The following is a 111,605-nucleotide window of genomic DNA, read 5'->3' as shown; positions in this document are numbered from 1 at the left end:
AATATCTGACACCTAAGCTATGTCCTCAGGTCACAACGTTTGATCAGTCTGTGGATGATCAGAACTACGCAGATACTACAAGGAGCATCACAGATTTAAAAATAGTTAGGGCTACGTATGATTGAATGCTTATGGTCAGATATACCAGGAGCGGGCATGACATGAAAGTGTGAAAGCTGTGGATCCAAACACCATGGCCTTTGCCGAGCTCAGGTGCTTGTCAGAGAAAGGCAGCCAGTTTGAGTCGCAAGACATTGAGCCTGGGGAGCCTGCCTGGTTTTCATGGAAAGTTCTGACAGAATTGACATATTCCCATGAAATATTTCAATTCCCTCAAATCGTCACTCTCCAGTAGAAAGCTTTCATTGGAAAAATGTTAACCAGCTGTACTTCACATTAGATAGCACTTCACATTGACTTCATTTGCTGCTGTGAGCACTCAGATGTTCAGCAAATCGGATCCCAGGGGTCTCAAGAAAATGAGGAATATGATTAGTGGCCATCTGTGAAAAGTTTGGTTTAAGTGACTTGCCCAGAAAATATAAACATGTAAAGCCCTTAAGACTCAACGTTTCTCAAACTGGGGGTCCCAACCCAAAACAGTGGTCATGGTATTGCCACCCTTACTTCTATACTGCCTTCAGAGCTCGGTGGCTGGCGGATAGTGTCTGCTGGCAGGGTGCCCGACTCTGAAGGCAGCGCTGCTGCCAGCAACAGGACAGAAGTGAGGGTGGCAATACTGTAAACCCCCCTACAATAGTCTTGCAAGCCCCTTTTGGGGCAGGACCCCCAGTCTGAGAAACACTGTGTACTTTTGTATACTTTTACCCTATAGTATAGAGACTTTTACAGTATAGGGTAAAAGTACATAAAAGACCAGATTTCATGGGGGAGATCAGATTCTATGATGGGTTTTTCACGGTCGTGAAATCAGTAGGGCCCTACCTATGAAATTCCCTTTCCCTTACTGCAACCCCCTGCACCATTCCTCTGTGGGTGGAGTTGCTATTGATCTTGCTGAGAGTGGGGCTGCAAGTGGGAATAGGGGCAGCCATGTGGAGCACCCCCCCTCATCCATTCCTGCTACTGACCATCTGCTAGCTGAACTGACTCCACTCACCAGTCCTTGGATTACTGCTACAGAGACACCTTATCACAAGCACACGTGAGAGCACGTGCTCCCTCAGACTCTTCCTGTCATGGAGTCACCGGGTGATGCTCTGGAACTGCTCCCCACCAAGCCAGTCAGGACTTTGGGGAGCCTCCTCTCCCTTGGAGCAGACTTGTTCAGGGCAAGAAGCTCACACGTCTTCACCTCCTGGGTCTCTCCTTGGAGCATTCAGCATCCTCTGCCCCTCCGTGCGCTTCCCACAGTGAGCCCACCCCAGCGGGGTCCTGGAGAAGCCACAGGGTCCTGCACCCCCACTTCGTAGTCAGACGTGACTCTCAGCCAGCCAGTAAAACAGAGGTTTATTCGATGACAGGAACAGGGTCCAAAACAGAGCTTGTAGGTACAGAGAACCAGACCCCTCGGCCTGGTCCATTCTGGGGGGCAGTGAGACAGACCCGCCACATCTGCACTTCACTCCTCGACCCCAGCCAGCTCCAGACTAACAACCCCCCCCAGCCCCTCCTCTCTGCCCAGCTCCTTTCCCAGGCCAGGAGGCCACCTGATCCCTTTGTCTCCAACACCTTCAGCTGGCACCTTTGCAGAGGAGGGGCCCAGGCCATCAGTTGCTAGGAGACAGAGTGCCAGGCATTTAGATGCACTGGCCCTTTGCTCTGCCAGATACTTAAGAACTGCCATGGGGACACTGAGGCACCAACACAGTATTCAGAGAAAACATTAAGAACATTCCCAGTTCGTCACATCTCTCCCCCCTTTGAGACCGAACTGAGCGAGGTCACTTCAGCTAGTGACCTGGGGAAGTTCAAACCCACCAACGTTCCCATGGATGCCCCAGCATCTCTCCCATTCCTTGGTGTGAGTTACACCAGGACAGTCCAGTCTCAGCCCTCCCTTAGGTCGGGTGTGCTTGATGGCACTCGCAGGCTGCATGTGGGAAGGTTTATGCGGCTTGAACCCTTTTGCTACCCCAATACCCCTGGGGTTCAAACTGGGACGGGGTCTTCTCCCAGCCCTCTGGTCTGTGATTCAGGCTCTCTTGGTTAAGAGCTCCCATCTTGGCCTTGGCCAGCTATGGGCTTGGGCAGCCGCTCCCCACCTTGTGGCCCAGATACAACACCTCTGCCATCCCCACCTTACACTTTCCAGCTTTTACCATCAGTCCCACCTCCTTGAGGCAGCCCAGCCCCCTTTACACCTGGGCCACCTGTTCCTCCCAGGTCTGGCTAAAGATGCACAAGTTATCAGTGTCTGCCAGGGCCAAGTTCTCCATCACCCTTTGCTTTTCTAGAATCTCCCCAGGCCTAGGCATGGGGTCGGCACTGGACACTGTGATGGCTTTAAGCTTCTGATAGCCCCCATTAAACCAGATCATCCTGTCTCCCTTGTGGATCAGCCCCGTGGGTGAGGCCCATGGGCTGTAAAATGGCTGGTTCCGATCTAAAGCCAGCATGTCTTTGACCTCTCTCTCCAGGATCTGGGTTGCTTTCCCAGTGACTCTGAACGGGGAACACCTGACGGGGGGATTGGCTCCCACCTCAGGGAAGAGATCCCCCAGGAGGTCTTCCCCCTTCTCCATCCAATCCTCCCCCTTCAGGTCCAGGGGTCCCCTCACTCTCCTACCATACAGCAGCTTGAGAGGGAAGAACCCTGTGGATTCCTGGGGCACCACCAGCTGCCTCCCGATCCCCCCCAGTTCTACTTCCCCTTGGGGAGCCCATTCCCAGTACAGGAATCCCTTCTCCCGCAGGACTCTGTCCCTGCAGCCTTCCCCAAGGGGGTTTGCAGCACTGTGGCCAGCAAGTTCCCTCAGCTTCTCCAAGGAGGGATCCCTCTGCAGCTCGGTCTGGGATTCAGCTGCTGGGGCAGGGAGTGGGACCTGCTCCCTCTTGCTGGCTGGGCCTGGGGTCACAGCCCCCCTGAGCCTTGTCCCTGTTAACTCCCTCCCTGCCGTGTAATCACTTCCCAGCAGCACGTCTGGACCAGGCAAACCTGGTTGGCAGCCGACCTGCCCTGCCTGGGTGTCCCCCCAGTCAGCTGGGGTCTCAGCTCCCCCTGTGCCCAGCGCTGCCCTTGCTGTCCTAGTGGGGGCAGGCAGCGAGCTCTCTGCTCTGGTCACAGCATCAGAGCCAGCGTGAGCCCCCTCTCCGGTGTGCAGGGAGGCGGGGAGCATCTCTCCCTCCCACTCAGCCCCAGGGGGCTGGTTACAGGTAGGCAGGTATCCTGAGCCCAGCAGCCCCTCTGCCCTGCCAGCCAGGTCATCTGCATTTTCACTGACCATTTCCATCCTAGCCAATTGGTTCCCTGGATTTGAATTCAAACCCTCGGCCGTTACAGGAGCAGGGCCTGGATCCTGTCCCAAAGAGACACAGTCACCCCTCAACAGGACCTCCCAGCCGATATCCTGGAGAACCCCAACAACCAGCCAGCCCGACCCCTCCTGGGTCTGCACAGGGATCCAGCCCATAAGCAGGGCGAGGGGCTTCACCCCGGGGACCTTCACCCAGGTCCCACAGCCCCTCAGCATCTGCGACTGCACCACCACAGTTCTCTCTGTCCCAGGATCTCGCCACCCCAGGCGTGTTTCTCCACCGACCCCTGGGCAGCCCCCTATGTCTCTCCGCTCCACCATTGCCAGTCCAGGCTGCTGCTGCTTCTTCTGCAGCTTTTCCTCGGGCTCTTGCTCTCTCTCACGGTCCTCTTGCTCTCTCGGGCTCTGCTCCCATCCCATCCGTCTCCGATCCCCTGATGGGGAACCCGATCATGAAGACTCTTGTCTGGTTGGGGACCAGACTCTCGGAGATGTCTGGCTGCTGCTCCAGCTGCTCCCAGATCCTCTTGTAGCCCCATCTGGGCCAGGAATCTGCTCCTCAGAACGGTCCTCCTCCTCCAGCTGCACGATTAACTGTGCCTTGGTGAACGTCCCCATGCGTAACCCTCTCTTTGTGCACAGGATCACAATGTCCTTCTTAAGGAGATGGTGATAGGCCATCACTTCACCGTTCCCAAGTGGCTCTGGACTCACAGGCCTGTGTGCTCTTGGCTCCCCCATGGTTTCCAGGAAGAACCCCTGGTGTGCCAGCCCTTCTCGTGGTCACCACCTCTTTGCCAGGGTCGAGCTGCAGACTCCTCCGCCCCTGGGACTGCTCCTGCAATCCCCTGGGGAACCCTGCTACTGCAAAAATCCTTCTCTCTCCCAGGGTCGAGCGGCAAGCTCCTCCGCCCCTGAGACTGCTCGCTGCAGTCCTCAGGGGGACCCCGTTACTCCAACAGTCCTTCTCGCTGGTCACACACTCCCAGAGGTTAACTGTCCCCTGAAACCATCCCTCTCTGAGCCTTCAGCATGCCTGGTCCTCATTATCCCTCCTTTGTTTTACTGCTCCCCAGTCACTTACTGCAAGCAGCGCCATTCACGGGGTGCAGTACATCCCACCGCTGCCACCAGTTGTCACGGAGTCACCGGGCGATGCTCTGGAACTGCTCCCCACCAAGCCAGTCAGGACTTTGGGGAGCCTCCTCTCCCTTGGAGCAAACTTGTTCAGGGCAAGAAGCTCACACGTCTTCACCTCCTGGGTCTCTCCTTGGAGCATTCAGCATCCTCTGCCCCTCCGTGCGCTTCCCACAGTGAGCCCACCCCAGCGGAGTCCTGGGGAAGCCACAGGGTCCTGCACCCCCACTTCGTAGTCAGACGTGACTCTCAGCCAGCCAGTAAAACAGAGGTTTATTCGATGACAGGAACAGGGTCTAAAACAGAGCTTGTAGGTACAGAGAACCAGACCCCTCGGCCTAGTCCATTCTGGGGGGCAGTGAGACAGACCCGCCACATCTGCACTTCACTCCTCGACCCCAGCCAGCTCCAGACTAGCAACCCCCCCCAGCCCCTCCTCTCTGCCCAGCTCCTTTCCCAGGCCAGGAGGCCACCTGATCCCTTTGCTTCCAACACCTTGAGCTGGCACCTTTGCAGAGGAGGGGCCCAGGCCATCAGTTGCTAGGAGACAGAGTGCCAGGCATTTAGATGCACTGGCCCTTTGCTCTGCCAGATACTTAAGAACTGCCATGGGGACACTGAGGCACCAACACAGTATTCAGAGAAAACATTAAGAACATTCCTAGTTCGTCACACTTCCCCACCACTCCGTTTGCATTGGGCTGGTAAGCCTGCTGCTCCTCCCCCACTCCTGCCTCCGTATGCATGGTCGCCCTTCCCCTTGCAGTTTGCTGCTCCCTGACCATATGGCGTGGTCCTCCTCTCCTGGCATTCTGCTGCCCTACTTCCCAGTTTTGTTACCTGCCTTTTCTGCCCTGCCCAGAGCTCCCTGTCACTTTGCTGTTTGATAGCTTCACCATCCTGCACTCCCCTCCCCACACACTCTGTTTGGTACTCTCCTTCCCTGCCCAGCCCAGGTCTCTCCCTTCCCTGTTTGTTTCCTATCTAGGCCCCTGCCCATTTCTGTTAGTTCCCTGCCTCCATTGCCCCCCTCACCCCAGGCACCAGCACTTGTGATCCCCCACCCCCTACACCTACATCTGCCCCTCACTCCCAGAGCAACTGGTATTCCCAAAACTGCCTTCTATGACCCCCACCTTCTTTGTGTGTTAATTCACCCCCTCCCACCTTCATTTTCTGATTACACCCTCTCCCCCACACATGTAGGCTAATGGGTAGGAAGAGTCAACCTTCATTTTCCCTACCCCTAGCTTTCCATTTGCCATTTCTAGCCTCCCCTCTGGTATCTGTCCCATCATTGCCCTAAATGGCACAGCTCAACTTGGCCACACACAGGTCTTCTGCTCTGGCGGCTTCATCTAAGGATGGAAGGTGGCAGATCGAGAGAGAGGAACCTTTGTTGCCCCACATCAGTTTTGTTCCCCAACTTCACTGTTAGCACCAACAGCACCCCCACTACTGCAGCAGCAGTCACAGGAAGGACATCACTGCCAAAAACTCCTACCACCACCATGGAAACCCCCTTTGGTTGGCAAAAAGGGCCCAGGGTAGGAAAAAGGGCAAGATGTCCATGTAGAAGGCTCTTTACATGGTGGCAGTTATCACTGGCATGACCCAGCCATTGGCCATGGCTCTCCCTGCCCTCCTTTCCACCAGCTCCAAGGACGCTCGCTCATCAGCCCCCAGAGCATAAACCCAGGTGCTGCGGCCCCACCTGCCGCTCCATCACCATCTGTCACACTCCTCTACCCATTTCCCCACTGTGGAATTGGCTCAATCTAGAAGCCAGGGTATCTGACCAGTTGTGGAGGAGGATGGGGCTGCTCTGGCCCCTTTCCCCATGGAGGAGGGTGTTGATTATCAACCAGCTAATCCTGTCTGTGTTCTGGCACCAGTTCAACTTCCTGAACTCTCCCTCAGGGACCCTGGCCAGCCTCCTGAGTCTTCCCTTGGGGGAGAGTGAACTGGTCTAGTATGCATCCAGAGCCAGGTCCATGCCTTCCACCTTCAGTCCTTCCAGAAACTCTTTTACAGTAGTCCTCTATGGAACATGCTGGCACATGCCTTCCTCTGCCAGGACTCATACAACTGGTAGCTCTTTTATCTGCATCAAAGAGGTCTCTCATGAGACCTCTCTATGCTGCTAGTCTTTTTCCAGGACCTATTCAGAACCCAGAATCTAGTTTCTGGAACAGGTCTGTAGTGGCCCACAATGGGGAGGCCATCCTCACAGAACCCTCACACATAATCCACATCTTGTGTGCAGGTGGTAGAGTTCCTCTTGGTGCACCAGAAGAGGGTCCTGGCTGGTGCCACAAAAACTGGAGACCTCCCGGACTGCAATTAGAGTGATTGGGTGGACCCTGTAATGCTCAGCTAGTTCATAGGGCTGCCCACCCTGTGTGTTCTCTGTCACATGCTCCAAGAGGTGAAGGCCTTGCCTCCTGCTTCTCTCACTTGCCTCCTGCTTCTCTCACTTTTCTTGAGCAGGTCCTGCAGGAGGGTGCCCCCTGCCTATCTCTCACTCTGGCCCCTGTCATCAGGATCCTACCCCAGAAGCCTCCCTGGCCACCCCAAAATGCCACCTGGGCCAACTGCATGATATCCAGCCCAGTCTGCCTCTGAACCAGGATCAGAGAACATCACATCCACTTCCATGGCCTTATGTCCCACCCTGACACCATGTGGTGGGACCTGTTGCCACCTGCAGAGCCTGAGGAACCGCAGTGGGACAGTCTGTATTCTTGTTCTTGTTCCAGGGATATTAGTTGACCGTTCCTCCATGGAGCCATGAGCACAGGTGTGTAGCTGGTTTGGTTCACAAACTCCACCAACACTTCTGCAGTGAGAAGAAAGATCTGTTTCACCCTACACAGATGTCCACCAAGTTGCAATGGCTCTTCCAGTGGCTGCATTTCTCCCCTTGCGTCTTGATCTATGCACATCCCATCACCGGCCCCAAAAAGTGATGTGACCTCCTCCTGGCACCAGCCAAGATGGCTATCCATCACTCCAGGAGGAGGAAGCTGGAGGTGGGGGGTACTCTCTGGCTGTGGGGCCTATTTCTCATCCCTTATCCAATCATGCTTCCAGGCAGAGTTCCTCTGAGCAGTGTTCACTGCCTTTTAGGAGCAGGGGCGCTGTCCAGGTTGTCTGCTCAATGTCCCTTTCTGGCTCCCTCATTTTTAACCTTTGACCTCTCTCCCATTCCTGTTTTCTCCTTCATTGTCCCACATACTCAACTGTGGCCTGGGCTTAGTGGTTTCTCCCCCTTAGCTAAGGACAGGGTTGGGGGGACGCTTCAGTCTAGTGCAGGCCTAGACACGCCTGTCCCAGTCCTACAAATAGCACAGAGTTTCCAGCTTCTGCAACAAATGAGGCAGGGGGCCTACAGACAACAGTCTCCATTACTACACAGCCCTGATTCATGCCCAAAGCAAGTTCATTCTGTGCCCTGAATGTGATAAATAGGATCTGATCATGTCAAAGACTTATCATAAAATGAACCAAATTAAGATTGCAGAGGCAGAAGGCAGCTCAGTCTGAAAAAAGGGGTGTTGTTCTGCTTGGGCAGAAAGCCCCAGGCTCCTCTGTAACCAATAGGAAATCTGAAAGCCAGCATCCCCTGGCATAAATCCCTGAGGATGTGATGGCAATGCTGCCTGTCCTTTTCTGGGAGTGAATCCACCTTAGAGTACAGCAATCCCCAGAGCTCAGGGAAGCAGGGCTTTGGAGCTGTGCTCCGGTCCACTCAAGCTCCAGGCAAAAACCTGCAGCTCCACCGCTCTGGAGCTGCTCTGCACTCCAGCTCCAGGCCCTGCTCCAAAGCCCTGCAGGGAAGTGCAATTTTGAACTCCCTACAATGGTCAGGCTCATTATGTCCATCACTTGGGACTTGTTGCTATTTCTGCAGAGTGTGGTGTCTCTAGGGTGGAGCTTAAATACCCCGCCCCCCATATGAGAATTGTACATTATGATGGCCAAAGCCTCTACAAAGTTAAACATAAAGCGAGACATTCTGAGCCTCATTTTATTACATTTATGTCCACTGAATGGCTCCCTTACACTGCCCGAGTAGTGTAAACAGGTCTCAGGGTAAATGAGAATCAGCCCCATAGAATGTACATTTCCAAATATGAGCAAAGGAAGTTGCTGTGAAAGCTTACATTGCATGTCAGAATGATCAAACTGAAATCTACTTAGCACTAGTTACCCAAGCTAGCAATTACTCAGCAAAATAACTCCAGCTCTTAAAAACAACTTAAAAAGCAGTTATGAGTATACTGATGTTTAGGCAATGCAAACCACGAGTCTGATCTGTTAGCGTGGTGCAGCGTGAGTGCTAAGTGTTATCTCATTATTAATGCACCTTTGCTATGAATTCCCATATAAAGCTTTTCTAAGCCTATTCAAGTCAGTGGACAGATTCCCATTGATTTCAGTGGGCTTTGGATCAGACTTTTCTCTACTAAATGTAAGCAGCTAATCAGAAAGGTATTAAGGATGGGAAAACTGATTTGGATAAAGTGAGAATCTTTCTAGCCTTTCACCCGAAACAAACCTGAATAGAAGCAAACATCCTTTGAGGTTCTGAAATGTATGAATCTTTGAACTTTTAGTTTCTGGCTGGTTGAAAATGGCAGGTGCTAAATTAATCAGGTTACAGTCTTCATTCCCTCCCAGTAACAGTTTGGGGGTGGGGTCAAACCATGTCCTGCCCCTCCTCTATGCCGGGCCAGTGCAAGGATGTTTTACACCCTAGGCGGAACTTCCACCTTGCGTCCTCCCCCTATCCCGCACCCCTGCCCTGAGGCACCCCCGTGGCAGGTCCCGCCCTTCACCCTGAGGTGCCCCCCTGGCAGCAGCTGCCCACACCCCAGACTCCACTCTGAGGCACCTCCCCTGCCCCAGCTCACCCCTGCCCCACCTCCTCCCCAAGCATGCCATGGCCGCTGCACTTCTCCCGCCTCCCAGGCTTTCAGCGCCTTCCCTGTCCTTACTTGCTGCGATCGCCTAGGTCACTTAAATGGTTGCACCGGTCCTGCCTCTATGACTCAGTAGCCTGATCCCAGAGACCCTTCCCTGCCCACAGAATGCCCTGCCCACACCACACCAAAATCCAGGCTCCTCCATCTACCTTGAGTTTTTTCTGAGATGAGGAAGTCAAGTGGTCTTTGCCCTTCCCTCTCTTTGTCATCTGGGGACATGTCTACATGGGAACACTCAGGAAAGTTAAGCTGAATCAGCTGAAGATGTGAATTTAAAGTGCACTAGTTAAAGTGCATGAATCCCCTGCTCTGGAACTGGCAGTGAGTTGGCCCTCTCCCTTTCACTCCGGTGGCTCTCTGGGTAATCCAGTCTCCTATCTCACTCTCCTGAAGGCCTTGTTCTTTTCCAAATTGTCTCTCTTTGTATCTTCTAGGCAGAGTGGTGTGCAGCCTGAGTCTGAGATGCCCTAGCCTAGAGAGCAATGCAGCATGAAAATATTCCCATTCACCTCTCAGACTCAAAGGGCCAGAATGGTCAGTGTGCAGGAGCAGTCAGACTAAGAGAAATGCTGCAGCTTTTGCTGCAGAAAAAATATGGGTCAGGCAGGCCTCTTGCCCCCCAGAAGCTCTTGCGAGAGTAGGTTTGAGGGTGTAAGAGGATTCATCCTCTAAAGAACTACAAGGGGAAAATGGGCCTGGTGGCTACCTCTGAAAATAACTTGGGAGGGAGAGGTTCCTTTTCATCCAATAGAAGTCAGAGTAAATAAACTCTGAGACTTTAAGGTCAGAAGGGACCATCATGATCATCTAGTCTGATCGCCTTCACATTGCAGGCCACAGAACCTCCCCCACCCACTCCTGTAATAGACCCCTAATCTCTGGCTGAGTTACTGAAGTCCTCAAAAATCATAGTTTAAAGACTTCCAGTTACAGAGAATTCACCATTTACACTAGTTTAAACCTGCAAGTGACCCGTGCCCCATGCTGTAGAGCAGGAGTTCTCAAACTGGGGGGGTCGGGACTCCTTGGGAGGGGGTCGCCAGGTTATTAAATGGGGGCTTGCAAGCTATCAACCTTCACCCCCAACCACACTTTGCCTCCAGCATTTATAATGGTGTTAAATATATAAAAATGTGTTTTTAATTTATAAGGGGGGGGTCACACTCAGAAGCTTGCTATGTGAAAGGGGTCACCTGTAGAGGAAGGCGAAAGCCCCCCAGAGATGTTTGGGCCTGTTCAAGGGGGTCTGAGTGAAAGAATGGAGGGGGGGAATTGTGCATGGGTGGGGATGAAGCTCTAAAAAAAGTTCAGATAACTGAATTTTGGATTGCTTATATGAACCTAATCTGATTTCCATACTTCTTCTTTGATTAAAATGAACAGATTAATTAACTAGACATTTGCCTGAAGAACATAATGTAACTATTGAAAATGTATTCTGAAGGCCAGATTCTGATATCCTTCCTCATGTTGACGAGCACCTTACTCTGATGTCAATGGGACCACTCATGGAATTAGAAGCTAGTCCTCTTAAGTAAGGACATCAGAATGGTGCTAACATAATGATTTGATGAACAGAGTTCTATGACTGCTGGCAAATCTTCAGAACCATTTGAAGACACCCATCTTAGGTTTCTCTATAGCATCCCTCGCTGTAGTATTTAAGTGCTGCCAATATAAATTGGCTCTGAATGCAAAGTGAACTTTGTCAAGAGTTCTGTTCTTCATTCTTCCATGATTCTAGGAACTACTGTAAGATTTTTGGGTTGTTTGAGGATTTGGGTCGGTGTCCTTTTCCAATTTATTTTTTTGATGATGGATTTTTTGGTTTGCTTTTTACACTTAGGGTATTGTGGGAAGGCTTTAATAACTAAACTGGTCTTGCATTCACTCTAAAATTGGTGAGACTTTTAATCAGTCTAATTTCCTCTGGTATCTCATTCTACAAATCAACCTCTCCAATTGAGAATACCTTATATCCAGCTCTCATGCACTTTATCTCAGCTTTGTTAGCAGCTTTGTCCCAAAGGTGCACAGCTATCTTGGCAGGTGGCAACATGGGGTGAAACCACTGAAGTTGACGGAATTTTTTCCATTGACGTCAGTGAAGCCAAAATTTAACCCCTGGTATCTGATGTAGCTGGGTCTTCATCTACTGATGACTTTGAAAATCCAGCACCAAGGCTTTGAATTAGCATCTGAAGTAAACCAAGAGGCAGTGAATAGAGAGGAATACAGGTGTGATATTGTTCTACAAGCTCGACTCACTTGAGGAGATGGGCCACTGCTTTCTACACAAGCTAGAGTCTTAGTGCTGCTTCTACTTTGCACCCTGAGTTCACCATTCCAGCCAGTAAGATTACCAGGATATCAAGGGACTTCATCTAGTCTGGGAAATAGCCTGCTAACATTGTCTTTATTGTTCTACACACAATGGAAAGACTCGGTGCTTGGACTTGGTGAGTGGTGCATTTGGTCCATCTGTGGGTTGTGTTTGTTTGTTCTCTTTACGGGCTGAATAGCTGGGTCTTGGGCCCCTGAGACAAGTCTGTTGATGACTTGGTAAGGGCTATGTGGTACTGACCCTTGGAACTTTGATCAGCCCACTATTTGAGGTTTGAGGTTTGAGGTGAGAGGTAGATCTGAGCTGAGCTAAGTAGGAAGACTTGCTATTAAAAAAATCACTTGCTAGACAAACCGAAGTGCTATAAAAAAATCACTTGCTAGACAAACCCAAACAGAGGCAGCTAACAAGAAAGTTTCAGAGGGAGTTTAGAGAAGGTGTGTGAAATGCTTTTCTTACAGATTACACTCTAAGTGCAATTCTACATTGGTTAGTGATGAAACAGTGGTGATGATATGCAATGGATGTGCTATGTTTTCTTTCCTGCCTGAAGCCAGAAAGGACTTGAAATGCAAGTTGATGGCTGTGCTGGAGGAAAAGATTCTTGGATTGGATTGGCAAGTATAGTTGCTACTAGAATCAAAGAAGCTGAGGAGTTCCTAGGTAGCTAGATTTGGTAAGCATCAGTATCCCATGTTCAAGAAAGAAAGAAGCTGGTCACCAAGGAATCAGAGAGTGAGGAAGTCAGAGAGGAGGCTTGGCAGCTTGTAACCACTGGAGGCAAGAGGCCCTGGGGCATTCTGTGTAACTGGAGACAGACAAAGATAGGCAGACCAGGGAGAAGGGGACCAGGTAGAGGGCCACATTTCTAGAATTTTCCCATTGATATCAGGTCCACAGAGTGAAAACTGTGGAAGATATCTCTCAAGATCCAGCTGGACCAAGGAACAGAGAGATGTACGGGACATACACATGGATGGCAGAGCAGCCCAACCTGTAAGAAAATCAAGCTTGTCCAGAAAGTGTTCTGCAACCATCCAAAGAATACAGGGAATCCTTGTTGGGCAGTGAATACTCAGAAGCATCAAAAGAAAATGCTGCAAGGGACAGATGGACAACGGGTTGGTGTGCTCACTTCCCAGAGTCAAGATACAAGAGGCCACCTAAAATCAGATAGCTACTGAACTCAACAAGTGAAGATCCACTGGTGTTGGTTTATATCACCGCTAATTGCATGATGTTCCAGGATATTTCACAGATAGATTACCTCAGGGAACTTGGAAGCGCTCTGAAGAATATACCAGTGATCTTCTCTGAAATCCTTTCTGCCATGCGAGTGAAGGAGGTCAGAAGGCAGAAGATTTTGGAAGTGAACCACTGGTTAGGTAAGAGTGGAGGGGATCGGTTTTATGGAACAGTTGTCCACCTTCTATAGAGAGAGGGCTATATAGTTTGGATGATCTCTACCTTAGCAGAAGGGGAACCAATCTCCTAAAGGATAGTTTAATGCCCTCCTGACTACTCTAGTCAGCCTAATAACAAAAGGAGAGAGTAAAAAGAGGGAAGACATGAGGGCTTATTTAGTGCAGAATCAAGATGTTGAGAACAAAATTATTCAAGGAAGCAAAGGACCTGAAGAGGATAAATTCTTTAATTGCCTCTGCACCAATGGTAGAAGCTTGGGCAACAAACATGAGGAATTGGAATTGTTCATTTATGAACATAAATTTGATCTAGTTGGTATTACTGAAACCGGGTGAGATTATTCACATGATTGGAATGTTAAAATCATTGGTTATAACCTATTTAGAAAGGATTGAGTGTGCAAGAGGGGAGGGAACTCTATGTCAAAAATGGCATTACCTGTTTCAAAGTCACTGATTATTTGGAAGAAAATGGTCTTGAATGCTTATGGATCGATGGCTTAACAGAGAAAGCACAAGATGGGGTATTAGTTATCTTCCACAGACAACCATATCACACTAGGGAACAGGATGACCAGTTCCTTAAGCATCTACTTGTAATGCGTAGGGAAAAAAGCTATATTATTATGGGAGACTTCAGTTTGAGTGACATATGCTGGAAGTCTCATGCTGCCAGAACTAAAACACCCGTGGAATTTCTAAACATTATAGATGGAAATTTCCTAACTTCAGAAGAGTTGCATCCAACATTATATTACACCTTCTCTTGACAGAAAGAGGAACTCGGCACAGAACTAAAAATTAATGGTATACACACACACACGGAGTTTAAAGGGGCCAATTTCACAAAGCTGAAAATAGTTATGTGCCAAATTTTCTGGGAAGAAGAATTTAACCAGAAAAAGTGTGAATGATAATTGGGAATTGTTTCAGAACACTTCACTAGATGCTCCAAAAGTCACAATCGCACAATTGATAAAGAAGGATGTATTGGTTTAAAAAAAACAAACAAACCTGGCTTAGAGGAGAAGGGAAAGCAGCTATAAAAATTAAAATATAATAAATGGAATAAAAGGAGAGTCAACAATAATAAATATAAATCAGAAACTAGGAACTGTAGAAAATTGATAAGGGAAGCAAAGGGACATAAGAAGAAATCTATGGCCAGCAGAGTTGAGGACAATAAAAAGGCATTTTAAAGTATAGTAGCAAGAAAAAGACCCCTAACAATGGTACTTGTCCATTGATGAAAATGCTAGAATTATCAATAAAAATACAGAGAAGGCAGAAGTGTTCAATAAATATTTCTGTTCTGTATTTGGGAAAAACAGCTGATGTAGTTACATCATATGACGATTACACTTTCCATTCCACTAGTCCTCTGGAGGATGTTAAAGAGAAACAACTAAAGTTACACATTTTTAAATCAGTAGGTCCAGAAAACTGGCATGCAAGACTTTTAAAAGAGGTGGCTGACCATTAATGTTGTTTTTCAATAAGTCTTGGAACACTGGTGAAGTTCCAGAAGAAAGCTAATGTTGTGCCAATATTTTAAAAGGGTAAACAGAATGACCCAGTGTAAGGGAAATACTTACTTCTTGATCACCTCTTTGTGACTGGGCGTGGTGTTACAATCCTTTTCCTGCTCCTGGCATTCACTGGTTGTTGACACGTTGTTGCTAGTTCTTCAGTGGCTTGACCCTCTGGCCAATTCACAAAGACTGAATGAGCCCCTTCCAGGGTATTAAAGAGTCCCACCAATAAGCAGCCTATTTCCCCTCACTAGGGTCTTCAGTCCTGGCTCTGGGCCCTTTAAATTCAGCCCTTTGTTCTTACTCTCAAATAAGCCCTATCCCCTTCTCAGGGTTTATGCCACTTTACCTGTGTAGGTGGGGGAACCCAGATTTTCCTGCTACTCTGGGTTCCAACCCAGGGACGCTACCGAGTCCTGCTTACCTCAGTCCTTCATTGCTATTTCCTACCAGGCCCTTTTAAGTCCACCCCTATCTCAGGGCCAACATTCTCAAATTCTTCTCTCTGCTATCCCAGCTGTGTAAATTCACCAAGCCATAATCTCTCTTGATTGTCAGGTTCCTTTGGCCAGATAGGAACACCATTCTTTGGTCCCATCCAGAAACTGCCCGGCTAGGCCCCTGCAGCTCCTTTTATATGGCCATCAAGGCCTAGATTGGCTGTTGCTGGACCCTCTAGCCCTTGGAGGACCAGATCTTGGCAGTTTTTCTCTAGGCAAGCTTGGAGGACTCACCTTTGCTGTTCTTTTCCTGTCAGCTCGCTGCTTCTTGGGTTGAGATGTAGTAGGATGGGAGGCTCCTAGCAGGTAGCTGCAAAGGTGTAACGATGCTGGTTCTGGCGGGACACAACTGAGAGTGACAATTCAGGACAAATTGCTTAAAGCAGGGCAGTTACAGCCCAAGTGTGGGTTTTTCCACCTCCAAGGCAAACCAAACCAGCCAGACAAAGAGGACTTTGGTCTCACCCACTGGCTAACCACAAGTCACACAAGCAATTCCTTTAGACACTCCAGTTTCCCGGTATCACCACCAGTGCCACTCGTTATGCGGACAAATGGTTATGAAAACCAATACCCCAGCAAAAGAAAAAAGGTTCTCCTGATCCCAAAGGACCAAGCCCCAGACCCAGGTCAATATACAAATCAGATCTTACCCACAAATCACGCTGTTGCCAATCCTTTAGAATCTAAAGGTTTATTCATAAATGGAAAAAGAGATGAGAGCAAGGACTGGTTTAATGGAATCAATTACATACAGTAATGGCAAAGTTCTTGGTTCAAGCTTGTAGCATTGATAGAATAAACTGCAGGTTCAAATCAAGTCTCTGGAGTACATCCCCCGCTGGGATGGGTCATCAGTCCTTTGTTCAGAGCTTCAGTTTGTAGCAAAGTTCCTCCAGAGGTCTGAAGCAGGACTGAAGACAAGATGGAGATGAGGCATCAGCCTTTTATAGTCTTTTCCAGGTGTAAAAACACCTTTTTGTTCTTACTGTGGAAAATTACAGCAAAATGGAGTCTGGAGTCATGTGGGCAAGTTCCTGCATACTTTGCTGAGTTACAAAGAGTATCTGCCTTCTCTCAATGCGTCAGTTGTATAGCTGATGGTCCTTAATGGACCATCAAGCAGGGTAGGCAGAGCTAACACCAACTTGTCTAGGGTGTCATCCAGAAGCATGGCATAAGTTTGAAATACAGACAGTATAGAGCCAATATTCATAACTTCAACTACAAAACTGATACACACATATAGGCAGCATAATTATAACCAGCAAACCATAACCTTGTCTTAGACACCTCATTTGACCCCCTTTATACAAATTTGATGCCACTACAGGACTTTGGTTGCAACCGTGTTCTATATGATCCCAGTTCAAATCAATAACGTGACAAAAGGCCAAATACATCCCATCACACCAGGTAATTAACATAGGCGTGCTCAGCACATTTCATTAGGGTGTGCACTCAGGGAAATTTATTTATTTATTTTTTAAAGGCAAACATCATAAAGGTTGGAGTGCAGGAGGGAGTGCAGGATATGGGAGGGGGTGCAGTGTGCAGGAAGGGGCTCAGGCAAGGGATTGGGGCAGAAGAGGGGTGCGGGGTAAATGAGGGGGCTCAGGGCAGGGGAGTGGGGTGCAGGAGGGGTGCGGAGTGTAGCAGGGGGCTCAGGGCAGGGGGTTGGAGTACAGGAGGGGTGCAGGGTGTGTCAGGGAGATCAAGGCAGGGGGTTGGGGTGCAGGGTGCAGCAGGAGGCTTGGCAGGGGGTTGTGGTGTGAGGTACAGGAAGGGAGCTTAGGGCAGGGGGTTGCAGTACAGGAGGGATGCGAGGGGCCTCAGGACAGGGAGCTGGAGTGCATGGGGGTACAGGGTGCAGCAGGGGGCTCAGGGCAGGGGGTTGGGGTGCAAGAGGGATGTGGGGCGCTGCAGAGGGCTCAGAAAAGGGAGTTGGGGGGCAGAGTGCAGGAGGGGGTTCAAGGCAGGAGGTTGGGGTGCAAGGTGCAGGCAAGGGGCCTAGGGCAGGGAGTTGGGTGCAGGACAGTGCAGGGTGCAGCAGGGAGCTCAGGACAGGGAATTGGGGTGCAGGAGGGATGCAGTGGGGGCTCATGACAGGGAGTTGGGGTACAGAAGGAGTACAGGCAGGGGGCTCAGGGCAGGGAGTTGGCAGCAGGGTGTAGGAGGAGTTCAGGCTCCGGACCGGTGCCACTTACCTGCAACGGTGTGCTCCCTGACTGCCTTCCTGGCCCCATGTCCCACTACTCATCATGTCCCTGCACAGCCCCTGGGCAGGGCGGCACAGGTCTCCGTGCGCTGCCCTTGCCACGTCTCCAGGTACCTACCCCGAAGATCCCATGGGCCGTGGTTCCCCATTCCTGGCCAATGGGAGGTGCACAAGGAGCCCTCTGCCCCTCCCGCCCCCGGGGCCCCAGGGATGTGGTGCTGTGCCAGCTGCTTCTGAGAGTGGCGTGGGGCCTGCGGCACCATGGGGGGCAAATCCCGCAAACATTAGGGTGTGCCTGGGCACACCGGCATATCCCGTGAGCACCCTATGGTAATTAATAGGCCTGTCAGTCTGACGTAAATCCTGGGCAAAATAATGGAGCAGCTGATATGGGACTCAACTGATAAAGAATTAAAGGAGAATAATATAATTAATGCCAATCAACATGGGTTTATGGAAAATAGATCCTGTCAAACTAATTTGATACTTTTTTTTTATGATATTACAAGTTTGTCTGACAAAGGTAATAGTGCTGATATAATAGATACTTAGACTTCTGTAAGGTGCCTGACTTGGTACCACACAACATTTTGATTAAAAAACTAGGATGATATAAAATTTGCATAGCACATATTAAATAGATTAAAAGCTGGCTAACTGATAGGTCTCAAAATGTATTAAACAGGTATGCTTGTAGTAAGGTCCTGCAGGGATAGGTTCCTTGCCCTATGCTGTTTGACATTTTTATCAATGACTTGGAAGAAAACAAAATCAATACTGATAAAGTTTACAGATGACACAAAAATTGGGGGAGTGGAAAATAAATAAGATGACAAGTTACTGATGCAGAGTGATCTGGAACATGTGGTAAGCTGGGTGCAAGCAAAAATATGCATTTTAATTCAGCTAAATGTAAATGTATACATCTGCAAAAAATATAGGTCATTCTTACAGAATGGGGAACTCTATCCTGGGAAGCAGTGACTCTGAAAAGATTTTGAGGTTGTGGTGGATAATCAGCTGAACACGAGCGCCTAACGTAACACTGTGGCCAAATGGACTAATGCAATCCTTGGATGCACAAATAGGGGAATCTCAAGTTGGAGTAGAGAGGTTATAATATATCATCTCTGTATTGGCACTGGTGTGACCAGTAATGGAAAACAGTGTCCAGTTTTCATGCCCACAATTCAAGAAGGATATTGATAAACTGGAGAGGATTCAGAGAAGACCCAGGAGAATGATTAAAGTATAAAAAAACATGCCTTATAGTGACAGACTCAAGGAGCTTAATCTTAACAAAGAGACAGTTAAGGGGTGACTTGATTACAGCCTATATGTATCTATATGTGGAACTAATATTTAATAATGGGCTCTTCAAGCTAGCGGAGAAAGGTATAACATGATCCAGTGCCTGGAAGTTGAAGCTAAACAAATTCAGATGGGGAATAAGATATAAATTTTTAACAGTGGGGGTAATTAACCACTGGAACAATTTACCTGTGCAACCACAATTATACTAAGGGTGAAGCCGAGGTCAAATGTTCCTACTTCTCCCCAGTCAGAGCCAAGGTGCCAAGGCAGCTGTTCCAGTCTCTTGGGGTCCCACTTTCACCTCTCTCCCCTCCCCATGTACAGTTTACAGGGAACAACATGCAGGGCCATGGTAGCACAAACATGACAATATGACCATTGTCAGATCATTAGCACTCCCCATCCTCAGTTCTACCACCACCGGAAACTGTGGCCTCTTGGCTTGTCTGAGCCCTGCAGTGAGCAGGAAGTGGGCACCTAACGGGTCTCCCCAAAAGCCATGAGCCCAGCTGCAGCTGCTACATGACCTGCTAGCTCCAGCCTCACCAAGGCCCAAGCTGGCCAGCTCAAGGAATCATGGCCCTGGGACTTCTCCTCCTCAGGAGCTCCTGAGCAGCACAGAGCTGGGGGAGCCAGCCTTGGCCCTACTCAGCCTTCCCGAGCTCCAGGAATGACAGCCCTGGGGCTACCCCTCCCCAGGGGGAGGCTGAGCAGAGATCAGGCCAGCTCTCCTTGCCCCTTAAAACTAAGGGAGCTCCCGGGGACAGAAAGCATTGGAACCATGATTCCAGGAGCTGGGTGACTCAGACCATGGCTCTCTGAGTGGGGTGGAGATTGGCAGGCTCTGCAGTTGAACTTGGGGTCCTGGAGGTCTACCCACACCCTAGTAGCCAGGCCCACTCCTTGCAGGCTGCCAGGCTCAGACATGCTGAGGGGTCACCACTTGCAGCTGCTGCCCCTGACATCTATGGGCATGGAGTAGAGGAGGCTAGACCTTGGCCTTCTGTATCTCCCTTTTCCCCCACTTTTGCATCCCTTCAATTTGCCCAGAATTGTGGTGGATTCTCCATCACTGAATATTTTTAAAACAAGATGGGATGTTTTTGTAAAAGATCTGTGCTAGGAATTATTTCAAGGAAATTCTATGGCCTGTGTTATATAGGAGGTCAGGCTAGATGACCACAATGGTCCTTCTGGCCTTAGAATCTATGGATCTATTAATCAAGACAATTATCAGACCTGGAATCATTTTGGGAGAGTTCAGCTGTTCTTCAGGACTATCCCACTTATTCTGGTATAGCAGCATTTAAAGTAAAGGGAGCTAATCAACCGACTTGGTCAGTCTAAATCAATGAGAACTGTGAGTTTACCAAAATGTGTAACAGTAAGGAAAGTGTCACATTATACACGTATCTTAAATGTGCACAGTAAAATCTGTGGAGGATTAGTAGCAATCTAGGGCCAACTCCTTAGCCTAGCTCCCAGTTTAGCTGGAATGCATGCTGGGGTAGCTCACAGGGGAAATAAAGGGAAGAAATTTCTCCACTCAGGCCTGCAAAGTGGCTGTAGAGCTGTTCCTAGGAGGATACTTCAGCACAACCGTTGTAGCTCAGGGTTTCCCTTCACAGTCTACACACAGTGAGAGAAAGAAGAGCAGATGGCTCTGTGGAGCAACATCCACCCTGTGTTTGACTGCCTTGGTCCTGACTACATCCATGGCCATGCAGGAGCCATCCTTGAGCTGGGATCCAAGATGGGCAGGGAAGGCATGCCCTCTGCATGGCCACATACTCAGCTTTCCCCTTGCACAGTCAAACTGTAATGGTTCATTGCCAGGGGGTCCTCCACCGCAGCAGACAAGGGGGCTGGATTTGCCCCTTCATAAATAAGCAGTTCTTAAAACTGACCTCTCTCTTCTCACTACACCAGTGTCTATTTGACCAGTTAATTAAAGAATGTAGATTCAATAACCTCATGAACAGCCTCCAGACAGGTCATCTTACCAGCAGGATCACCCTCAGAACTAAGGCTATCACTAAACATGCATCGTATCTTTAGTGTAGTAGGGAAAGGCCTCCATACTATGTTTCCTTTGGACAGTGAGAAGCAAAGAATAGTGATAATAACATGCGCTCTGGTGACATATCTATTCTACCTGCTATCCAGGGAGCCAGCAGGACTTGGGCTGGTGCAGACACCATTGCAGTAGCTCTGCGCTATCCAGGGAAGCCCTGTGCACAATGGGTAGAATCAGGGGGGCCTGCATCTGTAACTTTCACTCTGTGCATCTGAAGAATTGGGGTTTTTACCCACAAAAGCTTATGTCCAAATAAATCTGTTAGTCTTTAAGGTGCCAACGGACTCCCTGTTGTTTTGGCGGATACAGACTAACACGGCTACCCCTGACACTTGACATTAGTGTAATACACTATCCGGCCCAGGTTTCCTGGGAAGGTGTGACATTTGTAAATGCAAATTAGTTTTTAAAAAGCACTAACTAGCTGCTTGTTTCAATCTGACTCCACAGCAAGACTCATTAGAGTCAGTGGGAGCTTAGCTATTGACTACTGTAGAGCAAGAATTTCGCCCAAGCTGAAGGGCTTTAGAGAAAATCAAAGCTTTATCGTGAAAATCAATAGCACTCCTAAATAATGGTTCTACACAAGAGCAGCGCTGATGTATTCACCCAAGGATTTGCATTCTGCAGAATGAATGCCACCAACTGATTCCCTTGGAGCTGTTAACAGTGTTCCCAACTCCCACAATTTTACCATGAGTCTTGTAATATTTGGTGTTTTCTTAAAGACCCAGCTTCAGAAGACAGATAAAAACATGATTATCTAGCCCTCATGGTTGCAGAAAAAAACTTGAAACATGCAGTGAAGGCTCAGAAACTAGATGGCAAAGAAAAAGAACCCCAATGTAGTATATTTTTAATTAAAATCTCATGATTTTTAAGCCAATCTTATGATTTTTGAATGCTTGCAGCTGGCAATATTGAGTCAATCACTTCTCTTTACTTTTAGACTCAGCATGAAAAGCCATTCTGGCACCTGACAGTTGATTCAGTTTTTGTATGCAAAAGTGAGAGCAGCCAAGGAGAGAGAAATGCTTTGAGACCATATACAGCCATCCGGTTGTATGCAAAGCTCCCTTAAGATTTCTGCATGTGAAACAACGTAGCATGTCGCTCTTCAAGAGCAGAGGATAAAAATAACTGACTTAGGGTTTGATCCTGCAAGATGCTGAGCACGCTGACCTTCATCTTGCTAAGCATGAGCTTAACTTTATGTGTATGGGTATTCCTAGTGATTTCCCTGAAGACAATAGGATTAGGAATGTGTTACAGTCAGGGCCGGTGCTTCCATTTAGGTGACCTAGGCGGTCGCCTAGGGCACCATGATTTGGGGGAGCGGCATTTTGCTGGGAGGGCGGCAGGCTGCTCTGGTGAACCTCCCACACGTCCCTCCACCGGAGCCGGACCTCCCGCAGGCGGACCTCCACCGGCTCCACGGGACCGGTGAGCTGCGGAGCCGCCATGCTTGGGGCGACGAAATGGCTAGAGCCGGCCCTGCGCCTAGGGCACCAAAAACCCTGGCGCCGCTCTTGGTTACAGTTAAGCACATGCCTGAGTGTTATTGTGGATAGAAGCCAGAAGCATTTGGGTTTTTGTTGGTTTGTTTATTCTTTGAAATTTATTCCTGGGGTGAAACCTTGGCCCCACTGAAGTCAATGGCAAAACTCCAGCTGGGTCACTTCAGTTGGGTCAGGATTTTACTGCTGGCCTTTAATTGTGCTTTTCTGTATTAAAATCCAACCAAACATGTAAGAAAGGGAACTTGCTCACTAAGTGGCAAGTGGAAGTTTTAACAACTCTTCCAGAAACTAAATTTTCTCTGCACAGTTGTTGTCTTGATAAGACACAGGGCCTGATCTTGGGAGATGCCAATGACCTACAGCACAGTGAGCACTGACGGCACTCAACATCATGCTGGAAATACGTGGCCTCTCCCAGGACGAGGCCCAAAGCTTGCAACAGCATGGGCTTGCTTCAAAGCTCATTGAAGTCAGGGGAGTCTCTCTCCTGATTTCAGTGTTCTTTGGGGAAAGCCCCAGATGAGGGAGTTGAGTCTAGAGCTGGCTGAAATTTTTCATCCAAAACATTTTTTCACTAAAAATGCAGATTTGGGTCAATCAAAACATTTCAAAAATTTGTGTTGATTTTTATGAATTGTTTTGGTAAAAGAATATATATATTTGAAAATGCCAGGTTAGGTTCACAAGAAGGAGGTGGTCCCCTTATACCCGATAGTGAGGACACTGATCTCAGCTGTGGGAGACCCACATTTGAATCCCCACCTCTGGAGCAGGGACTTGCACTGAGATATTCCATATACCTGATGAGTGCTCTAACCAGCAGGCTATTGGGTAATTGTAGCATAGAACAAGCTCTTGACCTTTTCTGTTGAAGCGGTTCTACTTGGTATAAATAACTAAATATTCATGGGAGCAGGGTCTGAAATCTGGGTGTCCTACCTCCCAGGAGGATGCCCTGACCCCCATAGCCTATAGAGTCACTTTTTTTTCCTCTGGCCCAATAAACATTGAAGGAATTCAGACAAAGTGGAGAAGCTTCAATAGGAGAGATTAAGTAGACCCACCACCACCAGCGAATAGCCAATAGCTTGCAAGGGAGGAGGATTGGGATTTGGGAGACCTGGCTACAATTTGTTGCTCTAGAGTAAGGATTTGAATCTGGATCTTCTACAGCCTAACTGAGTGTGCTAACCGCTGGGCTATTGGGCATAAAAGGAAAGGCACCTCCTGCTCAATTTTGTAAAGTTAGGTTTCATTTCCAAATTTTTCTCTGCTTTTCTTTTAAAAACAGTTAAAAATGCCCCAAATCAAAACAAAACATTTTGTTGGATTCAAAATGATTCTTTTTCTGATTTTTCAATTCACTGACAATTTCTAAAAAAATTTGGTTTGGGATTGACCTGAAACTAATGTTATTTTTGATTTTTCAGAATTCCCTATGAACCAAAAATCAGTTATTCACATAGCACTAGCTGAGTCACCAACTAGTGGCATTGGCCAACCTCTAAGGTGATTAAAAATTGTCATCTGAAGTTTCCAGATAACAGCAATTTACTCCAAAGAAACTAAGAATGTAATGGATTCTAAACATACCTTTGCTGCAAAAAACCTTAAATGTACAATTAATGCAACTTCAAATACTTATAACAATAAAATCTGTCTTCAGTAAGCACCAAAGGACCAAGCAAGTATTGATTCTATAGAAGAGATGGACTAACTAGAAATTGAACAAAACAGTACTGGAAATAGTGACCATCTGGAAATATCCCTATGATAGCAGTTTGCTTCTAGACCAAGGCCCTGATTTTTAAAGGTATTTGGGCATTCCTGTGTTCAGCAATTGCAACATAACTGATTTAGGAGCCTAAATCTCATTTTCAAAAGGAATTTAGACACTTAGGATGGAATTTTGGCTCCTAAGTGCCCAAGTCTCTTTTGAAAATGAGATGTAGGGTTCTAAGTCCCTTAGGTGCTTCTGAAAATTTTACTCTATTTTCTCTCTATGGTTTGTGCACTTGCTACTCTAGGGCAGAAAACATCTTTGAAGCTCCATTTCCTTTTACTACGTGGAAATATTTTAAGGCTCACCATTTCCCTTGCAAACTTCACATTCTCATTGTGAAACAAGTCAGCTGGAGAGCACAGACATCAGACAGATTTACTGGGAGATGAAGAAAGATTTTCTGAACTTAAAAAAACAAACCAAAAAAAAAACACAAAACCTGAGGGGCGTATCAAAACAGTTAACTTACAGAGTGAGGAAATTAACCGTTGCAGAAATATATGGTCATTTCCTGAGCCTGATGATCTGAGGAGTAACCAGCATAAGACGTTTTCTAACAGCCAATCTGTCATTTATGGGCTTTTCATGCTACACCGTACACACTGGAGCAGGTAAGGACAACTTTTCACTTCTTTTTCATTCTCTTTTTTTAGAGTAGCTTTTCAGCAGGTGAAATACAGATTGGCTCATTTCCCTCCTATCCCCATATTCTTTACTCATGGAAAAAGCCCAAAATGGTCACTGAAAAGCAAAGAGCTGTATATGTTTGCATCATTGATGACTGGGCAATTTAGAAATAAAATGATTATTTTATGAGTTAAAGTGACTGCATATTATAGAAAGGTAACTTCGCAATCAGTCAGAATTACAGCAGGTACTGTAGTAGGACAAACAGCTAAAATGTTCAAATAATAATAGAATAAAGGGGCAACAGGTGTAAATTTTGCTTTTAGTAAAAAGAACAGTAGAAGATATAATGCACTCCAAGTGACATCATAAAAGTGGAGAATCAGCTTCTAGTCTTTGATAGAAACCCAAATGAATAAACTTTGTACCCAATTTCTTTGTAAATCTGGACTAGATATGTATCTTTAACCTTTGCAGCGGTGCGATTTAAAGTCATTCTGACATTGCGCCGACAAAACATGTGCAGTGGAGTTTACAGCATGCGCACATGCACACAATAAGAATCGTAAATATGCAGTCACACCATAAGAATATATAATTTTACACTGGCTTTTGGTGACTGCCTCGCAGCATAAAAGCAGAACTCTACAGACTAACACCAGACGGAAGTCTTCCTGTAGCACAGTGCACTTTTGCATGTTGTATTTGTTGTCTTTTGCAATATACTATTTCTATATGAAAGATTTTCCATATTTCAAAAAAGTCATTTGTAGGGCAGTTATAATAATAGCATGATGCCACCAGCCCATCACTACTCAATGATCCCTGGAAATGTTCAGCTATTATAGGCCAGTGTTTTAAAAGGACCTTCTCTGCCCACAATCAGTTGTAGCATTACACACTGGCTACCTTACTGTACCTGCGTTTTCGAATGAGCAACTTCTGGATTTTATTAATGGAAAAAAAACCTACATAGATTCTAGATAAGAGTTTCAAAAGCCCCCATGGGAATTAGGAACATAAGTCCCATCAACATCTAATAGGGTTCCTAAGACATTTCCGTCTTAGGTACTTATACAAGCCCCATTATTGTAGAATCTGAGCACCTCACAATCTTTAATGTATTAATCTCACAACATCCCAGTGAGGAAGGGAAGTGCTATTATCCCTATCATTCAGACAGGAAAGAGAGCTCAGAGGGTATGTCTACACCAGTGGTCCCCAAACTTTTTACCTCACCTCTCTCTTTACCTCTGAAGCCAGGGCTGGGAACAGGGCTGCGGCTCCAGGAGGCAGACATGAGTAAGGGGGGGCAAGGCTGGGGCCACAGCTGGGGGCAGGACCAGGACCAGGAATGGAGCCTCAACTGGAGGCCAAGGCCAGCAGCTCAGGCCCCAGACATGGGAGCAGCAGTCAAGACCGAGGGCAGAGCCTCGGGCATGGGACTAGTAGTGGGGCCCAGACACGGGGCCGGCAGCCGGTGTCCTGGAGCGTGGCCATGGGCATGGGGCCAGCAGCCAGGGCCAGCAGCTAAGGCCTGGGCCAGGAATGGAGCTGGGTGGTGCTCCCTCCCCACCACTCCAGCCCCCTCCCAAGTTTCTCTGTGGATCCCTGGGGGGCATGCCTCACAGTTTGGGGACCTCTGGTCTATACTACAGCTAAGAGCAAACCTCCCAGCCCGGATAATGTGTTAGCTTGGCTCACATTAGTGCTCTAAAATAGCTGGGTGGACATTGCAGTACCAGTGGAGGCTCAGGTTAGCCATCCAAGCTCAAGGTCAACCTGACCCCTGGGTCTGAGCTCAAGTAGCTAGCTTAAGCCTCTGCCATTGCCACAACATCCACACTGCTATTTTTGGCATGCAAGAGTGAGCCCTCGCCCACCACAAATCTGTCTACCTGGTCTAGGAGGCTCACTTCCAGCTGCAGTGTCAACATACCGAGAGAGGGAGAGTGACTTAAGAAGTTGGTGGGGAGCTTGGAACTGAATCAACGTCTCCAGCTAGCACCCTGCACCTTTCTGCAGCCTTTTTCAGGATACTTCCAGGTATTTGTAACACTTTTACCCGATATCATCTACACTTGCAATTAACTATGCAGGCAATTTTGCTCTCTGCAAAGCTTGTAAGTGCAAAAATGAGAGGCCAAGTTGAGGGTCTTTAAAAATTTTGCCCAGTATATTCTTGGTCAGAATAAATATTCTTGTTTGGTGCAGGAATACGAGGTTGGAAGCAGAAGCGTGCACACAAAATTTAAATTCCATTCCTTTGGGGGGGCATGTTCTGTGCCCCCACTGTGGCCCTGGGCCACAGGAGCTCCCTCTCCCTGCTGCGGTCCCAGGACTGGAGGAGCTCACTCTCAACACTGGGGCCTCAGGGCCACGGGATCTTGCTCTCCCTGCCAGGGCCACGAGGCTGCTGTCAATTATTGGGCCAGCTGGTTTTCTTTCTGGGTCATGTATTACATGAAGGAAGCCTAGTAGTAGCTTCATAGTTAGGACTGTGTTCTAAAAATGGACGTAAAATGAGCAATACACTCCAGTTTTTTGCTAAAAGAAATTTCTCACAGGATTAGATTTGATGCCCTTTGAATTGTCTGTGTAGTTTTTGTTGGGTTTCTTATACATTTTTAATGGGAAGCCTTTGAGGGTTCTGGCTGAAAAACCTACTTTTCATTGTTGATGAATATTTCTTTTAAAAAAAAGCCATCATCTACTTCCACAAAACTTCATAATGAGGTGGATCCTGAGCAGGTCTAGTACAATAGCTAATTTTTAAAAAAATGTTGGGTCAGCCATTATTTATGTTATAGTTGAAAGTTTATGCCCAACGCACATTGCTGATGGATGGGAGTAGAGTGCCTGGAAGCTTAGTGTATGGGGGCTAGGCACACAAACCCTTTTTGCATAAAAGGCTACATTTTTCTATTGTATTTTAACCTGTAACTGCTATGGGTAGCATAATCAGCTGCTGATGGACTCTCGATACTTCTACCACCACAGGACCCCTTGCAGAACCCCCATTAAGTATTGAAATAATTAGAAAATTAATACACAAAAAATCTTCGCTGTGAAGCATTTAGAATCGCTACATGCACAAACCCACAAAAAAAGCAGGTAAGTGAAACGTGAAGCCATCTAATAGTACATACTATGTAGGCCACTGTCACAGATCCGATACGGCACCCCCTCCAGGCCACCCAGCAGACTGCTGTAAAGGACTCAGCCCCTAGGTCCCCAGGGTGTATTAAGCCTCTGGAGCCTGAATGAAGCCCAGACACTGCCCCAAACTTTGGGTCCCTAGGCACACCCTCAGAGTGCAACTCAGTGTCCAACACTCGCTTCTGAGAGCTGGAACCCATTGTCCAGCTGACTAGCTCCTGGGCTCATTGCTGACGCTTCAGACTCCCCCCTACCTAAAAATATCCTCTCCCAGAACTCCTCTCCAAGATGTGAATCTTCTCATTTACAGTTCCCTCTTTCCGGAGGCAGTGGTGAGGAATATAACACACAGACACTTTGCTCAGCATTTAACTCGTTCTTGCTTTTTTATTTAACAAAGCACAAGAGAGTACAGATCATTTAAAAAACAACGAACACCCTATCTGCAATGCCCCTCAGTAGTTCACCATTTCCTTGGGAGTCCTTGGGGGACCATCTGTGCGCAGGAAGTCAGGCAAGCAGCATTTTCCCTGCCTCATAAAACTATATCAGCTCCCATCACCTTGAGCCACTGAAAGTGGCTAAAGATCCCAAATACATCCACTGACTGAAAAACAGTTTTCCTAGGGAGGCACTATCCTATTCTCTAGAGTTACAACATTTCAAAGAGAAGCAAGTTAATTCAACTAACCTCTGTTGTATTATTCTTTTGCTACCAGTCTTTGGAATTTCTGTCCAATATGGAGTCAAAGAGACAACAGAGAAGGCAAAAGGTTGCACTGTAGCCTATAGAGCTAGCCTGCTTGCTTGCATATATATCTTTTCTTATGAGTTGATCATTTGCCACATTATAGGTTTGCTATTGGTTTAACTGTAATGCAAGGAACCTAAAGGCAACGTCCTGTATGTTAATCTAAAGCAAGTTAACATACATATGAACAAGATCTTTATGTTAGATAGGTGGTGACGAGCTAAAACATATAGTATATATGTGTGTGACCTTTCACATTGATAAGTGGGCAAGTTAAAGCAAATTGGTGGTTAAGGCCACCCAAGTTCATGGACTTTTTCAGAGTTAACAGGTACATCACAAAGAACACGGAAGTAACCAAAATAACCGGTTAGGACAGAAACAACAGAGGTGAGGATGAGCTAATGGGCTCTAATAGTTATAGGAATGGCTTAATACGCATGAACATGCCAGCCCATAGAGTAAGCGTACCCTAACATTTTTGTGAGTGAGGAAGTTAAGTTTGGACATGGAAGGAGAGCACTTAGGATCAGGCTCCATAATAGGGGCAACCCACCATGTTGGGAAAGTTCAGCTTGTTTATTGTCAGTTCATCATTGTTAGTTCTTAATAGTTAGTTTTAAGTAAAAGCTACATTAGCTTCTGAGGTCTTTCTATAGCTTTTAGCTCCAACTTCTTCTAAGTTCTTCACCTCTCATTCAAAACTTGAGGAACCTGGACCATTGAACTCTCTTGGCCTGCCAGGGGCAAGGCTGGTCCTTTGTCTCTTATCACCAGATTTTCAAGGAAGGGTGTGAGTATAGGAATCAAGAAATCTTTATAGGACATAATACCACCTGTACTGCTAGAACAATATTACTGCTTTTGTAATTGGTTGATTATTTGATTGCTATTGCATTACTGTTCCATTTAACTCAGGAAAAGGCTTAAAGGTACCTTTTGTTCTCAGTGTGAGTTTCCTAGTCAGACATCCTGATGATCCCCTGTGTAGCCTGACTCTGAGACAAGAACCTTATTATCTTCTGATCAGATTAATTGGTGAGCCTATAACCCATATTATCTAAACAATATTATTAATCTCCCATCAAATCAGGCAACAGTTGCAGTCTGTAGTTTGGTAACGATACATAGAGAGTTCATAATCTCACACAGAATTCATATCTTGTACAGACAGATTCCCAAAAAGTCACATCCTCTACACAGAACACACACTTTACCCTTGCCACAAGTACTGTGCACCGCAGACCACATACCACAACCTTCCATCTGCCCACCTTGGGATGCCAGCCTTCCATCACTCTCCTCAACTCCCCTCCTGCACACACACAACCCTTGACTAAACACTTTGAACATAAACAATTACTGCAATGAAAACCCACAACTAGTAGCATTGGGGGAAATAATCTGGAAAAACGGTAGGTTCAAAAGAACAAGAGGAGGTAGCGCTTCTAAAAATCGGGCTCAGTTGTGGGTGCTGAATATGCACTTTTGGAAATCTGGCGTATAAATGCTTTTGAGCTAGCTAGCCCATTTGAAAACTGATCGTGTTATCTGTGCTTGTGTGAACTGAGAAATATCTTGAGATTTGATCATTTTGAAATATAATATTCTTAAATTTATTGTTTTGGGGCTCTTTTTGCAGCTCAGACGTGTACAGAAAGTAAAATCTGTTACAGTGTGGAAGCACCAGCACCGATCAGATGAAAATCCCCTAGGGAACTGCCTGTAAGTCTGACCAACATTTTGTACTCATACAAAATGAGTTGTGTTTTAAGATGAAAAGTGTTGTGTTTTGTAGCAGTCTGTTATTACCTAGACTGGGCAGATCCAGTGACAGATGGAGTGAGAGAATGTTCAAGAGAACCTGATATATATTGGGATAAAATTAAGAAAGGACTCATTTAGGTTGAATGTTAGAAATAATTTCTAAATAATTAGTTCAATAAGACTGAGGAATAATCACCCAGGCACAAAAGAGGAAGCGCCATTGTTTGACAGTAAACATTTAACGCTCATCTGGACACAATCCTGTTGTCCCTGAGTCTACAATGATGAAAAATGTTCTCAAATGAACCAGCACCAATCCTCGCTAAGGGGTATGGAAAAATCTGCCAATTCTCATAAGTATAGGCCGCAATAGTAGTGGCACCTATAGTTAAGGTTGCCTATCATGTCCCATTATAAGATGCAGTATTCAGTTGCTTATAACTTTGCCAAATGCCAACCATTCCGGCTGAAATCTTCCGTGTTAGGTGTCTGTCTCTTGGGGAATATATTTTCAAAAATTTCAGTAGAAATGTTTCAGCCATATCTCAGAACGAAGTTAGGGAAAATTACATAGTTTAACATATTAGAAAATGTTTACAGTTGTTTTGCTGAGAGACTCTAGCACCTCTAAGCTTTGGAGCAGGGGCTTGAAATTTGCCAAGAGGGACATGCCTTTTTGCCAGTCCCATGAAAATCTGCCTGAATCTGGCCAACGTATGCTCTTCCAAAAAGCACATTTCACACAAGCCCATTAGAAGTTTGGCAGCTAAATTCTCCAGAGTCTGTCTTCACTGAGCACGCTCCATTCCAGGCTTCAGGGGACTCTGTGACATTAGGCACAGACACATTTCAGGAGGGCACTAGGAAATCTGAGATATGGCTGGTTGGACTCAGATCTCTGCAGTGTAGATGCTGAAGCCCCAGGTTGTGGCTCAGCTTCAAAAATTCTCAGCCTATGGTAACCAATCAGTGTAGATGCTCAAGCCCTCTGTCCTCTAACCCAGGGTCCACCAACTTGAATTCCACTAATCCTGGGTTTACACTGCAGAGTAGACATACCTGGACAGCTGGAAGATTCTCTCTCCTGTGCTCTCAGGGTATGTCTACATTGCAATAAAACACCCGCAGCTGGCCTGTGTCGGCTGACTCGGGTTCACGGGGCTCAGACTGCGAGGCTATAACAATTGCAGTGTAGATATTTAGGCTCATGCCCAGGGTCTAGGCAGCCATTCTGTGACAAATTCCAGGGTTTGTTTTTCCCATTCCACTATGGAATGATATTTTTTTTCCAAATCTTGGATTTTTTTTATGGCATGGAAAAATCTTGTTCCTTCTCAGTGCTAATTAAAAGAAATACTGAATATGGATAGAATCATGTTTCAAGCGACCATCATAAAGTGTCCCGATGCACAGCACAGTCCTAATTTATTACCTGACCCCATCAAGAAATATGCACTGAATGAGATAGCAGTCATGCGGAAAAAATAGTATGTGATCATAATTAGGCTCCCTTGTGTATGTGCATTAGAGGTTTCATGGGCAACCCTAAACCTGGCAGTTCCTAACTTCTGAGCACTTGACTTTGCAAACTTAATTTTCATTAAATATAGGTTTTTATATGTAATAGTTATAGAAGACAAGTGGACAGGCAACACAGACCCCAACCCTCACATGTCAATCTAGGCGCCAAGTGGAAAGTCAAGAGCCCTGGCCATGTCCACAATTCCCCACCACAATGATACATTACAGAGGCACAGGGATCTGCTTACAAAAGTGCACCAAGGGCAATAATGGGGAGTAACAGCAGACAACTGCAAAGAAAACTACGGTTTTCAAGGTTGATTGTAAAGTACTCAGGGAGTCGTAGCACGGCTCACATTGCAAGACACAGATAATACTATGGACAAGGAATGGTAAAGGAATGGTTAGTGGTGGGTGAATGAAACTGTCCGAGGTTCCAAAAGTCATTGAGAACATTTCAGACAGTCTGCATGGTCAGTAATGTTACAATACTTAAATCTGTCACTCTAGGTTCGTTAGAGCCCACCAATGATATTTCAGTGTGGCATTTTGCCAACACAGAAGGAAAGGAAATAAAGAATCTACATTTTTAGACACAACCTCCCTATAGGTCACTTCAATGTTGATGACCACAAATGAGTAGGTGGTAACAATCTTTCAGCTCCTCAAAATCCGTTTTGCAGATCAATCACTGTTTGAGTGAGCAAAAGTTGATGGGTGCTAAATTCCCATTGACTTCAATGGGCATAAGATCAGAGCCATAAAGTAAACTAAACTGCTTTATATATACGTTAGACAAAAACCCTTGATAAGCCAAAATCATTAACTGAATACATGTCTAGGCTTAAGTAATGACAACTAAATACATTTTCAAACAAAATAGCTGAAAGCCAGTTCTTCCTTTAATTCCATTTAAAGACTTGACTTCTGGGTCATGTGTTTTAACTCCAGGAGCTAATGGAATCACCTAACACCTCTAGCAGGACAAACTAGCAACAACCTGCTCTGCAGTGGGCATTAGTGATCTCGTCAGCTTCTGCACTAGAAGCATGGAACCCTGAACTCAGGTTTGGCAAGTAAAAAAGCCGGACAAATTCCCACTTGAAATGAGTCACGTTTCAGGGTGCAAGGTGCATCCTCTGAGAGATTCGGGGTCTCAAACTGTGAATTTTTTAAAAAGCATTTACACTTCATTAAATTAAATCAAATGTATCCTGTGGAAACTAAACTATTTTCTAGAGAACAAGTACCCAGTGCAATTTCACATGCTGTATTGGCCCAATATCTGCTTGTTCTATTCACATGATTATTCCTTTCAATGTCAGTGGGATTGTTTGAGTAAAGGTGGGAGCCATAAAGGTAGTTAGGAGCCTAAGTCCTGTTTTTAGACACCACTGTGATCTATAACCTCCCATTTGGCTGCCGCCTAACCCTATAGGTGCCTAAACCCACTGAGCACTTAAGTTTTTGCAGTAAAAGTTCCCTAGGCACCTATGTTTCTGCCTTTGGGCATGTGCTCTGCTGATTCACTCAGAGAGTCCAGGCATCTATTCCCACCTAAGCCCTGGAATAAACTAGAAACCTGGGGGAAGCTAGGTGTTCCTCTGCCTAAGATGTATGTGGAGCCTGATCTTGTAGGCTTGCTCAGAAGCCACTTAACTCCACCTTAAAATCTTTAGCCCAGTGGTTAGGATGCTCACTGGGATCTGAGAGATTCCCAGTTAAGTGCCCCCTGAAGCTGATGAAGAGAAAGGATTTGAACAGGGAGCTGCTACCTCTCAGTGAGTACCCTAACTACTGGGATACAGAGTTGTTCTAATTCTTTCTCTGGCCCAATGAATATTTATTTATTAAAGAGTAACAACTTCAATAGGCAAGGCTGAGGGAGACCCACATCAGAAGATTCCATAGTCTACACTCAGAAGTGCTCTCAATGTGGTACCTGTCTGCCATTGCCAACCACTATATATATGGATTGGACTATCAGCAAGGCTAGCCACCCTGTAGAGCCTTCCTCCCCCTACAGCCAAATTGGTTTACTACCAATATTTTGTCAGCTTCAACTTTGCCTTGTAAATCTGAAAGAGGTGGTAAATAAATGTGACGTTTTCTCATGTTGAACGGACCAGAAATATACAAGCTGGATGAGTGCTAGAAATAGAAGTCACAGGTCTACAGAAAGTATTTTTGCAGCCAGCTCTGAGCCTCATTGTACAATGTGGTGCACCCTCACTTCCTCTTAACTTCACTGGGAGCTAGGCATGCTCACTGGTGGGTATTCACAAAATGGAGCTGCTATTGCAGTTGGTCAAGCTGCATTTGACTCATCATTTGCAGATGGATTTTATAGTGGCATCTATAGTGGTCATTAATTCTGACCACATTTTACAGCCCTTTGTACCGAGGCTGCAAAGACGTCCAGCCCCACATTTCTACAATTCTGTGACCTGATGAACTTGTTGCCTGCCACAAACTGGCTTTCAGTAAAATGCCTAGAGGAAAAATAAAAGCAGCTTTGTGGGGTGGTTGGGTAATTGCCCTTTGTTGGTATCATTTTTATTTAAAAAATGACAGTGAAAATATTCAAATTATCCTGGTGATAAACTGACAACTTTAGCTCTTTGTGACATCAGCTAGGGCCCAATACTGCAAACCTGTACCTCTGGGGAAGGACAAGTGTTATCCTGTGGAGATTCCCCTACAGGTCATAGGGCCCACCCCCAAACCTCCAAATAATACCTCAAAATAATTCTAAATGGCCAACGTTGTTATAATGAGCAATGAGCCTTTCCCCTCTAAGTCCAGTCCAGGTTGTCAGAGAACAAATGTTATCACTTGACAATGTTTGATGACTTATGTGAAGCATCAGAAAAACTAGCATCTCAATTAGCATTTTTAGTGTCAGCCCTAGTAGTGAGGGTAAGTGTACAATCACTGTCCTTTACTGCTGGTCTTTGCCTTTTAGGTGCCCCGTGGACTCTTTAGCGTATGGCTACAGAACAATTAGACACCTATGGCTGGTCTGTGCCAGCTGACTCAGACTCCCAGGGCTCAGGCTGTGGGATTGTTTCACTGCAGTATAGGGCTGCAGCCTGAGCTTTGTGACCCTCCCACCTCACAGGGTCCTAGAGCCTCAGCCCAAGCCTGGAACACTACACTGCAGTGAAACAGCACCTTAGCCTGTTGCCCCATGAGCCTGAGCCAGCTGGCACAGACCAGCCACGGGTGTCTAATTGTTGTGTAGACACCTTTAGACATTGCTGTGGAGACATGCACTTAGCACGAAGAAGGCCCCATCTGGTGAGCTTCTAGGACCATTGCAATATAAATGTTAAATCACAATCATAAAGCATAACCATCAGATTGATAAAATATAACAACTGATTTCAGATACAATAGAGAAAACCTGCAGGGAAATAAAAATCATATAACTACCCAACTAGCTTGGCTAACTAGTTGTGTAATAACAGAAATCTTGATTATAGAAAAGAAATATTAGGTAAGAAATTAGAATCTTGCATTTAAGGGCACAACCCTTTTCCATCAAAGTCAGCGGCAAAGCTCTCGCTGAGTCCACTGGGAAAATAATTCAGCACTTATCTCTCTCTCTTTCTCTCTGTACCATCACCATGTCACCTAGGGTCCGTATACTATGCAATCAGAGATGTGATTGCAGCTTGGGTAGCTATATATCTGCTAGCTTTAATGTTGCTAGCATGGCTAAAAATAGCAGTGCAGGTGCAGCAGAACAGACTTCAGAGCGAGCAGTGGAAGCCCACCTGGAACACTGAGTAGGGACATGCATTGCCAGCCCACATTGGATTCCACCCTGCGGTGTCTTCACTGCAGTTTTTAGTGAACTAGCTACATTAAAGCTAGAGCAGGAATTCCTCCCAAGCAGCAGTCACTCCTCAGTGCGAAGTGTAAATGTACTCTTGGTGTTGTGCTGCTGTTTGACGTCCTCCTCAGTGACTGCATTTCCTCTCATTATAGCTAAACCACTTACCATTAACTCTCCTTTTGAAGTGGTAGGAATGCAAAGCTAGAATGTAGCACAAGAGTCATAGTGACTTCTGATTAAAAGAGATGTTCCCTTGATAATGCAAGTAAAAATATTAATTGCAGTAGCGCCCAGAAGCCTTAACCGGGTCCAGGCTCCATTGTGCTAGGTGCTGCACAAATACATGACAGTCCCTGTCTCAAAGAGTTTACAGCCTAAGTATTTTTCTTTTACCTTGTCTTTATCAAACACAAACAGTGAGGATGAACTTCAGTCACTGTCTGTTCCCTTTTATTCCATGATCTTGCAAAAACTTACACATGTGCTTTCAGTTATGAACCTAAATAACTCAATGGGATTGAACATGTGCATAAGTTAAGTAGGTGCCTAAGTGTTTGCCTGATTGGGGCCTTCCTTCTATTACCCATCAGTTCTGTTTTTTTCTGTTGTCCTTAGAGTCTTGTCTAACTGAGGCAAATTTCCTATAGCTTTCCCATTGCTGCTAACACTGGTACCACTGCATTGCAATTAGCAATTTTGGAAGTTCTGTGAACAGACAAGGTAAAAATGAACAAGGTGTGGATTAGATTTGCTCTGAAAAAGTCCAATACACTTAACATAGTGTTAAAAGCAGGTTGTCTAGATTAGGGCTCCCGACATTACTAACACTGTGGCTGCCAAGCCACTCTCAACACCAGTGAGCATTTGCTAGACAATCTCTCTAGCAGAGACAAGGCCATGTATTGCATAGTTTTGCTAAAGAGAAACTATGACCTCTTCATAATAGCAACAAGCAAAGACGCCTTTAAAAGCGCTTCATATTTTGTCTCTTTGACTATGCTCATCTGTCTTAGATGGCTAGTGCTTAGCTCAGTTATACAGCATCTTAACAATCCTACCTGGTTCATTATTATATCTAATAGCAAAATGCATAAATGCAAATCCAAATGAGAATAATTTCCATACCAGTACTGAAAGACCATACAAACTGAACCATCCATTTGCTGCTAGAAATGGTCTCTTCAGTTAAGGGCTGAGGGATGGGTGGGAAGCTGGCACCTGTTCTTTGAATAAACAGGAGGTCTTCAGGTTCCAAAGTGGCCATCACAACTTTTGCTAATATGACAAAATCAACTTACTTTTTTTGTGTACTTTCCCCTGTTGTTTGTGCACTTTGTTTTAAATGGGACTGACCCCCTCCTCTGCCTTACAGATTGTTTCAACCACTACTTCCTGCTTTCTCCTCCCTTCTGTTTAACTTTTTGTTTGTTGTTTCTCAGGCTCCATAATTAAGCCGTTTAGTCTCACTTTTCTTCCCTGGCTTTTGTCTATGAACAAATCATTTGTATTTCTCCACCATTAATGGGTATGTGTGGGGACTGCGCTACTTTTTTCAGCTGGTTTCATAGTTGACAGGAAGAAGGAGTGTGAAGACTTAATAAAATGGTTTGGTGGGGAAGGTGGTTTTCTCTAGCTCTTATCCCGAATTCATCTTGCATTCTCTTTCAGGAGGTGATCTTTTCCTGATCGTTCATTTTCTAATGCTATCATAGGACGCATTACAGACCTATCCCCAAATACCTTCAACAGTGACTTGATTCTCCACTATCTTCCTTACACCTTGTGTCGCCACATACTGGTGTTTGCTCTTCCTGTGCATTTGTAGTGTGGGTAATGACAGGAAGTTGCCAGAGACAGCTGAGGTCTTGTGTTGGGGCTGGTGTGTGCGCACAGCTACTGCTCTGTGTGCCTTCCACACATCTAATTCTCTTTAGCGGCTGATGCTGGAGGCTCATAGTTTCTCACTGATCCACCATACAGTATGATTCTACGGGTCTGATTTTCATTTGTTCATCTGGCAGCATAAATAGGCCCTGAAGGGGTAGAAATAGCCCCCCCTGGAATACTCCCTATACAGATAATCTCCTTAGCTGGTGTAAGCACTTGATACTGGCCCTGCCCCCAGTATGTCAGGGTAGGGAGGGGGCAACCAATGCTTAATTTGTAAAGAAAGAGGTGCTGGGGCTCAAGCAATTTTTTTTACATTCATAGCTGATGTGGTGAGCCCAGAGGTGCTGGGGCTATGAACTGCCAAGCCTAGTGGTGCCGGGGCACAGTTCTGACAAGCCCTGGTACAAATTAAGTACTGGGGCAAGCCAGGGATGGAGCAGGGACATAACTGCAACACATTGTACTACAGTTATTCTTTGCTTCTCATCAGACTGCTCTAAATTTCATGGAAGGCTGAGCAAGCCCCTGCAGGCCTAAAAACATGAGTGCAAATGAGCTTCTCCACCTGCCTCTTTCCAAAACATACGGGCAGGAAAACCGAGATCTCTGATTTTAAGTAAAGAGCATCATCCAGCTGTTCTGTGACTTCTCCTGCCATTACGGGCAAAACTCTGCCCAGTCTTGCAGAAGTGCAATTGAGAGAGAGCAGAATCAGGCAGTGTTCCTCCCCAACCCATCCTCTCCGTGTACCTGTTGGGCCGGTTATACACCTGTGAGCGCTTGGCAGCGGATGCAGCCAAAATGTTTGAGGCAGCATTGACTGGAAGGATTGGTCAGCTGGCTTGGGGTGATCTTCACCTGTCAGAGAACTTTAATTTAAAAGGAGAAGAGACTGAGACAAAGCAGTGGCAGAAAAAAAACCAGTCCATTTAACAGATTATTGATAAACAACACATGAAGGGGACAGTGTGTGAAACAGGAGACAGCTCACTAAGTATCACTCTGACAGTGCATGCTGCAAAGAAAGTAGAAAAAGTTCTTTCAGCACAAAGGATGGGAGTCTTAAAGGTGCAGAACCCTTGCAAAGACAAGCTCTTTGGCCCATGTTGTGTCTTCAAGATCCGTGTGCTGAGAGGGGCCTTTATGTGTAGATCTGCCTTCCCACACGTGGAAGGGTGAGGCATAGCTGCCTTCATGACCCTGGCCTCCCCCTTCCTGGGACCCCTGAGGTTCTCACAGGAGTTGTGGGTGAGGCAAGCCATGGAGGAGGGCACACTATAGAGTTGCTCAGGGAAAGACAATACAGCACTTCTCAGCTCCACTGCTTTAAGAGGATACGGTAGCATCTCCTTCTGGGAAAGCTCTGATAGCACAGCTCCAAGGGACCCATGCTGCCAGGAAACAGAAGGAGATTCCTGGGCTCCAGAGCCAGTGCAGAGGCACCAGGCCTCCATCCAATGGCCTTGGCCTTTTGTGGACCCCCCAGGGTCCTTAGTACTTGGAGGGAAAACTGCCAGCTGCTTCCTTGGATGTTCCCTGATAGAAATGTTTGGAGTGGAACTCTATGAACTCCTGATGGAGTTTTCCCTCTCCTCAGCCCTGTACATAAGGTTTTACCATGACTCAGTGACTTTAAGGCCAGAAGGAACCATCATGACCATCTAGTCTGACCTCCTGCACACCACAGGCCACAGAACCTCACCCACCCACTCCATAATCCTTGGCTGAGTTACTGAAATCCAGCAATCTTGAGAGATGGTAATCAGGCCCTTAACTATTATTTATTATTGCATGTTTGAGTAGGTGTAATAGCTGCTATCTCGGATGACACCAAGGACTGAACTGGAGACCTCCAGAACTAAAAGTCTAAGCCTTGGTAGCTTGAGCTAAAGATTCAACAACTGTAGGTGGGAGCTGTAACAGACTCTTACACAGTGGGGAGAAAGATAACGCATATTGACTAGTGGGTTACATAAGTACGCTAAGATTTGGCTGTAAGTGGCATAGCAGGCATGGGTTTAGCATGTGCTTTCTATAGGAAGGTGCATTCTAACCAAATTAACAGTCTCTAAAAATGTTGGTGGCTTTCTGTGCTGCTTGTGTGATTGAGCTGCCCCTGCCCACAATCACTTTATACACCCAAGTTTCCAAAGAACCTTTTTCAAAAAACCAAAACCTGCTCTTGTCAGTTGAACTTGTGCGGTGTGAGGTTACGTGGGTTCTTGAAATTGCTGAAAGAGTTGTGAATAATCTATTAAATCAAAAATCCCCACCCAGCATACAACGTGAACAGAAACTGGGCTGCAGTACATAGTGTAATAGTAGGCACTTGATGCCTACAGAAATGCAGCCAGAAAATCTCACTGTACCCTGTACCCACTGTCTAAAGACAGGATACTGAGCTAGCTGGACCTTTGGTCTGACCCAGTATGGCTATTCTTATGTTTACATGGAGAGTGATTTTCTAAAGTGACCAGTGATTTTGGGTATCTCTGTTTTTGGGTGCCCAACTTGAACTGCCTTAAAGAGTTCTAATTTTCAGAAAATACTGAGCACCCACCCCTGAGAAGCAGTCCCCTTACAGTCTCAAGTAGGGCATCCAGAAAATCACTAGTCATGTTGGAAAACCTTGACCTTAACTTTTGAATTGTTTCCTTGGCCTTGTTTCATCATGATTGCCTCATGGAGTTACTCAATATACTTCTGTGGATCTGCAAAGGTTATGTTGCAGGACAGCGGCCTAGGCTCTGTCCTGCAAAACCACGACACATGCTTAGCTTTACAATGTTAGCAGTCCCACTGAAGACAATAGGACTATCCAAATGCTTAAAGTTATGCATATATGTTAGGGTTTGAAGCATGAGGGTTAGTTTCTACAAGGGCCTTCACAGGAGCACATTCACCTGATGTATTGGCCAACACTTTCCCAGCCCACTGCTGCTTACTTTGGGGGCTGTTCCTAGCACCCCTGGCAGAAGTTGGCATGAACAAGAGTGAATCCAGTCAATAATATTTACAAATTTTATGAGGTAGTTTTAAAACTCAGATACAACTTTGTCTCTCTAGCAGAGAAAAAATTAAATGACTAGAGGGTTGCCCAGAACTCATAAAAGAACAGAAGCAGCTTCTGAAGCAAAGGAGCTAATGCATTACAGCAAAAGACTTCATCTTATGACAAGCAATAAGTGCTCCTAGGCCAAATCAGATTAGTAATATAGGCTAGGTGTTGGCAATTTTCAAAGGCTTACTGTTCTTTTTATAATAATAATACTTAGCACTTCTACAGTGATGTACATGTCCAAAGCAATAGACAAACATGGACTAATTAATCCTCACATACCCCTGACAAGTAAATAAACAAGTATGATCATCCCCCTGGTTTAGATGGGGAAACTAAATCAGAGAGGAGAAGTGACTTGTAAGACAGTGATGGAGCCAGCACTGAAAGTCAGGATTATCTGAGTGCCAAAGTCATTCACTCTTCTCCAGTGTCAGGGCACCAGCTGCAGCAGGGTCAGTCTCCTAGAAACATACTGGACACAGCTGATCCTGGAAGGGGCTGCCTAAGTGATTGCATTTCCTGATTGACCGAGGGATAGATTCAGCAGCGCCCAGAACTTGCTGGCTACTCAATGTGTTCACCATCGTTGATTCCCCTGATCTCACTTCCTGACTGCATTTCTGGCTAACCCACAGACTCTGGCATTTGGCTTCTGATCCCTGACTCTGGTCCTTGGCCTTTCTCTTGACTGTGCCCCTGCATGTCCCATGGTCCTGACTCTTGAATCTAACTTGGCTGTGCTTTAACCTCCAGACATGGCCCACTCTTGTGGTTCTCACCTTCAGGCATCAGGGCCGGCCCACAACATTTTGACACCTGAGGCGGGGAGCTCATATGATGCACCCATGCCCCCTCGCTTGGGCCAAAATTTTGAAAGGTATCAATTCTGCCTTCTTCCTGTTCTACTCTTCTCATGGTACTGCTCTGCTAACTACCCCAAGAAAAGAGAACAACTTAAAATGCCTTGTTCACAAATTTTAAGTAACACTAAACTTTCAAATGCCTGAACAGCGAAAGTAACTTTTCTTGTCTGCATAGTAAACACTGGCATTTTTATCTGTTTGAATAATCAAAGTGGTGCTTTCCGTGCCTTCTTGGTTGCAAAGATTTGAACTGCTTCCTGAAGGTTCACAGTCTGGGTCAGCTCATGCTCTACTGATTGCAAGGCTGACCAGCCTCTCCTGTGTCATTGTGGAGCGTAGATGTGTTTTTATTAACTTCAGCATGGAGAAGCTGTGTTCTCCACTAGCAACTGTTACAGGAAGTGTTAGAAGTATGCTTAGAGCAACAAAAGCATGTGGAAAGATGGTGGTCATTTGCGCACATATATTCCAGAAAAGCCTTTGGAGTTGATCCTGCCAAAATGTATCTTGAAAGGGCTTTTAGTTCAGCACCTAAATCACTCGCATTAATATTGCATCATGTGTCAACGGTGTCTCTAGTGCCCTGCATTGCTGGTATAGGTCTTCTTCAGGTATAGTGAGGAGTTTTATAACAATAATAGGAGACATACCTATCTCCTAGAACTGGAAAGGACCTTGAAAGGTCATTGAGACAAGCCCCCTGCCTTCACTAGCAGGATCAAGTACTGATTTTTTGCCCCAGATCCCTAAGTGGCCTCCTCAAGGACTGAACTCACAACCCTGGGTTTAACAGGCCAATGCTCAAATCACTGCACTATCCTTCCCCCATGTTTTGGAACATCATACAACATCCAAAATATACTGCTGTGTTCCCTGAGCAGCATGAAACCTTCTTCAGCTGACTGTATTGTACAATCTAGCACCTAGTTAAAGAATTCAACTCTGAATTGTTTTTTGGGTCTCTTATGGGATTATCCCATGCCTCGTCATCAAAATGTCTTCTTCGGTGACTCTTGTATTCTTGAATGGGTGGGAAAATAGCTTCAGTGTGAAGTTTCTCTGCCAATGTCTGTGCACTCTTCAGAACACTTTGAAAGCCCTCATCTGACCTGTAAGACTGTAGGTATGACTTTGCTTTATTCAGTTGTTCCATTGCTCCAGATATATCAAAGTCAACACCTTGGCGTCTCTTGCTTACAACATTTATTTCAAACAGTATGTCATGCCACAACACTAAGCCATACAGAAATTTGAAGTTATGTGTGTTTCTGGTGATTCCATTTCCCCCTGCCACTGTTCTCCCACGAACAGTTCCTGTCATAGCATTATCCTTGTAAGCCGGTCGTGTCGGGGCTCGTCCCTCTCAGGCGCGGCGGGGAGCCAGGGCGCTTCCTAGCACGCCGCAGTCCGGGTAGGCTTAGCCCCTCTGCAGGTGCTGAGGGGGGTACAGGGTCTGCAAACAAGGTAAAGCCCCGGCCCTCTAGCCGGGGTCGGGGCTCTCAACGTAAATAAGTCCCAGCCCTTGGGCAGGGCGGGGCAGTAAGCACAAGTCTAGTTAGCTCTGGCCCTCTGGATCAGGGCCAAGCAGTGGCAAAGTCAACAGGGCCCAGCCCTTGGTTCGGGCGGGGCACCAAACACAAGTCTAGTTAGCTCTGGCCCTCTGGATCAGGGCCGAGCAGTGGCAAAGTCAACGGGGCCCTGCCCTTGGTTCGAGCGGGGCACCAAACACAAGTTTAGGTAGCCCTGGCCCTCTGGATCAGGGCAGAGCAGTGGCAAAGCCAAATGGGCCCAGCCCTTGGTTCGGCCGGGGCACCAAACACAAGTCTAGTTAGCTCTGGCCCTTTGGATCAGGGCAGAGCAGCGGCAATAGGCGGGACGAGGGGGAGTCTGCCACACGGTTACGGGTGGCAGGGGGAACGCAGGCCCTCCCACTCCACTGCGTTCCAGCCCGGGGCCCTAGCAGCGGTCAAGACCCGCTGCGGTCAGCGGGGATCCTGGCTGCAACACACTGACATGGGTTCGGGCTCTCCAGGAGCCAAACCAGGGTCGGCTATCCCCGGGCTACTTCCAACCTCCCCCTCTCTGGGTACCTGGTCCTTGCCAGCGTCGTCTGGGGGGTCCCAGACCATAGGTTCCTCCGGGTACCGGTTGTGGGGAAGCTCAGGCCACTCCTCGGGGTATCGGGCACACGGCAGTTCAGGCCGACGTTCCTCCGGGTACCGGGTCTGAGGCAAGTCCAGCCAGCGCTCCTCTGGATATTGGGCGCGGGGCAGGTCCGGCCAGCGCTCCTCTGGGTAGTGGGCGCGGGGCAGGTCCGGCCAGCGCTCCTCCGGGTAGTGGGCGCGGGGCAGGTCCGGCCAGCGCTCCTCCGGATAGTGGGCGCGGGGCAGGTCCGGCCAGCGCTCCTCCGGATAGTGGGCGTGGGGCAGGTCCGGCCACCGCTCCTCTGGATAGTGGGCGCGGGGCAGGTCAGGCCAGCGCTCCTCTGGGTAGTGGGCGCGGGGCAGGCTGGGCCCGGCGGGAGCCCGGGCACCAGTGTCTGTCCTCTCCGGCAGCCTGCCTCCAACTGAGCGCTGGGGCCGGGCTTTTATACTTCCTGTCCCGCCCCTTGACTTCCAGGGGGCTGGGACAGGCAGTGCTGACTCCACCCACTGAGGCACCTGCTCTGGCTCGTCCCTCTCAGGCGCGGCGGGGAGCCAGTGCGCCTCCTTACAATCCTCCATAATGGCAACTATGGCATCATCTATCTTTCCAATTTTGTGTTTGATAGGCTTTATTGCCTCCACTCGACTTTCCCATCATGTGGCAGTCAGTGGTTTCAGTGTCAGAGAGGATGTTCCCAGATGTTGCTTCAAAATTTGCCATTGATGCGCTGATGCAGAGAAAAATACATAGATGCTTTGAATTACATTAAAGAATTCAGCAGCCTCACTAGAAGCTGATTCTGCATCACTGACCATCAAGTTCAGTGAATGAGAGCTGCATGGGACAAAAAAAGCTCGAGGGTTTAACTGTCGGATCCCTGTCTGCTCTTTCCTTTCATATTGGCACTATTATCATAGCCCTGACCTCTCAGGTCAGCAATTGCAATTCCCATATCTTCCAGCTTTTTAAGAAGCACATTTGTCATACCAGCTCCTGTAGTATCATCAATGTCAATAAATTCTAGAAAATGCTCTCTGACAATCACCATTGCAGGGACATTTTCACTAGGTTCTTTTGTTCCTTATGGATGATGTCAGGTGTGCAGTCCAGAATAACAGAGTAATATCTTGCTGAACTTCAGATCTGCCACAATCTTCTGTTTGACTTTTGTTGCCAGTAACTGTATGATCTCATTTTGAATTGTTTTTCCAAGGTAGTGGTGTGTGTACATTTCTTAGGTGGTGACTCTTCTCAGATGCTCCTGGAGTACAGCATCAAACTCAGCCATCAGCTCCACAATTTTAAGGAAGTTTCCATTGTTTGGCATATACAGCTGATCTGAAGTGCCATGCAGTGCTAGGTTTTGGGTAGCAAGCATTCTCACAACGGCAATGCCAGTAAGGAGACTCTGATGTAATCTTCTCTTGATGATGATCATCTATGGTGGCCTTTAACCTTAGTCTTATCTCGAGCTCTTTCCAAATATGAAACACTCTCTGGTGATTTGCTGCCTTCTCATGGCATGCCAGATTTATAGCCAGATTTTTCCAGGTCTTTGTTCCTGTAGAACCCAATGTGGCTGGAACATTAGACTGGAAAAGTTTGCAACAAAAACAGTATGCAGCATTCTGGGGTTTTGAGTACAGAAGCTATGGCCTCTCCACTTTATCACCATTGGGAATTTCACGCCAATAATGTGTTGGATGGAAACTTCTATTTTCATTGTCTTTGGGAAACATGAAGCTTTTCACTTGCTGCGGCCCACACAGTAGAAGGAAGTCCACAGTAGAAGGAAGTCCCTCAGACTACTGCTCAAGTGAGTCCACAGTCCTTGATCATCTATACTTAAGGAACTAACTACAGCAACAGCTGTTTCTTGCGCCTCCACCACACTCTTCTCTGATCTACACTTTTCTTCAGGAATGTGCATGGTTACATCCATTTGAGATGGAGATATGGATGCTGCAGTAGCTGCCAGCTCACCTGCACGCTGACTAACTGGAAGATCAGGCATCTCCTCACCACTCACGTGCTCACTGGGGCCAGAAGGCTCACTGTGAACATTTTGTCTGTGTATCTCAGGAGAGCATCTTCTTGCTTAGATAGAAAAGCTTCCTTTTCTGAATGCTGCCCCAGAGGGGCATTTTCTTCTTTCACTCATGACTGCTGTTCTGTGCCAGCTATAGTAGCTCTCAACACTCAGTTGAAGGGGACAAATAAGCAGGCAGGTAGCAGGGCCTGAGTGAGGGAAGATATCAGCGTCTTAAGGACTTAACTGGTTCCTACTACTTCAGTTGACTGCCTGTTCTCCTCAAGTGGGTTTAGGGAAACAGCAGGAAACACCATCTGAGAAGCTGCTGTTAATCAGTCCAGGATCCTGGAGGTGCTAGAGAGGTACATAAGAGGCTCCTCCTCCTTTCTCTCCCTGCAGCTCCTGCTGCTTTCTGTTATTCCCTCTCACCTTTTCTCCTGCCTGCCTATGTCTCTTGTGTTCTCCTTCCTCCAGCACAGCACTCCACCATCTCTGTGCATCAAGAGCAGAGAGAATACATATGCACAAGCAGCAGACAGAATTTTCCACACTCTGAGTCCTAGTGGCACCCCGACAGTCTGGCCCCTGAGGTGGCTGCCTCAGTTCACCTTATGGTAAGGCCAGCCCTGTTCAGGCATGACCACCTCATCCAGTTGTGTCCATGTCATCCACATCATACTAGCTCTCAACTGATTCCTGGCTCTTTCAATTGACTGATACTGACTTGGGTGAGAGGTATTTCCACAGAAAGCTTTGGGAAGGCCTGTAATGATTTCACCTAATTCCCAACTATGCCTTTAGAACAAGTGATAATGAAGAGATACATCCAAGGTTTTGGGCTGGGCCCAGTGCATGCTGGGACAGCACTTGGGAAGTTTTGGTTACTGCTTCATAGAAGCCCATGCACTGTAGGCATGTTCAACATGATGATTAATTGCTTTAATGCTTAGTCATCATGCGTGAATTATTCAGCCTCTACAGCAACTTCATACTCGTGCAAAGTTGTCTGCTAACATCACTGCTACTCTTATGGATATACATGGAAAAAGGAGGGAAACATGGTGTGGGGTTTGAATAGGTTTTGTGTATGTTTTTGTTTGTTTTGCCTTTGCCAGGGGATGGAACCCAGGTTGGAACTCTGCTGCTAAATGACTCCTCCAAACCACTATACTGAATTACATTTTATTGCTGAGGGTGCCAATTCAAAGAAATCTCTGATCATAAGTCACTAACCAGTTTTTACCCTCCGCTTCCCACAAATGATGAAATTTAGTACAGCAAATCAGGATTTATACAGAAATGAAATAAAATCCTGTTCCCAATGGTGCTAGCGCTAGATTATTGTTTTGCTTGTAATAAAATACTAACAGTGCAGGCAGCCAGTTTGCGCATGATGTGACCTAAAAATAGAAGAATAGAATGAACACAGTTCAGAAAGTGGTTGGTTTGTCTTGTGATTCACATGGCCATTTAAAAATATTTCCTGTTGTGAAGGTATAAACTCTTTTTTAAAAAATACATTTGGTTGTTGATTTTCTAAGTGTCTTCTTTTTCCAGTTGTCCTTGGTAGAGCAGAATAATTTGCTACTGCAATATAGTGCAACTCGCTAATAAAATAAAGCATATTTTTGTGTGGTGTCATCATCCATATATTGATATGATAGAATGCTTCAAAATCTATTATAGTCTATACAGTGTAAAAGAAAACAATGCACGTATCATAGGTTATGGTGTAGCCCAGAGGTAACATCTGTAGAGATGGTATGGGAGTGGTGGAAGAGTTGACGTGAGTAAACCACATTCACATTTGTTTTTGATATTTTTCTAAAGAGTTTCGCAGAAGTGAAAGAGGAAGAAAGAGGGACTGGTCTGAGCAGAAAGTACTAGCGTAAAAATTCCTTATCATGTGAGGAGCAGCTTTTTATCATTGCACCTTATGTTTAGTATCTAAGATGTCTGAATGTTCTGTCTTTGCTCACCTGCAATACTGGCAAGGTAGTTCTGGGAAAGATTTCAACAAACAACATGTCCTTCCTAGATTTGTTCACAAAAATAGAATTAATAACCTTACTTTAAAAAAAAAAAAGAATTTTTAAGCCTGAAATTCTGCTTTTCTACTAGGTAGGGGAGTGACAGAGAGAGTGAAGAATAGTCTAAATTTACTTACCTGAAATTCACATTGACTGTTTATTTTCTTTGAGATTGATTTTCTTTCGAGATTTGGTTGAGATTATCAAAAGCAGTGACGGGGACTTAGCCACACATTTTCCATTAAACATAATCCCTTTTATCATTATATCTGAATACTATTTTCTTTACTTTAGGGATGTAGGTACTATATAATTTCTAGCACTGGACAGCCCATCAGACCATATCTTCATTATTTCAGCAGTCCCAAATAATGACACTTGGATAGCTACAGAAATTTTCAAATGCTGCTTCATTCCTTCTTCTCCAATAGCAAAATCCATATATGTGTGATCTCTCACATCTGTTTGCATCTGGTGGCATAGCTACTGGCGTCTCTTTTGGTATCCCTATTCCCTTTGAGCTTTGAGGTATGAGCTATTCTCTTTTTCAGTAGATTGCCACCAAAGAAGTTCTTTACCACACAGGATAGTAAATCTTGGGTCTTCTTACTCCCTTTAGTGCAGCGTTTCTCCTGGCTGTCAGATTAAATAACAACAATCTCTCATGATTCACACACGCACACACTTTGGATAGCAGATCCAGTATGCTTCTTTCTAGTAGTGAGTTATTTTACTAAAAAAAGGCTAGTATTAAGAGTTTAAAATGTTTAAAAATATGTTTTCAGAAAGAATACTCATTTCCTTATGCTTCACCTACTGCATGATAAATCTGTGAGCTAGCTCTGCTCCCATCAAAATTCTCATTGGCTACTAAGGAAGTAAGAGTGGGCCCTAAAATAGAAAAGAGAATGAAACACCAGAAAAAGAAAACCCCCAAAGAAAGAAGATAGAAACTCACTAAACAGTGGTGATCTTTCTGAATACATTCACAGCAGGTAGACACAAGAGTAGGATTTTCAGAAGTGCTAAGCAGTGACCTAGCTCTGTTTCCATTGAAGTCAAGGATAGAATCTGGCTTTTGGAGGCTGGTTAGATGGATGCATCAGAGTTCTGGTTACAGGGCAACCATTGCCTTTGAAACAGGCCCCTGACAACGAAGAGACTTCCACAGCAAAGTCTCCTCTATGATCCAGTAATTATATAGGACAATGAGCAGGGAGAAAGTGGGGTGGGGGGATAACCTAAATCATTTATGTAGAGGAGGCCTCAGGAATAACTAGAATTCAACCTTTTGATATTCTCAGAGGTCTTTGGTGTCTCATTTTACATTGACTTTAACTTTGCACAAGTTTCAGGGCAGCAGTGAATCATCCTATTAGAGTATTACTTAAAGGCTCCCTTTAACCTGGAACCCAACAATCATTGTAACTCCTCTTTGGAGGGCAGGTGAGAGGACATTTTAAAACGAAACAAAAAATCTCCAAACGATATCACAACCTGCACTGTCATCACAATGACCCTTGCAGTACTTTCTCAGGACCTGACTCAATATAAGATACATCTAACGCACTTTCCACCTCACAGAAGTCATTCTGAGATTTCTCTGGCCTTGTGTTGGTGTCTGTAATTGGAAAATTGGACACATTTTTCTAGACTCATTTTGTTTTTTTAAGGTAATTGTCACTTTAAAATAAAAATAGCCATCTGATACATCAGAATTCAGCCTGAGAAAGGAGGGTCAGGACCACAGATTGTATCTGTGAGCAGCTGGAAACACTGCAGCAAACTAAAAATGTGGGTTTGCTCTTCATGACCTGATTGAGGCATGAGAATTTTTTTGTTCGATAGCCCATTAGCTGCAAAATATAAAGTAAGAAAACATAAGCTGCCTACTATTTTTTAAATAAAGAGATAAATTAATTACACTCTTCAAAACGTAACATCTAACATTTAAAACCCCTCTTTTTAACTTTCCCAGGATTGCAAACAAAGAAACAAACAAAAAGAAGAAGAAAGAAAGAAGCATTACTAATCACTTAGATGCTCAAGTCCTGTTTTTCAGGGCCGCCTGGGGGGGAGGGGCAAGTGGGGCAATTTGCCCCAAGCCCCACAAGGACCCCCATGAAAATATAGTATTCTATAGTATTGCAACTTTTTTTTATGGAAGGGGCCCCTGAAATTCCTTTTTCCCAGGCCCCCTCAATCCTCTGCGCAGCCCTGCTGTTTTTAGGCACAAAGTGACCCACAAAACTCCCACTCAGCTGCTGCCTGATCCTGTTGGCACCTAAACTCACTTGATACCTAAGTTTTTGCCTATGAGAATGTAAAGTGCTGCCTAGCTCTAGGCACCTAACTCCTTCTTCAGCCTCAGAGGAATCCATTACCAGGGGAAAGAAAGGTGTTCCTCCACCTAAATCATGTGGCACCTGATCCAGTAGGCACAGTCAAAGGCCACCTAACTCCACACAAAACAGCCAGGAAAGAGGAGGCTCTAGTATAACTTTTAGCCTAGTGACCAAGACACTCACCCAGGATGTGGGAGACTCCCAGTTCAAGTCTCCCCTCTGTCTGATGAGGAGAAGGGATTTGAACAGTGATCTACCAACTCTTAGGTAAGTGCCCTAACTGTTGGGGTATGGAATATTCTGATGCAGGGGGTGTCCCTCAATCACTCCTATTCAAGTTGTTCCACCTTAATTACACAACTGAAAAATTAAATATTAATCGGGACAGATAAAAAGTTAGAATGACACTATAGCCTACTGAGAGGGAACAGATTCCTGTTCACATCCCTTCTGTTCATCAGGTAGAGGTGGAGAGTTAAACTGTTCATCTCCTATATCTGAGCAGACTACCCTGACCACTGGGCTAAAGGTTATAAAGGAGCTCCTCTGCCCCCAAGCTGTTTTGTATGGAGTTAGGCAGCCCCTGAGCACACCTACTGAACCAACCATGACTTAAGTGGTCAAACTCCTATTCTTCTCCAGTTTGTGAATCACAAGCAGATGTAGGTGCCTCCCTGCAGTCTGAACTGGCCTCTGAGAGGGAACAAGGCTTTGCACACATCCGTCTGGTCAGTGTCTCCATTGGCTAGCTTAGGCGACTTCCTGCCTGGCATGCAGGCTTTGTGGATCCCATTCTAAGGTTCCAGTGTCTCCTCGTTCATTGTTTAGGGAGCCTAGTGTGGCTAACTCAGGCACTGTGGATTGCAGTGTGTTCCTCTAGGCACCTAAAAGGCCTGTGATCATCTAAGCACCTAAAAGTTAGGTGCTGTGACACTCATCACAACACCTAAGTTACTTTTGTGGATCCAGGCTTTATATAACACCTGACACCCAAGAAACTCAGGGCACATCACAGACATCAATATTAACTCCAGTAAAATTAATGACATAACATTGTTGTAATAGTGAAGCCAGTGAGAGCACAATCAGCCTCATTAATTCAACTAACCACAAAGCTCTCTTGTGCTCTGCCTATGACTACTAAATGTATATTATAGTTAAGAGAAATATGTAATTTTTCACTAAGAGAAGAAATGGGGAAATTTTAGAAGGGTGATAGAATCACTTGTTGATCTGTAGGGGATTTATATGCACAATTTATCTGAGCATGAAGGGGAATATTGAGGAACAGTTTGCACTTTAGTATTAGGAAACTTTATATCCTTTAGTTAGCTTTCAATAGGAGGGAACTTTGGCCTGTATAACTCTGCATACTGTCTAAAACACATTTGCAAGGGAATGGAACAACTATTACTGAGTGGGTTGTTGTGCTTTCAGCACATTAGCACTGTTATTTTTACGAATCCTTGTGGTCTACTTATTGGTGAGCTAGCACCAGTAGGCATAAAAGGTCAAAAAGCAAGAAAGGCTTTTGTTAAAACCCCTTCTCTCTCCTCCCTTTCCACATTCTCTGCCTCCCATGTGCTATTGCTTGCACCTCTAGGAGTATGGCTACAGAGTGCGCAGAAGTGAGCCTCCCAGTCTGGGTTGACAGAGCTCATGCTCTGAAAAATAACTGTGCAGACAGCACTTTGAAGTTGTGCCTTGGGCTAGAGCTTGGGCTCTGAAGCCTTGGGAGAGGAGGACGCATGCTCAGAGCATTCTGCTGGCTGTGTAGACATACCCTTGAAGGTAATGCATTAACAGACTTGAGGGAATTCAGAGAAGAGCAACAAAAATAATGAAGGGCCTGGAAGAACACACTCATTTTCTCAGTTGGTGAAGATCGACTAACTATTGCAATTAACTGTTTCTAAGGTGCCTCTCACCTTTGTACTTTATATCTCAGTAATTCTGTGCACAAAAATGCCATTAGATTCAGTGGGAGTTACATAAATGTAAGAGTTGCGGCCCCTGACATTATTGAGCCCTGGTCATCCCCATGATTACTTTAGAGAGTTCAGTGGCAATGCACGTGCCCTGAATTGCTCAGATGTAGAAAGATGGAAGCAGCACATGACTGTCCTGGAGATCTGTGTACCAAACACCACAGGGGAAAAGGGGGGGCATGGCCAGAGGGCAGTCAGCCATTGGGTCCCATGATTGCAATCTGTATCCTGTTGACTGTCCTATTAAAAAACTGCAACATTAATGATACAACATAGCAACTTCTCCTAGTAACAGGACTTTTACCAGATATAAAACCCATATGTAATTGACCAACATTCATAGAAAATATAGTGCCAGGAACATGGCCCTAACTTACGCTTCACACTGGGTGGGGTGACAAACAAAAGGAGAAGCTATGGCATGATGAGGGCTACAACAATGAAAGATCTCTTGGGAAAAACAGCAATTATATAGCCTTGGAGGATCACATAAAATGAGCAGAGTGAGCACACAACACTGGTCTGTAGGAACAAGGTGTGGGAGCATTGTCCAAAATGATAGTTGGGGACATTAGCATCACAGAGCGCTCACACTTCCAAGTGCCTGGAGTGGCATCACCTCAAAATCTCTGTGTGGGTCTAGCTGTCCCAGCAACACTTCTCCAATATACACGTTTACCTGTTCCCAATAGGGCAGTGACTTCATTGGGGTTGTGCACGTCACTGAGAGATTATCACACATTTTGTGGAAATAACAAATGGGCATCAGAGTTAGGATGACCACTGTTTAGTCTGTCAAAAGCCGTATTCACCCACAAAAACTTATGCTCCAATACGTCTGTTAGTCTATAAGGTGCCACAGGACTTTTTGTTTCTTTTTACAGATCCAGACTAACACGGCTACCCCTCTGATGCTTGACACTGTTTGGTCTGTTTTTCTTTACCTCTGCTGTCTGTGTTTCTCCCTGACCTGTCCCTACTGCTTAGCTCTCGGCTCCTTTCTTTTCCGTACATTTATCTTTCTTCTTTTTTTTTTTTAGGTATCCACTCATTCTTTTCAGTCCTCTTAATTTTGCCATTTTCCCTCTTTTTTATGTGCTCTTTTTTCTTTTTCTTCTGCTGTTGTGTTTTTCATCACTTTCTCCTTCACTTTTGTGCCTCACTCCCCTCCCCCACTCTTTATCCAGGATTGGTCAGAAGCGCTCCCTGTGTAAAAGACTGCAGAAGGTGAATACTCTAATACCTTTCTCTTAGAGGTCTTTTTGCCTCATCCATGGGGAGTCTGACTAGGAATAGACAGATTCCTTCTGCATGCGGCAAAGCTCTTATGGAAGGAGCCTGATCAATTTTCCTTTCCAGCAGCAAAGAGTCAGATACAGAAGAAAATTAACTAGTCCAGGTCACTTTATATCTCACCAAGCTCACAAGATCCTGCACAGGAGCTGTAGTAATTTTACTTTGTAGCCTGTTCGAGGGCAGGGGGATTGGCATATCCTGATGATTGACCAAACAGTAGAATAATTTTTAATTCATGTGTGAGCCAGATGCATACATTGATTGGACGCATTTGGCCCATATGCCAGGAGTTTGCCTTGAGGAAAATAAAGAGGAGGCATTTTTGGATTATGTAAAACAGTCAGTCTCACAGGTAAACTGTGAGTGAATGATAAGAAAGATGAGCTGGACAATTACTAACAGCCAGACAAAAAGCCTGTCTTTTACATGCTTTGTAACATTTTCTTTTGAGTTTTATGTACGGCATTTTCATTTCAGAACCAAGAGATGTACTTTACAAAAATGGGTAAAACTGGTTAAAAAATATGGAGACAGAGTAAGAATGATCAATGTCAGGCAGATAAACCCTTTTTGGGACTCCAATTTTGTGGCTACTGATTTTCACATGCAATCATTCTACTATGCCTTGGATCTCCAAGAAACAAATCATGTTTTATTTGACTGATTTATATTCAAATAGGGTGCTCAGTGCTTCCCTCATTGCAGGAAGTGGCAAAACAGTTATGGGCTTCGAGCAAAGCTGGATTGGGCCTATACTCAGAACTCAGATAGATGCTTCTCTTTGATTGTATACACTGATTGCGGTATATAACTGCAAACTATTTATCTCTGTAATATTCTGGCACCAACATGTCTACAACAACACTGCTTAACAGTCTCTTGTTTTCATGTCAGAATAACTTCTGGGCTAAAGGCAACTGTTCTAGTCTCATGACCCAGACACAGTTCTTGCAGCAACCTGTGAAATACTCTAGAGAATACACATAAGAAGGGAAGGCCTGTGAAAGATCTAAACACAGACTAACATAATGAAGGGCACAGTCCTGACAAAAGTTATGTGCATGCTTATCTTTTGCACCTGAGTAATCCATTGGGGCAGATCTTCAGCTCGGGTAAACTGTCCTAGACACATAGCTTCAATGGAGCTATCACTATTTACACTACCTGAGGATCTGCCCCATTAACTTCAATGGGATTACTCACATGCTTAAAGTTTAGCACATGTGAACATCTTTGCAGGATCAGGGCCTAATTGCTAAAGTGACACATAAAACCTTAGGGAGACAAGCTGGGTGAGGTAATACCTTTTACTGGACCAAATTCTGTTGGTGAGAGAGACAAGCTTTCCAGTTTATGCAGAGCTCTTCTTCAAGTGTGGGAAACTAATTCAGAGTGTTCCCTGGGTAACCTCAAAAGTTTGTCTCTCACTCACCTTGTCTCTGTGATATCCTGGCACCAACATGTCTACAACAACATGGCAAACATAAAAACCTTGTTTTTCAGTCAGATTGCAACGGCTGTGTTTTAAAAACAAAGAGCTAAACCATGTGGTTGTAGTACAGAAAATTCACACACAAAGCAAAACATAAACATGTTTTTTTGTTGACACATGCCAGCCTTTAAGAAGGATTTATACATAGCTGTAAATCAAGTATAGTTCTATACAAATTGATACAGTGTAGCAACAATTATAGCAACTCTATCACTGAATATGTAAATATAAACCTGCACTGGGATCCAGGGTTAAATACAGGTGGTAAGTATGAAACAGGTCTGCTGATGCTTATTTTCAGTTAGAAACAAGGCCTTAAAGCTTTTAGTATGATTAATAAACTGAAACCTGTCTTAAAAGCTCCCTCAAGGAGCTAAAAACAATTGGCTATTTAACTGAAATAATCCTCTAATAACTACAGAGTAGAATTTTACTTGTGTTTATGGATACATTGGAGAGAACTCTTAAGATGGTATGTTCCCTAATAAAGGTAGTCTCTTTGTTATTGTTATCCTCATACTACTTAAAGGTCCCAACCCCACTGTTTTGAGCTCCGTATAAACACAATGAAAAGATGGTCCTGGCCCTGAGGAATATAATGTATAGATTTCACTGTAATAAAAATCATAGTGAAGCAATGCATGTCCACTCAATGGGGCTCATACACAGGCCCTTCCGCTCACAGGTCTCTACCACTAGATCTAAAAACCCTCTCTTTTATAGGTGAGATAGTAGGAAGTTGTGAATTCACAGGGACCAGCAATTCAGGGGAAGACCTAATTATATACACACTAGGTCACTGTACTACCTATTCTCCCATATTCTCCTAAGGTTCACAAGTGTTCGAGTCCTACTCATTGGGGCATTTTGTAATGAACTATCATTGCATACATAGCCAGCAAAGTTATCAGTGGAGACTGAACCCAGAGCCTTCAGTGCTAAACATACTGACAGACTTCATCATGTCTTAAACTGAACAGCAACAACGACATACTGCCATATCCTTAATGCACAGAAAAGAGAAAAAGAAAGCAAATGTCTTTTACATGTGAGTTTTCTATTTGTGAAGATAAACTTTTAAAGTGCATGTACAGGTCTGACTGGATTCTTCAGTGGACTGAATAGGTGAGGAAATGCTTGGCCAGAGATTCACAGAACAGGGAGAGAGAAAAAATAAGCCAGCCATTTAAACTGGGAAAAGCACACATTAGAATACTATTTATAATCTACAGAGTAAATATACAATTGTGGGCAGGATTTTTCCTGAATTTTGAGGAGTTTGTAAAAATATCTCCTTATATTAGCAACAGGCAGCCTCAGTGTACAAACTGTCACTCATTTCCTGGCCGAGGCAGGTCAGGCCATAAGGGAAATGAGCAACTGTACATCTTCCGCTTAGTTTCACCACAATCATATGATGCAATCACTAGTGCTAGAGAACAATCACAGACCGGAAGCCATAGTCCCTTGATCTCTGAAATAGACAATACTCAAAAGATTTAATACAAATGGAAACCAGTTAGTATATTAATTAAACTTAGCACTGATACAGTGCATTGTCAAAGCACTGTCTAATCATTAACAGATTAATTCTCATAACAACTTTTTGGGATGGTTAATTCAGTATCATTCTAAATCTCTACTGGGATTCCTTCTGGAACAGCATAGTTCTGCATTTCCCCTACCCCCTGTACAGGGCACAAATGAGCCTCTGGGGACTGGTTCCCCACTGCCACGCACACTGTATGATCATTTGGGAGCACTAGACAGGGACTTAGGAATGGCAGCCTATCGGCTGACCTTGGGCAAGTTACTTTCAGTCTAGGCGCCTCATTTCCACTGTAAAATAGGGATAATGACAATTCTTTTGTAAACCAGTTTGAGATCTATAGATGAAAATCACAATATAAAAGTTAGATTTTAGCATTTAGACCAGAGTGTAAAGTAGGTGTAAAATGCTGCCATTTTTCTTGATAGTGTTTTAAATCCACTTTCCACAGATGGAAAAGATTATACAAGTTTTGACTACACTAAGACCTGGTCTACACTACGGGGTTAGGTCAACTTTAGCCATATTAGGTTGATTCAAACATGAATGCGTCCACACAACCAACCCCCTTCTGTGGACCTAAAGGGCTCTTAAAATCAACTTCTGTACTCCTCCTCAGTGAGGAGAGTAGCACTAAAATCAACTTTGCTGGGTCAAATTTGGGGTAGCATGGATGCAAATCAAGGATATTGGCCTCCAGGAGCTATCCTAGAGTGCTCCAATGGGACCACTCTGGACAGCACTTGAACTCTGATGCACTCGCCAGGTACACAGGAAAAGCACCGGGAACTTTTGAATTTCATTTCCTGTTTGGTCAGTGTGGTGAATTCAGCAGCCCAGGTGACCATGCAATCCCCCACAGCGTAGAATGTTTCTATGCTCCCCCACCATCTTCGTCCCAGAGGTTATTGCAGATTAGAAGGCGAAAAAAGCACACTCGCGATGACATGTTTTCTGAGCTCATGCAGTCCTCCCATACTGATAGGGCACAGTTTAATGCATGGAGGTATTCAGTGACAGAAGCCAGGAAAGAATTAAGTGAGCGCAAAGAGCGGAGGCAGGATGAGATAATGAGGCTAATGGGGGAGCAAACAGACATGATGAAGCGTCTGTTGGAGCTGCAGGAAAGCCAAAAAGAGCACAGGCCCCTGCTGTATCCACTGTATAACCACATGCCCTCCTTCCCATGTTTCATAGTCTTCTCACCCAGATGCCCAAGAACACGTGGGGAGAGGCTCCAGGCAACTCCACTGCAAAGGGTGGCCCAAGCAACAGAAGGCTGTCATTCAAACAGTTTGATTTTAGTGTGGCTACAGTAAGCAATGTGGCTTTGTCCTTCCCTCTTCCCCCACCCCACCCCACCCCACCTGTGCTACCTTGTCCGTTATCTCATTTTTTTTTAATTAATAAAGAAAGAATACATGGTTTCAAAACAATAGTTACTTTATTTCAAAGGGAGGAGGGTGGCGGGCTCACAGGGATTTAAAATCAACAAAGGAGGAGGGTTTGCATCAAGGAGAAACTATTGTCACACCGACACCTGGCCAGTCATGAAACTGGTTTTCAAAGCCTCTCTGACGTGCAGCGTTCCTTGCTGTGCTCTTCTAATCACTCTGGCTACTTGGCTCACAGCAGCCCCCACAGTAGACTTGCCCACAACAGCAGTGATCACGGTGAGCTGAGCGGGCTCCATGCTTGCCGTGGTATGGCGTCTGCATAGGTAACCCAAGAAAAAAGGCGAGAAACGATTGTCTGTCATTGCTTTCACAGAGGAAGGGGCAACTGATGACATGTACCCAAAACCACCCACGACAATGTTTTGGCCCCATCCAGCATTGAGAGCTTAACCCAGAATTCCAGTGAGTGACTGGAGACTGCGGGGACTGTGGGATAGCTACTCACAGTGCACCACTCCATAAGTTGATGCTAGCCCAAGTAGTGAGGACGCACTCCACTGACTTAATGCTCTTAGTGTGGACTTACACAATTGACTGTATAAAATCAATTTCTAAAAACTGACTTCTATAAAATCGACCTAATTTCATAGGGCAGTCATACCCTAAGGCAACAATGACTATACTTGTCTATATTTAAAGTTGAGCCAATTTAACTCAGGACTTGTCCATATGAGAAAGTTGTACTGGTTTAAACCTAAGATGTGACCTGAAATCAATTTAGTTAAACAGGTGCAAACTGCTGTGAGGACATTCTTATTTAGGCTTGGGTGGCTGTTTTCAGTTTAGCTTAAATTGTTGGTCTAAGACAAACTGAAATAAACCACTCCTGAATAAGTGCATTGTGGTTCTGGCACTGGTTTAGCTAAATATATTTAAAATCCTATTTTAGGGCTTGTTTACATAGTGCAATGCACACTGAGGGTGTGTGATTTCTAAAGTGCACTGTGTTGCACACTAACTGGTCCATGTAGACTCTGCTGGTGTGCACTAAAAGTTCCCTAGTGCGCCTTAACTTAGTGCTGTTTGAAACACTAGGGAACTTTTAGTGCACACTAGTAGAGTCTACATGGACCAGTTAGTGTGCAACACATTCCTGTGCTTTAGAAATCACACCCCCATAGTGCACATTGCTGGAGTGTGTTGACAAGCCTTACATGACAATGGTGCAGCTTCTGTGTATGTGGACAAGGCCAAAAAGTGCAATAATAAACTGATCCACTGGAGCAGTGCAAAACTTTGTGTGGACACTTCATTTGACTGAAACCAATATCAATTTCGCTTAATTTGACAAGTCAGTAAGTCAAGTTAAAACCACCTGAGTCAGGTTGCAATCAAATTAAGAGGGTGCCCACAGAGTTTTGCATTAATTTAACTGAGTGTTTATACCAAAAATTTAACTGGTGAACTCTTAAATACTCTCAATGTCTAAGGCCCTTTTCTAAAAATGTTCCCCTCCTGCAGCAACATTTGGAGTCCTGGAGCCAGATCCTCACTCCACTGACATCAACATTTAAATCAGAGCTTTGCCTAATTACACCAGCTGAGGTTCTGGGCCTTAGTATAGACAAGGCTCATTTTTAAGACCAACTTGATTGGACTTGTTCTGAGCAGATTTAATTGACATGACGTGTAAGATGGTGGTGGCCATGGGAATCTTTTCTAGATTGAGGCTCTCAATGTTGCTAATACCAGTAGAGCTACCAGCATTGCTGATTCAGTGTTAGTAAAGGTAAAAATAAAAAAAAAATGTTCCCTTAGTATTGACAAGAAGCCTGTGCAATAGTGTTCTGTGAAAACAGATTCATGAAGCATGTTAAGAAATCCAGGAAAGAGACAGGAAACTAAAAGCTATCTGTTTACAGTTAATAAAAACTCCTTAGCTAGTCTAACAGATTAACACAGCATTGCTTGTTTTTTCCCCTTCTACACGCGTAGATTTCACACCTAAGACTTTTTTGGCTGGCATATGCAAATCTGGTCATTGGAGTAAATAAGATAAATCAGCACGTCATGATAACTGAAATGCTCTTTATTTGATGAAAATAAATTTCTCTTGCAAATGTAGGTGGTTGTGCTTGAACTGGTGTTTTCTCTGAGCTCAATCTTTTACAGGTCTCAGGCACTGAGGTCTGGAATATGAGGGAGCTGGTGACTCTTATACATATGTTTTCACTGAAAAAAACAGTTGTGTTTTCACCTAAAGATAATTTGAGACAACTAACTCAATGTAGAATCCTAGTGGAGACAAGGCACAGGTAGTTTTATCTTGACTTAGCTAGTTGAGGTCAACCCTGTAGCCACACCTATAGCTTACCCTAACTAGCTACCTCAGGTTAAAACCTATAGTGCTTTATCGATCTCCACTAGGATTTTACATTGAGAATGTAATGAAAAATAAGAACTATGGTTTTGTTTTCATCCTTCATAGGTCAAAATGTAATAGGTAAGAAATGATGTAACTATTTAGTGTTAAATTTTCAGAAGTGCAAATCTGAATCCATAGGCATGTGCATAGAAGGCAGAATTGGCAGGCGTCCATAATTTTGGTGTTTTTTTTTAAAAGAAGGGAGCTAAAAATTGGTGAAAATTAAGAGTTATGCCCATATGATAGTACAACCACAAGCTCAGTAAGCAAAAATTGTGCCTTGATTTTTGCAGAGACATTTTCAAAAATACCCCAGGCATTAGGAAACAGTGTAAGGCAGATGGCAGCAGAGGTCCCAGTATAAAGCAGAATGATTAGTTCAGAAAAGGCTTGGGCATAGATCCAAAGACTGAGGCATTGTGATGTTGAGAATAAGAGTGCATAACTTTTAGGTGCCTAGAAAATCATAGGAACACATTATATAGACTGCCTGGGGAGAGATAGGAGCTTTTGAATGTGATCCACAAAATCCAGCATGCTAGGCAGGTAGCCAGCTAAGCTAGCCAATGGGAGATGCTGATGTCAGGGGTATCCACTAAGCCCTGTGGCGTTCTCCAAGATCAGTGCCTAACTCCAGAGAGGCATCCATGAACGGGAACCCACTGCCTGGAGTCAGGTAGCTTAGGCACCTAAGTAGTTTCTTGAAGAAGTGAGTTAGGTGCCTGTCTCGCTCCACATAAAACACCTGGAGGAGGAGGAGGTGGGGCCCAGCTAATAGCTTTTAGCCCAGTGGTCAGAGCACTCATCTGGGATATGGGACACCCAAGTTCAATTACTATTATGGCTATTGGGAAGAAAGGAGCTGAACAGGGTCTCAGGAGATGGCTCTAACCACTGAGCAGAAAGTCAGATATGGGGCTTCCTCAATCCCTCCTGTTGAAGCTGTATCAGTGTGGATAAATAGTGAAAGGGTCACTGGAGGAGGGGCATTGGATCCTGGGTCTCCTATGTGGGTGCCTGAGCCACCAGGCTACAGCATCATTCTCACTCTCTTCCTCTCTCTTTCTGGCCTCATAACTATTTAAATATTTATCCACTTCCACAGTGGAACAGTCTCCCACAGCCCATGCACCACCTTCTGCTGCTATCAGATTTTGCATGGGACCCAATCCAGCAGGTAGCCTTTGGGCACAACTACCGGATCAGGCCCTGTCTGCAAGTTAGGTAGGTGAACGCCTGTCTACCCCCAACACCTATGTACTTTTGTGTCTTGGTGCCTCAATGACTATCCTGTGAAGGTGGGCCTCTAAAACATCACTGCCGCATGCGGGGCAAAAAGGGAAAGAAAAGACACACAGCTCGAGAAGGGCAAAGAAATAAAAGGTGGTTCTAGAAAAGAAGGAATCCTCTGAAAGAATCACTTTTCAGGATTCAGCTGTCCAGCCACTTTGTCACTTAAGCCCGAACATAAGCAAGTCCCATCACATGCCTCTGAGAGCTGCCTTAACTGTCAGAACATGTGGGGAAATACAGAGGACACAGAAATAGAAAATGAAAACTTTTAACAGATGAAAACAATAATAAATTTGTAGATCAAGAAAAAATTTACAATCCTGTTTTCTTCTTGCATGTTTAAATTTAAACAGGAAAAACTCAATGGCAAATTAAAAGGATGAGATAATAGAAAAGGAAACAATAATCGTATGTTCAGTCCTCTCTCCCATATCAAGTCCATCTTTTGAGAGCTGCCACAGAAGACCTGGCAGACAAAAACAGAAGACAAGACTTTAGAGAAAAGCACATTGCAATAATGGAAAACCACTAAGTAAAGCCATCACCTCAGTTTGTGGCTATCCCAGAGAATAGCTTAGATTCAAGGTCTCTATTGTAGTTTTCTCCGGCTATGTCGTTGCTGCAAATATAGTGTGTTGTCATATTGAGATAGCTATCTTAATGTAAAATGCTAGTGTAAACAAGGGCACAGGTCATTTTTATTTCTTTAGCTAGACTAGGGCAATGCTAGGTCTCTCACTTAGAGGGTATAGCTCTGTATAGTGATGAAAATAATCAAGGTAAAAGATACAGTGCCTTGTCTCCACTAGGATTTTACATCAAGCTAGCTATCTGCATGTGAAAACATACCTTTTTTTTTTCAGTGGAGATAGAGTCTTATTAACTTAGGCCCTGTTGCAATAAAGCACACACTTAATTTTAAGCATACACTTATGTCTATCCTTATTGAACAAAGCAAATAAGCACATTCTTTAGTTCAATGGGATGTAAACATGTATTTAAGTGCTTTACTGAATCAGGAACTAAAAGCAGGCCATACTATATTTCAGGACAGAAACTGAGATGTAATAATGAGGTTCTTTTCTTCTCTTTTTCTTTGAAAACCCATTGCTCTACCTAGCTACCTACTGAGTATTTCTAATTCTTCTTGCAGAATGGTACCTCTCCCTGCAACTTCTCCATCTTCCTCACATATAATCAGAAAAGGAAATTCATTCACTTGGAATACTGTGCCTCATTGACCAAATGCCCTGTCACCAATCTAGTGATCCAGAGGCTCCATGTAGAATTAAATCCTCGGCTGAATATTTACCAACTGTGTGGTTTTCATTATGTTTTTTTCCTTCTTTGCTTATATTTAGGAAACCAACCTGTCTTCCAGGGATGGAACAATGTCCTTAATACATATGAAACCAATAAAAAGTCTTCTGTGTTGTTTTATGTTTAAGCTTTTCTATTTAGTTTGATGTATTTATTTTATCAGGATGTAATAAATGTGCTATAGAATAAGAGTAAATTGAAAGGCATTCTACTATCTGATCTCAAGCTTTCACTTTCCTTTGATGACCAATCAGAGATATTACAGGAAAGTAAAGAATATTTTGTGTTATCTTGTTATAAGAAAAACAGAGTTTCTCTAATACTCTAGTACTCTCGGATTATCTCCACCCCAGAGACACATGAGGTAAGACACACCTGTGAGGATACCTAGCAGCAAGTTGTCTGGTCTCACTACAGAGGAAATGTGAATTCCTTATGAGTGAGGGTGAGATTGTGCCAGAACTTGTCAGTGTGAAATCTTATTAGTTTTAGATAGGCTTAGACTAAGGCATCCAGTCCAAACCTGAACTCAAAACTTTGTAGATTCACCCAAGACTGAGTATTTGTTGTGCCAGTCATAAGTTTCACACATGCACTTGGTGATGTATTGACTACAAGAGAACAAATGCGTGAGAGGAAAACCATCTGTTTTATTTAGCACTTTCATATGAGGAAAATAGACATTTCTTTTGGTGTTACCCTACTGTGAGAAAAAGCCCACAGACCCATCTCCTTTCTTTTTTTCCCATTTGGATAAGGATATTGCTGTTATTGTGTGATTAACATTTGGCTGCCAATTGGAGGGGCAGGGTGGAAATTACAGCTCCTGTCACCAGAGCTAACATGCAGGTGGTCATCTTTACTCGCACATCAGAAGAAAAATCTGATTTTACATAAGCTACAAGGAGCTGTGGTATTGGGATGTGGCTGACGAGAGACAAGTATGATCAGAAGAAATCCCTTCTATGCTACAACTTCAGAGTGCTTATGAGGACTCAGATCATCTTACCATCACAAGTTAACTGAAATAAATCAACTCATATAACCCTCCATAAAAGTCCATATTAAGACAAGAGGACGCTTAACTGCTTAAAACCCCTGTCTTTTGATATCTGAGAACCCAGAAATTGAGAGGAGTGGCAATGAGACTTTTGCTCCCTTTTCTCTTCCACATTTGAAAACCCCTTAGTCAGATGTTCTGTCTAATTAATAATCCTTCTAATGCACCTGTCAGCAAGGTACAAGCATAACCATGACATTTTAACATGAATATTTTTGTGTATAAACTATGTGTAAAGTTTAAAATTTCAAATAGTTCTTTGACAAATTCTCCCCATTCAACCCATGAAATTCCACTAATTTCAGTTGTGTTGGAAGGATATAACTGAAGGAAAAGTCTTCAGCAGTAAGAAAAATATGTCATGAATAAACCCAACTCTAACCCAAATATGGTTTTAAGCACAAAAATTACTACAATTTTTTTTAACATCACGTATTGAATTTTCAGGTTAGACAACAGGTGACAGAAAAACTGTGGTTGGTAGGAGGACATAAAAATTGTACAGAAAAGCATGAAAATATACACACTAAACAAAAAAAGACACAATATGGGGACAATTAAACTAGATCAACACACTTCAGGCAACTGGCCTTTTTGGTAGTTAGACCATTTAAATTTATCTATGTTAAGAAAAGTAATCAAAGAGGAAGGATAGTCTGCTGGTTAGGGTAACTGTCAAAGATTTGAGGGACCTGGGTTTAGTTCCCAGATTTATCAAAGATTTCTGGTGTGGCCTTGCACAAGTCATTTAGTTTCTCTGTGCCTCAATTCCCTTGCTGAAAGATGTGAATAGTAATGCTGCATGTGTTATGCAGAGGTCAGAGTAGATGATCATAATGCCACCTTCTAGATTTACAGTCTATGAGAAAGCTGATCAGACTTCTGCAATTTTTTTCTGATTCCAGTCATTCTTGTCATCTGTTCTTCCAGTGCCTACTTATATCATATGCCACTGTGGCCCTGATCCAGTAAGACACTTAAGCACAGTGCCATTAGCTTATACTCACATGCTTTAAGTTACACATCCATATAAAGATTTGCTGGATCAGAGCCTACAATAAAAGTTTTTGTAAAAACAATGGACAGACTGAGGGGGGAGAGAGACTTCTGCACGTGCTGCACTTCAACAGTTTTGTGTCAGGAAGTGACTTGGCAATTCCCTCTTAAAAACAGAGGGCCAGTTTCACTTCTGGTGTAACTCAACTAACACGAATGAAATTCAGCTGTGATGCATTTGCTTCTAAGGGTTTTGTGCAGTTGTGATCATGGGATTCAGTTATTTCTTGGCATGTGTTAATTTCTTTTCATGTGAATTGCATATTAGAACTTATCTCTGGGTTCTTGTAGATTCTGCCTCTTGTCTGCCTTGTTCTGTGTCTCAGATTACTTAGCAAGACCCAAACACACTGTGACTACAAACCCTGAGAGGACAAACAACAATGACTGATGTTATCTGTTTGATACAGACCCTTATTAGTATCAAATCTTTTTTAGTACATTTGAATTATCATATGTTAAAAGGATTCCAAGGCTGCTAACTCTAAAAAAAAAAAAAAAATTGGGGAATTTAAGGCTACACAGGGTTCATGCTCTCAACCCCCTCCCTTCTGTCTTTGTAGCCCCTCATAACTCCTTGTCTGATTTTAGCTTGTAAAATCTTTGGGGCAACAGTCATACAGTTTAGTCGATTCTGGCAGAAGTCTAGAAAGTTTTGGGGCACTATGAGAAATAACTAATAATTAAAACATTCATCAATAGTTGCCACCAGCTGGATATAGTGGGTCCTACAGGCCTTTCTACACTACTATCAGTCCCCACTGCTGCCAGTTGCATTAGCCTTGGCCTCATTCTGGGCTCCTGTTATGTCCACCATAGAGTTCTTCTATTGTTATGTGCAGTGTTGTAACCATGTCTCAGGATATAAGAGAGACAAGGTGGGTGAGGTAATACCTTTTATTAGACCAACTTCTGTTGGTGGAAGAAACAAGCTTTCAAGCTACACAGAGCTCTTCTTTAGGTCTGGGAAATATACTGAGTGTTTTCCAGACCTGAAGAAAAGCTCTGTGTGGCTCGAAAACTTGTCTATCTCACCAACAGAAGTTGGTCCAATAAAAGATATTACCTCACCCGCCTTGTCTCATCACAGAGCTAACTTTTGAACTATCATTTCCCTTTCTCTTCTTTGGCTGCAATGCATTCACATCTTTGACCCCACACTGTTGTTGGACAAACATATAAAGTGAAATATATGTGGAATATACAGTGGGAATGGTAAAGGGCAGCCAGAATTTGGGAGTGAAATCCTGTCCCCACTGAAGTTAATGGCAATTTTGCCATGACTTCAATAGGGCTAGGATTTCACACTTAATATTTTCCAAAGCGATGTAATGACAGTTCAATTCAAAAGTAACTTGATATGTGAGTGTAAATAATGCTATTGTTTTACATTTAATTAACAGGGAAAATGTATTTTAACTATTGTTTTGACTTATCTCTTCTCTTTATATTTGCCTTTTAGATTTTAACTGAACTCTCATGATATGATCCAGAAGGCTTTTAAGAATCAACAATTTCCTTTTCCATAATGCATACAAATAAATCCCAACTGGATGATGAAACATTGGCCATGCTTCAGAACAGAGCTATTGCAATCACCCTCCCAGCTGTGTACTCCTTGGTGGCCCTCATCAGCATCCCTGGGAACGTGTTTTCCCTTTGGGTGCTCTGCTGCCACATCAAACCCAAGACCCCTTCAGTTATCTTCATGATTAACCTTAGCATCACAGACCTCATGCTGGCTTGCTGCTTTCCCTTCCAGATTATCTATCACATCAAGAACAACAACTGGATCTTTGGTAAGAGTCTTTGCAGCTTAGTCACAGTGATGTTCTACTCAAACATGTATTCTTCTATACTCACCATGACCTGCATCAGCATAGAGCGGTTCTTGGGAGTGGTGTATCCCATGAAGTTAGTCAAGTGGAGAAGAAAGAGATATGCACTTGCTACCTGCCTGGGCACGTGGGCTGTTTTGCTATTGGCCCTATACCCACTGGCAAGCACAGATCTGACCTATGAAGTAAAAGCACTAGGGATCATAACTTGTTTCGATGTGCTTAAATGGGACATGTTGCCCAATGTTATGGCATGGGCAACCTTTCTTCTGACGCTGTTTGTTCTTCTCTTCCTGATCCCATTCATAGTGACGGTAGCTTGCTACATTGGCACTATTCGGAAGCTCATTCAGACCTCTAGCAGATACGGTAGCAGGCAGAAGACTAGGTCTATTTACCTTGCTGGAATTGTCCTCTTGGTATTTGTCACTTGCTTCGCCCCTAATAACTTTATTCTACTTGTGCACATGATTAGCCGTCTCTTTTTGAGCAAGAGTTTCTACCCTGCTTACAAGCTCACCCTATGCCTCAGTTGCCTGAACATCTGTATAGATCCATTCATTTACTATTTTGCATCCAAAGAATTTTATCAGAAATTTATGCAGCTAATAGGTCATAAGGTACTGCTCACTGACAGTCTGGAGACCAGAAGGGAAAGCTTATTTTCTGGCAGGACAATGTCGGCCAGGTCAATGTCAAGTGGGCCTATGGAAGGGTTAGATGGAGTTAAGGTATGTTTGCAAAGGCAAGAAAGTGTTTTTTAACTACAGACTTCAAATCAGATGTGGGAAGGTAGTAGTAAGTTCTCAGTGGAGAAAGAAAGGGATTTTTCGTAAATGATATTCTGATAAACATCAATGCCCATAGCAATAATAGTCCAACCACAGTGAACAGCAAGTATCTCACACATGTCAAAAATCAGTAACTACTTGCTGGGAAGGAATAGAGAAGGAGTAAGATGAACCAAAATTATCAAAGGAAGAAAGTGATCCAGTCCAAGTCCAGTGATCCAAGACAAAACTGACAAACAAGGATGCAGATAGAATTAATTCTACTGAACACTTCTGAATATGATCAGAAAGCAAGGACAAACCAGATCTGAGATCTCAGTGCTTAACGAAATACTTACGGATCTCACTTATCATACTAAAGGAAAATAATGTTAAAGTGGGTTTGGGGGCAGGGAGTTGCCTTTGTAAATAATATGTTAATTGCTTATAGAAGTATGATTTTCTCTTTTGTGTTGCAGAAAAAGAATGAATATATCTTGCCATTTTATCATGAATATATTATGTGTAGCCACTATGAACTCATCACAACACTTACGTATCACTCGCTTGATTTATACACAGCCTAACCTAACCACATTAACCTTCAAAGAGGTTAGCTTGGTTAATAGTTATTTATTTCAATTTTGTCTATAGAAATATCTCGTAAAATGAAGTAAAAAAGAAAGACCAACGTCAGTACCCTAAACCACATCAACGCCCCAGCTGCTGAGTGGGTTACATCACTGTTAGAACTAGACACTTCTAAGGAGGGAGGTGAAGTGCAGATGGCTTACATGGCAATTTTCTCACAAAGATCCACTACACTAAGATTGCAGAGCTGGCATTCACTTAACATACTTTAGTTGTTTGTTTTACAATGGGCCAAACTCTATGGTCCTGTACTGAAAACAGTTCCCACTGCAGTCAGTTTGAGTATTGCTTTATGTAGTTTATTTTGCTTTTCTCTAGGAGCTAGTTCAGATAATGGTCCAGATTCTCATCTAGTGTAAAGGGGAGTAATCCCATTTATCTCAATTGCATTACACCAATATAAACAAGCTGAAGATTTGTCTCCCGAATCTTGGCATTACCTCATCTGCTTTTGATACTTTACATGTTTGGACTACAGGTATTACAGACAGAAAGAAAGGCACTGGGCAGTTGAAATTTACCAACCTTCCTGCAGCTAGCTCATGTATTATTAGTGCAGTGGTATGTTCAGACCCTCAGTATCCTGTCCCAAAATATTGCATCATACCATGCTACTCCTCATATCTCAGAAATTGAATGGTTGTTTAGAAATACAATAAAACAGCATCTATGTTTTTCTTTTTAATCTCAAATGACTTTTTTCCTATTTTTTTATTTGAAATTGTGCATAATTTCAACACTCATTAAAATGAGGAGCAAATGACACTTGTTAGAGCCAAGCAAGCTTCCCTCACCACTGGGCCAAAACAACTCAACAGTACTTCTAATATCCTAGTGCTTGATCTAACTCTCAGTGAGCTCAGCAGAAAACTTTCCATTGACACTGATATAAGCGTTGGATCAGGCCTCAAGTAATTGGCCAGCATGGAGCAGTGACCGCCAGCTATGTGAACTGTGTGGTAGTTCCGTAACATGGACAAAAACATTTAAAAGGTGCCAGACCACTAAAAATTTATCTGCCTTTTCATCTAAAATATGATTCAAACTCAGCAATACAAATGTTATTAGTTCCAAACATTAGTCTTGTGCACCATCTACTTTCTAACCCATGCTTTGTTATAGTCACTGGATAACCAAAAAACTTGTTTTAGAATTTATAAGGATTTTTCCTACCTATTATCCTCCCTGTCAAAGAGTCAAGTACTGATGGAGATTACAACCAAGATGAAAAGCAACACATATTGGTGCTTTACAGTATAACCTCAGAGTTAGGAAAACCTCGGGGAATTGAAGTTGTTTGTAACTCTGAAATGTTTGTAACTGCAAACAAAACATTATGGTGGTTCTTTCAAAAGTTTACAACTGAACATTGGCTTAATACAGCCTTGAAAATTTACTATGCAGAAGAAATATGCTGCTTTTAATCATCGTAATTTAAATGAAATGAGCACAGAAACAGTTTCCTTACCTTGTCAAATCTTATTTTTTAAACTTTCCCTTTATTTTTTAGTAGTTTATGTTTAACACAGCACTGTACTCTGTTTGTTTTTTTGTTTTTGTTTTTTGTTTGTTTGTTTGTTTGTTACTGGTTTTTTGTGTCTTTGCTGGTGCCTGATTGCATACTTCTGGTTCCAAAGGAGTTGTGTGGTTGACTGATCAGTTCGTAACTCTGGTGTTCATAACTCTGAGATTCTACTATCGTTCTAAAGTTACCTGAAGTGTTTTATGTCACTTCTCAGTAATATTTTTAAGCACTCCATGAAAATTCTGCTTATCTTTAAAAAATACACTCCACATTAACTTTCTTTAAGCACATGGGAAGTTATCTGGTATGGCACCTACAGAAAGAAAAAAAGAAAGAAAGAAAGAAAGAAAGAAAGAAAGAAAGAAAGAAAGAAAGAAAGCAGATAAAGTACTAATTTATAATAATAAGTACACAATGAAAGCATAATATTTTTTAAAAATTAATACTCAAAAGAGGGAGGATGCACATTATGTGAATTTGAGGCATTTGGTTATGTATTCTATTTATTTACTGTGTCTGAGAAGATTCTGAGAACAGATTCTCTTTAAGCTATTCCGCATTCATCATCTAGAAATTCAGTGAGTTTATTTATGTCTTGCAAATGTGCTTATAGGTTTAGTAGCACACGGTTTCACTTTGCTGTTTGAGCTATTCAGCCATCAGCTTTCAAGAATTCCAGCATTCTTGCTATCAAATCGGTGTTCTACACTTATGATGGCAGCAGTTTTGCTCTGGATTACATACTTAAATATCCAGGGGGTTTTAAATTCAAATATTGTCCAATTAAAATGTGTTAATTTCCCCTAGCTCTAGAGCAGATTTTTTTATGTGCTTTAGTTAGGGCCCAATCCTGTCAGGGACTGAATGCTCCGAACTGTCACTCTCTTCAAAAGGAGTTTGACAGTGCAGAAACTTTGCAGGATCAGACCCTCACAGATTTATGGTTTCAGAAATGCTGAAATGGTCTTTCTGCAATAAAAAAGGTCAGCCCCAAGTGACTGAAAATGCGCTGTCCCTCATCCCCATACAGCCCTTCAGACCACTGCATCTTTCTTCTGGTGCACTAATGTCTCAGTCAGGTGCCAGGACTGTTGATTGTTCACCACATTATCTGCTAAATTACCACTATGGGCTAGATCTCAGAGTGCCTACTCCAGGGCTGCCTGGGGGGGGGGCAATTTGCCCCAGGACCCTGGGCCCTGCAGGGCCCCCCATGAGAATATAGTATTCTATAGCATTGCAAATTTTTTTTTATGGAAGGGGCCCCCGAAATTGCTTTGCCCCAGGCCCCCTGAATCCTCTGGGTGGCCCTGACCTACTCAGGCAAAACTCCTATCAAAGTCAGTAGGACTGTTGCCTGACTGAAGAACATAGCATCTGGCTCTATGTACATAGTCTTTAGGACTTGGTAGTGCATGTTGTGAGGGTAATTTGCTATAAAATGTATTTCTGTTTTCATGAGGAGCAGTCTGGGGAGATGTTCTTTGAACCACTGAAAATATTCTCTTGCCACCTTGTTACCCTTCATGTTCAACATGCATACAGGGCCATTTAGAAGGTTTGTGAGGAGCCATGGGATACATTTACGTTTTGAGCTAGAGGTGTAACTTCCAGCTCAGGTAAACATACATATGCTAGCTAACATACCACCTGAGACCCTAGGTATGTGCTTGGGGTGACTAGCCCCTCCCTCCTTAGCTACACGGCTATTTTCAGCTTGCTAGCTCCATCACAGCTAGTGTGCATACATCCACATAAGCTCAACATGACACCCATAGCTTGAAGTATGGATACAGTGCTTTCACTCTGGGGAAAAGTAGACTGCTAAGGAAGTTGGACCTTTTGTTTATTAATTGTTTGGATAGTTGATTACATTTTGGGATGATTGTATAGACTTCTGATTTTTTTGTATTTGCTGTATGATATTGCTGTGAAAATGCCTACTGTAGTTAATAAAATAAATATAAAGGTCCATTTTAAGTATGATTTCTCTGTGTGTGTTTACAATGTATGAGTTACTCCCAACTTGTAACGGGGCAAGGCAGCTAAATATGAAGTAACAGAAGTTTGTTTTCCATTTCTATTATGTCTTTAGATTATTTTTTCCTTTATAGTTTCCTCAGTTTTCCCAAGCATCTTGAAGGCTGAATATTTTGCATTTCTGTTCACTTCTTTTTTCCTTATAGAAACCAGAGCCAGCATTACCATTCACACTTTCCTCAATCAAACTTGTAAAGCAGATTTTAAAAATACCACAAAACAAAACTTGAGCCTTGCAAATGCCTGGGCAGTCCCTGCACACCCTCAGTGTGTCACTACAGGTGTGTGCCCTACCTTAATTTCCCCTAACTGGCAACACTGCATTCACTATAACAAACTGGGGCAAGGAAGAGCCAATGCACATGAACAAATAGCATGTCCCCTTTTTAATAAGGCTTCAGAACAAGAGCTATTAAAACAATTCATAAGGTACATCCACAAAACAAAGTCTCTGAACCTGCTCTGCTAGAGCATGAGAGAAGCCACCTCCCCACTGCAGTCTGTATAACTTCTACTCTTGTCTCCCTAACTTGGCTTCCTCTGCCTATTTATATAGCCCAGGCATTCTTGATTATGCCCCAGGCTGCCCTAGCTATAGGCTCCTGTCTGTTCCTTAAAGGGGCAGTATTCTCTTTCACAAACCTACATTCAGATTTTCCTCATTTGCATGGAAGTGACACTCTGGTACATTTTTGCTTCATTTCATTGCAGTTTGCAAATAAATATTAATGCTCAGTATCTGTGAGTTTTTGGTGTTCCTTAGTGGTAAAGAGTCATCAAAAATACATTCAGCTATATGTGTTAATTTATATTGTATACATTGTTCAATGTATCAAATGCAAAAAGGTTTTATAGATGACACTGTTACAACCTGATCTAGTTCCATTCTCTACCAACACCAACCTTGTGAGTGAAACCATTCAATCCCTAAGCTCCCCCACCTCCCAGGTCTCAGCAGTGACTGGTCACTCCTCCTAGCTGAGGGTCACACAGGTGCCCACCACAGGTGCAGATTGCATATCTGGCACCCTTTTTGGCAGCAGGACCCTGCTGATCAGCCACCTAGACTTGGAAACAGTGCCACAGTCCCTCCTCCCCAGTTAGACATGTGCCCCCTGGAGTCCACCTAGCTGGGTGATCCCTAGTTTCTCAAGTTACTCTGTTCAAGAACCACATGGCAGGTAAAGTAAGGAACACAGGCTTAGCAAAATAACTTCTTAAACACACATTTTACTCTTGGACTGCACAAAGAGCAGTACAGATCTAGGCAAAACAACAAACACTTGAATGCAGTCCCCCACCAGACTGATCTGATCTCTGTTCTTGATCCAAGATCTGTCCATGTTCTGGCTAGGAGAGACTCCCTTTTCTTCCCTGCAGCAGTGGTCAGCTTCCTTTGCTTTACTTTTAAAAGCAACTTCTGACACCTTTTCCTGCTTCTCTTCTTATGCTGGAATTTTCCATTCCCTAACGCTACCTCTCCGGGCTGGTGTGCATAACCGTTGCTAACAGTTAATGGTTCCACTAGTAGCCCTCTATTGTTCCTGCAGAGTAGGACTATTCAAGATAGATGGCACTGTTTCATCTTCTCAGACATCAGTTTGGTCTACACATACATTTTGCTTGCATAGCTATCTTGGTCAGGGATGTGATTTCCTTCCTGCCTCTTACTGATGTAGTACATTAGAAAAAGCCCTGTTGTAGATGCAGTCATGTCAATAAAAAAGTCAATTTGCTAGTATTGCTTACTGTCTTCGGGGAATTGGCATTAAAGAATTCTTTAGTCAGTATAAATTAAATCTCCAGTAGGGAGATTTGTTGGTATAGCTCTACTGGCAAACTCTTTCAAGTGTAGCCAATTCTATAATCTGTGTTTTGCGCCAGAATGGAAGTTCTAATTCACAGTGACTGTCACAGCTCCAACTAGTGTTCATAAAACCAAATGGCATTCATAACTGGACACAGACATATTCCCCAAACAGTCACAGGCGCCCTTTGATAATTGATGTCAAAAGAGAGACTAAGCATTTTAAGGTTCTCAGACTTACTGAAAAACTTTGTCCAACCTCTCCACTTCCCCCACAAAAAAACCACCAAACAAAACTGATAGTAGCCCATGCAGTAATTTTGTGACCATACATTAAATATGAAGTAATCTTCATAACGGTCAGGAAAGCATGGCTTCTGCAACTCTCAGAAAGTTCAGATTTAATGTCATCCTGCCATAATAAATATGACCACAGAGCTCCAGTTTGTTGGACTTGCCACGTCAGAAAGCAAGATTTGGGTTAATATTTAAAAAAATCCAAGATGGAGTGGGAAAGGTTCTGAAAGCTAATTGGAACATTTTGTGCACATCCACATCGATAAACAATAGGATGTTCTAATACCACAACTATGCTGCAGATACAGGGCCTTCAAGGGGTGACTCTGGATTTATGCCAATGTAACCAAGAGCAGAACATGACCCATACTATACACTTCCATGTATTCACAAAGTGACAAAGTGGATTTTGAACTTCACCTTCCCAAATGCTGCCAAATTCTGCTGTCAAATCTATTAACAAGTCTTTACACTATACATCAGTGAATACTTGAGGAGTAAATATAGTTGCACTTTGTATTGTGGCTGATATCAGGTGAACAAACACTAAAGCATATTAATTATTATCAGAGTCCCCTATCTGGTATTCCCCAATGTTGCCAAATGTTGAGATTTTATTTTTTGTGATGTTTAGTGTTTTTCTTAAAGCCCCAGAATTTTGCTGGAATTATACTATTACCCCAAAATCTTCAACTGTCATTTAAAAAGAAATGGAGCTCTTCTGGTAGAAGAGAAAACCTTGAAAATGTGAAGTAAGTGCACTGTGAAGGATGAAAAACCAGAAGGCAAAGAAAAAGAATTCAACATTTATTATTTCAAACAATCTCATGATTTTTGAACATTTTTGATTAGCTGCTCTTATCTGTAAGGCTTGTACATTACCACAACTGGGATTCAAAATGGGACCTTCATGGCCCACAAGCAGTTCTGAGAGGTTAGCCAAAGTAATCCTCCCTTTGGCTAATCTAATTAAAACTGTTCAAAGTTTGTCTGGCCAGCCACTGGCATTAAGAGTGGCTTTCTAAATTTAGGGGAGAAAATTACACTCTGATTCAGAAGGAGCTGCCGGCAAATGTGTTCAGCTGTCACATCATAGTTAGAAACAAGCCAATTGTGGTGAACCTACCAGCATGGAAGGGGTTAAGAAGAGTCTTTGGGCCCAGCTGGCCCCACTCCGTTATACCTGCAGCCAGTGTCAGGCCTGGAGGGGAGCTTGGGGCTGACAGGTGAAAAGGCAGGAGCCATCTGCCACCCTACCTGAGGAAAGGATCACTAGCTTGCGGACTGAGGCAGCCACCAGGGATGAAGCATTGTCTTCTTGGCTGATAGAGACAGAGAAGAGGCCTAGGTGCACCCACCCTGAGAGGAACTCGGGGGACCGAAGCACAGAGACCTGGGGGAAGGGGGGGTTCTGACCCTACCAAACTTATGGCTGCCCTGCCTGGAGAAACCTGGGGACCACAGCAGGATACCACCCAGGGTCCATGAGGGGGCACTACTAAGAGACAAGCCACAACAGGAACTTGGATCATAAGGGCTATGCCCCAAACTAAAGGGAAACAGTAGGAAGTAGCCCTGGGCAGTGAATGTAGACTCCCTGCTGTAGATTCAGTACTCAGAGTGAAATAAACAGGGCCTTGGGTTGGGACCATAGGCATAGTTTGACTTCTATACTTGGAGGGACAGCTTCAGTCAGGCCAACTGTATGGGGTGGGGGGGAGGGAACAAATTCCGCAGCTGCCTGATATTTGCAGTTTGTTGGGGGAGCAATGCCTCCCCTAACCTGCAAACTATGTCCATGATTGGGATCTGGTAGAGTCCTTAGAGACTAAGGCACTTTAATGACAGAAGCAGGGGCAGGAAGCCAGGTATTCCAATCACTAGACCGGTTGGCTTTCCAAGCCCCACATTATGTCACTGAAATGACTTGGTCTCTTAGACCCACTGAAAATCCAAAGTATAATGAGTAAAGCTGGTCCAACAATTCTGAACCTCAAAGTTTTTCAACTAAACAAGGGAATATGATTTTCACAAAAAGAATTTATGACAAATTTTCTCATTTTTGGTTCAAAATGTCAGACTTTGAAGTTTTTCAATGAAAAAAGGGACATGTTGTGGAAGTGGGCTCTTATTTCCACCATCCCAGTTCCTTTTATACCTACCCTGGTCCCATCTCCCTGGGACCCCAGCCACTCTTTCAGCCTCCATCCCCGATTCCCAGCCAGCCTCCGGCCAGCACATCATCCCAATTTCTGCTTAAGTGCCTCAATCCGCTGCCACGTCCCACTTAACCTACCCAGGACTGCAGGACAAGGTTAACAGCTTGCCAGCTTTGCCAGTTTGAGAAGACGCCTGTCCAATGACATTAGGAGTTCCACTGCCAACATAAATTTTGCCTCAGGTTTTTTCCTGGCCCCTAACTGCTGTTGCCGGGCTACAGATGAGTGAGGAGGTAGGATTCCGTGGTTAGTGAATGTCCTGAGACTGACTGGGAGGCCCAATCAGCCTGGTATTCTCTTCCTGTGCACATTAGCAGGATTGCAGAAGGAGAAAAGCAATGCACATGAGGGAGGTATGAAGGGATCCAAGGTGAAGGGCTGGAACCATGGAGCACGACAGGCTGTGGAGTGGTCAAGGCAGGGAGCTGTGATCAGCTGAGGGGCTGGACATGGACATCGGAGACTGCCTGGGTCAAAGGAGCTAGATGGCGTAGCTTTATTTATTGGCTTCCTTTGCATAAACAGCAAGTTAAACAATACTAATGAATAATGTAACGTGTGTATATTTTCACCTTAAATACCAGTGTGCATGAGGTTTTGTGGAGAGGTAAATGTATCTAAAGTTTTCAAGGTTAAAACCAAGCCATTTTTATATTAAAGGGATACAGAAATATAATGTTAGATGTCAGATGACTTTTTTTTTAAAGAATGTTTTTAACTCCTTCATATCCATAAGATACTGAACAGATTTACTACTAATTTTCTAGAAGATTGTCTGTGCACTAACTGTATGTATTGTAAATTTTGTGAGGATACACTTTAATCTTCATATCTAACAAAGAGATTTAGCCCTTGATATGGGACTACTCAGATACTTAAAGTTATGCACATGCTTAAGTGCTTTGCTTGATCACGTCCTTAATCTTTGTTACAACTACAAATCTCAACACAACCTAAATATGAAGCTATCACCTATGCCCTTTTATGTCCTTCATCCTGCAAACACTTACATACATGCTTAACTTCTCATATGCTTAAAGTCAAGCACGTATATAAATGTTTGCAGGAATAGGGCCTTAAACTTTAAACAGAAATGAACAAGAAATTATAGTTATGCTATGGTTGTTACTTAAAAGCTAAGAAGCTTGGGGGATATAGAGCAGGGTTTCAAACAAGGGTCGCCGCTTGTGTAGGGAAAGCCCCATGCAGGCCGAGCCATTGTGTTTACCTGCCCCATCTGCAGATCCGGCTGATCGCCACACCCACTGGCCGCGGATTGATGCTCCGGGCCAAAGGGAGCTGCTGGAAGCAGTGGCCAGTAAGTCCCTCCGCCTGCGCTGCTTCCAGCAGCTCCCATTGGCCCAGAGCCGCAATTGGCTGGACCTGCGGACGGGGAAGATAAACACACCAGCCCAGCCTGCCAGGGGCTTTTGCTACACAAGCAGTGACCCCTGTTTGAGAACCCCTGATATAGAGAAAACTGAAGTAATATACTGCCATCTTGTGGCTAACTAAATGAGAAGCTATTTAGGAAAAAAAAGAACATATTGGTGATATGTATAAGTGTAGGAAACTACTCAGTTAGAGCTAATAATTAATTTTACAGTAGTGTTAATATTTTGCCTGAACTGGCAAATGTTTTATTACCAATATCCTTTGCAAAAGACCTTCACTGGAGTTACACTATTTTTCTTCCTATGACCATCACAGTTTGCAAGGTAAAAGTCTTTGAGGAACAGAGACTTAAAAAAGTTAAATAACTTTTGCTTCACAAAATACTGAATCCAAACTGCTTTATGGGCTAACTGCTGTGCAAATTTTAAGTTTAAACAATGTTTGTTTCATTAGTTGCACAGACCAAACAATAGTTTGATTTTGCCAACTTATTAATTTAACTTGTTTCTGAGTAGAAGCTGTATTTTTTCCACAAAGTTTTCATTCTGGAAAACAAAGTTACATTTATAACAATTAATGTGATAAGAAGAAAAGAAAAAATCTGAGTCATTTTGTTTTAAGGTTTACAATATTTTAGTGACTAATTCTGGAATCCTTTTTCCTTGAAGACTAGAAAGATGAGTCACTAAAACAAGAAATATATTTTAAAACATTGAGCTAGTTTCAGCTCTTAGTTTTACCTGTGTCAAGCTATTAACTTCAGTGTGGTTGCAGAGGTCTAACCGAGAAAATAGAATTTGGCCTATTTTTCTGATGTCTGCAGAATTAAAGGGTTGTTGATGTTTTGGTTTGGTTTTTGGTTTGGGGGTTTTTCTTTACAGAAATCAGTGTTAACTCTGCAAGTACAGTTAAAGGATTACACCATTTGTGGTTACAAATGTCACAAACAAACTGCTTTGTAGTTTCATGAAAAAAAATACCTCCAGCTTTTTTTAAATTTTTTTTTAACATACTTTCTCCATTGTTCCCAGTTTACATTCTCAGGCACATTGCAAAAAAAACCCTCCTGAGTACATTTTATAACATTTAACAGGAAAAAAGTATAGATCTATCAGCTTAGCTGCCACTCACAGATGCTATTTTCTCCTTATATTACTATATTTCTATGGCTAACCAGACTATTAACTGGACCTTCAGATAAAATGTATTTGATCTGTCTCGCAAAAGACCCATAATGTGATTGAAACCCTGACGGAATTAGCATGAGCGTGAGGGTTTATCTTCATTGCAACGTTAACTGAAGTTATTGTTAACTTAAGTGTTGTAGTCTAGCTTGACTGAGAGCAGTCATGCTGCAAAGTATGTGAGCTACACAAAGCAAGTGGATTAGCAGTACAGAGTGGCTTCATCTCCACTGTAATACTAGCCCGAGTATCAGCACCCTGCAAGCTTACAAATGCTAGAGATTTTGAGTGTGTGCAGCTGTCAGGGTTGGGGCAACACTTGAATTATTATATAATTCAAGCTAACAATGGAGTGAAGACAAGTCTGGAACGTGACTATCAAACAGATGTTGCGAGACTTGGGAGAAAAAATACACGGGTGGGGGAATACAGATATATTGACAGAAAGAAGAATTTGGAAGAATTTCCAAATAAGGAAGCTAAAACATTCCCACCAATAGGGATGAAAGTAGGGGAAACCAACTCTTTAAGGCCAAATGTCTGTCACAGAGAAGTGGGATAGAGTTGAGATAATATTTCTCCTTCCCACCAACCCATCAGTAGCCCACTGTGCACATAATATGCAGTTGAGCTTCCCTGTCAGTTTGGGAGGAGTGGATTGGTGATGGGAGAGGGAGGAGAAAGAAGTGGTAGAGCTGAGATAGATTCCCTCACCATAACCTCTCAGCACCTGGAAATCTCGGGGAATTTTCCCGAAGTAAGTTAATGCTGATAGTATGGCTGCAAGAAAGAAAACACAACACACAGTCAACTTGTAGAACTCGTTGCCAGGGGATACTGTAAAGGCCAAAACTATAACTGGGTTAAAAAAATTAAATAAGCTCATGGAGGATAGGTCCTTCAATGGCTACTAGCCAAGATGGTCAGGGATGCAACCCACCCCATTCTCTGGAAGTTCATAAGACACAGAGTACCAGAAGCTGGGACTGGATGACAGGGGATGGATCACTTGATAATTGCTCTATTCTGTTCATTCCCTCAGAAGACAGGATACTGGGCTAGATGGATTTTTGGTCTAATCCAGTATGGCGATTCTTACATTATGTTCTAATATCATTGAGCTAATGTGCTAGCCAAGGCGAGTCAGGTTTCCTGGCTGCTTCCCACTCCAAGAAAGTGCTCACAGCCCTTGAAAGCTGTAAAGGACTGTGACAGGGCAGCTGCCCCTCACTGGCTGGCAAAGGATTAATAGCAGCCCTTGGAGCAGCTGTGCAGAATCCAGACAACTAGAGGAAGGCTTAGAAGCAGCCAATCAGGGCTAGGCTGGGTCCTACAAGAAGGGCTGCTGGGCAAAGAGGAGCTCAGTCTCTTCCTGGAGCTTGAGGGAGAAGGACTGGCTACCTATAGGGAGAAGCACCTGGGACAGAGCAGTGCCGGGCAGGGTCAGGGGAGCAAGCAGATCTCCAGCCTGGCTGGCTCCTAGACTGTGGCCTTGTGTAGCGAAGCGAAGACTCGCTGTTGTGGCACCTCCTACTGGAAGTCTTGGGAATTAGCTCTTCAGCATCAGAGCGCCTCCTGGTGGCCAGTGTCTTGCCTGCTTCAGGTCCCCTGTGTCCCTCCTGGATCCCAATGTCCTTTACCTCAGGGTTCTGACCACTGCAGTACCCCCACATGCTGGGTCTCCCCTCCCAGGCAAACCCCCAACCCTCTCACCTACCTTGCTTCAGTGGCTACTGCCAGTCAGCATCTAGCCCCCACTCACTGGGGCAGACTGCAGTCTGTAATGGCCACTCATCATTGGCAAGGGGTTCGGACCTGCTGCCTCTGCCTATTCCCAGGGTGCACCTCTGTAGCCCCAGTACTGTTGTAGGCCTTCAACAAGGCCTGCAGCATGGGGGTTTACCAGGCTGGAACTCCCCAGCTCACTTGCCCTTTTCCCCAGCACTGCTCCAGTTCAGGTACCTTGCTCTCAGGTAGCTAGCCCTTCTCCCTCCAGGGCTGAAGAGAGACTCCCTGCCTTCTCTCCAGAAGCTCTTCTTATAGTGGCCCAGCCAGGCCCTGACTGGCTATCTCAAGCCCACCCATGGTTGGCTCCCTGGGGCAGCCCTTTCCTAGGACTGTTTTAACCCCGTCAGGGTTGGAGGGGGATGATCACCCCGCTACATCTTGATACAGGGGACAAGTAGGTGCTGGGGCTATGTGGAAGCGGCCCAGGGAAAGCAGGTAATGGCAGAGGGAAAGGAGAGGCAGTGAGCAGCTACCAGCTATAGGGTCCCTGCGTTGGGGCCCAGAGTAGCGGGTGGGCCTTCCCCCCCCCCCTTTGTCACACTGGCTGCCAAGAGAAGTGGCCAGCCAAAGGACTGCAGTTTGCCCCTGAATGAGGGGCTGGACTGGGGCTGCAGTTCACCAGTGCGGTGAGAAGCCGGGCGAAGGACTGCCGGTTCCCCTGGAACGGGGGAGACAATGGAGTTGGGGCACAGCTGGAGGGCCATGCCCTGAAGAGGACACCGTGGTCTGGGTGTGATGCAGTCCCCACAGACAGTGGAGATGGTGGAGAAGTAGTGACGGAGAGTGAGACACCACAAGAGGAGGGCACCCTGCTGATGGACAGAGCTAATTCCTGGAGCAACCAGCAGGAGGCGCCACCGTGGTGAGCATAACACATTACAAGGACACTGAACAATTGTCACACACATAGACCACTCCCCGTGGACTTTCACCAGGCAGTTGTGTTTGGAGCCCATATCACCAGGCTCCTATTTGCTCCCGAATCTTCTTGAGTCTCAACAGAGTTCAGGCACTGACCTTGGCTAGGGTCCTAGGCATCTCTCAGGGTGCAGATCCTATATCTAGCACCTTCTGAGAACTGAGACCCAGCGGTGCAATTGCCCAAGCCTCTGATTAGTGCTGACTCCTCCAAACTCCCCAGAAGTTTAAGCACACCCTCTGGCAAATCTTCACTCTTGTTGGTATGCTGGGTTTACACTTTCCCTCTTCAGGGGAATGTGACAGTGCAAGCCAGACTTGCACAGGATTCTAAAACAATTATTCTTTACATTAGCTAGCAGAAGAAATATAGAGATCTAGATCTGCGGTTCTCAACCAGGGGTCCGCTGTCCCCTGGGCGGCTGTGAGTGGGTTTCAGGGGGTCCACCAAAATAAACCAGAGAGCAGGGCCAGGGTTAGACTCGCTGGGCAGAAAGCTGAAGCCCGAGTCCCCCGACCTGGGGCTGAAGCTGAGCCAGGATGAACACTGACCATGACATACGGGTAGGCATACTTGTTGAAGATACCCTCCATGTCTTGGCAGAATTGCTGACCAGCACCAGCAAGAAGTTTCACACTAAGTAAAGTAAAAATAATATTCAGTTTTTTACTTTTGTACCTATATTATCTCTTTCTTTGTATATTATATATGTGTCTGTGTTTAACTTTATAACTATCTATTTAATATAACTTTTAATCTACTGGATATAAAGAAAAACAGTTGTTGTGGCAAAGGTTGGTCGTGGAGATTTTATTAGATGTTGAGGGAGGCCTCAGAAAGAAAAAGGTTGAGAACCTCTGATCTAGACCAAATAATAAACACACCTGTACATATTTTTCTGCCTCAGTTTCCTCATAGCTCTTAAGCATTCTTTGGGCTTAGGGTAGAAACCTTTGAGGAGTCTGAGCACTTCTTCCGTATGTGGCTCTCCTCTGAATCATGCACTCTCTCACACTGACCTCTGCAAGTGGGAGGAGAAGGACCATCCCCATTGCTCCCAGCAGGGTATGTGAGAGGCAAGAACAGTTTCACCCTGAGCTGCTGGATTCTTTAGCTCCTTCCTCTCCTTTCCCCTTCTGTGAGAATGGCTTCAGGTTGCTGAGGGAAGGGAGAGAGCTTTCTGTAGAAGCTCTAATTGGTTACTCAACCCCAGGAGGTGTGCAAGTGGGGCAGGTAGCCAACAAGAGGTGATTTCTCCCAAGTACCACTCAAATTCACTAGTGGGCCGGACTTTATTTTGTTGCAGCGAGGCTGGCTCCAGCCACAGCCAAAATCCTGTCACTTGCAAAAAAAAGATCATGAAAGTTGGCAACATTGGCCCCTTCAAGATTTAATGACCCTCTGTTGTTAGCTCTGTGTTACCATTCGTTGGAGGTAAAAGAATAACAGAGAAGGCAGCAAACTCCTCATTCAAAATGAAGTCTGCAGACTGACACAGATACACATAAAGAGCCCCCCAATGTCAAACAGAATTCAGAAGTTGTACATAGATTCCCCAAAATATTGCTGTAAAGGAAACTGAACAGCCACTGCCCATGCCCTGTCAAAATAAAATTTGCCTTCAAAGGCAAACCCAATGCTTAAAAGATTCTTAAAAGAGGCTGACTATATTACCTTTTGCAAACAGATCTATTCTGCGGCAGAACCTCAGCAGTTCAGCTGCATGGTTAAATGACTTGAGAGAAGACTGTATCAGATCATTCACAGAGAGTCACCTTTGGGATAACAAAGATAACAGATTAATCACTATTCACCCAGAGCCTTCTGGGAGTACTATTCTGAGCAGGGAAATCCAAGAAGATAGGGCCTACAACTCTTCAGGCTGTAAGCTCATATGCAATGATTTCCTTGACTGTTTGGGAAACAGATTGTGGGCTATTAAAGGAATGATGGGCCCATCCATTGTAGTATGGGATTCTGACCCCTGTTTTTGAAACTTACCTTAGGTCAAAAAATTCCAAATGTGGGTGCCTAAGGTTAGGTTCTCACACCCATACCCTTAAAGCTATTTAAGCACCTAACTCTCATTGGTCTCAGTGGGAATTAGGCACCTAAATGCCTTGAGGCGCTAGGCCCTAAATCAATATTTAGGTACCTATCTATGGCCCTCATTACCAAAGTATCTAAGCACGTCACAGTCTCTACTGAAGGGAAGTGGTATTGTGCTCATGGTACGGATAGGGAATTCACACACACAGAGAGACTAAGTCCACAGAGAGAAACTAAGTCCAAGATCATACAGTAAGTCTGAAGCAGAGTCCAAGGTTAACACCCTAACCACTGGACCATCCTTCCTCTCAGGGGCTTCTCCCCTAAATGTGGCATGACTTTCAAATGTACTAACTTTAGGCACCCATCTATTACTGCATTTCTATATATACACATGATACTGCCACACATGTGATCAACTGCAGCAACTAGGCAGGAGACAGTGCAGAGGGGCCTCCTGAGAGACACACATACCTAGTGAGCCTGGCTTGGAAACCTGCAAGCTTCTATTTGCTAAAATAGAGACTAGACTGGAGAGGGTACCTAGGCAATAGGCACAAAGAGCCCTGATTCTTGACTGGACTCCCCCATGGACTCAAACAACAACCACTATTTTTCACCTTGAACTGTCACTGTTTAAATCTTTGTACCATGGTATTTGCAATCTGTCCCTTTCCTGCCAGCCCTAGTAAAATACCCTTTCCCTTAGCTCAGTATCTGAGTGGTTATGGGATCGGGCGCGGAAGGTGAGGAGTGCAGAAAGTCTCTCCTTCGGCGGCAAGTCCCTCCATCCGAGAGGGACCGAGGGACCCACCGCTGAATTGCCGCCAGTTGTCGGAAAGGAAGAAGGACAGCACGTCTGGCTCTTCGGCGGAAATTCGGCTGTGCGTCCCTCAATCTCTCTCAGGGGGAAGGACTTGCCGCTGTTCTTCGGCGGCAGTTCAGCGGCAGATCCTTCTCTCTGAGAGGGATTAAGGGACCCACTGCCGAATTGCCGCCTAAGAATGGCGGCAATTCAGCTGCAGGTCCTTCCCTCCGAGAGGAACCCGCCACCAAAGAGCCAGATGTACCGCCCCTGTCCCTTGCCTAGGGTGCAAAAATCCCTAGTTATGGCTCTGCCTCCATAGCAGCTCCCCTGGCATCCTGTCATCTCTGTGTAGTGGAACTACATAGTTCTCCTGATAAGGAAGTTTCAGCATTTGCAGAGTCACTGTATCCAAATAAAGCAATTCCAGTAAACCCAAATTTAAATCATTGAGGTCACTCTGAATTTACACAGGTGTAAATGAGAGTAGAATTTAGCCCTTAAAACATTCTCTGATATTTCATAGTTACCACAATGATAAGCATTGTGTAAGAACATAGGCAAAAAGGAAGAGATCTAAAACTGGAATACCAATCTTCCGATACAGTAAAAGCCTTTACAGTTCAGAGCTTTACATTCATCTCTAATTCTTACCTTGCTTTTTAAAAAATCTAGTAGGTATTTGAAAAAGTTGAGTTTAACAACTAACCTTGGATGAGCTAATCTTTGACCAGAATATCCACAGTAGGCAGCCACGTTTCCAATAACTACTGTTGTCAATGTTCTTCATCTCAGTCAACTCACTGGAATCTCATACTTATACTTTAAATTTCTGAAAATCTGCAACTGAGTGGTTTACAATGGTTACCTGTCAATAGTAAATTTTCAGAACTCATAAGTATGTGTGAGACTCATCTACTTCTCCTCTCTGTGTTAGCTTATTTGACATTGCTTAGCTTGTTCTCATAGAGATATTTGAACTTTGCCACATATACACCACCATAAGTAACTATGGAGTCAGGTTGATTAGCAGGAGGGAGGAAAAAAAGTCTTTCAAACTTTTGATTAATACAAGCACTATTTAAACAACTTGATCATTACTTCTTACTTTATTTGAATAAACAGATACAACTCTGCTCTCTAGAGCAGCACATCACCAAAATACAATATCATATCCTGAAATCATATGAGGTATTGTGTGAAATAATAACTTTGGATCAGTAATTATTACGGTTCAAATCCCAAGAAGAACTGATTATTTGAATTCCATTAACTTCAATGGGGAGTTGCAGCAGTTCAGTAGATGCTATGCACTTATTAGGATTTGGTCTGATATTAGAACTCATGGTGAGAAACTGATCAGACTAGATGATCAGAATATTCTTTTCTAATTTCTAAAATCTGTGAAAGTACTCACATGGACAGTTCCATTCACTTTTGGTGAGACTAAGTGTATTGTTTATTGGAATTGTTCATTAACAGGAGTGAAAAGCTCACAGTCTGGCCCATAAGAAGATAGACGAGGGGCTGGGATATCTGGACTCCATCATTTACAGATGGTTCAGTCTCATTTCTGGAAAACAACTGCTGCACATTTTATGGTTGCAGAAATTTTTTCTTTTGTCTGAATTTCCTATAATTGTTGCCAAATGAAAATTCTACCACTTTTGTACTGATGCTTATTTTGAAAGGTATTTTCCCATTTATTTATGCATACCTACAAGTGGTCTTCGTTTGTGAGTTTGATTGGTTTCCACCTACATAAACCTTTTAATGATTTTCCATTATTATTTGTAACTGAGTTGGCATACGGCCAGATAATGAAAATATTAATCAGTTTCATGTCTAGAAATTTCTTGCAAATGTATGTTTAGGGTTTTTATTTTGAAAAAAATATATAGGTAGGGTGACCAGATGTCCTGATAAAATCAGAACTGTCCTGATATTTAACCCTTTGTCCCATGTCCTGATCAATGTACGATCAGGACGCCACTTGTCCTGTAATTCAGGTAAGGAGGCGAGTGGGACGGAGGTAATGACCTTGCAAGTGCTCCGGGGATGGAGCACCCAGGGGGAAAAATTGCAGCCAAGCTCCTCACTCCTCACCTCCTTCTCCCCCCAGTATGTCGTGTCCCTGCTCCTTCCCCCCTCCAGTGCTTCCCACTGCCTAACAGCTGTTTGGCGCTGCTTAGTGCTTTCCAGGAGGGAGGGGGGAGGAGTGGGTACGTGGCGCACTCAGGGGAGGAGGTGGAGAAGAGGCGAGGCAGGGTCGGGGATTTGGGGGAAGGGGTGGAATGGGGGCAGGGTGAGGGTGGTGCAGGGGCAGGAAGAGGCAGGCGGTGGGTGAGCACCCACCCCGCAGAGTGGAAGTCAATGCTGGGGGGTTAAGAGGCGAGTGGTGGGTGGGGGACTGAGGAGGGACGCAGCAAGCCAGCGGCAGGCTGGGGGATGAGGAAGGGTGCGGTAAGGGCGCTGAGCGGGGAGGGGGAAGGGCCTGGGGCAGAGTAGGGGAGGAGCCTGGGAGGAGCAGGGGTGGATTGTGGGCAGGGGTAATGGCACCCCAATGTGTCCCAATATTTTAGTGTGGTGATCTGGTCACCCCATATATAGGGTGTGCAAACCCTCACATTCAGCATCATGTGACATGAGAGTCAAGGATGAAGATATTATCTTTAGATAATATCTACACCTTCTGAAGTACCCAAACATGGGAAATAAGTCAAGAAATGAACAGTTAAAGGGTCAAGCTAGCCCCTTACTGCCATGTATCTTGATTACCCCATGAGACTCAGGGCAGGTCGCCACTTACAAAGCTGTGATAACACTTTAGTGAAGATGCTCCTAGGAGAACAGGACAGGAGAGCTCTTCCCATCAGTGTAGTTAAGCCACTTCCCTTTTCAGGCTGCTGAACAGCATCCTTTTACTCAAGTGTGTAGGGTAGACCAGCCCTCAGTGTTATTCAGAGGAAAGCATCCTGCAGAACAGATTGCAGTCTTGCCAGCTCACCAATTCATCAAAAGTCTCGTGATCTTCTGAAAGCCTGAGCAGCTGGAATGAAGAATTTGCAGGTGAAGCTGAGCATTAATTAATAATAAAAACAAAATAATAAATAATAATACAATTTAGCCGTTGTGGTGGCCGAGAAAAGGTTGAAAATACAAAATGAGTGTACCTGTGTAGTTCTCCTTTTAATCTCACAAGTTTTAAACCAGGCTTTTGATTTTGGAGCCTGAATAATGATTTTTAAGCACTTGAGGATCCCAGTACTGCAGGTGGAAGTTGAAAACTGCGAGACTGACTCTCCTGGACTAAATCCGCCCCGTATCCAACTTTCCAGCCGTCTGTCTCGCCACTCCCGCCAGCTGCCTTGCAGCATTAGTATTTTGTACCTCCCCCCAGTGTAGATAAGCGTCTGTCTGTCCCGTTTCGCGTGCCCAGCTCGCCGGGGCAGCTTCCCCTTGGGTTCCGCCAGGAGCGCTCGCGGCTCCCCCCTGCAGCGCGCCGGCCCAGCCTTCCAGGCCCGGAGGCGGGTCCCAGTGCCCCGCTCCTCCCCGCTCGCAGCGCCGTATAAACGCGCCGCTCGTCAGCCCCTGGGCCGGGCTTGGTGCTGCGCTGCCGAGCCTCAGGGCCGTGCGGGGGAGATCGCGGGCCTCTCCGCAGCCGCGGCCATGGTGCTGAACCCGGTGATCGGGAAGCTGGTCAGCAAGAGGGTGGTGCTGGCTAGCGCCTCCCCCCGCCGGCAGGAGATCCTCACGAACGTGGTGAGTCCGGGGCAGCGCCGCCTGGGCCCCCTGCCGTTAGTGGGCACTAGAGGGGTGAGGGCACTCGGAGTGTGGCTACATTGCAAAGCCTGCACTGCACTTCGACACCCGTGCTGGCGCTGAGCAGGGGCTGCACCCCGTGAGGGTGCTAGAGCTCCGGCCTAGAAGTCTCCACAGCAGTTGATAAGCCCCAGTCAACCGACACCGCTCACAGGCCAGTCCCTGTTGTCTAACTGAGGTGAAGACATACACTTTCCAATGCTCTTGCAAGGATGCCCAGCCCTGCTTGGTCTTAGCTCCCAAAAGCTCCCTGGAAATGCCCCTGCGGGGGTGAAATCCTGTTTTAACTGAAGTCACTGGTGAAACAAGATAGAACCTGTAGTTTGGAGGCAGGAATTAGGGGGAAAAAAATCCAGAAAGCTAAATAGGTTGCAGTGACCAAACTAATTTGTGTATTTCTGGCTACACGTGAATGTTTACATTTAAACATACATTTAATAGTTGTGTTTCAGTTAAATGTGTAGCAAAACTCATATTTACACAGATTTATCCACATGCAGCCCAAGTAAATGCCAAGATTATATGTACTGAAGACTTCACTGCACAGATCTAATTTACATGGGAAGCACACAGATACTACAATGTTGTGTGTTATAGAAAACCCTAAAGAAAAGAGATGTCATGCATTTGTGGTTAGGTTGTTACATGCATAGCTGACGAGTAAAATGATTATAAGCACTCCAAGTGTAAAACTTTTGTTTGTCATGGATAGATTTTCTTGCCTTTATCTTGAGATGTTTGCATATTAAGAGTAAATTCAAAACAATTCAGTGCAACAAGGATTTTGCTTCTCAGATGAAATACACACAATCGGAATTTAGGTTATTTGTTTTTGTTTTAATTTTGATTGCTAGAATGAGTGAAGTTTGCAATGTTTGCACTAGATCGTTATATTTGCAATAGATTTGTAATTCTACAGTTTGTTTATATGTTGTTCTCAATATCTATCTTTTTCTGTCTCTCTTGAAGACAATTGGCATTTTATTGTAGGTTAACTTTTAAAAATAAATAATTAGATAGTTTTCACTGATATTTCTCAGATTAGCTTCCACTCTGTTCTAATTTACTATTTGCATGATTTAATATAATTTGCACGGTAGAGGAAATGAGACATAAACATAGAATTAAAAAAGAGCAAAATCCACTTAATCTCTTTATTTTACAGGTTCTTTCCAAAACACTTGATGATGCTCACTGCATTGTCTTTCCTTTGTATATTGTAGGGTCTCCGATTTGAGGTGGTTCCATCCTGGTTTAAAGAGACACTTGAGAAATCATCTTTTACAGCCCCTTATGAGTATGCCATAGAAACAGCAAAGCAGAAGGCACTTGAAGTGGCAAATAGAATGCATCTAGTGAGTCTGTCAGCTATTTCAATAGTCAAATCTTGTGTTTGTGTGGTATGTGTTATTCTCACTATTTATTACTGGTATGTGCACTTGTAAAGGTAGTAAGTATACAGGTGCATTTGCATCCTTTAAGCAAACAGACACATTTTCCCCTATGTCACTATTGTGGCAACTACCTGTTGAAATGGGCTAGACTTGCTGAAAGGAACTCCAGTGCCTTCAGTTTGTGAAAGGCCAAAACTGTGATTACACACAGCTCTGATAGCAGGCAGAAGCTTTAAATTGAGGTATAATCGCTAAGTCCTGCCAACAGTGAACTATACAAATTGAGACTGAGATAGTTAGACTTTGTCCAGGATTTCCAGGCATTTGGTGAGCAGAAATGCAATTCTATTTAGGTCCTATGAGGAGATACAGAACTGACTGTCATCAGCATGCTGATGATACTGTAACCCATCATGCCTCACAATCTCTAAATGGCTTCAGGTACTGCTTGAATAAGAAGTATGACTGGAGTGAGCAGTGTGAGCCTTCATAAATTAAGCAAAAGAACAGCTGCCCAGCATGCAGCCCTCTGACCTCATTCTGAAAACAATGAACTAAAGCAACTTGGTCTGCCTCTCCACTAGTCCCATGGTCAAGCCAATAGAGCCTTGTGAGTAATGTTGTCAAAATCCAGCAATAGATTTATTGGCATCAGCATAGCTGTTAGACTTCTGCCTACTGCCCTAATATGTTCCACCACAGTGATTAAGGCTGGTTCTGTGCCACAACCAAGCCTGAAGCTCAACTGATTAGATTAAAAAAAAATCCTTATAGGTTGTTGTTTACTACTGGTGTGGATCTGCAAATATTTCCTTAATGACCTTCCTCTGGAAAGGAGGAATAGAGACTAATCCTTTTCTGAGGTCCATTCACATATACTGAATGTGCCCTGCCAACACCATTTCCAGATGACACTATCTACCAGCGCAAATATTGAATTATCTCCTATGTAAATGATTACACAGATTCATATCTGTTTCTGTCACTTTCTTTTTCTGACTATGGTGTGATATTAGAGGAGTGAATTTGAAACCTTAACAAGAATATAGTGGACTTTAATTGTGGAATAGTATTAAAAATTTTCCTGCTACTTCATATTTTTCTTAAATCCATCCAGACAGATTTTGAGCACTTCCTGTGTACAGGATTTAGTTAAGTAGCATATGGATGTAGGTGTACCATTTAAAACTAATCAGTATGGTAGTGCTTTCACTTTCTATTATGATCTCAAATCTTACACTGTTTCCCAGTAGAGTTCCTACTCTCATTTGCTGTATTAACTGTTACCTAATATATTAAGACTAGAGCCTTCTCTATTTATGAAAATAAGCTGCCACAAGAAGCAGTAAGTTTATATCAACAGTTGCTTCCATCATGAACAATAAATAAATGTAAGTCTTAGCCATGTTACATCGTAAAATGATAAACTGTAGAGTTAGTGTCTGAAATCATCCAAATGAAATGTAGGCAAGCAAAAAATCCTGGACAACAAGAACACTTTGCAGTTTGAGAGCAGGGAGAGGAAAGAAGGAAAGGGGTGAGAGAATTCTATAAAACCAAACCTTAGAACTCCTTTTAATGGCTGGATACAATTAAATTCAGGTGGTTGAGGGGTATGCAAGTACACTTAAGGACATCTATAACAATGGCATTGTGGTACTCCTGTTTAATGTGTTCCAATGATTTCTGTATCCAATACACTTGGCTTGTTACAAAAAAGGTTGTTTTGTGACTGGCAGCCTTGAAACTCAACCTGTGCTCAGAGAGTTGAGTTGGGATCTAATCTTTCCTGAGTGCACTTTATCAGCAATACAAGTTCTGAAGGCAAAATCATGCCCTCAAATTTTTCTGCCCACAGTCCTTGCTGTCCCTGTTTTTTCACAGATGTAACTGATTACAATTCTGTTAAGGATTCTTAGAGTTCAGCTCCCTCCTAGATATATTTAGCTCAATACCTTTCAAGTGGTAAAGCTACAGTGTCTTGAATTGGATATTCTGGGTTTTTTTGTTGATTGTTTTTTTTTTTGTCTCCATCTTTCCAGAAACACCTTAGAACTCCAGATATTGTTATAGGAGCAGACACTATTGTGGTAAGAATTTTTGTGTGTTTTAGCAGTAGTTTGAATCATGTCTGACCAGTGCCTAAAACTCTCTTGTGGGGTCTAACTTCTTAGAAATTTAAAGTTGGAAAAGGCCTGACTACTCATCTAGTCCATCCTCCTGTCAATGCAGAATTGTCCCTATGATATATTTTCTAGTACTTAGCCTGGTTTGAAATGACAGGGTTTCCACCACTACCTTTATTTTATTTTTTTTAGACATACTCCATATTCCATAATCAATATCGGGCTTTCTACTATGTTGGAAGAGGCACGTTTCCTGATCCTCACAGCTGTCAAATAACTGAGTGCATCGCCTAAGCAATGCCATTTAAGACATTTTTAACAGCCAACACAAATGGTACTCTTACTGGTAGTCTCAGCAAAGAGGGTAAAGAGAGAATTATGATAGACACTGAATTAGCCACTCGCCTCTGCAGATCCTTCTGGCAGTCACAGGGTGGAGGGGAGGCTTGCACTGATGGTATGTGCTCTCTTAATAAATAGAAGGCTCATGTCTCAAGGGTTCTTATTTAGTGCTTTTTATCCTTAGGTCTCAAAAGCTTTACAGAGGAGATCAGTATCATTATATGGTACTTAACATTATGCTTTTCAGTAGACTGATGTTGCTGGCAGGGCTGGCTGAAATCATGGTTTGAAAAGTCTATGTGACTGATCTCAGTTTCAGCATATTAGAGATACACAGCAGAGTATTTTTCTTTCTGTTTCAGACTGTCGGAAAACAGATTCTGGAGAAACCGGTTGATAAACAAGATGCATATAAGATGCTATCAAGGTTTGTAGTTTTAAATAAGGTTAAATGAGTTAATCAGGCAATTCTACAATCAGGCAGTGTTTTTTCTGAAGCAACTGGAACTGCAAAATTCTATAACATTCGTGCACAGAGATGCATAAAAGATAACAATATATATGCTCGGTGAGGCTGGGACCGTCTTTTTGTTTTGTGTTTTTACAGTGTGTAGCATAGTGAGGACTTGATCCATAACTGGGACTCCTAGGCAGTACAATAATACAAGATTATAAATAAAATATTATTACAAATTACTAATCTGTACAAGGGATGTGAAATAAGGTGTGCTTAGGATCCATCGCTTTGAATTTCCTGACCTGTGTCCTTCCAGAGTCTCAATAACAATGTTGCATTAGTATCATTAGGATAAATTCTTTTTTATTTGCATTGCAGTTATTTTATTATTGACTTCCTTAATAATAAAGTTCTTTAACAGTACAAGCATTTGGTACTGGTCCTTTGCATTGTCATAAACAGATAGCTAAGGGTTAATGTCTCTTTCACCTGGCAAGAAGTAACCTGAAACACCTGACCAGAGGACCAATCAGGAAACAAGACTTTTTCAAATCTGGGTGGAGGGAAGTTTGTGTGTGAGTCCTTTGTTCTTGGGTCTTCTGCCTGTCTCTCTCTCGGCTGTGAGAGGATTTCTGTTTCCTGCTTTCTAATCTTCTGTTTCCAAGTTGTGAGTACAGAGATCATAAAACAATAGGGGTTATTGCTTTTTTTCTTTTGTATTTACATGGTATAGTTGCTGGAATGTTTTGAATTGTATTCTTTTTGAATAAGGCTGTTTATTCATATTTCTTTTAAGCAATTGACCCTGTATTTGTCACCTTAATACAGAGAGACCATTTTTATGTTTTTTTTGGTTTTTTTTTTTTTACATAAAGCTTTCTCTTTAAGACCTGTTGGAGTTTTTCTTTAGTGGGGAACTCCAGGGAGTTGAGTCTGTGCTCACCAGGGAATTGGTGGGAGGAAGAAGTCAGGGGGAAATCTCTGTGTGTTAGATTTACTAGCCTGACTTTACATACCCTCTGGGTGAAGAGGGAAGTACTTCTGTTTCCAGGACTGGAAATAGAGAGGGTGGAATCCCTCTGTTTAGAGTCACGGAGCTTGCTTGTATGTATCTCTCCAGGAACACCTGGAGGGGGGGAAGGGAAAAGGTTTATTTCCCTTTGTTGTGAGACTCAAGGGATTTGGGTCTTGGGGTCCCCAGAGAAGATTTGGGGGGGGGACCAGAGTGCCCCAAAACACTCTAATTTTTTGGGTGGTGGCAGCTTTACCAGGTCCAAGCTGGTAACTGAGCTTGGAGGTTTTCATGCTAACCCCCATATTTTGGACGCTAAGGTCCAAATCTGGGACTAGGTTATGACATGCGTCTCCTCAGGTGTGGTTTGCATGATGTGTGTACTAGGAGAAAACTAATCAGGAATTCCTTTATTTGGAGCCACATTGTGCTCTCCTTTACAGTAGCAATTTTATTTTTGATAGAAGTACACTGAATTTACATTGGTGTAACCAAGAGAGAAATATTTGCCTTTTTTTTTTTTTTTTTTTACTGTCCTATCTTATTCCCCTGTCCTACATTGGGGTCCTTAAGTCATCTCAGGCTTCTGTTTCTCTCCTTTGAATGTAGTTCAACCATTTCAGCTTAATGATGTCCTCTTCCCCATGTTTCAGACTCATTCTCTTGTGTATCATATGTGAGCCATTTCATTAATGCAATTATTTCTTTCTGCAGCTCATCACTTTTAATAAGTGCTAATTACACAATACTGTAGCCTGTTACCAGGCTAGAACACTTGAATTGACTGTCACTCCACCTCTTAAAGCTCTAATGCTGTTAGGCTGTTATCTTGTCCTGAGGCCTAAAGGAGAAATCAGATTGTATCTCAGTCTGAAGAAACTGTGTTTGCCTTCTAGAGGCAACTCAATTACCTAACTTTTTTCTCCTTAAAGGTTTGCAGTTCTGGGATCATGGCAATAAACATTTAAGTAACAGTAAAAAAAATAAAATAAATCAAAGCGAATGTGTTTGTGCCAGTTTTGTGAGATGTAAGCTTTTAGTGTAAGACAAATATCAAGATAAGAAGTACATAGTAATAATTCATAAACTAAGAAATACTTGCCTACAGTAGTCATGTGTGGGAGGAGTGCAGCTCTGGGTTATTCAGGTGGGACTAGTAAGTAGGAGGTTACACGGTCACATTTTTCTCAAGGCTCCATTCTACCATTTTTAGAATAAAATGGTGTCTTTGTTAAAGAATGATATGTGAAAAGTCTGCTGATCATTCTTTTATTGTGTAGCGAACTGCCAGTGACATGACTTATTGAATATAAGCTGATGAAAGAGACAAACTAATTTAGGAAAAATTCACTGGATGGAACACATGGTATATGGCTTTCTGGAATCTTTGCTTTGTGGCTCTAATTTAGATTTTGTGCTGTTGGATTAGATTTCTCCATTTGATGGAGGCATAAAAAGTAATGGTTGTTCAGAGCAAATGAGTAAGGGCAGAATGTGATATTATCAGGAGACCAAACGTATCCCACCAAACTCATGAAAGACTGGAAAGGGTCTTCTGATTTAATACATAATTTTGCTTGAAATTATACCATGTTTGGTGGCTTCCAGAAAATAGTCACTTTTTGCACTCAACTTACAAAGATGTTAGTTTATATTAATTCTGATCCACAATCTTGTGAGTTACATTACTAAAAAAGTCATCTCAAAACTTTTAAAACAAGCATGGATGTGCAACATATTTGAAATCTGGTTTTTTTCTTCAGGATAATCCCTGTTGGGGTCATTTTGCATCCAGTGTTAGCAGTGTAAACTCTTGTCTCTTATCTGTGTGTTAATTATCGTAATCAGCTACACAAACTTTCAAGGGGCCAGAATGGAGGATTTATATTGAGTAGTTTCATGCTTCACAAGTAGTTTACTTCAGTGAGACTAACTAGGGTGGGAGGTACTATCTGATATGAGTAATAGTATCACAATTCAGCATTAGGATACTATTTCATAATCAGACTGTCTAAGAAGTTAAGCTGTCTTGCCTCAGTTTACATTGGTTTTGCTTACACATCTATGAACTATATAGTTTTCGTGCTCTCTCTCTCTCTCTTTTTTTTAAAGTATGTTCAATGTTCTGTGCAAAGAGGGTAGTTAACTACTCAGGAAAGTAAAGTCCTTATCATGACAAAATAAACAATATCAATTCAAGCTTCCTGCACTTCCCTGCTGATATTTCTGAGCCATTCTTTGGAAGCATCATCCCTAGGCAGGTGCAAGGATAGTTCATTCTCCTTGCTGCCACTCTCAGTTGAGCTGAGTGGTACTTTGCTCCATCCATAGCCCGGTTGAAATGAATGAGTATACTGGTGTAGCAGGGTACCAGTATTCCCACTCAGCATGAGGAAAGGTTGTATAACCTAGCCTTTCATGGATTATCTTTTTGCTGAAGCTGACTATCACAATGCCATTTATGATGGTGATGATCCTGTTTTGCCCGTGAGATTGACACTTCTCCTCTGGTATAGTAAAATAATAAAACCAAACAAAAATCCTAATTTTACCTCAATATAAATGAACATATTTTAGGCCACTGAACAGCCAGCAGGTGTTAATGTTTTGGGGACACTAAGCATTGAGAGATTCCAATTACTGTACCCATCCTTCTGCACCATTTTGTGTTTTAGCTCTTCACCTTTTGTGAAAGAAAAATCAAAACCCATGTCCTGTGTGTAATATGAGCCAGAGCTGGTATTTTTCTGTGGTGTCCATTGGCTTATTCGTGGAACACTCTGTAAACCTGTGAAATAGTAATGCAGTGATGCATTAGTGAAGAAGAGACTTTATAAAACTTACATAGTGATTCTTCATTTTTCCCTCATAGGTTGAGTGGAAAGGAGCACAGTGTCTTTACGGGAGTGGCCATTGTTCACTGCAGCAGTAAAGGTAATTGCAGAGAAGTGTACAGATACCTATATGGTAAAATCGTATGTTCTTACAGACATATGTTATCTAATTCTACTCTAATTGTGAAGATGGAACCCCTTCATACAACATCTGATTCTGCTACCCTTTCCCATAGTGAGGAATGGATTATCTGTAATTAAATAAAATGAGCAAACAGTCCTACAAACAAAACACTATGCTGCACATAAAGGATGATGAGAGAATGGATGCCAGATGTTAGTTGGATCACATAATGCATTACTGAAGTGCGCTCAGATATTATGGTATTAAGACTGGTATAAGAGCCTATTAAGAATAGAGTAGGCACTTAACTGAAATCAGTAGGGCTACTGAAAGAGCCTGATCCAGTACCCACTGAAATCAGTGGGAGTATCTCCCTGCTCACTTCAGTGGACGTTGGATCAGGCCCAGAGTAAACATGAGAACATGAGAGAGGTGGCAGAATCTGATCCATAGTCATTTTTCTTGCTGGACTTTATTCTGGTGAGAATGAAGGGACTATGTTGTTCAAGTATGGTGAAGATTATCACATGTATGGGTCCTACTCTAGTTTCTTAATATCTAGGTTGTAAAGAGATGGGATTGCTAGAAAATTACTTCTCATTATTAGTAGCAGTTCTAAAAAATCCTGTTGGGTGGTAAGTGAAATAATGGTTTGTACATTACCTTTTAACTGTGCAGTCCTGGGTTTGAGATTGACCTGTACCATATTTTGTTTCATAAATAATTCATTCAGATTAATGGATTTCTGATCAGTAAGAGCTTTTTCCATCAGATTATGCTGACTAATAGGGTCTCATTGTTTCCTTGTACTCTCCCATTGGTCTGTCTATATCCATCTGTGGTTGCGTATCTTATACTTAGATTGTAAGGTTGCAGGAACTGTCTTTGTCCTATGTCTGTACAGCACCTAGCACAATAGCGTCCTGGTTCATGACAAGGGCACCTAGGCAGTATAACAGCATTAATAAATATTATAGTAAATATTATAGTATTACCATCATTCCAGACATGGGGTAAAATCCTGGCACCCTTGAACTTGATGGCAAAGCTCTCATTGAGTTCAAGTCAAGTCAGGATTTCACTAAGGAAACTCTCAGAAGTATGAGTTTTCTGAAATTTGGCCAAACCTCTCGCCCCTCTTTCTCTGTTTGCAATTGCTGTACAACTCCCTGAAAAGCTTTTTTCAGAATAAATGCTTTTACATTTAAAAAATAAACTAGTTGTATCAGCAGCCCATATAAAAAAAATAGCCAGTGGTGGGAGAAACTACTGTAAAAAAGTTGTCAAGCGGCTTTCAAAGGCTTCAGATAAATAGTAGTTAAAAAAAAAAAAATATCTATATATATATAGTTATATATATATATATATATATATATATATATATATAGTATATATATTATATATATATATAATATATATATATATATATATATATATATATATATATATATATATATATATATATATATATATATATATATATATATATAGGCTCTTCTTTTGACTTTTACAAGCAAGTAAAGAGGAGCGATCCAGTACTATTGACAGTATGACAGCAGATTCCATTTTGTTTGAGTATATGCACTTAAGCCAAAGTAGAATTTTGATGAATAAAAATATTCCCCAGAATATTGCAATTAAGAGAGAAGCTTGTGGAGAACACCATTTATCAGTTAGCAGCTCATTAAAAAGCCTGTTACCAAGCATCTTGCTGAATGACCATACTGTCATCCTGAAAGGATATTGTCAATTTATGTTCAGTAACTTATGCATAATTGTTTTTACTCACTGTTTGTAACCATTTATGAAATCATTAAGTTGCTTTATGAGAAATGTTAATGTTTTCTATCACTCACGCTGTAGTATTTGAATAAAACTCTTAGCTCTAATCCATACTGCAGTTCTCTGGCGTATTCTGCCAAGAAACTTCCACTTCTGTCAGAATATTAACTAGGGATCTGCAGTGCAGATAAGAGGAGAATATTGCTCTTGGTTTGGTAGGGAACAAGGATGGGAACTTACTGCTCTATCATTAATTAGGGCATCGTTTGTTACCAGTATATGTATGTGGGGCAGTATGCTTCAAATCCCTTAGCACAACCCACATGAGCTCTAATTCCAGCACTCAAAGGCATTTTTCCATGCAGCAAAATCTGCCTCTAGTGCTGCACAACTCTGCATTGCAGGTTGCTCACAACCAGCTTCCAGCTAAAAAAACCGAAAGTGCTGTGTCGGCTTAAAAGAGGTATTACAACTCTGCACTACTCTTTACTGCTGCAGAGGAAATGATAGAATAAAGGGGATTGCTGGATGACAGAGGCTGCTGCTTGCAGCTATTGTATGTGCTTATATGCACTGCTGCAGTTTTATGCTGTGACACATTGCTAGGCATAATGGCATACACAATGTTAGAGGAGTGACTACTGCATTTCCTTTACTCTGTTTTTGATTGCATGCCCACTGAATCTGATTTTGAGCTAGGCAGATTTCTTTCCAGTGCAGGCAATCAACCAGTAATCCTACAATGACAGAATTAATTCTGGGAGCATTCCATAAAGGAGGAATAAGATCCTCCTCTCCAAATTTTGTCCTACTATTATCTCTTTCTCCCGCTCCACTTGGGTAAATAGTTACATGCTGTGACTCTGCAGAATTAGATAATGTGGGGTTTTACTCACTTCAGCTTTCTTGAATAGATATTCCACTGAACCTGCCAGTAAACCCTATTCTTGCTTACTCCTGGGGGAATTCTGCACCAAAAAATAAAAAATTCTCACAATATTTTAAAATTCTGCATATTTTTTGTCAGAATAACACAATATAATCAAGCTGGTTTCAATTATTTTGCTAGTTTATTTACAATACAATGGATGGAGACTGAGAATGGGGAGCATTGGAGGAAATCGCCAAGCCTCCTTTGTCTAATAGTAATGTAGCTGTATTGACCGTTTACTTCTAGTTATTAGTCAACAAATATATGCAGCCATATGCTCAGTGTTGCATCATTGGCAACTGAAGAGGAAGCGAGGGCTGGGGACTCAAACTCACAATTTATATTGGCGACTGACCATCTCCAGAGAGGTCAGTAGCAAACAGTTCATGAAGCACATTTTGATAGGAAACTTTTTCAGTCCAAACATTTAGACCAGTTCTCATCACTAAAGCACCACATTGTCCTTTACAGTACGGCTCCTTTATACCACTCTGGCAGTGTAAAGGAGCCTTAAAATGTTTATACCTGTTTTATACTCCTGGGGGAATTCCCTAAGAACAATGGGAACAATTCACTAAGCAGGCAGGCTGCTGCATTCTGCTCTGCCTGAGGGAACAGAGCCTGCCCCATGCCTACCTCTTCAGAAACACCCCAAAGCCCTGCCCCTCCATGCCGAGCATACCGCAATAGCGAGCGAGAGGTACAGAGTGTCTGTCTCTTACGCACGACTGCCCAGCCCCCTCCACCTCCCCAGTGGTGAAATATGTGTCTACCAGCTGCTCGGGTGCCCAAACCAAACTGCCTGCATTGCTGGGGATGTTGTGCATGACCTCTCTTGCGGCTTCCCTTTGCTTCCCCATCAGAAGTCCTTTTTCTGCAGGGAAGCAAAGAAATCTGCAAGGTCCATGAATTCTGCACAAGCACAGTGATACAGAATCCCCCCAGGAGTAGCATATATCTATACAGGAATCTGGACCTTTCACTGACAAAGGCGATGAATGAGGGAGGCAAGGAAGTAGGTCAGATTTTTGAGCCCACTAACCTTAAAAGCATCTCTTTTAAATACAGGAAATCTCTTTTAAATCCTAAAATAGAATCAAAAGTCTGTATACGTTTTCTTGGATGAACAATGTCAGTTCAGAGTATTCAAAAGGTAAACCATTTATCAAGATTTATTTTACCCTTTAGTCTCATTACTTTCATGTTACAATTTTTTTATTTACAGTGGGATTTTTTGTTGTAGATAATCGTCTGGAGACTGAAGTCACTGATTTCTATGAAGAGACAAAAGTTAAATTTGCTGAACTATCTGAGGAGCTTTTATGGGAATATATTCACAGTGGAGAACCAATGTAAGTAGGCTGCTGAAGGCAGGACATCTAACTTGAGTATAGACATAACTTAAGACATTGTTGACCTCAAATATGAAGCAAGCAGTATGCCGTGTCCTTGGGGGAAATTGGCCTTGTGTATTTGCAGTCATTGATGTGCTGTGTGAAGCAAAAAGGGAGTTAATGTTGCATTCACAACATTGACTAGCATTTGAATTCCCAGGGTGGAACTCTGAACCCAGTCTTTTTAAAACTGCTAGCAGTCTTTCTTTTTTTCAATAGCTCCTTAATTTGAAAGCTCAGGCAATGGATGACACAGTGGAATTGTGCAGTATTCTGTTTAAGGCCCAATTTTAGTTTAGTTATTGCCTGATCTCAATGAAGATAATTGGAACCCATCTACTGACTTCAGTGAGCAATGAAACAGATTGTTAGTGAGAAGAATTAGGCCCTATATGGATATAGTATGGAAAGCTGGAAGAGCCTTAGCTTATCCTTACACTTATAGTGAACTCTATCCTGCATTCTGTGAGGCACTTTCAACTCCTACTGAAGTCCATTGGTGTTTAGGACATGTAGCAGCTCACAGTAGTGAGGATATAGAGCCAGTTATCATTGTATGTTCCAGTTATGAGTGCACTACCTACAGCAGAACTTTTACAAAGTGGAGAAAACATTCTGTCTTGCATTTGTTATGTGTTAATCAGCACTAATAAATGTCCATGTTGAACTAACAGTTTAATCCAAATATCCAGAGAGCTGGAAGGCGTCTTTGCTTAGATTTATCTATGAGATGAGTCTTTAACAGCTACGGCTTCTACCTGTAAACCAATAATGGGGCAGTGGCACCGGTACCTGAAGGGATTGTAACATTAGAGCTTCTCATCTCTATGGAAAACTCTGCAAACACATAAAGAATCAATACAGAAGTGGCTGCACTGCCTTCAGTGGAAGGCAGGCCTGGAATTAGCAGGGTTACTGTAGGGAAGGGATATGGTGTGCAAATTACATGGGGAAATTGACAGACTGTATTCCCACATTAGTTTGACTCTAGCCAGTGCTACTCAACAGGGGTAGGTAATAAAAAAACCCAGTAGACTGTAAAAAAAAAAAATACAGTAGAAGGTTTATATTGCTACAGAGAAAGATGCACGTTTTTCTGTTGTATGGATTTGTACACATCATGATTCATAGATTCCAAGGCCAGTCTGATCTCCTGTGTAACAGGCCATAGAACTTCCCCAAAATAATTGCTAGAGCAGATCTTCTAGAAAAACATCCAATCTTGATTTTAAAATGGCCAGTGATGGAGCATCTACCCACAATCCTTAGTAAGTTGTTCCAGTGGTTGATTACCCTCACTGTTAAAAACATGCATTTTATTTCCAGTCTGAATTTAACTTCAACTTCCAGACTGTGGCTCATGTTTTACCTTCTTGTGTTAGACTGAAGAGTCTGTTATAAAATATTTATTCCCCATCCAGATACTTAAAGACTGTAATCAAGTCACCTCTTAATCTTCTTCTCTTTGTTAAGCTGAATAAATTGAGCTCCTTGAGTCTGTCACTATAAGGCATGTTTTCCGCTCCTTTAATAATTCTCATGCCTCTTCTCTGAAGCCTCTCTAATTTATCAACATCCTTCTTGAATTGAGGACACCAAATCTGAAAACAGTATTCCAGTAATTGTTATACTAATGCCAAATAGTATAACCTCCCTGCTCCTACTTGAGATTCACATTCATCTATCTCAGGATTGTTTTAGTCCTTTTGGCAGCTGATTATTCACCACAACCTCCAACTCTCTTCCAGTGTCATGGCTTCTCAGCATAGAGTCCCCCACCCTGTTAGCATGGCCTATATTCTTTTGTTCCTAGATGTATACATTTACATTTAACCATATTTAAAATGCATATTATTTGCTTGTGCTCAGCTTACCAAACGATCCAGATCACTCTGTATCAGTGAACTGTCTTCTTTGTTATTTACCACTCCCCCAATTTTTGTGTCATCTTCAAACTTTGAGTGATGGTTTTATGTTTTCTTTTAGGACATTGATATAAATGTTGAAGAGTGTAGGGCCAAGAACTGATTTCTGTAGAAGGCTACTACAAACACACCTACTTGATAATGATTCGCCATTTACAGTTACATTTTGACATCTGTCAGCTAGCCAGCTTTTAATCTATTTTAATGTGCTCCATGTTCGTTTTATATTATTCTAAATATTTAATCAAATTGTCATGCAGTTCTAAGTCAAACACCTTGCATCAACACTATTGTGTTTATCAACCAAAACTGTAATTCATTAACTTTAATCCTAAACAATTGCACTTAACTAGAGGTAGTTTTTTGTCTCAAAAGTGTGATCTGTTTGTTTTATATTCTTCTGAGGAAAGTCATACCATTGAGGTAGTGCTTTCTTGGCGTTCTCATTAAAATAAATGGTAATAATCATGCAGTGGATCAGAGTTTGAGACTAATGGAGTCTTTCATCTCCAAGTCAGCCTGGGCTTAACCCTCTGGTGGTGTGAGGCTGAAAAGTATTTCTGGTGCTGAGACCCTTCTAAATAATGTAATAGGCTTATTGACAGCTCTGAAAAGAGCAGCATTGCTGTGCTGTGGAGAAAACTTTTTCTAGCCACCTATGGATACATGGAATATCGCACAATGAGGCATCTTGTAGAATGTAAAAAGCGGGAGGGAAATAAGAGATGAACCTTGATTTGGAGAATTACCTTTCGTATTTCTAAGTCAACTAGGTCATTTTGTCTTTATTCAGCTGACGTTTGTAAATTCATTTTAATTTGTGAATGCCATTAACATTCCCTTGAGAGAGAAGATGTTAAATAAAATTGAACCTAGCACAGATCCTTAGTCTTTACAATCCATCAACCAGTATCAGGCCTTGTGTGTCCTCCCTTTTATCCAAGCCTACTTGAATGAAGTTTTCAGGAAGATTTCAGGAGACACTTAAATGCTTTATTAACGTTCAGTTGTATTAGATTTGCTGTGTTCCCTGTTCTTCTCCCTCCACTTCCCCCTCCACTAATTAGCCAGCATTCTTAGATGAGAAATCTAAGGCAGCTATGGCGCTTACGCATTATGTATCTATAAAAGAATTGCCAGATCTGTCACATAGCCCAGTACTGCATGGTTTTGTAATCCATTATATTACATATACTCTACACCCAGCTATGGACCAGATCATTGGTCCCTGCTCCACCCCCCTTCAGCTACATCTGCAGTACCATGCCCAGAAAACTGTGTAGAGCCAGGTCTATACAACTTGTCTACACAGTCTAATCCAGCCCTTTGCTAGCACAGGAGGTGTGTTGAAGGTGAAAGAGGGTTTTTACTTTTAGCATAAGTAAGTTAGTGCAGCCTCAGAGTTTGCGTTAGGAGCTGAACTGGCCTCCAGCTGACTCTGAGATTGGGAGAGTGCAAAGCTGATTTTGAGCTAGATTTGTCCCAGTCCTCTAGAGTGATACAGTAAGCATAGATCTGAAGATTTGGCTCCATAACTCTTAATTTCCTGTTTTATGTTTAAAACCTCAACCTTCATGTTACGTTGGCCTTGCTTTTGTCTAATACTAGTAATTAACAATATAATCACATTTAGTGGGATAAAAGGAACCAAAGTGAATTTGACCCAAACAGGAATAATTAAATCTGGGGCAGGAGCAGTTTGTTACAAAGAATAAGGGGATCACTTGGGCTGTGTGGGGAAAACAATACATTTTTTTAGAGTACAGATTAGCCGAGAAATTCCCAGTATGCTTTTGGGAACTCTAGTTCACTAAATCAATCTCCCTTGAGTATGCAGCTGATGAGAAAGATGAGACTTGAGGGACAAACTATTGGGATTTTTAGATAGAATTTAAGGCTTAGAATGAGAAGTCCAGGTGTTGTGACTATGGCCTCTGGAAGAGTGAGAGCATTGCTGAAGCACAGCTGCAGCAGAACTGCTCTTGGGAGGATTTGGACAGCACATCTTAGCTGTTCTCTCTGCTACCAGACATTTGTTAATTCACAGCGAGAGATCCAAGTGGGCTTTGGGGGTCAAAAGTTCACATAATCTGTTCTGCCCCTGTCTGAGACAGATCAAACTGAAAACTGTATATCTGAAAGGAGGGGAAGCATCTGCTCTGGGTTGGTGTGGGAGTAATTGAGGATACCAACCTACAAATTACATGCAAACCAGAGGATGCCTTGGGAGGAGGAAGTCTTTCTTTCATCTTTTTCTGTGTCTATTTATATAGGCTAAAGCAGTCCTTTACTGAAGAACCTGTTTGGACATTACTTATGCTCCAACTAAGAAGCTTTTTCTTGTGAGGGTCCAGCTTCATGATGTCGTGGCCAACTTACTCATTACACAGAATACCAAAAAGCTAAGCAACATTTGTATTATTGAGGATTGCATCAAGTTGCTGGTGACACAGTGGACAAAAAAAACCAACAACCCTATAATACAAAGATTGGCATAATCAGTGCTTCTGATATTTACTAGACCTCTCTGAGCCAGGGTCTAAATCTACAAGCATGAAGCAGATATAAAAAATGATGTGGAAAGTGCTGTTCTGGGGCAGCATATTTGTGATGAACCCAGCTTCTCTCCCAAACTTCTGAAAAGGGTGCTGAAATGGCTTCTGGGGCTGTCCCTGGATTCTGCACAGGGACTCTTTCATATCACCCTCTAGGTAGTGGGTGTCAGACAAATAGGAAGCCTCCCAATCTTTTGGCTGCTGGTGGGGAGAAAATAAAACGCTGTTCTCTCACTCTGTGGTTCCCCCCCGCTCTCCTTCCCACCCTGGAGCTTCCTAGCTGCTGCGAGTATCTTTACTATCTCCTTCCCCCCAGCTGTCCGAATAGTTTTGGGGGTCGGAAGGGCTGGGCCTCAGCTATTCTATAACTTCTGGCTTTTGTGACATTACATAGGGGGTCCTATCTGCTACTCCCTTGCTCCAGCTTCTATTTTGGAATCTCTTCTCTAGTGATAGTGAATAGCTCTAGTGCAGTAGTTCCTAAACTGGGGTTTGTGAACCCCTGGGGGTTTGTGAAATGTTACAGGGGAGTCTCGAGGGTGGGGAAAAAATCCCTAATGTTGGACAGAGCTGTCCCTAGGGACCCCAGGCAGCATGGGGTCAGCAGCCTGGAGTCCCTGGACTTCCAAGAGCTAAGCAGATCAAAGCAAGCGTATCTATCACACTGAGATCATTTAAACTTCAAGACTCCTTATAAGAAATGGAAAGGGAAGTGGATATTTTTTGCTGTTTTTTAAACTAAATAGGCAGCTAGTATTTTTTTTTTTTAATATTATGAAGAACAAGTTTAAGCTTTGTTGTAACATGCGTTGTTTGCCTGGACTGCTCACGACCTGAATGCTTGTGTAGGAGGAACTCTTTTTGAGTTGGTTTCTTAAAAACTTTCATGCTGTTTCAATCTGATACTCCTTGATGAAACATAGGAGTCTTGTCTTATAACAGGCTTATTCAAAGTGATACTAGCTATGAAAGTGAGATCTTGGAAAAATGTTGCCGTTTTCATAATGTAATAAAAATACTGAATAGTTAATAATAATAAATAGTGTGTAATAAGCATGTCATAAAAACAAATTTTATATTTTCAAGATCACTGCTTTTATAATTTATACTCAGGTAGAGGAGAAAATCCCTGGAAATACTCATTTTTAGGAGGGGGTTCGCAAGGCTTGACATTTTAGTGAAAGAGGTTCACAGGTTGTTAAAGTTTGTGAACCACTGCTCTAGTGCCTTTCTTTGCTTCTGCTCTTAATTCCCAAGCAGCAGCAAATTAATATGAATGTGATTTTTGTTAATTTCATTGCCCTCCACAGGGCTTTCGATAGCAGCAATTAAACCAACAAGAGTACTGCAACTTGGGAAGGCTCTAAGTAGCAGTGACACAGGCACAAGAATCATAGAAATGTAGGACTGGAAGGGACCTCGATAGGTCACTTAGTTCTGTTCCCTGCACTGAGGCAGGGCTATGTATTATCTAGACCAGACGTGGGCAAACTACGGCCCCTGAGTTCCTGGCTGGGGACTCTACTCCCCGGCCCTTCCCCTGCTGTCTCCCCTCCCCCGCAGCCACACTGCCGCACAGGCTGGGCAGCGTGGGGAGCGCAGCTGGCTCTGGCCGGGTGTCACAGCTGCAAGCTCCTGCCGCTGGTAAGGGAGCAGGGGAGGGGAGAGGGGAGGTTGGGTAAGGGAGCAGAAGGTCCTTGGGGGCAGTCAGGGAGGAGGAGGAGGTTGGATGGGGTGAAGGTTCTGGGGGGGCGGTCAGGGGATGGATGGGGAACAGGGAGGGTTGGGAGTGGGGGTCCAGGGGGCCTGTCAGGGGGCAGGGATGTGGATGGGGTCAGGAGGGCAGTCGGGGATGGAGCCGGAGGGTTGGATGGGTTGGGAGTTCTAAGAAGGTAGTTGGGGTGGGAAGTGTGAAGGGTTAGATAGGGAGCAGGGGCCAGGCTGTTTGGGGAGGCAAAGCCTTCCCTACCTGGCCCTCCATACAGTTGCACAACCCCAATGTGGCCCTCGGGCCAAGAAGTTTGCCCATCCGTGATCTAGACCGTCCATGACAGATGTTTGTCTAACCTATTCTTAAAAACCTCCAATGACAGATTCCACAACTTGCCTAGGTAACTTGTTCCAGTGCTTGTCTATCTTTACAGGTAGGAAGTTTTTCTTGATGTCCAATCTAAATCTCTCTTGCTGCAATTTAAGCCCATTGCTTCTTGTCTTGTCCTCACTGGTTAAAGAGATCGATTTATCACCCACCTCTTTATAACAACCTTTTATGTACTTGCAGACTGTTACCATGTCCCCCACTCCCCAGTCTTCTCTTCTCCAGACTAAAAAAACCCCAGTTTCTTCCATCTTTCCTCATAGATGATGTTTTAGACCTTTTATCATTTTTGGTGCTCTCCTCTGGTCTTGCTCCAATTTGTTCACATTTTTCCTGAGATGTAGTGCCCAGAACTGGACACAATACTCCAGTTGAGGCCTTATCAGTTCTGAGTAGAGTAGAAGAATTACTTCTTGTGTCTTGCTTACAACACTTCTGGTACTACATCCCAGAATGATGTTCACTTTCTTTGCGAAAGTGGTACATGTTGACTTATATTTAGTTTGTGATCCATTATTACCACTCCCAGAACCTTTCCACAGTACTCCTTCCTAGGGAGTCATTTCCCATTTTGTATGTGTGCAACTGATTGTTCCTTCCTAAGTGTAACACTTTGCATTTGTCCTTATTGAATTTCATCCTATTTATTTCAGACCATTTCTCCAGTTTGTCAAGATCATTTTGAATTCTAATCCTGTTCTCCAGTGCACTTGCAACCCCTCCCAGCTTGGTATCATGAGCAAACTTTATAAGAAATAGTTCAACGCTAAAGCCAGAAAAAGTCATTGCAAACTGTCAGTCTCTCCACCTGCCTATCTAGGAGGACAGCACTGCTTGGTTCATGTTTGTAAAGTTATTATTGCAACCACCAGGGCTAGATGTTTAACTCCTTAAATGAAAGCTTAGTCTGCACCCATGGCACTTTCTCGTCCTAGCATCACACTTGCCAAGAAAAGCTTCCTACCTACCACCAGAGCGTAGGAGAGCGGATTTTTCAAACCTGTAGTTTAATTATAATCCATAGCAGAGATAGGCACATGGATAGCTTGTGGGTTTCAGCCCCAGGCTCTCAACGAATAAAGGCCAAAGTTACAGCTTGCATAAGCAGGCACAGTTTTATTGAAGTCAACCTTGCACCGAGAGTTAATTTGGAACCTGGCTTAACCCATCAAATTTCTGGAGTTGGATCTGGTCTCTGTATGAAAAGACAGTTGACCTGCTGCCTCTCTGTACCTGTCAAAGCTGTATTAGCCATTTGGCTCTAGTCCAGTATGGCCTTTCACAGTAGCTAACATAATAGAGATTATCCTGCCCATTTACTCATTGTTACACAGTTGAAGTATCACTCCTAAATACAATTTTTGGGACATGATTTCTAGGTTTTTAACAGATAAAAAGGGATCATTCCCGTGTGCTGTAATTTTTGAGCCCCCACCTTTAGAAGTATTCTCCTGAAATACAGATACTGCATCCCTTTCCATTGCTTGTAGAATGTATTGGATGTGCACATGGCTCCCCTTGACCTCAGGAGGAATCACATCCAAGGGCAGTCAGTGAAGCATGTTTTTTGGGACAACGCTGACATTAGTGAGTTGCATTTTTTTTTTAAAAAAAGAGGATGTTTAACAGTGACTAAAAAGTCAAGGTCCTCAAGTATCCGAGGGGTAGCCATGTTAGTCTGGATCTGTAAAAGCAGCAAAGAATCCTGTGGCACCTTATAGACTAACAGATGTACATGCATCTGAGGAAGTGGGTATTCACCCACGAAAGCTCATGCTCCAAAACGTCTGTTAGCCTATAAGGTGCCACATGGTCCTCAAGGGCATTCTTATTAGTTGCAAGATCCAATGTAGGTGAATTGATGTTGTCTGCTGTTGTTGCATAATTGATAACCCTGAAAGATTGCTTTAGAAAAAGGTCTGTGATCGCCACATATCAGTAAATTCATCTAGTCTGAAATGTCAACAAGGTAGTTCACTACTAGAGCTAAAAAAAGCCATTGTGAAAGTTGTGCGTAAAGTGTAAATATTTACCAATTTCTTGAAGTTTAGCACTGGAGGAATTATTATGAAACCAATGGGAGGGAATTTTCACTCATGTCAGTGTATATAACCTTTCACTCTGCAAATAGAAGTAATGGCTAGGTAGTAATATGTGGCATTGTGTGCAGTTACGTACAGGCAGATGGTGAGGCACTAGGCTAAAAGCACTGCTGCATGTGTTGTTGATCCTTGAATTTATGTCAAGGGTAAACCTTGGTAGTTGAAAGTCTGACAGCACCTCTTGCAGTGGGAGAAGACTGAAATAAAATGCTAAAAAGGGGTTCTCCCCTGAATTCCAGTGCTGACTTTTTATCAGATCTTCCCTAGCAAAATAATGTGCTTGCTGTGGCTGGCCATAACATAGCTCATGCATGTCACCTCAGTGAAAGTCAGAATGGCATTACACTACTGCAGTGTTAGTCCACTTACTAAAAAGTCTTAGACCAGGATCTCATTGATTTCACCAGGGTTGAATATGGACTAGTGGGTAACAATGGCTTTCTCATTTGAACTCAATTATCTAGTGTTATGTAGTGAAAGAGCAAATGTTACTGTTGTGATTCCAAAGCTGCAGTGTTGAATCAGGACTATTTTAAAGAAAAGAAAGTTAGTTTAATCCATCTCTAGCTTTAACACACTAGTTCAATCAAGGCAAAGTTCTGTCATTTCCATTCTTCTAAAACATGTTTATACACCTGGATCTACAATCAGTACTAAGTGGTTACTCCTTTCCTCCATCCCCACGTTCACTCTTAACCATTATCTTAACTCAATGTCTGTATTTTCCCCCTGCAGGGACAAAGCTGGTGGTTATGGAATCCAGGCCCTTGGTGGAATGTTAGTGGAATATATTCATGGAGACTTCTTGAATGTGGTGGGCTTTCCTCTAAATCACTTCTGCAAAAAGTTAGCGGAGTTGTATTATCCACCCCTCAAACATACTATACAGCATGTCAAGCATGACTCTATCCCCTCCGTCGAGACTTTTGAGAACCTCAGTGATGGAGAGAGTGACTCTTCAAATCCCATGCAGCATAAAAGTGCTAACACATTAGAGAGGAATGGGATGCCCCTCTCAGGAGCCGTTCATACTCTAGTAAACAGCGGTAGCATCAAGCCTGTTTGTACAGTGGCTGTGGAAAATCAGAGTGGAGTGAGGGAATGTCCAGCTAAATTCCCATCAAAAATTGTAGAACTTACGGATGGCTTCAGAGCTTCAAAGGTAAAAAAAAAAAAAAAAAAATACTTCTTCTTGATCTAATTTTCTCTGCACTGGTGAGCTAATATAATTCAAATTTGTGTATTTAAACATTTCTGTGTAGTTTGGAGGTTCTAGTAATAAAGCAGTACTACAGCACTATGCATGTGTATGGGGAACAGCCCCATTCAAACAAATGATCAAATGCGTTTATTTTACCCTAATATTCATTCTGATTCTATGTGTGTTATGCAAGAGAATGGCATCTTCCAGCAGCTGCACCAGTGACCCAGGCTGTAGTACCAGGACACATTCCAGTAAGAGGCTCGAAAAGAACAGTAACCTCAGGGATTTACTGCACTGGGCTAGCAAGGGCAGCAGAATGCATAGGGGCATTTTTGAAAAGCACCTTTTAATGATGCAAATACTGTCTGTGCATGTTTTGTTATGACATTCCAAAGCAGCAGCCAATTTTCCCTCTAATTTTTCCCACGGATATGCAGAATGAATTTTGTTATGTGCACCCAATATAGAAGTGATGTGTGACTCTGCAGAGCGCTCTCTCCCTGCAGCAACACCTCAGCTGGGGGGAAGAGGCACCTCTTCCCACAGCAGCTCTGGGTCAGGGCTGGCTTGGGCCTGGGGGAGGGGCGCTATGGCAGGTCTAGGACTGGGCTGGGGAGGGGCACCTCTTCTCCCGGCCATGGCAGGTCCAGGGCTAGCCCTGAGCACCTGCGCGGCACTGAATAGGTTGCTGCGTGGCCACGCAGCTTAGAGGGAACTTAGGCAGCAGCATGGAGGGACATCTTAAGAAGTGCCCTTAATAATGAGCACCCTTAGATTTAAGGCAAATAGCAATGCTCCACTGAAACATAGACCTAGAATGCCACTGAATAAATTCTCTAGTGCATTTTTCTTCAGATCTGATCCTAACAGGTGATGAGCACCTGTATCTCCTATTGATTTCAGAAAGTGGGGGAACAAAGGTGGGAGAGAGGAGGGGCAAAAATCAGGATGGGACAGGGAATGTATATAAGAGGAAAGAGCTGATTACATAACATGTTAAAATATATGTACTTGTAACATTTATTTCATTGTAA

General features: G+C 43.6%; 2 protein-coding genes across 5 annotated transcripts in view; both read left to right on the top strand.

The window, feature by feature from the left end:
* The first annotated feature begins 24,629 nt into the window (after positions 1-24,629).
* On the top strand, positions 24,630-69,808 carry LOC115655868 (P2Y purinoceptor 8-like). Of its 4 annotated transcripts, XM_030571845.1 has the most exons (5): positions 24,630-24,885; positions 26,809-26,947; positions 30,454-30,536; positions 61,559-61,677; positions 66,645-69,808. In XM_030571845.1, exon 5 carries the CDS (start codon positions 66,711-66,713, stop codon positions 67,782-67,784), a length of 1,074 nt encoding a protein of 357 aa, XP_030427705.1. In that variant the 5' UTR covers positions 24,630-24,885; positions 26,809-26,947; positions 30,454-30,536; positions 61,559-61,677; positions 66,645-66,710; the 3' UTR covers positions 67,785-69,808. The 4 variants fall into 4 exon arrangements, with proteins under 4 accessions (XP_030427705.1, XP_030427697.1, XP_030427716.1 ...); XM_030571837.1 differs by lacking the exon at positions 61,559-61,677; XM_030571856.1 differs by lacking the exons at positions 26,809-26,947; positions 61,559-61,677.
* An 18,247-nt stretch (positions 69,809-88,055) lies between these two features.
* ASMTL (acetylserotonin O-methyltransferase like) overlaps positions 88,056-111,605 on the top strand; it is a 23,840-nt gene continuing 290 nt past the window's right edge. Inside the window, exons 1-7 of the mRNA XM_030571823.1 lie at positions 88,056-88,231; positions 89,515-89,646; positions 91,728-91,775; positions 92,516-92,580; positions 96,495-96,556; positions 100,537-100,645; positions 110,103-111,605. The exon at positions 110,103-111,605 is cut by the window's right edge and continues 290 nt beyond it. Of these exons, the coding sequence (XP_030427683.1) occupies positions 88,139-88,231; positions 89,515-89,646; positions 91,728-91,775; positions 92,516-92,580; positions 96,495-96,556; positions 100,537-100,645; positions 110,103-110,568 (975 nt within the window). The 5' untranslated portion in view covers positions 88,056-88,138 and the 3' untranslated portion in view covers positions 110,569-111,605. The remainder of the gene's footprint in view (positions 88,232-89,514; positions 89,647-91,727; positions 91,776-92,515; positions 92,581-96,494; positions 96,557-100,536; positions 100,646-110,102) is intronic.

The sequence above is a fragment of the Gopherus evgoodei genome, chromosome 1 (genome assembly GCF_007399415.2).
Source record: "Gopherus evgoodei ecotype Sinaloan lineage chromosome 1, rGopEvg1_v1.p, whole genome shotgun sequence".
Taxonomy (NCBI): Eukaryota; Metazoa; Chordata; order Testudines; family Testudinidae; genus Gopherus; species Gopherus evgoodei.
This window is presented reverse-complemented; position numbering and strand designations above follow the sequence as displayed.

Coding starts and splice junctions, on each gene's coding strand:
- LOC115655868 (XM_030571856.1), top strand. CDS start 66,711: ATGCATACAAATAAATCCCAACTGGATGATGAAACATTGGCCATGCTT.